The sequence below is a fragment of the Lemur catta genome, chromosome 9 (assembly GCF_020740605.2).
Source record: "Lemur catta isolate mLemCat1 chromosome 9, mLemCat1.pri, whole genome shotgun sequence".
In the NCBI taxonomy this organism is placed as follows: domain Eukaryota; kingdom Metazoa; phylum Chordata; class Mammalia; order Primates; family Lemuridae; genus Lemur; species Lemur catta.
Genome location: NC_059136.1, coordinates 96,986,910 through 97,131,088, shown reverse-complemented (window position 1 = coordinate 97,131,088; position 144,179 = coordinate 96,986,910). Strand labels below are relative to the sequence as shown.

The window sequence follows — 144,179 nt, the reverse complement described above, 5'->3', positions numbered from 1 at the left end:
TCATAGCCAAGAGGAGCCTAAGAAGACACATTAGGCTGGGCACGATGGCTCACACCTGTAATCCCAGAACTTTGGGAGGCCAAGGCGGGAGGTGGGAAGCCCAGAATTCAAGACCAGCTTGGGAAACATAGCAAGACCCTATCTCTACAAAAAACAGAAAAATTAGCTGGGTGTGGTGGTGTGAGCCTGTAGTCCCAGCTACTTGGGAGGCTGAGGCACCTGAGTCCAGAAGTTCGAGGCTACAGTGCGCTATGATCTCATCTGTGAATAGCCACTGGACTCTAGCCTGGGCAACACAGTGAGTCTCTGTCTCCTAAAAAATTAAAATTTAAAAATTCTGCAAATCAGAGGGCAGTTCCACACAGTGAAAAATTTTTCTGCCCCAAACACCAATAGGCACTTCACCGACAAACCCTTGAGGTGGAATTAAGTATTATTTCCATTTTCCAAGTATAGTAAACTATCCAATCATGGGACTAAATTGTACTATTTTTCCAACATTTTGGTTTGGCACCCTTTGTACATATTGGGATTACTTTTTCTTATATTATTGTCATTTTCTTCAATAAAGTCCTGTGAAATAGCTAGAACAGTCACTTCATATGACAAATCAGTAACTTGATACGTACAGAGGTTTGTGGCCCCATCACATGAGTCAGAAGCCATTCCTATCACAGTTCTCGGCTTGTTTTTTTATGTGTGACTGCAAGTGAATCTAAGTGTCTTAGTTTGGAGAAATATCTGAAATGAGCTGAGTCTCCCACACTGATGACTCCTTGTAATCAACAGGCAGGTGCAAGAGAAGTTTGGCACTAATGACTTACATAAATTACACTATTCTTCCTCTTGCTCACTAAAAAGAATGTGCAGTTTTATTGTCACAAGACAGATTTTCATTGATTTGAAGTTAATTATATCTTAAAGGAAAATGTAGTTAAGTTGTTTGACTTAATTCTTAATTGATTAATTCTAACATCCTACAGCCTATCCTTTGTCGGCTGCAATCTTCTGCAAAGATGAGGTGATAACTGAGATACATACTTTGAATTTTTTTTAATTTGCATGGTAAATTTTATTTAGGAAAACTTCAGAACTTACTTTCCAAAGTAATAGCATCAACAATAAAAGTGAAAACAGAGTTGACTTCACAACGAATAAATTATATTTTTATGACTATTTCAGGAAAGAGATTCCTGGTTACCTTAATGTTGTGGTTCACTCAAGGTTCACCATCCACCACATTTTCTTTCACATCTTGGTTTAGAAGTGCCATCTAAGCCATGGAAATATATCCGGCAGGTAACAATGGCAGAACATATTGGCCAAGGCACTCCCCGTTGGCCATAGAAGCACATGAAAGGCCAAATTAGATATAAAACTCATGTGATAAGCATGGGATTTAGAAGAAAAATGCTAAATAGTTTTAAGGACTATTTCCCTGAAGCTTTTCCCTGCACTTTGTGTATTTTTCTCTCCAGATAACTAGCCAATGAATAAAACAAGAGAATCTACCTAGTAAGAGACAAATGTTGTCAAGTGATTTCACCTTAATTTTTTAAAAATCTCTCACCAGGAGCATCATGGCTTCATGAAAGATATTATAAATTAGAGTATTATTGAATATTAGGGTTTCTTTATATCAGTCTTTGATGCATTTGTATGACCTGTGGCTAAATCGTTATATGTTGGTTCTTACCATCTTCAGTCCAGAATATAAACTTTGTTCAAATGTTCTTTTCAGAGTTTGAGATAGGAGTTTCTACTCTTCTCAAACTCTAGTGATCCTAAGAACCGCACAGGGATTGTGTGAAAACAGTTTCTCAAGTCCCATCTTTGAAAATTCTGATTTGTACATCTGGGTGTGGGGTCCAGGGATCTGTGGTAGCTGCCTTCCCCCAACCCCCAAAAATTCTGTGCAGATAAGCTGTGATCCACTTTTTAAACATGTTTAATTTTTTAACACTTCATATTGAAATCATTTTAGACTTACAAAAACGTTGCAAAAATAGTACAAAGAGTTCCTTTATACCATTTACCCAACTACCCTAAGTTTTAACATCTTACATAATCACAGTACAGTCACCAAACTCAGAAAATTAAAATCAGTACAATATTATTAACTACATTCCACACTGGAGTTCCACTTCATCGATTTTCTACTTTTCCCAGTCCAAGATGCAATCCAGAATCCTGCGTTGCATTTAGGAGTTGTGTCTCCTTGGTCTCCTCCAATCCATAACAGTTCCTTAGTCTTTTGTCTTTCATGACCTTGACACTTTTCAAAAGCACTGATTGTTCATTTTGTAGAATGTCTCTCAGCTTGGATTTTCTGATGTCTCTTTGTGATCAAAGTTCGTTCATGCATTTGGCCAAGAACATCACAGAAGTGATGATGTGTCTGTCTCAGGGCATCTTCTCAGAAGGCACATGATATCACTCTGTCTCCTTACTGCTAATATTAGATATACACTTGGCTAAAGTGTATCTACCAGATATCTCCACAGTGAATTTACTAGCTTTGTAACTAATAGATACCCTGAGGGGTGATACTTCTCCACCAAATATCTTGTTTCTCATCATACCTTTTTTTTTAATTTCAAAATATTAAGGATGTACAAATGTTTTTGATTTAATGGATCACTTTTGTAATGCTTGAGTCAAAGCTATAAGTGTGCCATCATCCAAATAGTGTTCATTTTACCCACTGATCAGGTTTTCACCCATCCCTTTCATCTTCCTTCCCCCTGCTTGATTTCCAATAACTTTTACTTCCCTCTGTGCACATGTGTGCTCATGGATTAGTTCCAATTTCATAGCAAGTACATGTGGTGTGTGGTTTTCCATTCTTTAGATACTTTACATAGGATGATGGTCTTCAGTTCCATCCAAATTGCTGCAAAAGACATTAAGTCATACTTTTTTATGGCTGAGTAGTATTCCATGGTATACATATACCACATTTTTTTTAAATTTCAGAATATTACGGGGGTACAAATGTTTTGGTTACATGAATTGCTTTTGTACAGTTTGAATCAAAATTATAAGTGTGTCCATCACCCAGATAGTGTGGATTCTATGTGTTCGGGGTGAATTTACCAATCCCCTCCTTTCTTCTCCCCTCTCCCACCTGCTTGATTTCCATTGAGTTTTACTACCATATGTGCACATGACTGTTGATCAATTAATTACAATTTAACAGTGACTACATGTGGTGTTTGTTTTTCTATTCTTGCAATACTTCACTTAGGAGAATGGTCTCCAGTTCCATCCAGATTTTTACAAAAGATATTAGTTCACCATTTTTTTTATGGCTGAGTAGAACTCCATGGTATACATATACCACATTTTATTAATTCACTCATGTATTGATGAGCACTTGGGTTGATTCCACATCTTTGCACTTGTGACTTGTGCTACAATAAACATTCGAGTGCAAGTCTCATTTTTATAAGATGTCTTTTTTTCCTTTGGGTAAATACCCAATAATGGAAAGTGCTGGATAAAATGGTAGGTCTACTTTTAGTTCTTTGAGGTTTCCCCATACTACCTTCCATAGGGGTTGTACTAGTTTGCAGTCCTACCAACAGCACTTTTTTTTTTTTTTTTTTTTTTTTTAGACAGAGTCTCACTCTGCTGCCCCGCCCAGATTAGAGTGCTGTGGCATCAGCCTAGTTCACAGCAACCTCAAACTCCTGGGCTCAAGCAATCCTTCTGCCTCAGCCTCTCTAGTAGCTGGGACTACAGGCATGTGCCACCATGCCCGGCTAATTTTTTCTATATATTTTTAGTTGTCTAGCTAATTTCTTTCTATTTTTAGTAAAGACAGGGTCTCACTCTTGCTCAGGCTGGTCTCGAACTCCTGACCTTGAGCGTTCCTCCCACCTTAGGCTCCCAGAGTGCTAGGAATACAGGCATGAGCCACCGCACCCGGCCAATGCCAACAGCATATTTTTAAGTGTTCTTTTCTCTCAGCATCCACACCAGCATCTGTTATTTGGGGATTTTTTGATAAAGGCCATTCTCACTGGAGTTAAGTGCTATCTCACTGTGGTTTTGATTTGCGTTTCCCTGATGATTAGAGACGTTGAGAATGTTTTCATATGTATTGGCCATCAGTCTATCTTCTTTGCAAAGTTTCTGTTCATGTCTTTTGCCCAGTTTTTAATGGGGCTGATTTTTTTTTTTTTTTTTTTTTTTTTTTTTTTTTTTTTTTTTGCGATTTGCTTGAGTTCTTTGTAGAATCCTGTTATTAGGCCTGTACCAGATATATAGCATGCAAATATTTTCTCCTATTCTGTAGGTTGTCTATTCACTCTATTGATTGTTTCCTTGGCTGTGCATAAGCTTTTTAATTTAATCAGGTCTCATTTATTTATTTTTGTTGTTGCTGTGAATGCCTTTGGGTCTTATTCATAAATTCTTTACATAGGCCAATATCTATAAGAGTTTTTCCAACATTTTCTTCTAGAATTCTTATAGTTTCATGCCTTAAGCTTAAGTCTGTTATCCACCATGAGTGGATTTTTGTGTGTGGTGAGAGGTGTGGATCCTGTTTTAGTCTTCTACATGTGGCTATCCACTTTTTCCAGCACCCTTTATTGAATAGGGATTGTTTTCCCTAGTGTATGTTTTTTTTCTGCTTTGTATAAGATCAAAAGGCAATAGGAGGATGGTTTTATATCTAGGTTCACTTTTCTGATTCATTGGCCTATGTCTCTGTTCTTGTGGCAGTACCATGCTGTTTTGATTACTATAGCCTTGTATTATAGTATAGCTTGAAGTCTGGTAGAGTGATGCCTCCTGATTTTTTCTTTTTGTTTAAGGTTTCTTTGGCTATTCAGGGTCTTTTTTGGTTCCATACGAAGTGTAGAATTATATTTTAGGTCTACAAAATATGATGTTGATATTTTAATGGGGATTGCATTTAATCTGTAAATCATTTTGGGTAGTATAGACATTTTACCAATGTTGATTCTGCCAATCTATGAGCATGATATACTTTTCCATTTGTTCACATCCTCTGCAATTTTCTTCCTCAGTATTTCACAGTTCTCCCTGTAGAGGTCTTTCAACTCCTTGGTTAAATATATTCCCAGCTATTTTATCTTCTTTGTTACTATTGTGAAAGGTATTGAGACTTTGATTTGATTATCAACTTGACTGTTGTTGGCATGCAGGAATGCTACTGATTTGTGTACATTGATTTTGTAACCTGAATCTTTGCTGAATTTATTTATCAATTCCAGGAGTCTCCTGGCAAAATCTTTGATGTTTTCTATATATAAGATCATAGCATCAACAAAGAGCAATAGTGTGACCTCTTCTTTCCCCATTTGGATGCCCTTGATTTCCTTCTCTTGCCTGATTGATCTGGTTAGGACTTCCATCACTATGTTGAATAGAAGTGGTGATAGAGGGCAACCGTGTCTGGTTCCAGTTCTAAGTGGGAATGCTTTCAATTTTTCCCCATTCAGTATGATGTTGGCTGTGGGTTTGTCGTATATGGATTTTATCATTTTCAGGTAAGTTCCATCTATGCCTGTTTTGTTAAGCATTCTTATAAAAGGGTTCTGAATTTTGTCAAATGCTTTTTTGGTGTTTATTGAGAAGATCATATGGTCTTTGTTTTTGTTTCTATTTATGTGGCAAATCACATTTATAGATTTGCATATGTTGAACCATACTTGCATCTCTGGAAGGAAGCCCATGGGGTTGTGGTGGATTATTTTTTGATGTGCAGCTGAATTGGGTTTGCTAGGATTTAATTAAGAATTTTTGCATCTATATTCATAACAGATATTGGTCTGTAGTTTTCTCTTTTTTGTGTGTCCTTTTCTGGCTTTGGTATCAAGGTGATATTGACCTCATAGAATGAGTTGGGGAGGATTCCTTCCTTCTCAACGTTATGAAATAATTTTTGCACTATAGATACCAGTTCTTCTTTGTAGGTCTGGTAAAATTTGGCTGTGAAACCATCTGGTCTGGGAATTTTTTTTGGAGGAGGAAGATTTTTTATTGCTGCTTCAATTTCATTACTTGATATTGTTCTGTTCAGGAATTCTATTTCTTCCTGATTGAGCCTAGGAAGTTTCCAAGAATTTGTCCATTTTCTCAATGTTTTCAAGTTTATGTGCACAGAAATTTTTATAGCAGTCAGAGATGCTATTTTATATTTCCATGGTATCAGTTGTAATATCTCCTTTTTCATTTTTGATTGAGCTTATTAGGATGATTTCTTTTCTGTTTCTGGTTAACATAGTGAGACGCTTGTCAATTTTGTTTACCTTTTCAAAGAACCAGCTTTTTATTTCATTAATCTTCTGTATAATTCTTTTGTTATTGATTTAATTTAGTTCTTCTCTTACCTTAGTTATTTCTTTTCTTTTTTTTGGGGTTTAGTATTGGTTTGCTCTTCGTTTTCCAAGTCTTTAAGGTGATTCATTAGATTGTGGATTTGTGATCTTTCTGTTTTCTTTACGTAGGCATATAAAGCTACAAATTTTTTTCTTAGAAATGCTGTTGCTGAATCCCACAGATTTTGATAACTTGTGTCCCCTTTGTCTTTTAATTTAAAGAATCTTTTTATTTCTATCTTAATTCCTCTTTAACCCAATAATCATTCAGCAGTAGGTTGTTTAATTTCTATGACTTTGTGTAGAGTTGAGTGTTTTTGTTGGAATTGATTTCTAATTTTATTCCACTGTGGTCTGAGAAGATACATGGTATAATTTCTATTTTTTTTTTAATGTGTTGAGACATGTTTTGGGGCCTAGGATGTGATCAATCTTAGAGAATGTTCCATGTGCTGATGAGAAGAATGTATATTCAGTGGTTTTGGGGTAGAATGTTCTGAAAATGTCTGTCAGGCCCATTTGTTCTAGAGTCCCATCTAAATCCATTGTTTCTTTGTTTTATTTTCTGTTTGGAGGATGTCTCCTCTTCTTTCAGTGGGATGTTGAAGTCCCGGTTATTATGATACTGCTGTTTATCATTTTGTTTAGATCAAGTAGGCTTTGCCTTATGAATCTGGGCACACAAGTGTTAGGTATATAAATATTTAGAATTGTTAGGTCTTCTTGTTCAATTGTTCCCTTAACCATTATATAATGATCATCTTTGTCTTTCTTTGCTTTTGTTGATTTGAAGTCTATTTTATGTGACATGAGAATGGCTACCCCAGCTTTCTTTTGGTTTCCATTTGCATGGAATATTGTTTTCCATTCCTTCACCTTGAGTCTGAATCAGTCTTTGTGGGTTATATATGTTTCCTGGAGACAGCCAATATTTGCCTTGTATTTTTTTTTTTTTATTCCATTCAGCCAGCCTATGTCTCTTGAATGGGGAGTTCAAGCCATTTACATTTATTGAAAAAACTAATAAGTGGGGTGGATTTCTGTTCATCCTATTGAGTAGAATATTATTGCTCTGTTTTACCTCTTGAGCCATTATGGTATCTGGGCTCTGAACTTTAGCTTTTAGGTGATTCTACACTGGTGGACGTCTATTGTGCTGATCCATGTATAATGCAGTTCTGAATACTTCATGCAGGGCAGGTTTGGTCTTGACAAATTCCCTCAGTGTTTGCTTGTCTGAGAAAGTCTTTACTTCTCCCTCATGTAAGAAATCAAACTTCTAGGCTGGCCCTTGTTCTATTTGAGAAAACTGAGAATGAGGCCCCAATCTCTTCTGGCTTGTAAGGTCTTAATTGAGAGGTCTGCCATTAGTCTGATAGGTTTTCCTTTGTAAGTTACCTGATGCTTTTGCCTTATGGCTCTTGGGAGTACCTCTTTTGTGCTTATTTTGGCCAGTCTGATGACTATGTGTCATGGTAATTGCCTGTTCATAATGAATCTCCTAGGACTCCTTTGAACTTCTTATACCTGGATATCTAGATTCTAGCAAGGCCAAGGAAATTTTCCTCAATTATTCCCTCAAATAGGTTTTCCCACCCTTGTGTATTTTCTTCTTCACCCTTAGGGAGGCCTATGATTCTTATGTTAGGCCTGTTTACATAATCCCATATTTCTTGTAAACTTTATTCATTTTTCTTATTTCTCAGTTCTTTCTTTTTGACTGACTTGTTTAACTGCAAGGTGTTTCTTCAAGCTCTGAGATTCTTTCTTCTGTCCGATCTAGCCTATTCTTAAGGGTTTCCACTGTGTTTGGTATTTCCTTGAACAAATTTTTCATTTCCAGAAGTTATGTTTGTTTTGTTTTAATAATTTGATTTCTTTAGTGAATTCTTCATTCATTTCCTCTATTGTTTTTGTGGTTTCTTTGTGTTGGTTTTCTATTTTCCCTTGTATTTCATTGAGCTCCCTTACAGTCCATATTTGAAATTCGTCTGTCATTTCAATCTTTTCATTTTCATTGGTATCCATTGTTAAGGAGTTATTGGGGGTTTTTTTGGGGGGAGGGTGTCCTTTTGCTCTGAGTTTTCATATTTCCAAAGTTCTTTCACCAATTCCTTCTCATCTGACCTCTCAATCAAGACCCGGGGACACTAGGCCTGGCTTATGGGCCTGTCTCTGGATCCCCAAAGATCAATTCCTGAGCATGCCAGGGAGAGGAGTACTGGTCCTGAGTTGCCCATGGGGTGTTCTAGTGGTTTCAGAACCTCTTGGGTTACCTCTGACCTTCGGTATTCACCTCTTCCCAACAGTGTGTAGTGGGTTAGGTTCCCCAGCTTAATGTCCAAGATGATGGGAGGTACCTATGAGTACAAATCATCCACTCCCTGTTTGCTTGAGTTGGAAGGTGCTATGCTTAGCTATGGTGCTGTTCACCCTGTCATGATTGAAGTTTGCATGGAAGAGCCAGCTGCTGAGATGGTCTTTTGTGCCTGTAGTAAGCTCTGGTTCTCCAGGTGGGGCACATGAATGCCCCAGTTTTATTTATTTATTTATTTATTTAATCTTTTTTTTTTTCAGCTTATTATGGGGGTACAAAAGTTTAGGTTATGTATATTGCCCTTGCCCTCCCCCATCCCCCTGAGTCAGAGCTTCAAGCATGTCCATTCCCCAGACAGTGCGCATCACACTCATTATGTAGGTATACACCCATCCCCTTCCCCCACCCCCACATCTGTCTGACCCCAAATTGGTGTTATTCCCAAATGTGCACTTGGGTGATGATCAGGGAAACCAATTTTCTGGGAAGTACATGTGGTGCTTATTTTTCCATTCTTGGGATACTTCACTTAGTAGAATGGGTTCCAGCTCTCTCCAGGAGAACAAAAGAGATTCTACATCACCGTTATTTCTTATAGCTGAGTAATACTCCATGGTATACATATACCACAGTTTACTAAGCCACTCATGTATTGATGGGCATTTGGGTTGTTTCCACATCTTTGCAATTGTGAATTGTGCTGCTATAAACATTCGGGTGCAGATGTCTTTTTTACAGAATGCCTTTTGTTCTTTGGGGTAGATGTCCAATAATGGGATTGCTGGATCGAATGGTAGGTCTACTTGAATCTATTTAAGGTATCTCCAAATTGCTTTCCACAGGGGTTGCACTTGTTTGCAGTCCCACCAGCCTTGTATGAGTGTTTCTGTCTCTCCGCATCCACGCCAACATGTACTGTTTTGGGACTTTTTGATAAAGGCCTGAATGCCCGAGTTTTAGGAGGGACCCTGTAGCTCCCAGGGGATTGCTTGAGCTCTATTCCCCTTAAGTTGGGGGAGGAGCAAGACAATTTGTGGCTGGATTGCAAGAGCCTGAGAGGCTTTGCAAAGTCTTGGTAGGGCTCAGAGGTTGCTTATCCAGCCACTAGGGGGAACCACTGGTATGAAGCTCGAGGCAATCTCTCCAAGCAGGTAAGGCTGTTCCCAAGTAAGGGGCCTAATCCTTGAGTGTTAAGGCCCAAGACCAGGCTCTTTCTGCCCTTGTCCACTAGTGTAGTTTCTCTGTGGGGTGGGGCAAGTGTCCTCCCTATGGGCTCCCAAGAACTCCACAGCACTCTCCCATCAGATCAGTCTGCCCAAGACTGGTTCTCCAACTACCCCTCAGTCCATGTTTCCAACCCACTAGCCTGCATCTCCGTGGGATGCTGGCAGGTAGGGGGATCCCCAATTGTGTATGCCTCTTCCACTACAAGTCCCCAAGAGGAGAGAGGAAGGCCTCTCTGTCCACAAGGGCCTTTGCCAAGGGCACACTCCCCCTGGGGGGAAGCAGCCATTTGTGGATTTCTTAGCTCAAGCTATACTCCCTATTGTAATGAATGGGGGAAGAGGCTGCTACTCCCATTCAACTGGGGCACCCAAAGCATTTGGCTGTCATGGGAACCAGGGGCTAGGCTAATTCACTCTGAGTACCGCACCCCTAACCAATATGGCAGTTCTTCAGCAGGGGTGGGGGATGGGCACACTCGTAGATCCCTGTTCTTCAATGCCCCTCCACACTCTCTTGTTGGATATGTCCCTAAGGGCTTCCTCGCCACCCAAGTCCAGAACTGAGATCTCTCCCCTGTGTCTCCCTGCACTGCTCTCATATCTGGGAGGCTCTGGGTCCGGCTGGCCTGTCCTAGCCACCAGTGTGCAAACCCATGAAACGGAATTGTGGCAGGCTCAGCCAGGAACATGCACCCTCCATAGAGAAGCAGCCATTCATGTGCTTCTTGGTTCAGAATATTCTCACAGTTGCAATGGGGGCTAGGAGCTGTGGCTACCAGCTGTCCTGAGGTAAAATTACTCTCTCTTATGCTGTGATTGGAGGAGGCACAGAGGAGGAAGTGTCTAGGTGTAGGAAAGTTGGCAATCCAGTCTCTTGTGGTACTCTCTCAAAAGGGTGTCTGTTTTGAACACCCAAACTTCTGGGGTCTGCTCCTTCACCTACTATTCCTATTTAGCCACTGTGTCTGGGTTCGTGGAGTGTGGAAGCACCTCCAATATATTTTATGTCCCACTGTTCACTGAAGGTACCTAGGTTGGGAAGGGGAATCCCCCCCCCTTACCCTGTCACTGGGCTCTGAGCTTCTTTGGGTTTGGTCCATGCCACAGTCTTCTCCTCTACATTCTTTCTCAGCTTCACAGTTTTCCTCGGTTGGGTCCCCAGATGTCTCTGTTGTCTCTCCCTGTGATCCACACCTGATCGGCAACTGCTCTCTACTCTCCTCAGTCCGATATTCTACCCTCCAGCGAGGACAATCCAACAAGTGATGTCTCTAATCTACCATATTGGCTCACCTCCCATATACCACATTTTGTTAATCCACTCATGAATCAATAGGCACTTGGGTTGATTCCACATCTTTGCAATTGTGAATTGTACTGCAATAAACATTCAAGTACAGGAATCTTTTTTGACAAAATGACTTCTTTTCTTTTGGGTACCTAGTATTGGGATTGCTGGTTCGAATGGTAGCTCTCCTTCTAGTTCTTTGAGTAATCTACTTACTGTTTTCCATAGAGGTCATACTAATTTGCAGTCCCACCAACAGCGTATAAGCATTCCTTTCTCTCTGCATTGATGCATCTACTCTTTTTGAAATTTTTAATAAAAGCCATTATTACAGGGGTAAGGTGATATCTCATCTTGGTTTTAATCTGCATTTCCCTAATGATTAGTGATGTTGAGCACTTTTTCATATGTTTATTGGCCTTTAATCTGTCTTCTTTTGAAAAACTTCTGTTCTCATCTTTTGCCTACTTTTTCATGGGTTTATTGTTTTCTTGCTGATTTGTTTGGGTTCTGTGTAGATTCTGGATATTAGCTCTTTATTGGATGTATAGTTCCCTGGGAAAATTGGATATCTATATGTAGAAGAATGAAACAGTATCCATATCTCTTACCACTCACAAAAATTAATTCAAGATGGATAAAAGGCTTAAATGTAAGGCATGAAACCATAAGAATTCTAGGAGAAAATGTAGAAAAACCTCTTCTAGGTATCAGCCTAGGCAAAGAATTTATGACTAATACCCCAAAGGTAGTTATAGCAGCAACAAAAATAAATGGGACTTGATTAAATTAAAAAGCTCCTTTACAGCTAAGGAAATAATCAACAGAGCAAATAGACAACCTATAGAATGAGAGAAAATCATCATTATACTTTAATCCACTAATTTTAGCATTCATTGATGACTGATGGTTGTAACAATTACTGTGTTTTTGCTAAATAGTGATTTTCCATCATTATCAATACTTTCACACTTATTAATTGGAAGTCTACTGCAAGGTAAAACCACTCCCTCTCACTCATTTATTTATTTACTTATCTATATTTATTCAATTCCTTGTTTATATTTGAGTAACTCTGTGTATTCAACCAACACTTTTTGAACTTCTGTGATAAGTTTGGCTTTGCTCTACCTCTGGGAAAGGTAAGTGAGTAACAATTGTTCTTGCTCTTGAGAACATTCTAGTTTATTGATTAGTTCCAAGTGAGTTTGATTAATGTAATTTATTTTCCCCAAGCATCCTTTATGAGACTGAGTTGATAATTGAACTTCTAAAATAGTATTGACCTCTCAATTTTTAGTGAGCATAAAATCACTTAAGAAACTTGTAAAACATGCAGACACTCCAAAGACTGAGCCAGAAAGACACCAGGTCATCTACATTTGTTGCTAGGGGTACTTAATGATTAAGATGCAGGTGGTAAGGACCACACTTGTGAAACTGCTGTAGACAGAGAGCTATGGCAGAGACTTAAACTCTTTGCAAGGTCCCTTAAATCAGCAAGTTAGTCTCTTCCACTTGGGTGTGTTTTTAATTATAAGATGCGTTTTCAGTTCTTTAGAAGAATGCCTCTTCTTTTCTAAAGCATAGGAACAATTTTTTTTATTTCAGGCCATTACCCTTTCCCAGGATCCAGCTTCTCCAACCAATGGAGAAAAACACATGTGGAGGATGAAAAAGCACTGGTTTTCCAGTCATTCAAGGTTGTATGGTCATAGTACTTGTTAGCAGTATTAAAAAGGGGTCGTTTTGACTAAAAAACATCCTGTTCTTTTGATGAGGGCTCTGGGTGACCTGAGGCTTGTTGTGTAGACCACCACAGGAAAACCAGGAAAACATACACTATGTTTAAGTATACTCGGTAGCAGTTTTGTGTAGGTTTGTACAGTTTTCACTTCCTTCCTAAGGAGGACCTGAAGCACAGTAGACTCAGGAGAGTCTGTTTGATGTTTTGATAGTCAAAGGCCGGGATTTAGAAGCAACTTCTCCACTTCCCAGTGTGTGAATTGGGGCAAATCACGGAAGAGCTCTTGAGTCTTCACTTGCTCTTCAGCAGAACAGGGTCATCCTCATCCATGGAGTGAATGAAGTTCCAATGAGCTCATCACGCAGGGAAGCATTTTTTTGTTTCAACCTCAGCAACTCACACACATACCCTTTATCATGGGCCATAAACAAATTTGGTTGGTTTTCATTTTCAGAAATAAAGAGAATTAATCCTCATTGTTTAGGATTCTCTAAGGAAAGTACTACATTCTACTCAGATTATAAAAACGTTTAAATATGATTAAAATAATGGGGGAGATGACTTTTTCCGCCTCAACGGACTATCAATTTACATGCTATTTCTTGTTTCGTTTGATCTATTTGGCAGCAAAAAGAATGTTCATTTATAATAAATTTTGAGAAATATAATTTGAGCTACGTAGGTAGAGATATTATTTATTGCTTTAAATAAACCATTCATGTGATGATTCATTTCTTATGAATGGACCCTGTGCACAAGTTAAATCAATGAATTTTTCTTGACTGAGGTCAATGGTGAAGCTGAGACAACTGTCAGAGGGAAAGACTGCAGCCCTCCCGTGCTGCCCAGCGTGCTAAGCCCGCTATAAAGTCGTTTAAATTGCTCTCTTCTACCTCCTTAAACACTCTTAAATATACATATATTAAAAAAACCTCAAACCTTTCAAGGGAAAAAGTTACCTTATGTGTCAGCTAATCTCCGTGTAAACCCCCAGAGGGAGATTAATACGATTTCTTAAGCCCAACTGTCCAAAGGGGATTTTTGACAGTTTTATGAGGGAATTAGTTATTTTCTTTTTTATGTTCCTTTTCCTCTCAGCGGCTGAGCACCGTCCTCTGGACTCAGCCCAGCGAGAGCCCACGCCATGCTTCCTGCGGTCGCCACCCGCGTCCCGGCCTCCCGAGGTCACAGTGAACCCCCAGGGCACCGCATGGACACCCAAGGGCGAAGACTTTCTTCTGCGTTCCCTCTCTTTGGGGGGATTAAAAACATGTACATAGTGATTAAAAGGATATCTTATCATGCAATAACTGAGGAAAAAAAGAGAATATTTTATATGCCTTTAGCCAAATTAGTGCTAAATACACTCCTCCTCCTCATCACGCTGGACAGGCGCTCCCCACGACCTCCCGGGACCCAGCCACAACGCCTCTGCTCTGATCTGCTTAGACATTCATTTTACCATCAAGGTTTATACTATCCTCAACTCTGCCCTCTCCCCCGTTTCTCCAGATTGATGGAGCAGTGATTTTTATTTTTCATTCAGTTCAACTCTGTGCCCATCTATCAATTGACTTCCTTTACATAAAGCAAGGGGACTGCTTCCCCTCTGGTTCTCGGAGCGGTCCTCCAGCCTCCCCTGGGAACACATCAGAGCCAAGTGTCGTGGGCCTGCCCAGACGGGGTGGGGCCAGCAGTCTGTGCCCAACAAGCCCACCAGGGCTGTCCTGCTCGCTTGTTCAAGAGCCACTGGATTAGAGCATTAGCCAGGATCCCAGCAGAAACACATGGGTCATTGGGCCCCCAGCAAATCTGGACAATTTGAAGAGTTTAGTTAATAAACAATTTACAAAAATATGAACAGAGCAAAGAGAAACCGTAAGTGGAGGTAGTGGGGGAGGTAGCAGCACCACCGCTAGGCCTAGGAGCCACGTAGGGCCCCTGGGGACAGGAAAGTCTGTGCTGAGAGTGCTGCAGGGCACAGACCTGCCACCTGTCAGATGGCACCGCAGGAGTGAACATGACTCCAGCTGCCTCCAACTCCCAGCCAGGGTTCCCCCTGACTCAATCCCACCAGAGGCCCGAGGGCCTGGAGACTGGCATGGTGGCAGGGTGGTAGGGCGGCAGCGGGTAGAGAGGGCTGGCGGGCGCACGGGGGCAGGGCCGAGAGAAGCCGTGCGGCGCAGGGACCCAGTAAGGCCTAGTCCCCACCAGTGGCGAAGGGCAGCCCCACGGGTGACAGAAACACATGCTGGTGGTGCTGTAATGAGGGGGGTCAACCATCCCAGTTTTCCTGGGAAGGAGGGTTTCCCAGGACAGGGACTTTCAGTACCAGAAGCCAAGAGAGTACAGAAAACAACATGTCAGTGGGGATGTGGAAATGCGGAGAATAAAATCTTTGCGCATTGCTATCAGGCACGTGCAATGGTGCAGCCGCTGTGGAAAAGTCTGGCAGCTCCTCGAAACGTTAAACAGCATCACCATACGATCCAGCAGCTTCACTTCTGAGTACACATGCCCAAAAGAACTGAAGGCAGGGACTCAAACAGACACTTGCACACCTCTCATAGCAGCTTCACCCACGGGAGCCAAAAGGTGGACGCAACTCGAGCGTTCTTCAGCAGCTTGGGAGGGTAGACACACAACGGCATTGTTTCCACGTGACACTGTTTGAGGGGTTTTAAATTCTTTTTATGGGGAGGGATGGGGTTTGGTTGTTTTTTGTTTTGTTTTGTTTTGTTTTATTTTAAAGAGACTTGAAGCTATTTATCTTTGTATTCTGATGTCCAACCCCAAAATCAAAATCAAAGCATATATACAGATGTATCAAAGCATGTATCAAAGCATCACAAGCACCTCAAAAGGTAAAAATACTATATATCAATAAAAAAACTTTTTTTTTTTTTTTTTTTGGCCGGGTTTGGTGGCTCACGCCTGTAATCCTAGCACTCTGGGAGGCCGAGGCGGGTGGATCGCTCGAGGTCAGGAGTTTGAGACCAGCCTCAGCAAGAGCGAGACCCCGTCTCTACTAAAAAAAATAGAAAGAAATTATCTGGACAACTAAAAATATATATAGAAAAAATTAGCCGGGCATGGTGGCGCATGCCTGTAGTCCCAGCTACTCGGGAGGCTGAGGCAGGAGGATCGCTTAAGCTCAAGAGTTTGAGGTTGCTGTGAGCTAGGCTGACGCCACGGCTCTCACTCTAGCCCGGGCAACACAGCGAGACTCTGTCTCAAAAAACAAAACAAAACATTTTTTAAATCAAAGGACCACCAGAAACTGAAATTATTGATTCCAGAGCTTATCCTCTAATGCATGTATTTTATATATGTGTGTGTGTATGCACGTGTGTGTGTGTGTGTGTGTGTGTGTGTGTGTTTTCTCTCACTTATACTTTGAGTCATAGAACTTTGTTTTGCTAATTTGTACTTTGAAGGATTTTTTCCCTAAAGGAATGTAAGCATGATATCTATTTAACCAGGTATAGCAAAACTGCAATTCCACACCACTGCTATTGTTATGAAAATTCACAATGATAGAAATAAAAATATTTTAAAAATATATTTCCTACTTACATCAAGGATTGGACTGTACTATTAATACATGATGGAGTTAAGACAGATCGAGAGACAGTATAGGTCCATTTTCAAGAGAAGATATCAGGGCACAGCGAACCTCGGGCTCAAAGGAGCCACAGGTAAGCGTGAGAAGCTGCTGCCACAGCCCCCAGGCCCCCAGCCCACAGGCCCAAGCCCAGGAACGGCTGGAAATGCAAGTGGGCAACCAGCTTTGTGGGCTAGGCCTGTGCCCTGGACTTCGGATTCCCAGCTTGGCCAGCAAGTAGGCCCCAGCCGGTCAGAAACAGGAAGGCTGCAGACCATGCACCGTCCCCAGAGTCAGATGCTGATGTCAGCGAGGGAGGAGACCAAGGCCCTTCAGCTAGGAAAGTGTGACCATTTCCTAGGGAAGCTTAAAATAGGAGGCAATCGGAGAGAACTAACAGGAAGGCTCTGAGATTTCAGAAGAAAAATTCTTATCAGAAGAGAGTAATAATGAAAAAAAATTATAAACACTTGTTCCAGCAAGGGCTTTGAATAGGTCCATTGAATGCCCCCAGCCCATTTGCAGAAAAATATTGGCTTTTCTTTTATTATTTTATTTCTTAAAAAAAAAAAAAATCAAGCCACGTACACGTACCTTCAGCTACTTGGGGGCTGAGATGGGAGGATTATATGAACCCAGGAGTTGCAGGCCAGCCTGGTCAACATAGTGAGACCCTCATCTCTTAAAAGAAAAAATCAATTGTGCTTTTTATGAGTGTTACTTTCCCTTTGCTCTTACATCTCCAATAAAAATCTTTATGACATTATTCAATGGATTGACTACTTTGTTTGTATTTTGTTTATTTGCTTTTTAGTGGAAATCTGTTATAAATGTGAAGCAGTAAGATAAGAGAACACTGTGAAAACTTTCGTTTTAAGTAAACACTGGCAAGTAGAATTAGTAATCAAAATATGCATGAACTTCTTTGAAAATCATTGCTTTTTTTCCTACCTAGATTTAAACATCATTAAAAAACAAAAAACCGATGGCCAGGCCCAGTGGCGTGAGCCTGTAACCCCAGCAACTCAGGAGGCTGCGGTGGGAAGATCTCTTGAGCCCAGGAGTTCAAGGCTGCAGAGAGCAACTAATGGACGTGGTGAGTGTTGTAGGGGAAAGGGCATGCCTCAAATCATGGCTTGGGTGTGGCAAAGTCATAACATATAACCAAGATGTTTGTACCCCCATAATATCCTGAAATTTTAAAAAAAGGCTGCAGTGAGCTATGATTGCACCAGCTGCATTCTGGTCTGGGCAGCAGAGCGAGACTCCACCCCCCAAAAAAGAGAACATTTTCATGAGAATTCGAGATGGTGAATTAAAAAAGAAAAAAAAATCATTGTCTGCTAAACAAATACATATACATACATCTATTATTTACAGTTCATAACTCTAAATATCCATTGATTAGGAAGGTACAATATAAATGGTATTTCAGAATTGCACTAAAATTATGTCATGTATCCATACTCTTTGAGAGTTTTTTCAATTCTTTTTATAAAATAAATGGGGTTTGATTGAACCCCTGGCCTCAGGGAATCCTCCCACCTTGGCTTTTCAAAGCGCTGGAATTACAGGCATGAGTCACCATGCCCAGCCATTGCAGATACTTGAATCAATTTATTCTTCTAATCTGCTAAAATCTTTAGAGCTAGTGCTCAATATACATAAATTTATTTATCTTAAATGAAATTTTTTGCCAAGGGCCAAAAATAATTTATAATAATTTGAATTAGAAATTAAAATGGCAAGATTGTTCTACCTTATTGGAATAGATTTCTCCTCAAACTGACAATGTTTTAAGCAAAATTAAAAAGTACAAATTAATGTGGAACATGAAAAAAAAGCGAAATGTTGAAGTCTCCGTGTACAATTTTGAATTTGTCTATTTCTTTTCTTACGTCTATCTTTTTTGGTTCACATATTTTGGAGCTCTGTTTTTATGTGTATGCATACTTAAGAATGTTATGTATTTCTAGTAAATTGACTCTTTATTATATTATGCTATGTTCTTTTTTATCTTTGGTAATTATCCTTCTTCTATTTTTTTTTTTTTTTTGAGACAGAGTCTGACTTTGTTGCCCAGGCTGGAGTGAGTGCCTTGGCATCAGCCTAGCTCACAGCAACCTCAAACTCCTGGGCTTAAGCGATCCTACTGCCTCAGCCTCCCGAGTAGCTGGGACTACAGGCATGTGCCACCATGCCCGGCTAATTTTTGCTATATGTATATTTTTAGTTGTCCAGATAATTTCTTTCTATTTTTTTAGTAGAGACGGGGTCTCACTCAGGCTGGTCTCGAACTCCTGACCTTGAGCGATCCACCGGCCTCGGCCTCCCAGAGTGCTAGGATTACAGGCATGAGCCACCGCGCCCGGCCTATCCTTCTTCTAAAGTCAGTTTTGTCTGATATTAAGATAATCACTCAATTTTCTCCTCTCACTGTGTATTTTCAAATAACCAGTCTTCAAGCTTCACTGATTCTTTCCTCTGCTTGGTTCATTCTGCTGCTTAGAGCCTCTAGGTGTGGTCCCCAACCTTTTGGCACCAGGGACCATTTTCATGGAAGAAAATTTTTCCACGGACTGGGGGCAGGGGGATGGTTTCAGGATGATTCAAACACATTACATTTATTGTGCACTTTATTTCTATTATTGTTACATTGTAATACATGATGAAATAATCACACAACTCACCATAGGTTGGGGACCCCTGCTCTAAAGTGTTTCTCAGTTTAGCCAATATACTTCTCAGTTCCAAGATTTCTGTTTGATTTATTTTAATTATTTCAATCTCTTTGTTAAATTTCTCTGATAAATTTCTGAATTGTTTTTCTGTATTATCTTGGAGATCACTGAGTTTCCTTAAAAGTGCTATTTCGAAGTCTTGGTCAGAGAGCTCACAAATCGCCATCTTGTTAGGATCACTGACTGGATTTTTGCTTTGCCCTTTTGGGGACATCGTGGTTCTTTGTTTGCTGCTGTTTCTTGTGGTGTGTCTATGTCTTTGCACTGAAGGATTATTTATGGGGTCCCTCTCTTGGGACTCGTTACCCTCACCCGGGAGCGCTCCAATAAAGCCTCTTTACTTATCCCTTTCAACTCTGCTTGTCTTTCTTTCTCTGGCACCGGCCACTCTAAAAAACCTTACATTTTTCTGTTGTGTTTTAGAGATGGGTTCTCACTGTGTCGCCCAGGCTAGAGTGCAGAGCCATTCCCAGGCATGAGCACAGCACACTGCAGCCTCAAACTCCTGCGCTCCAGACGATCCTCCCACTTCACCTCCGGGACTACAGGCTGCACTCCACGCTGCCACTTTGTTTGTTTAATTCCTCTGATTTTTGTCTCTCTCTTTCTCCTTTCTGGCCTTCTTTTGAGCAATTATAATTTTAGCATTCCTTTTCATTTTATCATTGTTTTATTATATAAATTTATTAATTTTATTAGTGACTTTTTGACTAATTTGACTTTGTGATATTTTTTCAGAGGTTGTTTTAGGGATTACAATACACATTACCTGATCTATAGCAGTCTGCTTATAGTTAGTATGTTACCATTTTAAGTTAAAAGTTGAACCCTTACACCAATACGTGTTTATTCTTCCTCCTTTATGTTATAGTTATCATAGATATTACATCTATATACCTGAAATACTCAAAATCGACAGAACTTTTTGATTTCAATAGTCATGCATCTTTAAAAGAACTTAGAAGAAAAACAAACCGTCTGATCTATTTTCCCAGACATTTACCACTTCTGTCATTCCTCTCTCATTTCTGAAGTTACAGGTTTTCCTCTGGCATTTTTTTCTGTAAACTCAAATAATTTCCTTTAGCAAATTTTACAGTGGGTCTGGTGGTGACAAATTTTTAAAGTTTTCCATGATCTGAGAATATCTTTATTTTGTCTTCCTTCCTGAAGGATATTTTTTCTGGATATAGCATCCAGAGTTGATAGTATTTTTCTTTTTGCATTTTAAAAAATATGTGTTACTTCCTTCTGGCCTCCATAGTTTCTGAAGAGAAATTTACGGTCATTTGAATTGTATCATGAGTCATTTTTCTCTAGCTGCAAACAAGACTTTATCTTTGGTTTTTAGCTGTTTGATTATGTGTCTGTGTATGGTTTTATTTGAGGTTATCTTGTTTGGAGTTTGCTGAAATTCTTGGAACTGTAAATGTATGTCTTTTACCAAATTTGGGAAGTTTTCAATCATTGTTTTTTCAAATATTTTTCTGTATCATCCTCTTTTTCCTATTCTTCCGGGATGCCAGTGATATGAATGTTAGGCCTTTTGGTATCATTCTTACAAGGCCCTGAGTATCTGTTTATTTTTTTCCCAATATTTTTTCCCTATGTTCCTCAGATTAGATAATTTCTATGGATCAGTCTTCAAGTTTGTGAATTCTTTTATTAGTCATCTCCATTCTTCTATTGAAACAATTTAGGTAAAACCTAATTTCACATATTATAATTTTATTTTTATTTTATTTTATTATTTTTTTTTGAGACAGAGTCTCATTCTGTTGCCCAGGCTAGAGTGAGTGCCGTGGCATCAGCCTAGCTCACAGCAACCTCAAACTCCTGGGCTTAAGCGATCCTACTGCCTCAGTCTCCCGAGTAGCTGGGACTACAGGCATGCGCCACCATGCCCGGCTAATTTTTTCTATATATATTTAATTGTCCATATAATTTCTTTCTATTTTTTTTTAGTAGAGACGCGGTCTCGCTCTTGCTCAGGCTGGTCTTGAACTCCTGAGCTCAAACGATCCACCCGCCTCGGCCTCCCAAGGGCTAGGATTACAGGTGTGAGCCACCGCGCCTGGCCCACATATTATAATTTTAATTTCTAAAATTTTTGTTTTTACAAAATAGTGTCTATTTTTCTGCTGAGAACTTCTATTGTTCCATTCATTTCAAAATTGTGTAACCCTTGTATCATGAAGAATGTTTATAAAAATTGCTTTAATATCTTTGACAATTTCACCATCTGAATCATCTCAGAGTTGACATCTGCTGATTGTTTTTTCCTTTAATAATTGGTCACATTTTCATGGTTATTTGTATGTCAAGTCATCTTGGATTATATCCAAAGTGGACATTTTGAATATTATGTGTGAAACTGAGTCTCAGAAAAATATTTATATATATATTCACGTGTATACACACACACATATATTTTGTTTATTTGTTTGTTTTAGCCCGCAATAAACTCCATAAAGACTCCAAGTTCTGAGGCGTTTTCTGTGGGCAGTGTTTCCAATGACCTACTCCCTTTTCAAAGCTTTTGCTTTGAAATAATAGCATAATATCAAACCCAGAAAATTGACATTGGTACAAGGCATGTGCATAATTCTGTGGCATTTTTCACACACAGTCTTCTGTTTGTTTCCGCCTCTCAAGCATGAGTCTGGGAGACGGGTGGTGTTTATATCATGGTTTGGTTCTCATAGCCTTTGCTCACCTTCTTTGGGTGTGATTTGAGTAGGAATGCTTTGGGTACGAGCCCAGGACGTGTGTAGGTTCAGATACAGAATTGAGGGTCCCCTTCTCTCATGTCTTTGGGTTTTCCTCCGTGCAGGCTGGTCCCTTTCCCCAGTTGCTCTGGGAAAGAAAAAGAAGCTTCTTAGAGTATGAGGCTCCATGCTGCCGCAAGTTTTCATGCAGCTGACAAGCAGCAGTCATTGTGAAGCAGCAGGAGAGAGCAGGGCAGATCAACAAGGATGAAGTAACGGGGCTTCGTCCACACTCCCCACACTCAGCTCACAGCGGCCTTTGTTTCCCCCTAGTCTTCTAGCCAGAAAGAGTGTTTCCTCCCAGTTATTGTTCTCTCTCCCCGCTATAGCTCTGTGACTCTGGCCACCCTTGGGTAAAAGAAAAAGACAAAAATCACTACTTTCAGGATGTTTCTTTATCTTTAGTTTTGAGGAGTGTGATTATGATGTGCCTTGGCATGGATTTCTTTGGGTTTATTTTGTTAAAAATGTTCTCAGCTTCTTGCCTCTGTAGGTTTATGTCTTTTCCAAATTTGAGATATTTTCAGTCGTTATTTCTTCCAACACTTTTTCAGCCCCATAATCTTTCTTTCCTCTTTGATGACATGGCTGTTGTGTCTCGTTATAATCTCACGTGTCCCTAGGCTGCTCATTGTTTTCAGTCTATTTTCTCTTTGTTGTTCAGATTGAATATTTTCCACTGTTGTATTTTCAAGGTCACTGATTTGCTCCTATTTTATCTCCATTGTGCTGTTGACCTCACCTAGTAAGCTTTTTACTTTGGTTATTATATTCTTTATTCTAACATGTCCAATTAGGTCTTCTTTGTATTTTCTGTTTCCTTGCTGAGACTCCATTTTCACATTCATGTCAAACATGTTGGTAATTGCTTGTTGAAGCATTTTATGATGAATATTTTTATCTTTGTCCGATAATTCCAACATCTGCATCATCCTGGTGTTGGTGTCTGTTGGTTGTCTTTTCCCATTCAATCTGAGATTTTTCTTATTCTTTTTAGAATAGTGATTTTCAAATGTCTCCTGGACATTTAAGGTATCATATTACGATGCTCTCGATCTTACTTAAATCTTCTATGTTAGCAGGGCTCTTCTGACACACTAGTGAAGGAAGGTGGGCACCACCTTGTCACCGCCGGCGGGGGGGGGGACCCAAATTTTCCCCTTAGTCTCTGCTGCAACCTTAAGGGGGTACAGCACACTTCACTACTCCCAAGTGGGGTGAAAGTTCAGGCTCCTCAGTCAATCTTCTTTGACACTACCTTAGCACGGGGAAAAAACTGCTAAGAGTAAAAATATATGCTAATCGCTTCACTTCTTCTAATGGGCGTGCAGTTTTTTCCATTACATTTGGCTTTAGCGGGGTGGTTATTATCTAAAGTCCTCTGTCTTGCTAGGCTTCCCTTTTCCCGATCCTCTCAGTAAATAAGCAAGATTTTTATGGTAGAGTTTTTTTGTTTTTTTTTTTTAATTTCCTGTACCCTCTTGGCATTTCTGCCTTGCCAGCTCCTCCAGCACCCAGTCTGAGATGTACGAGGCAAAAAGAAAACCCAGGGAACTCGCCCCTTGTGTGCTGCAGCCGCAAGCTGGCCTGCCTTGCCTCTCCCTTTCAGAGACTTCTGATGCTTGTTTTATATAAAATTCAGAGCTGTAGCTGTACTTTATGGTAGGAAAGAATTGTGTCTACTCCATCTTGTTCCAGACTCAGAAGTCTCTGTGGTGCAAGTTCAATTATCCTCCTGTTTCAACTGTTTTTTCAGAGGGTCACTCGTCACGAGGGCTTATAATGCTGTCACCAAAGGTCCCACTTCGGGATTAAAGGTTTTACAATTCAGTATCAAACAAGGCAAAGTAAAACTAAACTCTTTTGCGTCCTACACCCGAAGCCAAAGGAAAGGAATAAAAATTATTTTAAAAAAGAAAACAAACAAACAAAAGACACTTTTGCTCCAAATTTCTGAAAGTTGCTCCAGATTTGATTCTCCTGTCACCAACAGTGCACAGTTGTTCATTCGTTGCTCATCACCTTCTGACGCAATTCATATAAGGTTCCTTCAGAGCTCAGCTGTCCTATGACCGCACATTTTATCCAGGCTTTTCTTAAATTTAGAAAAGTGCTCAAATAACTAGTTTTAAAATCACCTGCTTCCAAACCATTCACATAACTAATTTTTGAGTTGTACTTTATGGTCACCTAATAGGCATTTTTCCAGTTTTTCTTCAGTCTAGGAATTACATTTCACAGAAGTTAAATTATCTATCCAAATTAATGGTGGAACTGGTAGGCTTAGGATCGTTTATTGCCCATATTTGAAGGTTTCCTCTGTGGAAAATGGAGCAGAATTGTTCTGTGTGCCTTCAAAAAAACCAATGAGTTAGAGTTAAGGGAGAACATTTTAAGAATCAGAGAACATTTTGAGAATCAGAGATTGTACAAAGATGAAATGAATTTCCCTGGGCAGTAGTAACTTTTTCCATCTCTGGCGCAAACATCGGTTAGCGATTCCTAGGGAATTCAGACCTACAGCAGACAAGATTTAATATAATTTATGTTATTGATAATGATGGCCTCTATGGTCTCTGATATTTTATGAATTTATACAACTCTATTGATGTTGAATTTTAGAATACAGGGGCTAAGGTGGACATCTGAATTCATGCTTTGTATCTAAACAACTGAAAAGATCATATGCCATTCAAAGAAATCAGCTATTAAATTTTTATTTCCCTGGTAAATTGTCTACTAATTAAAAGAATAGATTTTAAGTCATTAATTACAGAAAGAATCCATTAAGTATTTATTGTATGCATAAAACCTGAATAATTGAAAAAATTACATGTTCACATTAGATTTTTCATCCGTTATTCCTCGGTTCAAAGAGAGATTTGAGGTAGATGTATGATAAAGAGGTTTGCCTGCTGCACTCTGCGTGTCAATATTGGCCAATTTCAAGGAACCAAGGTTAATTTCATACACTCTTCTGATGCCCTAATTATTAAAGCAATTGTCTCTTTTATAACCAGTATTCCTAGATGTCGAATTGAAGAGAGAAAATAGAGTCTCATAAACTTGATTACCAATAATTAAAACACCACACTTACTTTAGCAAGATAATTATTGTTGTCTTCAATGGGACCATACTCTGACAATTGTGAGATTTTGCCTAGGCTCACCTTCTGCCGCTAGGAAACATGTCCAGGCATATTTGAGAGGAGCAGATGGGCAGTCATAATACATGTTTCCTAAGTGTATCACCCGAAATCGAAATGCTCTTTTACTTATTTATCTCCTTGTTATGCTATTAGAGGAGTTCAGATGACTTAGGTATTGGGATCTATAGAGATCCCCTTTATCTGAGGCATCTCTCATTGACAAGATATTGTTTCAGACATTAAAATCTCAACTGTTTTTTTCTGACACTGCCAGCAACTGGCACTGAGGCTTTAGTTATACCTCTCTGGCGACATAGTTTGGAATGTCTCTTTAAGGTCTTTTTGTAAGTTGGTCCTCCAGACTTTTATGAGAAATTAGAATGGAAAGAAAAACATCTTAGTAGGACTAAATATTGTCTCATTGTATGAAAATATCTTTCAATTGTGATTTATCCCCGTAAACAAGATATTTTGTCTTCATTACCAGTAAAATAATTTTAAGTATCATTTCTAAATTAAAAGAAAATTGTAATAGAACCATTAGACTATGCCTGTGAATACTAGCTTGAGAATCATTGGCTGATAACTTATGTTTTAGGACATCTTTAGGTTCATAAATTATACAATTTAAATGAAGCATAATAATTTTAATAAATAAATGGCTGCTGTGTAGATCATTTTAAATTCAAACTGTTGTCAATGTTAAATTTGATGAACAAAACTGAGAGTATCCAAGAAGCCTATTTTCTATGGGTTTAAAGTTACAACTTCTAATAGATCATGTTCTTAAAATAATCAATACTCACCAGTAAAATATTATTAACCTATGATTCTGAAGTTGTCACTAATGCTATGTATGAATACAGAGTAATTTTGCCAAAACATATTATAATTTAATCCTTCTATTGTTAGTACATGTGAACTTGGGGGCAATGCAGTAATTATAAAAAAGATAAAGACAAGCTCCACTTGTGCCCTGGGCTTATGTGACAGAGGAGCATGCAGAGCTCTGCAGAGATGGTAGCTCATTGTCTAACACGTAGACGATGCTAGCATCATTCAAAATACATTATATATGCTAACAACTTTGATTTTTGCAACTGCCCTTCCAGTTGCTAATATCAATACTATCTCCATTTTCATTGTATAGATGAAGAACTGAATCAGAGAGTGGGTCACTAGTTCAAGGTCAGAGCTGATCCATGGCAGAGTCAGAATTTGAACCGGGCAGTCTGCTCTGGACTTCACGTTCTTAACTCTCATCTGATAACTCATTAGTTTCCTCACTCTGCATTTGTTTGTTCACTGAACATAATCATCTAAACCAAATCAAAATTTCACCAGTTTTGCATGTCAGGTGGCTTTTTTTTTCTGACCTGTTTTAGGATGGTACTTGAGAGGTTTTTATTAATTTGGCTTTCCTTGTCTACAGACAGAACATTTGCATCTCTGCAAAATTAGCAATTAGGTCCTTGGCTTGGCTGCAAGCATTTTCACATAACTGCTAAGATAATAAACAACTCCTACTTTTCAATCAACAGAGTTATCTGTTAGAATGCAGTAGCCACGAAAGGGCCACAATTTTAAATGACCAGTGATCATCTAGGAAGCAGTCCTTGCCTGCCACAGCACTCTCAGTGGTCATTGTGCCTGGTCCCCTGTGCCACCCAGGATACTGGTCTACCCTCTACTCTAAGTCATCGGACTCCCCAGGCTGGTGAGCAATCACAGTCACACCACATGACAAAGCATTTGGTGAGGGGCTTCCATTAGATTTGTTCCTGCTCTGAGATGCTTACGAGGCATTTTTTTTTTCTTTTTTTTTTTGAGACCAGTCTCCTGTCACATGAGCTGGAGTGAAGGGCTAGAGTGCAGCGGTATCATGATAGCTCACTGCAGCCTCGAACTCCTAGGCTCAAACAATTCTCCAGCCTCAGCCTACCAAAGCTCTAGGATTATAGGTGGGAATCACCGAGCCCAGCCTGAGGCAATATTTATTTATGGAATGATTTATTAATTTAAGACAATTTTTTAAATGTCGTGTCTTAATATATGTTAATTTTATAATTGTTCATATATGATGTAGGACATGGAGGAACGGCTTTCCTGACATCCAATCTGAGGACTAACCTGGACTTCCTAAGACTCCTTTCTGGGTCACTACCTAGAATCAGCAGGGAGAAATCCTCAGGGAGGGACAGAAGGCCATGTTGCTTTCTAGACCCTCTCTCCTGGGAGGTGGCAGTGAGTTACAAGGTGAACTCAAAGAGCCACGCTGAGAAGGAGGGCTCGAGGATGAAATTTCTAGAGATAGGAAACAAATGAGGCAGCTGGGGACAGTCTCACTGAAGATGTTGCTCAATCACTGCCTGGTGCTGGGAACGGAAATCACTGGAGTTGGGGGAAAATGCCAGTTAACTGGGGATACTTTAAGTTTTAAAGAACTTGGTGCTTGCTAAAAGGCATTTCCCCAAAACTCTTCAATGCCTATGACCTAACAATTTGTACCCATCCAAATTTGATGAGATTGTCAAAACATTGTTGAATTTGTTGTGATGCCTGATTATATTTCTTCAATCCAAATTTAGATTCAGAGCTCTGAGATTTCCCACCAGCAATGGCACATGCCATAACTGCAGTGTTTATCTACCAGGTAGCTCAAAAACACTGTAAGTGCAAAGCAGAGATGCATAGATTAGAAGGGGAAAAAAGAAATAAAATAATGACTGGTGAAGAGCAAATTTGAATCTGTATGTAGTATTAATATATACCAATTATCAAAGGTTTTAAAGTCACAAACAGAAAGAAGACTAAACATTTTGATACAACAATTTTGAAGCTACTTCAAAGTTGAATTTCCCCCAGAAGAGAAATTAAAACCTACCAAGAAGTAGATGGGATTAAATTATTAAGGTAAACTTTAAACAGTCTGTGATTTAGACCACTGAGTAGTAAAAATTTCAGTTTCAAATTTCTCTTTTAATACATTCTCTTCTAAAGTTAACAATAAAACAGGATCCAGTTTGTTTAGAGAATTTCTTGGCATCTTTTGAAAAAATGTGACCCATTCATCTATTGATCTTGTAACTGAAAGCTCAGCACTTGTCCCAAGGCCTCATCAGAAAGACAAGTGGTTTGAAGAGAAAGAAAGAGAAGTTTGTTAATTTACCAGCAAATGAGGAGGTTAGCAGACTCCTGTCTTAAAAGTTATCAACATCCTGCCTCGGAGTAGGAACACAGAGCTTTTAAAGGGGAGGTTTTCAGCTTCAGGCTATTGCTGTTCAACCCATCTTTGGCTAAGACAATCTCAATCTCGTGACCTCTGCCCGGACAATTCCCTGAGCCATCTTCCCTGGTACAAAGAACAAAGGACACTCCTCTGCCTTCCTGACCACTGGCCTGGGGCAGGGATGCAGGTTTTAATTCCCAAAATGAGTGAGGGAGGTTTTAGAGAGACAGAAAACATTTTTATCCTTTTTCAGGCCATTCCCTGTTACAATTTTAGTGATTTTAATTTTGTCAGCCTAAAAGGAAGTTTAGGCAAAATTAACATAAGTAGAGAGTTTATTTGGGCCAAACTTGAGAATTGCAACCTGGAGCATACATTCAAGTTGTCCCAAATATAGATTCCAATTAGTGGCAGTTACAAGTAGATTTTGAAAGTCAAAAAAGGAGGACAGGAAATAGGCTGCTCCAAAGTTGTTTGTCAGCAATACTCATTGGTTTAAAGAAATATTGGTTAGTGATGGGCTGTCCATTGTTAGGCTATATGGTGTGGGTCATAGTGTCTGGTGCAGCAATATTAGGTTAATTTGTAGCTACTTGTGGCAAAAGCAGGCAGTTTCAAAAAATGAATACAGGTCAGGTGTAGTTGCTCATGCCGATAATCGTAGCACTCTGGGAGGCCAAGGAGGGAGGATTGCTTGAGGCCAGGAGTTTGAGACCAGTCTGAACAAGAGTGAGACCCCATCGCTACAAAAAATAGAAAAATTAGCTGGGTGTGGTGGCAATGCCTATAGTCCCAGCTACTCAGGAGGCTGAGGCAGGAGGATTGCTTGAGCCTAGGAGTGTGAGGTTGCAGTGAGCTATGATAATGTCACTGCACTCTAAAAAAAAAAAAAAAAAAAAAAGAAATGAATACAGATACCAAAACAATTATGAAAAAAAATGGATAAATACATAGCTCAAGGGGGAAGTAGGAATGATTGCCATTTCATTTTAATGTCTCTCTTGGCCAGATAATTGAAAAGGACTTACATTCCTCAGATAAAAGTTCTTTTCTTTTTCCAATTTGTATTTATTTTTAGTTGTGTAAAATAAATGAGTCTTTGTTATATTTGTAGAAATAATATTTCTTTGTGCACTGTTGACTATTTCTTTCTTTCTTTTTTTTTTTTTTGAGACAGAGTGTCGCTTTGTTGCCCAGGCTAGAGTGAGTGCCGTGGCGTCAGCCTAGCTCACAGCAACCTCAAACTCCTGGGCTTAAGCGATCCTACTGCCTCAGCCTCCCGAGTAGCTGGGACTACAGGCATGCACCACCATGCCCGGCTAATTTTTTTTTTCTATATATATTTTAGTTGTCCATATAATTTCTTTCTATTTTTAGTAGAGACAGGGTCTCACTCTTGCTCAGGCTGGTCTTGAACTCCTGACCTTGAGCGATCCACCTGCCTCGGCCTCCCAGAGTGCTAGGATTACAGGCGTGAGTCACCACGCCCGGCCAACTATTTCATTTTGGTTATTACACTAAAGAGAATTTTCCATATGTGTATGGACAAATCCGCTGTTTTTAATATTAATAGTACTTAATCCTATGACTGTTGTTGTTTTTTAATATTGTCCACAATTCCTATCCTCAGTTCATCTGGATGTTATTTCAGGGTATGGATGGGGCAATGAGCTAAGATGGGTTTTTTTTTTTCTTTTCTTTTTTTTTTAGAAGCAATGCAGTTGTCTCCATTGCCTAAATTTATAAGGTGGGTTTGATTTGGCTAAATTGGATGCTTTCCTCTGGTGCTTTATGAAAGGGACTCAGTGGACCAGGGTAGCAGTCTTAAGTGATGGTTTTACCCTCAGGGCAGGGATGGCTGTGGACACTCCTGTTGTCTGAGGAGGGAGGGAAAGTCGGGGGCTGGCTGCACTAAGTGGGCTTCATGGGAGCTACCAGGCAGATGGGAGGAGGGGCTGGTTTTAAAAATCCAAAATAAATCACCCTATGATTATCCTTTTGTAAAGTTTTTTGGATTGGCAGGCACCAGAGAAAGAAAGACAAGCAGAGTTGAAAGGCATAAGTAAAGAGGCTTTATTAGAGCACTCCCAGGTGAGTATAACGGGTCCCGAGAGTGGGGCCCGGGTGAGATTTTCGGGTCCTGGGAGAGAGAGAGAGGCCCGAAAAGTCGCCCCGCCCAGAAGTCTGAGTGGGTTTATGTATGCTTTTTGGGATGGGGGATGGGGGTTTCTTTGGATGGAAGATTTTGGAGCGAAGAGTGAGGAATTTCTTTGTTGCAGTTTTAGGGCAGGTATTGAGGAATAGGAGGGGCTTCTTCTTTTTTTCATTAAGGAAGGGAGGGGTGCCTGCTACCAGCCTTACACCTTTTACCATAAACAAATATGAAACGTCCTTTCTCTTTTTCATGCAAATACCTTCTTAGGCTACAAGCTACATTATTATTTAATCTGAATTTCAAAAAAAGGAAGATCATTTATTCTGAACGCTAAATCTTTTCTAGGGGTGTCGTTAAAGATTGCAGCAAGGCACTCTTTTAAAGCGTCAGATCTTCCCCATTTTCTTTCTTAGAATTCCCCTTTTTGCCATATTTACCCTGTGAGCACACACAAAGGAGTCTGTTGTCTGAAATTACATCAGAATAGATGTAGGTTAGACACGAAACACTTCTCTAAAATAAAATAAACTTGTTTTGGGCCCCTTTGCCAGCCACACTGTTCCTGCCTTTCTGGAACTTGCAGCCTGAAGTGACAGCCGTGGCGACAGACGGCCACATCAAGGCACACACGGGCGAAGGCAGACAGACCCTAAGTGGGAAGGTCCAAGGCAGCTCCGCGTTTATTAACTGCCCCGGAGAAGTGATCCAATTTGATGCTTCAAATGTTTGGAGGCTACAGGGGAGGCAGTAGCCACTCTGGAATGAGAAGCATCAGATTTAACGGGGGTGGAGGACTGGGACCACTTCCTCTCAAGTGTCTGTCCCTCTGCTGTTAGAGGACCCCAGGTTCGAGCGGCGGTGTTGACAGCCCCGCGCGGACACGCCGCGCCAAGAGCGAGCAACGCGCAGAGTTGAGGAATTGAACTTGAACGGCGGCCGCGAGGCGGTGGGCGGGAACCTCGAATAGGCCTCCCCGGGGAGTTTGGGACCGGGTTTTTAAGGGAATTTCGGTGGAGTTGGGGGTTGCGATTGTTTGAGAGGTGAGGGGTCAGGCAGGGACAGGGGGGTGCAGAAACCCCATTCCCGGGCTCGGTCGGGTCCGCAGAGGGATCTTCGGAAGGGCGGGCGTCAGGAGACCCGTGGGGACACGGGATCTGGGCAGTATCAAGACTGGGAAACGAGTTTCCTCAGTGGTGAAGACGTGGCTATAGACGTGAGGACCTTGCGACAGCAGCTACTGGCCCTCAGCAGTGAGCAGCTGTCGGAAGTGGGTAGGGCGGGCTGGTTAAGGCTTAGCTGTGCTGCGCCTCAAAGCCTATGCTTTTGTTGAAAACCTAGCAAGTCATTTTTTACTAATTTTATGAAGATGGTTTCTCTGCCCTCGTGGTAGACACAGAGCAGTAGACAATGAGTGGGGATGCATGAAACAGGTTGTAAGTCTTGGTTAAAGCAAGAATAACACTGTCCGTGGTTGAAAATGGGAGCTACAAGTGGGCGTCAGTTTGAGACCAGGCGTTTCCATTTGGCTGTAATAGCTGAACCTGCTGAGTAAAAACAGAATTCATGGTCCTGACCCAAGGCCAGTCTGGTAACCTCTCTAAGCTTCACTGTCCTTGTATGAGAAAACGAGAGAGAGAGAGAGAGAGAGAGAGAGAGAGAGAGAGAGAGAGAGAGAGAGAGAGAGAGAGAGAGAGAGAGAGAGAGAGAGAGAGGAGGGGAGGGGAGGGGAGGGGAGGGGAGGGGAGGGGAGGGGAGGGGAGGGAGAGCGGAGAGGGGAGAGGGGAGAGAGGAGAGAGAAGAGAGAGAGATATTTTATTTCCAGGTTGAAAAAGATGGTGAACTTGGCTCATAAGTCAATACTTGAAATTCAAGGAAAGAAACAGTGGTCAAAATAATTTGGAACTAAAACTCTGAACAACACAAATATGAACAGTGTCAAGAGAAACAAAAGGGACTCTTGAGCTTGCTAAGACTTCTCTTGGGGGAAGCATGGATAGAAATCAATAAAGCCATAGACACTTATGAGAAAATGAGGTATATGTATAGGTCTCAATACATTAGAGATAGACACCAGAAAGATTTTTTAAGTGTATAACTTCTACATAAATAGAAATAATAATGAAGCAGGGTAAAATTCTGCCAATATCAGGCAGAAGAATTAAATTCTAAAATAACAATATTTAAAGTAAATGTTTTTTAAAAAGTTATCAATATATTTTCTACAAGAGACACTTAAAACAAAATGCAAGAAAAGATAAAAATGAAGAAATGAAAAAAGCTGTGCCAGGCAAATATAAATTGAAAGAAAGCAAGAGCAGCAATTAAATGTAAGACAAAATATTTTTAAAGCTACAAGCATCACACAAAACAAAGTGGAATATTCTATAGAGGTTAAAGGGAAAATATATCAAAAAGATGTAATAATTGTAAGGCTGGTGACAGGCACCCCTCTCCTCCCTAATGGAAAAAGAAGAAGCCCAGGAGACCTGCCGAGAACAATGCCTGCAAGGCCCAGCTAAGTCAAAGGATGACTACATCTGGATGGTTACGCTGGTAAGAGTCACGGTTCCTGGAGTTCACACATACCACCAGCCACTCCTATTTCTCAATACCCACCCTAAAACTGCAATGGAAAATTCCTTGCTCTCCCCACCATAAATCTTCCTGCCAAAGAAACCCCCACCCCCAGCCCTAAAAACATGTATAAGGCCACTCAAAACTTCTGGGCGATGTGACTTCTCAGGTCCCCCCCCCCCCTCCAGGGACCCGAGAACCTCGCCCAGGCCCCCCCCCTCTCTTGGGACTTGTTATCCTCACTCGGGAGTGCTCCAATAAAGCCTCTTTACTTATCCCTTTCAACTCTGCTTGTCTTTCTTTCTCTGGCGCCAGCCAATCCATAAAGCCTTACAATAATTATGAACATAGATCCACCAAACAATATAGTCTAAAAATACATGGAGGCCACTCATGGTGGCTCACGCCTGTAAGCCCAGCATTCCGGGAGGCCGAGGTGGGTGGATCATTTGAGCTCAGGAGTTCGAGACCAGTCTGAGCAAGAGCGAGACCCCGTCTCTACTAAAAATAGAAAGAAATTATATGGACAACTAAAAATATATACAGAAAAAATTATCTGGGCATGGTGGCACATGCCTGTAGTCCCAGCTACTTGGGAGGCTGAAGCAGGAGGTTTGCTTGAGCCCAGGAGTTTGAGGTTGCTGTGAGCTAGGCTGATGCCACAGCACTCTAGCCAGGCAACACAGTGAGACTCTGTCTCAAAATAAATGAATAAATAAATATAAAAATAAATATAAAAATACACAGAGCAGCATTTGATAGAATTATAAGAATATATAAATCAACCATTGTAGTTATATTAAAAAATTAATGAGGTAAAACACACACACAAAGTCTATGTATAATACACCCAGGTAACCTTACTCTGATGAAAATATAGACTATATATAGCATCAAAGAAACTCCTGTCATGCTCCTTTCTACAAAATTGACTTCTATCATCATGGTTCTTTTGTTTATTTTTGAGCTTCACATAAATGGAACTATTCTATATGTAATCTTTTATATTTCTCATCTTTAACACATTATTATGTCTGTGATATTACCTTCATGTTGTTGTGTGTAGCAATAGTTTATTTATTTACTTATTTATTTAGAGATGGGGTCTCACTATGTTGCCCAGGCTGGCCTTGAACTCCTAGGCTCAAAAGATCCTCTACCTCAGTCTCCTAAGTAGCTGGGACTGTAGGTACATGCCACTGTACCCATCAATTAGCTCATTCTTTTAAACTGCTACATAATATTCCACTGTGTGAATATACTGCAATTTACTTAACCCATTCTTTTATTGAAAAGCATTTGGGTTGCTTGCAGTTTTTATCTACAAACATTATTTCACATGTTTACATTTTTCGGTGAACATATGTACTCATGACTCTTGGGTAAATACCTAACAGTGAGACTGCCATGTCAGAGTGTAGGGTTATGTTTAATTTCAAAATATATCGTCACATGTTTCAAATTATTTCCCATCTGTAGCGTATGAGAATTCCAATTTCCCCACTCTTTGCCAATGCTTGTTATTGTTAGTCCTTTGAATTTGAAGCATTTTATTGGCTGTGCAATGGTGCCACTGTTTGGTTTAGATTTGCATTTATTTAATGACTAATGATGCTAAACACTTTATATATATACAAAAATATTTATCATACATATATATTTTTTTGAGATGGGATCCTGCTATATTACCCAGGCTAGTCTCAAATTCCTGAACTCAAGCTATCCTACCACCTCAGCCTCCCAGATAGCTGGGATTACAGGCACGTGCCACCATGACTAGCTGGGCACTTTTTAAAAAACAGTCATTAAAAATTGGTCATTTGGCTATCCTCTTTTATGAAGAACCCATTCAACATCCAGTTTTGCCCATTTAAATAATTGGCTTGCCTTTTTCTTACTGATTTGTAAGAGTTCTTTATATATTCTGGACACTGATCTTTTGTTGAATCTATGTATTGCAAATATATTCTCTGAGCCTGGGACTTGCCTTTTCACTCTTAGTGGGGTCTTTTGATGAACATCAGTTCTTAGTTTTCATCCAATGTATCAGTCTTTTCTATTATGTTTTTATTGTCCTGTTTAAGAATTTTTGTCTTCTCTAGGGAAAAGGAGATATTTTTTATGTTTTCTTCCAAAAGTCTTATTGTTTTACTTTTCACATTTAGTTTTGTGATCCATTCAAATACATTTTTACATGTTTCAAATAACATTTGTGGATAGAATGCAGTCAAAGCCAAGTTTCATTTATTTTCCATTCAGTACCTTTTATTAAGACCTTCCTAACCCTACTGAATTGCACTGGGGTTTTCTTAGTAAATCAGGTGACTGTATATATGTGGGTCTATTTCTGTACTCTGGTTTCCACTTTACTTTGTGATCACAAACCAGGACTGTATTTGAAATGCTGGAGATAGTAATTTCCCAAAGTGCTATTTTTAGATTGTGACATGAACGGTTTTGTCTTGATGGAGTTCTTTTGATTTTTTTCCCTGACATACTTTCCATTCCTTTATAAGGACAAAGACAGCAGTGAGAGGCAGCACATGAACTGGCAGTGGCAACCCCAGACATTTTTTCCATAAATTCTATTATATCTGCTTTTTCAGTTTAATAATGTAAACAGTTTAATAATGTAAAATTTGGGATGTTCCTTAATCTAATACCCAGAAAGGGAAGTGAAATTACACAAGTACTAAGAAAGATTTATTTTGCATTATTCACAATTCATTTTCTGTATTCCTGACAGTATATATGAACACCTACTAGAAATATTCTATAAATGTTTTCAGAAAGAAATAACAGATAGTGCTACAATCTGGGATTTTAATTTTTCCTTTTCCTATTTTCTTATTTGTAAAGAAAAATATTACATCACTTTATCTTTAATGTTAATTGTTAATTTAGGTATTATAGTTATTCATGCAATCTCTTTATTTGCAATGTACAATACTTTAAATTATCTTTTAATTAGGAACGTACATTTTTAGCTCTTGCTTGTGAATGAAAACATTAGCTAGAAGAATATTTATATACACTACGGCTGTGATATTTTAATGGACTGGTTCTGTATATTCATAAACTGACAACTAAAAAAGATATCCTGATTTAAGTATTTGTGGTTTTTTTTTTTGAGACAGAGTCTCAGTCTGTTGCCCAGGCTAGAGTGCCATGGTGTCAGCCTAGCTCACAGCAACCTCAAACTCCTGGGCTCAAGTGATACTCCTGGCTCAGCCTCCCGAGTAGCTGGGACTACAGGCATGCGCCACCATGCCCGGCTAATTTTTCTGTATATATTTTTAGCTGTCTATATAATTTCTTTCTATTTTTAGTAGAGACAGGGTCTTGCTTTTGTTCAGGCTGGTCTCGAACTCCTGAGCCCAAACGATCCACCCACCTTGGCTTCCCAGAATGCTAGTATTACAGGCGTGAGCCACCGCGCCCGGCCTTGATTTAAGTTATTAATCAGTTTCCTTGTGTCCATGGAAAAAAACTAAACTCTGTAAAATAATTTAAAGAGATTTATTCTGAGCCAAATGTGATCATGACCCAGAGCCACGCCCAAGAGGACTTGAGCTAGTGGACTCACTGTGGCTGGGTTACAGCTTGGTTTTATACATTTCAGAGAGACAGGGGTTACAGGTAAAGTCATAAATCAGTACGTGGGAGGCATACATTGGTTTGGCCCGAAAAGGTGGGCCATGGGGGGTGGAGCGTGGCAGCTTACAGGTTATAGGTGGGTTTAAAGATTCCTTGGCTTGTAATTGGCTAAAGACATGAAGCTTTGTCTAAAGGCTTGGAATGTTTTAACATGGTTGCTGTTTATCAGAGATAAGCCACAAGACATAGATTTGTTGTGTAAATTGAGGACCTGCAGGTTTGTCTTGCATACCCTTAGGCCTGTTAATGGGTTACAAAGAATGTCCCCAAGAAGGGAGGGGGCATGATAAAATATGTCTGACCTCCCTCCTCCTGGCAGGCAATTTAGTTTTAGGGCATTCCTTTTGGCCACAAGGGGGTCTATTTAGTCAACCGGTGGGGAGGTGAGCCTTAAAATTTTATTTTAGTTCACACTGGGTACATCTCATAACTAGTGTATCTGATCCAGTTCTCTGCAAGTACTTGGTCACTGAACACTTATGAAACCACCCTTTATAAAGTGAATAAAAGGCCATAAGCTGGGAACTGTGGTAGAGGCCTGAACTCTGCAAAGGTATAGTCATAGTTAAAATATATGTATCTCCAGCTGTTGTTTCCTAGCTTGCTTTCCTATTATTTTTTGCTATTCAGGAGTCACACAGCTGATGGTCATAAAGGTTCTTAGCTTTCTTCATTGTTCCCATACATAACATCACCCTCGTGAAGCCTAAGGCTAGTTTTTGAGATATCTTACGGGCCCTGCATTCCGGTGGATCAGCTGACCCACCCAAACCAGTGGCCCCTGCTAGGGAACTAACTCAACTGGTCTTGTGACACCCATCCCGGAACTGACTCAGCAAAAGAAAACAATTTCTGCACCCCTATGGTTCCACCCTGAACCCAGCCAATCAGGAGAGCCAATTCCCTAGTCCTTTGCCTGCCAAACTATCTTTAAAAATCCTTTCTCCCAAATTCTCAGGGAGATGCATTTGAGAAATTCCTCCTGTCTCCTGTGATACTAAACATCTGCTGTCTCAGTGTATTGGCTTCTTGAGCAGGGGGCAGTAAACTTTGTTGGGCTATAACATTTGATGCCGTGTGAAAATTTCTAAAGTCTATCTCAGAATGCACCTGGTTCCCACAGAGACAAATACAACAAAACAATATGTACAGCTTTAATTGTGAAATTATGGATTTCTCTTTTCTCCTCTCCCTAGATTCACTCTTGCTTCCTCGTGATGTAGATGAGCCCTTCTACGGTCCCATCTAACAAACACTGACAAATGGCAGCTGACATTATAAAATGACAGCTATTTGAATCATTTAGCTGAGGAAGATCCTGTTAATAGAATAAACAAGGAGTTGTTCAACAGAAGACAATTTGGGCTAATTATCATTGTGGAAAATCTAGTTTGTTTGCATCCATAATACATGACCAGGAAAGAACCACATTTTTTCCTGAGCTACTCCTTTGAAGACTGTAGTTTGTGAAGATAACCAGAGCTAAAGGATAAAATGTGGAAGAAGTGATATAGCTGATCATTTTCCTGGTTCAATTATTTTTGACGCAGGGGTAGGGGTCAAGAAAAACTTCCCCTTTTCCCTCTGAAGGTTTGCTGAAAAATCAACTCACACAAGGCAGATTAATTGGAGAAAAAGCACGCAAAATTTATTAATGTGCACAGAGGGGAGAACCAGAGTGATTACCGCATCCTCGGATGAGGTTCCAAGCTTATATGCCACCTTGAGGTTAGAGAAAGCATGGGGACTCGGATCTTGGCAAAACAGATTATGGGAGGGGGAGAAGAGGCCTGGCTAGCAAAGGTGGTCTTTGTTATGTAGATGAAACCTCACAGGTAGCGGCCCTCAGAGAAAATAGATAGTATATGTTTTTTTCAGACCTTTAAATGTGTCAGACTGTCAGTTAATCTTTCCTAGATCCAGAGAAGGAAAGGCCTGTGGCTGCATGAATGATTTTTTACAGATGTAAATTTTTGCCACAAAAGACAGCTTTGCAGGGCTATTTCTGTTTGTGGGCTGACAATCACCTCAGAATAAGTCAAAAAATACATTCTGGGGTAAAATATTTTGATTTCCTTCACATGTAAACTGACTTCAGAAACATTTAGGAGGCACTTTTTTAACAGCCCAAAGAGGGCTCATTTTATTTCAAGATGGTTAATGAACTTCTCTCATTCGGAAATGAAAAAATAAATTTGCACCTACATTTTATTTTTTTGAGACAGAGTCTCACTCTGTTGCCTGGGCTAGAGTTCCGTGGTGTCAGCCTAGCTCACAGCAACCTCAAACTCCTGGGCTCAAGCGATCCTCCTGCCTCAGCCTCCCGAGTAGCTGGGACTACAGGGATGCGCCACCATGCCCAGCTAATTTTTTCTATATATTTTTAGTTGGCCCGCTAATTTCTTTCTATTTTTTAGTAGAGATGGGGTCTCGCTCTTGCTCAGCCTGGTCTCAACTCCTGACCTCAAGTGATCCACCAGCCTCGGCCTCCCAGAGTGCTGGGATTACAGGCGTGAGCCACTGCGCCCGGCCTGCACCTACATTTTAATCCTCTTACTGTTGTGAACTAAAATACAATCTTAAGGCTCACACCCTCTGGCTGACTGAATGGACGCCATCCTGGCCAAGGGGATACCCTAAAACTAAATTGCCCACCATGAGGAGGGAGGTCAGAGATGCCTCATCATGCCCCTCCCTTCTTGGAGACATACTTTGTAACCCATTAAAAGGCCTAAAGCTATGCAAGACAGACCTGCAGGTCCCCAGTTTACACAACAAACCTATGTCCCAAGTGGCTTGTCTCTGACTAACAGACCTCCTTATCTTAAAACATTCCAAGTCTTTAGACAAAGCTTAATGTCTTTAACCAATTACAAGTCAAAGAATCTTTAAAACCACCTATAACCTGTAAGCGCCACCCCCAAACCAGTGAATGCCTTCCATGTATTGATTTACGACTTTACCTGTAATCTCTGTCTCCCTGGGTTACATCAAGTGTTACAGCGAGTGGTCCCGAGGACAAACTGAGTGGCACACGGAGAGTCGGAGAATCAAGGTTTATTTGCTGGCGGGCTCAGAGGGGTCTCACCACCAAATTCTGAGCTCCGTCTACCCAATTTTTCCCACTTTTATTAAGTTGGGGTGATCCAAGTGGTGGGGTCTCAGGTACCTAATGCCCACCAAGTAATAGGTTAGTTGATGTGTCAGGTAATAGGTTAGTATTATGGTTTTTTCTTTTCTTTTCTTTTCTTTTTTATTATTGTGGAAAGGGGATTTTTCTTTTTTCCAAAAATTGCACCAAAGTAAAGCAAAGCTCTAGTTGATGCAGGCGTGTTGTCTAGTCGTTAGCAGTACTGCCCTCACTAATCTTTCATTGGACAGTAGCGCTACCCCAAGAAAAGGATGGTTGGGTTAGTATTATGTTGATTCACCAGGTAATAGGGTAGTTGCTGCACCAGGTAATAGGTTTAGTATTATGCTGATGTGCCAGGTAATAGATTAGTTGATGTGCCAGGTGTTAGGTTAGTATTATGCTGATGTGGGTCTCCCTGAGGGGTGGGGGTCTCAGGTGGCTGTTGGGCTAAGTAATAGATGGGGGTTTTCCTTATCACCTGAAATGTATAAAACCAAACTGTAACACAGCCACAGTGAGTCCACTTGCTCAAGGATTCTTGGGCGTGGCTCTAGGTCGTGGTTCTCAAATTTGGCTCAGAATAAATCTCTTTAAATTACTTTACACAGTTTGGTTTCTTTTTTGTTGACAGTTCTCTAAAAATTTTTAATTCCTATGGGGGGAAAAAAGCTCCATATTTCATATGTGTCATATTTTCCTTGAAAGTTATAGTTAGTTTTAGAGAAAAGCAAAATTGAATTTTGAAAATAAAAAGGTTATCTCTAATGAATCATTTAAATTAAAACAACAAAGTATTTAAAAGTATCATATATTTGCTAAAATTATTTTGAAACACAAAATATGACTGTTAATAATCTTTTAAGTGCTGCTTGTAAGGTTTTAAGACCGGAGTCCACGGGAGGGGCGGTGCAGCCGAAAGTCAAAGCACCCTCCCGGGTCTCGGCACCAAATGGAAGGTTTTTTGGAGTGGCGGGCGCCAGAGAAAGAAAGACGAGCAGAGTTGAAAGGGGTAAGTAAAGAGGCTTTATTAGGGCACTCTCTGGTGAAGGTAACGAGTCCCAAGAGAGGGACCCAGGTGAGCTTCAGGGGTCCCACGAATGGACCAGAGAAGTCACCCCGCCCAGAAGTCTGAGTGGGCTTATATATGTTTTTAGGGCTGGGGGATGGGAGTTTCTCCGGCAGGAAGATTTTGGCGCAAAGAGTGAGGAATTTCTCTGTTGCAGTTTTAGGGTGGGTATTGAGGAATAGGAGGGGCTTCATCTTTTTTCATTAGGGAAGGGAGGGGTGCCTGCCACCAGCCTTACACTGTTATACTACCCTTAATTTTGGAATGGAAAGTAAAATATTTGTAAATGAGTGTTCATTTTTGAAAGATGAATACAATCTTTTTCTCAAGGAAAAATAGAGGGAAGAGAGCAGAGACGCTTTTTAGTGTCTCTTTGTATCTTTAAATACATGAGTGTCATCTGCCCATATGTCTGAGTACGCTGTGATTCAATTTTTATGGGCTATGGGGATGGCTTGAGATAGGGTGCCTTTTTTAAAGAAGAAACTGAGTAACAACCGTATTGACACAGAAGCCTAGGAAGACCACTCTGCAACTTCTAGTAAGTGTTTTGAAAGCCTATGGAAGCTTTCTATCTTTTCTAGGAAGTGTAACTATTTGTATAGCCCCTTTCAATACGCAAAACATTTTCACTTTCTCTCATTGTGATCTTCACAATCGACTAGGAGGGTACTTCTTACAGATAAGGAAATTGAAGCTAAAAAAAAGCTACAAAGGTTAACTAGTAATTTCCTTTGGAATCAGTATTTGAACAATTATAAACTAAAACTGTTTTGCCCCTTGTCAGAATGTTACACTGTATCGTACCAATGATTCTAGGCAGCAGGAACTGTATAAAACATTGGAATTTTCCAGAGAAAACAAGTTCTGAAGATGCTTAAAAACTTACTGAGAGGGAGCAGGAAGCCCTCTTACGGGCCTCCCAGCCCCGCCCCCTAAACATGGAAATAAAGGAAAATCTTGAGTCCCTTCAGGACAAGTTCTGGGCACCTAACTACCCTAGTGCCTCCCAGCAAGCCAGAGTCACCAGGTGTTTTGGTTCCCTATGGAAACTAAAACATGGCATCTTAGCATACCTTCTTGAGTTGTTTTTCAGAAGCTCCCACTGGATGGAAAATGCAGATTAACGGGAACTGAGGAATTGAACTCTTGACAGCGGTTCTTCCTTCTAAATTTCACTGGGAGGGGCCTGAAGAGAGTTCTACCCATCTTAACATTCCTTTAGGCTAATTCAAGAATCTCAGAATCCACCTATGACCTGTAGGCCCCTCTGCTTCGGGATACTCTGCCTTTTTAGGCCAGGCCAATATATAACCTCTAAAAAGGCCAGTGAATAGCTCAGGACCCCTCCTCCACTCCTCATGCAAAAGGAGTCAAGCCTGGAGGCTCAGTGATGCAGCAGCCACTTCCAAATGCATGGCTACTGCTAACATTATGCATCATCTGGTCCCCAAGGAAGGGTAAAAGTCCTCGGGCATCTACAAGGACTGCCCCCCTTAGATCATTCATAAGGAAATTTTTCGTTGGCCTCCCCAAAGCAAGAACATGCAAGTTGTAACTTTGGATCTGCAGGCAAAGTCTACCTTCCAAAACTAAAGTCTGTTCGATTCCACACTGATAATGTTGATTACAAGTTTATCTTCTCAGGTGCAGAACTGAGACAAGATCAATCATTCCTCTACCCACCCAGAGATATCTGCAAAATTGATTCTTCTGTCATTCTCTTTTTCTCTTCAAACATTCACCTTATTTACAATGTAAATTTCCTGGCTTTCACAGGAATGTAACCATTTGCCTCATTAACCATTTGCTTGTGTTTTTCCCTGGCACATCCTCACACTTTGGCTTACTAAACTTTCCTCCATTGATTGAGATATTTGCCTCAGTTACTTATTTTGGGTTGCTACCTCCATGTATTGATTTTCAATTTTGCCTGCCTGAAATGTATCCCTGCCTTTAAAAACCTGGCTTGTAAGCCACTGGGGAGTTTGGGTTTTAAGCATTAGCTGACCGTTCTTACATGGTGCCAGACAATAAAAATGCCTCTTTCTCCTTCTGCAACTCTTGGCCTCAGTGTCTGGCTTTGCTGCCACTGGACCAGCGGATCCCAATTTGGTTCCACTGTATCAAATAAATAATGAAGGCTATTTTCAACCCGAGTATTTCTGAGGTTTGACTATGAACAGCGATGATGTGGGGCTACTGATAAACTTGGGTGAGGTGCAGTATTGAAATCCTAACATGAACAGAAAGTAGACTGCAAGCAGTGGACACAGGCAGCTCCAATGTCACATTCAGGTGCAGTCACAGATGTATTTTCCAAGTATTGGGCTTCAGCATTGTTTTGGCCTCCTGGTTAAGCGTAATTGGCTCACGGTGTTTGATCAGATTCAGAACTTTTCCTTGAAGCAAAAGGTGTATTTCTTTCAAGTACAAAGGCTAGATTTACACAGGATGACAAAGGTCAGCCTTGCAAACTCTTAGCTTCTTGAATGTTAGCTCTAAAAATGTGGACTACTTCCTGTAGCAGGACACTTCATACTATTAGAAGAGGCCCACTGCAGAAAAGTCGACACATGACTTGTCTGATAAACCATTTATCCTTTCAGGGTATGGTTGGTTGTCTCTTGTTAATGTGTGGAACTTGCTCCAGGAAGGATTCATGGCAACCGCCAGTAACATCCAACTTTGTTACTATAATAATCTTGAAAAATGATCTCCTGAAAAACTTTGAAAAGAGCCTGGAAGAAAACATCATGCAAAGTAACTTCAATGAATTGATATTCTACAGTTATAGTCAACTTCCATTTTGCAATTGTGAGCATTTTGTTTTGGCCCTTCTAACCAAAATAAAACTTTTGGATTTCATTGTTATTCGAGAGCACAGATCATTTTGATGACAGGCATTATTTAATGGAAACTTTCTGAACCTCATTCTAATCATAAACTTCTAGTGACATGCTCTGTAACTAAAAGAATTAGAAATAATATTGTAGTCAGGCATCAGGCAGATATTTCAGTATATCAAAAGTGTTGGAATTTAAGATTTATGTAAATAATTTGGGCTATTTCCAATTCCAGGCTGTTTTATTCAATAAACACTACAGAGAATACACAAGGAATCGAGCACCCCCTATTGCCTGAGTAAAATTAGAAAAGTTAAAAAGAAATTCAATTCATTATCTGGAGAAATAGTCCAGGAGGATGTGTGGCTAGAACTTTAAAACAATGAGCTGCCCAACCAAGACAACGTGTACTTGCCTGGAGTCTCAGGGAGACACGACTAGAATGTAATTATAATCTCAAAAAAGCTAACACCTGAACAATTGAAAAACAGAGTATGAACTGAACAGCGATGGGAAGGGAGCTAGAAGAGGGAGCCGGGGGAAGGATGTGCCATGTGTGGGCAGCACGGAGAAGGCATGTCCCCACAGTAGGCGACCACAGCTGGACCACTACGGCCAACTGACTATTGACTCTTGCCAATTTCCAGCTCTTCAGGCAACTTTCTGATATATTCTGCTTTCTAACAAAAACAAAGAATTCATTTATTAGCACAGTTCTCTTGGCAACTATCTTAGCACAAATGAGTCTCCCTTTGGTTCATACCAGTGTCATACCCTTTCTGATATAGTCTGCACTTATGCAAAAACGTGGAAAAATTTGTACTATTGATAATTTTTTTTTTGAGGGTCTCATTCTGTCACCCATGTTGGAATGCAGTGGCACAATCATAGCTCATTTTCACTTCTAATTTCTAGGCTCAAGTGATCCTCCCGCCTCAGCCTCCCAAGTAGCTAGGACTATAGGCGCATGCCATCACACCCAGTTTTTTTTTTTTTTTTTTTAAAAGACAGGGCCTTCCTATGTTGCCCACGCTGGTCTCAAACTCCTGGCCTCAAGCAACACCCCCCCCCACTCCCCACCTTGGCCTCTTAAAGTGCTGGGATTGCTGGAGTGAGCCACCATGCTTGGCCCATCATTTTTTTTTTTTGTTATTTTAGAAAAAAGTTTGAAGACATTCAGAAGACACAACAGCACTGCTATTCTTACAAAAGTTAAGAGATTAGTATTTCAAGTAATGACGACATATATATATACACACACACACACAGATGTACACATACACCCCCAGCCCCGACACACACACATTGGATAACCTGTTTTAAAGGTAATATGTTGACATCTCCAGAAGTCATACTTCTCAAACAGGTTGAGATGTAAAGATGAGCTTGTTATATATGACTAAGACCAAAATTATTGAGAGAATGCAGGCATAGTCTATGTTTGTGAGATAGGCTTTACACATTTGGAGAAGTTTAAAAACTCATTCTTTAAGAAACTAGGCAATTCATGTTAGAAGCCTGGGCTGGTTAAGGAGACATCCATCAGTAGAACAGAATTCCAAAGAGATTACAAGTGACATCTACATTATTCACTGAGTTAATATTTCTACTATGACAACTGGAAGAATTGATTGGTGGCATTTTGAAGGTAGTCTAAGAAAGGGATATTACAACAACCATTTGGAATTAGATTGTCAGAAGCATCTTTGCTATTAGGTTCGACAAAACTGGAGAGATCATTTTGAAGCCAAACATAACATTTGTAAAAATAGCTCTTGAGAGACACTGAGTGTTGCAAATTCCTAAATTGTCAACATTAAACTTTAGCGATAGTTTAGTACAGTTGGAGGGATTCTTGTCTCTGGAAGGCCTAGCACCCTGCTCGAAAGGAAACGAGTGACTGACTCCTGTTGAAAACGGTTCAAGGGCAGAGAACTTTCAGAGGGCACAGACACTGGGTGGAAGCAGCCCTAGGTGCATTCTTATATGACACTTGTGCAGGATTATTACTTTGATTAGAGTATATGGAGAACTCATCTTGCATTTTGTTATCTTGCGGCTTGCTACTTGTTCCTACTAACATTAGAACCGGTATTGCTATTGAGCTTTACTTATTTTAAGGTAGGAATGAAACAGGTGGAACTCATCTAATGGTCTCCAAGACTGAGACACCTAAGAAGTATGTAAACCAAATAGCTTACAGCTGACTGTTCAGTCTCACTGCCATTATGTTAAGAATTGTTTGAAAGAATTTCCATCTTTCCCATAAGAATTGTAAATTATACAAAGTATTCTTAAAAATTGACCAAAGACAGCTTGTTTACGTCCTAAAAGTATGACTAACATAAGAGCTATTATCAATTAGTGGACATTAAGTTTTAACTGCTTCTCAGTTTTCACTAGTAAGTAAAATAGGTAAATTTATGAAAACTAAATTTTAAAGTAAACATTACCAAGTTTGGTTGCCTTTAGGCCCCATTAAACTACATGTTTAAAAAATAATCTCCAAGTATATCTAAATCTTGGAAGGCATAGCTATTTTAGACTTAACTTTAAAAAGAAATGTGGTGGTTTTAAAAAGATTACATTCTTTTTTTTTTTTTTTTTCCAGCTATTCCCACACTTTGAACCTGGGTTGGCTCTGTGACTGACTCTAACCGAGATTGTGGTAGAGGTGACATGGCTTTCAAGCCTCTCACTTTAGCCATCACTCCTTTTGGAATGCTGCTGCCACTGTTTAAGAAACCCAGGGCACTTTGACAGAGACTACAAAGGGAACCAAAGCATCCCACACTGAGCCCAGACACGTGAGAGAGGGCATTATAGATCATCCAGCCCTAATTGAGTGGATAGATGACTGTTGTGTCATGGGCAAATGGCTGTCATTTTAAGCCACTAAGTGTTGGACTGATCAGTTACACAATATACACCTGACACAGAAATTGGTACAAAAACTAAGAACACGTGACACTGGCTAACCAAGCCTGGAAGAATGGTGAACAAACTGTTAATAGAAGCTGGAAAAGTGAAGAAACTACTATTTGAAAGATGGAAAGATGGGGATTCACGTCTCGTCATAGCACAAGTTGGCAAACCTAATCAACTTGTGATTCTAAGGTGGTTTCCACTGGCCTATTTAAGCTGTGTATGAGGTATGGGAAGAGAGAGATGAAACAGAGAAGAAATTGTTCAGTCTGCAAGAATTTAGCAAAAATATAGAAGACTCAGGAGCTGCTGGGTTGGGACCAATCTCTCTTCAGCAAGCTGAAGATTCTCAAAGTAAGAAATCGTTTCAGGGTCATTATCAAATGAAGGCTGTGACTGTTATGCCCTTTGTTAAGACTTCAAGTGTAAGTCAGTGCCTAAATAGATCCTTTTAGCTCAACAATGTGGCTCCAAAGAATCTTCCGTGTCTTCACTCTAGCACTCCAGGGAGAGCGAAGTCTATGTGAACTATGATTTTGCTTTTAACGGGCATGTAGAGAACTTCAATTAGTTTTGTATGAAACCCAAAGTTTTTAAGGGAGTTGTGCTTTACTGAACAAATATGCACAGGAATGTTTCAAAATGAAAAAGACCTCTAGGGCCCATCTATTGCATGAGTCTATTCAGAGCACTTGAGGCAAATGCTAGTCTTAATTTCTAGCAAACGCATACCTTTTAGGCCCTTTTTCTTCTCTTGGGTTCATGCCTTAAAGTAATAACATTCACAAAAACTCCTCTACTGCTGGAGGAAATTAAGCCATACACTCAGATCTTTTCCCTTAATGGGAAGATCATCGTGCTAGAAGTCAGGAGTGATCAGTTTGACTCCCAGCTAAGATCCTAACTCTGAGACATTGGCCAAAATCACTAAACTCCCCCAGTCTTATCTTTAAAAGGATTAGGTCAGTAACGATGTCACAGAAAATGGGGATTAGGACTCTCAAAGAATTTGTCCCTCCACTTAAGTGCCCCATATAAAAATTCTGAACAAAATACTAGCAAATTGAATTCAGCAGCATATTAAAAGGATTATACACCAAGTGGGATCTATTCCCAGAATGTAAGAATGGTTCAACATATGAAAATCAATTCATATAATACATTAATAAAAATGAACAAAAAACCCCAGAAAATCATCTCAGTTGAGGAAGGAAAAGCATTTGACATAATTCAACACCTTTTCATAATAAAAAAAATTCAAGAAACTAGAAATAGAGGAAAACATCTTCAACATAAAGGCCATATGTGGGGCCTGGTGTGGTGGCTCACGCCTGTAATCCTAGCACTCTGGGAGGCCGAGGTGGGTGGATCGTTTGAGCTCAGGAGTTCAAGACCAGCCTGAGCAAGAGCAAGAGCGAGACCGCGTCTCTACTAAAAATAGAAAGAAATTATATGGACAACTAAAAATATATATAGAAAAAATTAGCCGGGCATGCTGGCGCATGCCTGTAGTCCCAGCTACTCGGGAGGCTGAGGCAGGAGGATTGCTTGAGCCCAGGAGTTTGAGGTTGCTGTGAGCTAGGCTGACACCACGGCACTCTAGCCTGGGCAACAGAGCGAGACTCTGTCTCAACAACAACAACAACAAAGTAAAGGCCATATGTGAAAAACCCACAACTAAAATCATAATCCATGGTGAAAGACTGAAAACTTTTTCTGTAAGATCAGGAACAAGCCAAGGATGTTCATTTTTACCACATTCCTTTAACATAGTATTGAAGTTCTAGCCAAAGCAATTAGGTAAGAAAAAGAAATAGAAGGCATCCAAACTAGAAAGCAAAAAGTACAACTACAATTATCTGTTTGCAGATGACCTTAAAATCACAAAGAACACACAAGTGTGTGTGCACTCGTGCACACACACACACACACAGTAGAGCTAATAAACTCAGCGAAGTTTTCAGAGTACAAGATCAATATACAAAATCAGTTGTGTTTCTAAACACCAGCAATGAATAATCCAGTAAGAAAATTAAGAAAACAATTCTACCTATTTATAATAGCATCCAAAGTAACAAAACACTAAGGAATAAATTTGACTAAGAAGATGAAAGACTTAAAAATTGAAAATTATGAAGTTTGCTGAAAAAATTGGACATGAATAAATGGAAAAATATCCTGTGTTTATGGATTGGTATGCTTAATGTTAAGAGGGCAACATTCTCCTAAAGTGATCTATAGATTCAACATAATTTCTACCAAAATCTCAATGGCTTTTTCCAAAATAGAAAAAAATGATCCTAAAATTCATGTTGAATGTGATGAAACCCCTACAGCCAAAACAATTTTGGAAAAAAACAATGTTGGACGACTCATACTTCCAGATTTCAAAACTCTGACTGCCTAAAAAAACACAAACAAAAAAGCACCAAAGCTACACTAATCAAAACACTGGTTGTACTGTCATTCATTTGTTATATAAGAATAGTCTCTTCAAATGGTGCTGGAATTACTGGATATTCACACGCAAAAGGATGAAGTTGGATCCCTATGTCACACCACATAAAAAAAAAAATCACTCAAAATGGATCAACAACCTGAATATGAGAGAATACTATAAAATTCAGAGAAGAAAACACATGGGTAAATCTTCATGACCTTGGATTTGGCAATGGACTCTTAAGACACAAAAGCAATGGACTCTTAAGACATAAACAACATGAGCAAAAAAGAAAAAAAACAGGTAACTTGGGCTTCGTTGAAATAAACTTCTGTGAATCAAAGCAGATTGTCAAGAAAATACAATATAAAAATGAGAGAAAATATTTTTGTAAATCATGTTGAGTTCAGAATAAAGAAAATATAAAGAACTCTTACCAAAAAAACTCTAAAAAATGGGCAAAGAGCTTGAGCAGATATTTCTCCAATGAAGACACTCAAATCACCCACAAGCACATGAAACACCCACTAGGATGGCTATAATTTAAAAAAAGGTTGGGAAGATAAGTGTTAGGAAGCACATGAGGAAACGTGAACCCTCATACATTGCTGGCGGGAGTGTAAAATGGTCCAGTCACTGTAGAAAACAGGAACCCAAACAGACATACGTACATACATGTTCACAGCAGCACCACTATCTATAGCTACAAGGTGAAAAAACCAAAATGCCCGCCAACGGGTGAATGAATAAACAAATTATGTCATATATAATACATAAAATGGAATATTATCTAGCCATAAGGATGATGTATTGACATTATTCACTTTCAAACGGTTAACTTTACGTGAATTTCACTTCAATATAAAAAATGAAACAAAAAAGTCTGTAAAATTTCCACTATTTCATAAAAGTTTGTAATTCTATATTAATTCTTACCTATTTTCTGGATGTAGGGTGGAAGTATAGAGCTTACAATCACCTATTTAATGCCCTACTCTTGAATATGAAGGGACAAGCAAGGATCATTAGACATTTGAGGATCACTTCCATCATGAAATAAAAAGATCACAGTTAATTAATGAGTTGGAAAACAATACAGGGGAGAGAAGAAATTGTTAGGGAAACACTAATTTGTATCTTTAGAAATTTGAAAAAATAGTGGATCCACAGGATTCATGAAAAGGTGATTAGCACTCTTGAAAGTTAAAACCACAATTGCCAACATAAAAATTAAATGGAATAGTTTAAAAGAAATATTGAGAAAATTCCTAGGAAAAAACCTAAAATATTAATTAGATGGAAAATAGGGGAAAATATAGTAAGAAATTAAAAAAAAATCCCCTTAGTGCTATAGGACATGCAAGTCTAGGTTAAAAGGGTTCACTGCTTAGTAGCAAGAATGGTTGGGGCTGGGAATTCCAAGACATTTTATCACACCATTTTATAATACCAGGGCTAAAGAACAGATCCTAAAAATTTCTAGGGGGTAAGGAGGTAGTATAGGATACAATATATAAATGAACACAGATGGAATGATCACATTTCTAAACAATAACCTGGACGATAGAAGACAATGAAAACAATGTCAGCAAAAACTATATCCAGTTAAACCATCCATCAAGTGTGAGCCTATTAATTTGCAGAGATTCAGAAAATTTCTCTAATTTTTTGCTAAGTTATCTGATCATAAACTTCAGCGAGAGAAGAGAGCCCACCAAACAGTGGCTTTTTAACAAAAATTTTAAGTCCTAAAATATGAAAAGTAGGCTCAGAGAGCAATCAGATGTTTGAAGCAGAACTAATGGCTTCAAAATGGAGGTCTCTGAGAAATGTGACTTAATAAAATATAAAGAAACACATGAAAATATTAAAGCTATAATTATGAGATAATAGCACAAGAAAAAAAAAAAAACCCATGATCTTCAAACAAAAATTCACGGGCCGTACAAGAAATGTAACCATAGTTCAGGACTTGGCTCAGGAGAAAATAATGAATTGTTACAATGCAAGTCCTAATGAGCACACTTGAAAGTAATACGTTACGCAGAAAAGAGGGAAGTAGGGAATAAGTTTAAAAGAAATAAATCTTCCTATCACATGAGAAAGTAAATAAAAATTGATTTATCAAGAATCATCAGTATAGTCATATAATTCAGCCATCTAAAATGGCTAATAAAGTAGTTGCCTCTAGGTGGCAAAATTAGGAAATAGGACAAGGATCTTGAAGTATATTATTATTTTGAAACAAAGTACATGTTTTGCACCTTCATAACTTTTAAATCAATGGCAGTCTATATAATTTTTTTTGCTTATTCTGTTCTTAGTATATCATTACCTTTTCCAAAACAAACATATATAACTCACATGTATTTAAAATTTATTTGTAGGCTGGACACAGTGGCTCGTGCCTGTAATTTCAGCACTTTGGGAGGCCAGTCAGGCCAGAAGTTCGAAACAAGCCCAAACAACATAGTAAAACCCTGCCTCTCCCAAAAAAGAAAAAATCCGCTGGGCATGGTGGCCTGTGTCTACAGCCCTTGCTTCTCAGGAGGCTTAAAAGTGGGAGGATCACTTGAGCCCCCCGGAGTCCGAGGCTGCACTGAGCTATGATCCTGCCACTGGACTCCATCTAGCCTGGGCAACAGAGCGAGACCCTATCTCTAAAAATAAAAGTTTACTTGCAGTAAAATGTGATTTAAATATTCATTCACGTAATAAAGAAAGCTGTATTTCTATTAGAGTCTGAATTGTGCCTTCTGTCCAATCCAGAACTGCAAGTCATTCTGATGCCAAAGCTCATGGTGTATTATCTTTGATTATCCAAAGCAAAGAACTCATTTGAATGAGTTTAGATTTCTAACTTTCATTTTTCTCCTTTTTAACTAAGAAAATTATTTGTTTTTTGTTTTATAAAGATACATGTGAATCAGTACTGACAGCAGTATAAAAATAGGACATAAATAAAGCTACAAGCAACAACATACAACAGCAACATTAATGAGATGATGGATATGATGTCAGGTGTCACAGCTCACTATAACTCCAGAGCACAATGACCATATATTAAATTTGAAGGGCACCAATGAAGTCAAAATGGGCTACCTGGCAAATTCAGTCAGACCCAACCAAGTCTGCTTAACAAAACCACTCTCTCTATATAAAGTAACTTATTGCTTTGGTATTCTTTGCATAAAGATGTCATGGAAGGACTGAATAGAAACGTGTGAAATCATTTGTTCATTTATTCATTAATGTTGTCAAATTCAGTTTTCTATACACTATGATGTTTATTCCATTTTTATACTATTAGATATACATATTTAAAAAAATATTTAACTTATTTTTATGAAGAAATTAAATATTTTCTGAAAAAGAATCACTTTATTATTGTTTGCTAGCAACAAACCTGAAACAAGTCTCATCCAACTTAACTAACCCATTTAAATACTTTTACTCAATGGCAACCTCTCTAAAGTTCTAGTTTACACAATTCTATTCTACATAACACTGTTTTACCCTGTTACATAGTATATAGTTAAAGAACATTTTTGTAATAAACATGTTTTTCTCTTTGATATGGTACAGAACAATTTTTTCACACTTCCCAGCAATCACTCAAATATATTAAAAATGTATCCTTCTTTAAAAGGCACACACATTTACAGGTTGGAATCTTTATTGTTTTAAAATTGTATAGGTCTTTTACAATACAATATTTTGTTACTTAAATGATCTCTAAATGGTTAATGTACAATGAATATCTTTTTTTCTGAAACTCAACCATGAATAACGATTTCATCAATATGATTATTCTAAAGAGTCATAAAGATGATGGGAAGATTTGAGTGCTGCATTTGAAACAGTCAATGGCACAGACTCTTCCCTTTAGAACCCAGATGACCAATCCACTGAAAGTGCTTTTGAAGACTGCTGATTATTTATGGCTGATCTTAAAATCAGCCAATCAAATTACAGTTCCTTTTTTTTTTTAAGATATCAAAGGGCATTTAAAAAAATAAATGAAACAATTTGCTCTAGTAATCTACTGAGGCAAACTCAAAATTATGATTATCTGCATGCAGTAACACTCCTCTTTAAATAGTTTTGAAGAATTTATACATTTTTATAAAGAATGTGTTAAAGAGTGCAAGTATTCTGATACTGGTTTCACAAAAGGACAAATGCTGGTAATAATAACTAACATTTAACATCTAAGTTCAAGCTAATGTATATTAAACAGGCAATTAATATGGCTAATCATAGGCCACAATGCACAAGGTATGCCCTTTGAGAAAATAACTAGTTTGGTCCACATTTCTAGAGTTGTCTGGGTAAAAAACAAAACAAAACAAAACCAAAACCATTTCAATTCAGCCAAGGGTTCTGATGAATTTATTATCCCTAAAATGTAGCCAGTTAAAAAATAAATGAAGTACACTAATGAAGTATATTGTCACACTGACTTTTGCATAAAAAGACGGCCTGCTGTTTTTGGAGTGATGAACGAGCAGTGTAAGATAAGTCAGAAAAATGTCATAAAACATTAACTTCTTGAGAAGTCATACTTTCTTATTCCATGACACGGCTTTCACTCTGTAAAACTTTGTCCCCAAAGGAACTTTAAATCTGTTTTGTGCCTAAGAGGGAAAGAAAAAAGGGAATCATTTGAATGATTAAACCAAATCACATAGATACCCTCCTATCATACTACTCATTGCTAGAATATTTGGGGTGGGGAGAGTTGGCGTGGCAAAGTCTTTTAAACCACACAGGATCCAATCCTCACCACCTGAGAACAAAGCAACTAATATTGATGGAAGACAAATTCAGTAGCCACTGCTAAAGAACATAACACAAAGCAAGCCATAAGTATCAAGAAAACTCAATACTATACAGTTCAAGTTCTATTAGTATTTTGTATCCTGAGGCCCCAAATTACAGTGAGTCAGGAAGAATGTTCAGTAGATTTCATTGATTCTATAGCAATGATATTGCTCATACTACAATCATGCCCATTTTTAAGCCAAACACGTCATGCTATCTTTCTTTAATCAGGGTAGTATACAAAAATAAGAAAACATCAACTCTACCTATAAATAGAATTCACTTTTTGTCATCAGTTATGCAGGGTTCATTTTATAAACTTAAGTTACCCTGGTAACTTCACAGATATAGAAAAGAAAACTGGGTAGTACTTTTTCTATATAGGTTGATGGATTCCTGGCAAACTTCCTCTACTATTTAAAGACAACATAAATACTTAGAAGGCCAAAGACAAAGATTTCTATATAAACAGTATGAAAATCTTCTTTATAATTCATACGCTTATATCACATGATGTAGTTTTTACCTTTTTGGCTTGACAATATTCCTTTTCCATCACTTTTCCAAGTACCCAGGGTCTTCTAGATGCACCTGAAGCTAATGAATCAAGTAGTTAATTTCTTTTTGAAAGGTTATAATTATTAATGAAAACATAACTGTCAGAATGAAAACATACTAATGAAGTTCTCATGAGTGAAAGAATATGTAAAACTTTTAAAAACTGCTGATATCACTGAATTTCAATTTATAAAATGACACTGAATTCATGTTACTTTCAACCAGTAATATGTGGGTAGCTTTTACTACTCATTAACTAAATATACATGGTATGTCAAATCACAGAGCTAACATAGTCCAGGAAATACTAATAATCTAAGTACAGATCATGAACAAATAAATCTAGGAATTCTAGGCTAACTCAACAGTGCCATCTACTGAAAGAACTAACAAAGATGACCAATTCTATCTTGGAAAGCAGACAAAATGTATTTATTTGTTAGGTTAAAAGCAAAGCAATGACTTTTGAGGGGCAGTGCTTTCAACATAAATCTTCAAGGGCAGGAACTGCACTTTCCCACATCTGTATGCCACAGTGCCTGGCATGGCAGTGTGTACACAGTTGGTAAATTAACTAAGAAGGGATAAGAATCAAAGAAAGTCTAGAAGGTCTAGAAGGGTAGTACTTGTGTGAAGGAAGATGTTAACATGGGAGAAGATATGTGGGACGAGAAGGCCAGTCTTCCTAAAGCCAAAGTGTGAGAGGCTAAAGGGGTAAATATTCATTCTCTTTTTAAATTCATCAGAAGAGAAGCTGCCATATTGAACTTGATTTCAAAAGTATTCAGCCAGGCCAGGCGCAGTGGCTCATGCCTGTAATCCCAGCACTTTGAGAGGCCAAGGTGGGAGGATCGCTTGAAGCTGAGAGTTCAAGACCAGGCTGTGCAACAAAGTGAGACTCTGTGTCTGAAACATTAAAAAAAAAAAAAACCTGGGCATGGTGGCACATATCTTCAGTCCCAGCCAATCAGGAGGCTGATGTGGGAGGATTGCTTAAGCAAATCATTGTAAGTCAGGGAGACCCTCTGTATTCTGCTTAGGCTAAAGCCTCTGAGATTCCCAACAGAAGACGTAACTGATTTTTATTCCATAAAAATAATTTGGGAAGATATACACGAAAGATATCCTGAACAAATCATCAGAAATGAACCTTAAGGATACTGTCATGTGACAGAAAGATAAAAGCTCCTAGACAACAGAATATGAAAAATATACTGAAGAGTAAAATAGCACTTCACAGCCAGTTCATAATGTCTAAAAAGAATTATCAAAAACAAAATGCTTGCACTATGCCAGGAGCAATGTGTCCCACTATCACAGGCACAAAAACACTCCAGTAATCCATAGCCTCCCTGGGTGACAACACAGGAAAAGCATGGTCGACCCCATCCTGTTATGTATTTTTCAAAGGGAAAAGAGGGGGGTTATTTATGGTTAAGTAAGATTGTTAAATAAATTCTTTTCTGCAGGATTTGGGAGAGCCTTTAAAATGGTAACAATAGGTTTGGCAAGGCAGCTCATGCCTTTAATCCCAACACTTTAGGAGGCCAAAGTGGAAGGATGACTTGAGACCAGGAGTTTGAGGTATTATGTATTTGTCTAGATATATGCACATATACAACTGATACAAATAGGGCAAAATGTTAATAACAAGTGAAGCTGGTTAAAGGTATATAGGTTTTCTCTGTACTATATTAATTTTTCTAACTTTTTTCAAAGTTTAAAAATCATTTTCAAATAAAAAGTTTAATCAAATGAAAAAGAAAAAAACCTGCAAAAAAAACCCAAAAGAAAATGTCAAGTTCATTATTTTCAAGGTAAAAAAAAAAAACCGAGTAAAAATAGTAAATTATACGGTTATCTTATTTTTCATGGTTACATGACTATCGTATTACAGATATTAAATAGCCCACCAGAAACAGCCATGATGAAGTTGCCTTGGGACACTGGCCTAGGTCAAGAATAGGTATTTCATTCTGCTCACAAGTCATTCCATTAGAAACATCAATCTAAATGGAAATATTTTTGTTTTTCCTTTTTAAATAATTCTTCTTAGGCTAAGTATACCACAATATCTATTTTGTTCTTTAACACAGGATGACAAATAGGATAGAAAAAATATTTTATAATTTAAGAAAACTAATTTTTTGGCCAAAAATTGGTAATGCCTTTATAAACAAATAAGTGTGTACTAAGTTTGAACAGGTTGCACACGAGAATTTTGACAGTATAATTCTGTAATTGCTAGGGTATGAGATGTCTGAATCATCACATATTCTGATCAATTGATTCACTGTATAAGCTACTCTAATTTTGAAGTGTCAATAGAACCCATGAAAATAATCTGGATAATGCAAATTTTATAAAAAAACAGATTAAGCAAGGCTCCCCCTTAGTGACTTAATTCTGATATAATTAGACAGCAGGGAAAAAACATCTTTAATATATTTCCTCTACTCCGGTTTTAATATTTTAGTTATAGAATGACACTTACCACCCTCACCTGGTTTGAGATCCAGGGCAGGCAAAGACTCTGAATGCAGAAAATATAAAGTAGGACTAACAGTAAATAAGACATAATTGTCGTGGCGTTCATCTAGGATGATGAGCACCAAATCTCCCACCTGAAAACTGAACAAAGAAATGTAATTTTACTGACCCAGGGAGCGTTACTATCACTCCCCCATTCTGAAAACTTAAATATATATTCTACAATGCTCAACTACATATTAAAATATTAACGCAATACTAAATTTCACATTTACATGGTACTCTTTTTGTACTCTGCCCAGCTCCTAATGGGACTGCTGGTCATACAAAAATGTGCAAAAGATAATACCACCAACTGTCAAAAACCTGAAGTTTCCTTAATAAAGCTTCCATTATCTAATGCTAAAAAAAAGAAATACAAAAAATTGCTTGGATGAGGGGCAGAAAAACCACTCATTATAGTTCATCCAGTCACAGAAAAATTTTTTCCTAATCTCTCATTTGCCACTACAAAACATAAATTCAGACAGTGTCAAAGAAAGAAGTAGATCCTGTTGCTCCAGCTTCCAAGTGTAGTGCTCTTCAATTTTAAAGAAAAAGCAATTGAACTAGGTCCATAAGCCAGGTACTTAATTAGGTCTAAACAAGTCAATGGATGTCACTGGCCTAGGGTATAGGCCAGAAAGAAGGGAACAGGGAAAGAAAGAAGTAGGTGCCACTGCCCACATGCCTAAGTGGTGTCTGTCTCTTTAAAGCCATCTTAGAACTATTGTTCAAACATCAATAGGCCTTGAAAATTAGTCTCAGATTTCTTAGCTGTCAAGATCATTTAATTTAGCAGGTCCTACACCTAATCATCAAAATCAGCTGGGGAGGCTTTTAAAGTACAACAGCCTTTTATGCATTAACTGATCATCCTACAAATGCTTACTGCCTACCTAACAACAATGTGGCAGGCACTGTTTTGGCTCCAAGACCAAAAGCTAATACTGTAAAAGGGAGAGATGGGGCCTCTCTGAGGCAGTTTTTTTTTTTTTTTTACACTCATTTCTCTTTAATCTTCTAAAGGCCATAAATGAACTTCCCACTGATGTGACATACAGCTGGTAAAGACAGATACCACTCAGCCCTTTCAAATCACTGAAGGAAGATCAAATTTTAATGAGATGTGAAAGGTCAGAACCACAGATATCTGATAACCAAAAATTTCGTCAACAAATTTAGAAATAATACTAAAGGTCTTTAATTTCCACAACTTTCCTGTCAGGTATAAAAAAACTGAACACTATTCATGACTTGCTAACAATGCTTTTATTACTCCAGATCTCCTTTCAAATAACCCAAACCAAAGAAAAATCCCTATGGGGTAATCTGGTCTAGGAAAATTGACTATTAAACTATTCAACTGGTAAGTTTCATAGTGTATTATTTATTTGTAACATCAATAAAATGAAATCTGAAAAATAAAAATGAGGAAATACTGCAACTTAAAAACAAATCAAGGCTCTCCAATATAAAATGAAAAAGGCGAAGGAGATAAATGGGATTTAAAAGAGGTGGCAAACTGAAAATCAACTAGAGTAAAAAAGGCTTCAAGGACATTTATATGAATTGTAAAGCTATAGTAGGAATGTTCTGAAATGCAATCCTAATATTTCCAAGATAACAATTTAGAAAAACTTTGTCTTCCAATAAAAACCTTTTACTACACTGAGTACAAAACACTCAGCTCAGTAAACCTAGCCCTGAAGGATTATTGCCACTGAAATACACTATTAACAATACAATTCAGCAAATTTTTTTCACAGAAAAAAAGAAAAATCCGAATTAAAATACTTACTCTCTAATGGCTATCTTTTCAGAATGCCTTGAAGATACTGAAGACATACTCTGAGACATCTTAAAAAAAAAAAAACAAAAGAACAGTTTATGAACCTTTTACAATGTGAGCACCACATACATCTACTTACTAGGTACTTAATTGTAAAAATTTCTTTCAGTGTTACACTCACTCAAGCCTGTGTCCCAGTTTTGAAAGGTCCAAACTAATGTAGTGTTTGTTCATTATTATAAATCCTTTACTTCAACAATTAACATCATTATATTTACCTACATTTTAACTTATGTTATTTTATCAAATTTGGTTGGATTGAAAACTGATTTTACAATTACATTTTATTGATATTACATATGTAATCTTAAAAATAAAATATAAGAGGGAAAAAGTTTTCAAGAAGAATTTGAAATCTGGAAATTTTAAAGAAGAGTTTGAAAATTCTAGCACGCTGTTTTCAAAATTTTTCCTTTTCGAACAACAAAACAAACCAAAAAGGACCCTTAAAAAAATCTTAGTCCAATATCTAAATAGAAAAACAAAAAATACTACTCTGGTTGAAATGGGGTTGCAAGACCACAACATTCTGAGGGTTGAGAAGAAAGTCCCTTCTCTTTCATCTTTAAGGTAACTCCTGAGATGCCTCAGTGTACAAAACCACTATTCTGAGCACTAAACAGAGAAAGAAGTGATAGCCACTCAAGTCCTCTCCTGATGATAAGCACAATGGAATGGTATTTGCTCACTGATTTGCTGTTGCCCTCGCTCAGCTTGGACTGCTCCACTTTTCAAACAGGCTTCAATCTTTGTTTCACAGCATCTCATAATACCTGGGGCCTGGGTTCCAAGGTTTGGGGCCCAAAGGATGGTAAGAATGCCTATCCTTCCCAAGCAAAGTGAGCTCAATGTGTGGATGCACAAACTAAGGACAAAGGTGGATTTCTTTCTGTTTCGTTTATTAAATCTAATTTTGCTGCTCTGAATTTCCTCCATTTCCATCTGAACACTACCTGGTACAATGGTGTTTAAGATGGGTGTTTAAAAAAAGAAAGAGAAGGAAAACAACAACAAATAATAACTAGAAAGGCCTAAAACTATCTAACAATTTATTAAAATCATCCAAATGAACTATATCTTGCGAGCGAAGAGAAGACTGACCATCCATTTTAAGACCATATTTAATTTATTTAGATTTATTAAAAGCTTAAGTTTTTCATATTTTTATTATAAATGAGGATTTAGACAGGAACAAAAATTATGTGAATATAGTTGTAACTCTATGTGAAAGTGTAATTTATATTTAGACACTCCTCTGGATCTAAGTGTGGTGTTCTCTGGGTATGAAATGCAAAATTCATTTTATTCATAAATGTTTGCCAAGCATCTATGGTATATGTTACTATTTTACATGTTAGGAACACAGCAGTCACCAAAAAGATTAAAATCTCTGCTGAACAGAGCTTATATTCTACTGGGGACAATACATAAAACACATGTTGAGTGATGTCTGGGATGGGCAATTCTGCTAAGTCTTTTTGAAAAATCAAAAATTGAAAGTTCAATCATTACCGAATATGAAATTTTTGCTGTTCAAGTTAAGGCATAAGAAAGAAAGCAGATGTTTCATTATAAGACATTTTATTTTTAAAACACTCAATTCTGAAAAGTTTCTCAATTTTTTTTTAAAAGTACCGAATATAAGCCTTAATCTGTGTGTCTCTCCTTATAAACTATAATTATTGGAATTTGAAAACTGACATAATTGCTTTATTAAAACATAGATGATTAGCTGTAAAATGAGCTGTTTAAATAATGTGTTAAATTCACAGGTTAGAGTAAAGCAAACATAATTTTGAAGACCACACAGAGTCTCTTGCCTTTTAGACACCTTCACTTAAAGAAAAGATAGAATTCATGACAGGATATAATGTACAAAACTATGCACACTTGTGATACATGTTAATCTTCAAAAGGCTTATGAGGCCTAGCTCTAATTATTAATGTACTGACTGAATTAAGAATCATAACTGAGATTACAAAGACATGTAACCATGGAATCCTAAGAAGTTAGTAGTTTTATTAATAAGCAGAAAGTACTCATTGATTTTGTTGATTTTTTAAAAAAGTATCTTAGTATGGTAGTTCATTTGGTCATATCTATAGTCTTTTTTTTTTTTTTCCTTTTTTTCTTTTTTTTTTGTGAAACACGTCCTGTTTTGTTGCCCCAGGCTGGAATGCAGTGGCATGATCACAGCTCACTGCTGCCGGGCACTCTGGGGCTCAAACGATCCTTCTACCTCTGCCTCCGAGTAGCTAGGACTACAGGCTCGCACCACTGCATCTGGCTAATTTTTTTTCATTTTTTTCTAGGGACCAGGTATTGCTATATTGGCCAGGCTAGTCTCAAACTCCCAGCCTCAAGCCATCCTTGGGGTCCCAAAGTGCTACAAGTGTGAGCCACCACACCTGGCCAGATTTACAGACTTAAGTCTCACCAAGATATATTTATTTTCATGCTAAGAAAAAAATCCTGAATCTACAGGCACAGGAGAGAACTCTGATCTCACTTCAGCACTCTGAGAATCAACAGTATACAATGATTAACACAAAACTATACATATAAAACTACTATAAATAAATTAATCAAAGCATGCATCCTTCTGATAGTCCATCTTCATCATGAAACATAAGGCAAATAATTTTAAAATAGTAAGATCAATTTATCAAGAAAAAAACCTTACCAGTCTTTGATTTAACCGTTTATTTTCTTCTTCTTTCAACTGCAATGTCTGCAAATGGGAAAAAAGAGACCCGCAATTTATCCTTATACCTACTCAAATAAATGTAAACATAATGATTGTTAGAAAGGTGTCATTATCAAAGTATTGTTCAGTTCTGGTAGCATGAAAAGTTAATGGGGATATTACTTTTTGTGAATCTATTCCAACTTTTTAAATTATTTACTGGTTTAAATGAGAACCAGACAATTTTATACACATTTGCCTAAGCCTAGGGATGTCAAACTTTAATATGCATTAGAAAACACCTGTGGATTTGTAAATATGCAGTAAATATTAGAGACCTATCCTCAAATACTTTGTTAGGTCTCACCTAAAAGAAATCTGATTTAGAACATATATCTCAGGTTACAGTGAGGTAGGCAATCATATAACCCTTTAATAACAAAAGAACATATGCTATATTTGAACTAAGCTGTATAATTCTGACACTGGATTTTTATCAATTGAGCTCTTAAGAGTTGAAGACATTTGTTGAAAATCTTAAAAGGCCTAAAAAAGAAAAACTCATCTGTGAAGGATGATTTGCCAAATGTGTATAAAACCTTCGAGTATAACTAGAGGAAAGACCATTATTGCCCATTTTTTCTTGTTCATTTCAATTAATCTTTATTAAAAACTTAACTCTTTTCTTCATTATTCTATTTCTGACTATTTGTAAAAAATGTTTAATGCTTTGTTTTTGAAATAAATATATAAACTTCATATTTGTTTTATTTTGCTAAATTCTGAACTGTTATTTAAAAAAACATTATTTTATAATTTTATATATATATTTTATTAAAACTGGCAACCTTTTCCTCTGATACAGACTTGATTCAATGGGAAGTTATGACAAAAGAGGCCTGAAATACCGCTGTTACTAGGATCACAAAAAGACAGGACTTCTCAAAACATTAACCATAAAAATAAGTTAACCATAAAGGAAGATTTAACTTGTAAACAAGTAGAGATAGTTTATTGTATGGTTTTCAGAATAAAGTTTACTTAACTGTATACCCAAAGTGAACATATTAAACATGGTACTTCAAGAAGACAATTTACTTACTCGTTCTAACAGCATTATCCTCTGTTTTTCTTCAGACAGCATATGGATATTTTCTCTAAAAGTGACAGAATGATTTATTTAATTTCAGCCTTTTGAAATTCTAAACTCAACATTCTTCAATAAGATTTTGGAAATTTAAATACTGATACAGATCACTTTAATAATTTAAGTGTTTGTAAGGAATTTTCAAAAGTAGTCTATTTAAGTAAGGACATAATTTCAATGTTGTATATTCTTTGTAGGAGACCTAGACCTATAAACCTTCTGAAATGGTAAGCCAAATTTTGTGTATGCACTTATCTAGGGATAATGTCTTTAGATTCCCTACTTTTCCCCAGGCATAAAGAACCACTTTTCTTCCTATGCATTAGTAAATCCACGTTACTGATAAAGTTGTAGTTCTTGAGTGGCTTCATAAAGATTTCCACAGATACTTACTAAGTGGCTACAATGTACTTATTAGTCACTGTGCCAGATGTGAATTTGCCGATCACACTAAAAATAATTAGAAAAGAAAAAAATGCTCTAAAATAAAAAAAAAAAAGTAAAGTAATATTGTTTTGGTTTTTAAATTTTTCTACAGGTATAATCCCCCAATTTTATACACACACAGACAAATTTTTTTTTTGGTAGAGACAGAGTTGCCCAGCCTGGTTCCCCAATTATATTTTAAGCAACCTGACCCAAGGCAGGAATTGTGTCTTCTTGTAATATTAATTCTTTATGAAGAGGCCTTTGCTCAATGTCAGATCATGAAGATTTACTCCTATTAAGAGTATTTTCAAGCTTTTACATTTAAGCCTATGATCTATTTTAGGTTAGCTTGTATGAATAGTAAGCAAAAGGTCCAACTTAATTCTTTTGTCTGTGCATATCCAGCTATCCTATCCCAGCACCATTTGTTAAAAAGGCTATTTCTCCCACTGAATTATCTCAGCATCCTTGACCATAATGCAAGGTTTCAATGACCATAAATATAAGGGCTTATTTCTGGACTTTTTTTTTTGAGACAGGGTCTTGCTATGTTGGCCAGGTTATAGTGCAGTGGCATCATCATAGCTCTCACTGCAACCTCAAACTCCTCAGCACAAGAGATCGATCCTTCTGCCTCCGCTTCCAAAGTAGCTGGGACTACTGATGCATGTTAGTGCACCCATCTGGACAAATTTTTATACACTGAGCTTGTATCCTGCAACCTTACTGAACTAGTTCATTAGTTACAATAGTTCTTTAGTAGAATCCTTAGGACTTTCTATATATAAGATCATGTCATACATGCAAAGAGTTTTGTTTCTTCCTTTCCAACCTAGATGCCTTTAATTTCTTTTTCTTCCCTAAATGCACTTGCTAGAACCTCCAAGTACAATGTTGAGTGCCAGTGGCAAAAGCTGGCCATCTCTGTCTTGATTTTACGGGAAAAGGATTCAGTCTTTCACCACTGAGCATGATGTTAGTTGTGGGTTTTCACAAATGGCTTTTATCAGGTCAAGGAAGTCTCCTTCAATCTCAATTTTTTGAGTGTTTTCTTCACGAAAGGCTGTTAGATTTTGTCAAATGCTTTTTGTTCATCTATTGAGATGATCATTTTTTTTGGTCCTTTTATTCTATTGATATGGTGCATTACATAAATTGATTTTCAGATGTTAAACCAAACTTGCATTCCTAAAATTAAGCCAAATGGAATTTCTTCTGTATGTTACTAGATTTAGTTTATTAGTATTTTGTTAAGATTTGTGTCCATAGTTAGAAAAGCTATCTATTTTTTTGTGATGTATTTGTCTGATTTGGCATTAGCGTATAATAGTGGCCTCATAAAATGAATTGGGAGGAGTTCTATTAATATTTTGGTATAGACTGTGAAGCACTGGCATTAATTATTTCTAAGTTTGAGGTTCTTTTATCTTTTATTTGTTAAAAATATTAACCACCAGTCTTTTGTTGTCTATGGTGTATTAAAGTTTTAAATATCAATGTAACAACATTTATTATTCTTTTCCAATTCCTTTCCTATCCTGATTTCAAAGTAATCTTGTATTTTCTCTAAAAAATTCTTTAAGTTAAAAAAAATTTAGTCTTTACTACATGTATCATTTGTTTTTGCGTATAATTATAAAATATGGGTTTACCTCCCACTAATAGATTACCAATTACTCTAATGTTCCATTCTTAAGGAGTCTATCCTTTACCAAAGTGATTTAAAATGCCATATGTAGATTTCCATACATGCATGGATTTGTTTCATGATTACCAATTCTATTAATCTATTTGACTGTGGCTATATTAACAATGTATTAAGTTAAATATTATATATGTAGTTTTAAACTGTACTTAACATCTAGCAGGACAAACCTCTACTCTCTGATTTTTATTTAAAAATAGAACCATCTACTTTTGTACATTTTTTTCTATATAAATTTTAGCATAAAACATCAATTTTTACCAAACATAGTCTGTTAGGATTTTAACTGGGTATAGATTAAGTAACTGAATAAATCACAGGAGAAAAACAATCTCTTTATAATACTGTACTTCTATCTATCTTTCCATGTATAACTTTCAGGTCTCTTCATATCCCTCATAAAATTTTACAGTTTTCTCAACGTCTGGCACATTTTTGTTAAATTTATTACTAACAAATTATTACTTTACATTTTTATTGGGATCTTTTATGCATATTCAAATCAGCTTTTGGTTGGTAAATATACAAACTACTCCTTTTTGGATATGTCTATGACCTATAATCCAATGTTCTCTACTAGTTCTAGTATTTCTTTAGGTCTTTGTGGTTTGAACAGGATACTATCCTGAAATGATGGCAGTTCAGACTATCTTTTCCAGTTTTTATTGTTTATTTATTATTGTCTTGCCAAATAGCTATGGTGGCAGCTTGAATTAATTCTTAGGTTCTTCCTAAATCTATGGAAAATACTTCTAAATGTTTCAACATTAAACATATTGTTTGTTAAGTCCCTCATACATACTACTCAAAGAGAAGCTCCCATTTATTCCTAGTTTGCTAAATTTTTTTTAAAATTATTATTCTCAATGAATGGGCCCTGAATTTTATCAATTGGCATTTCTGCCTCTATTGAGATGGTTATACAATCCTTCTCAAGGAACCAGTGAATACAGTTATATTGAGAGATATTCTATTGTTTAGTTATTACTTTGGCATTCATGAAATACTCCATTGGGTTATGATGACTACATCTTAAAACATCATGGCATCTGATGTGCTAAAACTATCTTTAGCATTCTTTGTATATATAATTCACAAATAACATTTTATATTCTCTGTAATTTTTAAAACTGTATCTCTGGTTATGTCCCTCTTTTAATTCCATATATTTATTTGTATCTTCTATTTATTTAAATATCTACTAAATAGCTTTACTTTTATTGTGGCTCATTTACTTTTACTTCATTTTTACATAAATGTACCTGAGGCTACATAGTTCTCTCAGTACTATGTAGATTATATCTGTTTTTGATACTTTTATTTAGTTCTGAATAACTCAACTCCCATTTTTATATCAAAACCTATTTATGGTATCATTCACATGTGGAATCTAAAAAAGCTGATCTCACAGAGGTGGAGAGTAGAATAGTGGTTACCAGAGACTGGAGTGGGTAGGAAGAAGTGGGGATGAGGAGAGACTGGTCAACAGGTACAAAGTTATAATTAGATAGGAAGAGTAAGTTCTGGTGTTCTATTGCACAGTAGGTTACTAACTATAGTTAATGATAATGTATTATATATCTCAACATAGCTAGAAGGGAGGATTTTAAATATTTTCACCACAAAGAAATTATACACGTTTTAGGCGATGGGTTTGCTAACTATCCTGATTTGATCACTAAAACAATGTGTACGTGTATCTCACACTACACTGTATCCCATAAACATGTTTAATTATGTGTCGATTAAAAAGAAAACTTTAAAAAGAAACCCTAAATATCTCTATATAGGTAGCAATACTTATATATTCATGTCTATATATAGTTATTGACATTTCCAGACAGATGGCCTCCTATTTTTGTTGTTAATATCATTATTTGGAATTTTGAGACTTCCTTGGTAATTTGGTATATAGCTGATTTTCTTAACAATTCTATTAGATTACAGTTACATTATTTTCTCCATTGCTTTATTTATTTTTACTTCATTGTTTCCTGTGAGACACAGGTATGCTACTCTGTGGGTCTCAAAAGCTTTCATTCTGGTTTTAATCCATTTTTGACGCATATATAGTTAATCAAAGTTACATTTTAAAGCACCTACCAGTTAACAACTCCTCATTTTCTGGTGAACTGGGCCCCTTCTAAATATGGAATTTCCTCTAACTTTATAAAGCTTTTTGCTTTGAATTGCTTGTATATTTTTCCCTGTTATTTGCCTTATATATTTTTGTCAATCACATTATAACAAACTTTCTATATCCTTTTGCTTTAGGTGCCGCCTTCCCTATATATAGAGTGCAGTTGGATGTATTTTTTTTTTTTTCTGAGAGATTTTGTTTTGACAAGTTGGTTTACCTTTCCACATATGTCTGGACTTATATCTGGCATTTATGTTTTCTAATAACCATGACATCCTGATACGTTTATACCTTGGGTTTTTGAATCACACTTTATTTGTTCTATTTTCTTTATTTTTAATATATATTCTGGAGGCTTATACCTTTCCAAACTTAAAATAATCAGTTTCTAGTATGTTCCTTTGAATTAGATAGAAACCTAAATACATTTTATTTTTCAAAAAAGCTCCCTTGCCTTTCCCCACCAAACACACTCCCTCCCAAATGAATACAGTCATTATTGTAGTAACCCCTTTTCCTCCTAGGTAATGGACACCCAAACTTAAACATTTCTTGTAAATAAGAATTGCTCAACACTACTGTGGTGATCCTTATCCTGACAGCCTAGGAAAATTTTGTTACACATAGTACGAAAACATCCCAAAATGATTCATTTGGTAATGTTAAAATTATTTCTCACTTTTACAACTCAAACAATTAAAAAAGCTCAACTTTCAGATACATGGGCTGTGGACAACCAGTAATGTTAAAAACATTTCTGCTCTTCAGAGCTTTATAACTTACAGAACAGAACTGCAGTAGTGGCTTAAAAGCCTCAAATAACACAGTTGAAGACAGACATACTTACTGTACTGACATCATGCTTGTCTCCATTGCTGAATCTACTCGTCCCTCCTCTGCTGTTTCCATGGTTGATCTGTCTGTTTCACCTGGGAGTTCAGGCGCACAAGCTCCATAAAGTTCTGGGGCTGCAGCTACATAAGGTGAAGGGACAAAACTGCTACTTCGCAACTTACTAACTTCTTCTTCAAGCTTTTTCTTTTCCTCAAGCAAACGAGCTCGATCTTCAGAAAGTGACTCTATCAAATCTGAAAGACCCCCAAATTTAAAAAAATATCATGTAATTAAAAAACATTGTGCATGAGTAAAAATAAAATTAAAAATTTTACAAAACGGTACTAACCTTTATCCCGTTCTTGTTGCTGCATTGTACTTTTCAACTTATCAGTGAGATCATTTATTATGTTTTCTTTCCTCATTTTCTCTCTTGTTAAAACAGTATTAAAATTGGTCTAGAACAGAATAATAATTATTTAAATTATGTGTATATACTTAGGAGGCAGAGCTAAGAAAATAAACTTTAAATATTCTTTTCTGTGGCACATTTGTATGTGGAGATAATATAGTGTGATTTCTTAACATCTTAAAATATGCTGTGTACTGTGGTAAAGGTTGTAGTTTTTAGGTTGCAATTTAATATTTCAGAAACAAATTCTGTTTTCTCATTATGTCCATATAGTTACTGTCAGAAATTCTGAAATTTCAAAGAAAGAATTAAAACAATCAACAACTTAAAGACTGCTGTTATACACTTGACTTTTTGAGTAATCATCCTGCCTCTGAAATCTTTTTGTCTTTAGCCAAATCTCAACTACCACAGCTGACATTTTAGATATCACTCTATTCTGTTTTTACTTCTTATCTGGGTATTTGCAAATGGCTACTGGAACTCTGATTTATATTGGCTAGACTTGTTATTCCCAACTTCTGTAAATGTTCTTACTATAAAGCTCATAAATCCAATTGCCTATATGGATCTCAGGGGACAATTTGGCAATTTTAACTAAACAGAGTTTCTTTTATAAACATTACTGAATTTGCTTAAAATCTCACTTACAAGATTTCATTAAGAAGAGCTTCTTGAAATGTGAGCAAGAGAGGAAAGATGAAATGACCTAAATTGACTCTTCCCATCTGCCCAGCATTTCTAATTTCAAAATTTTAAGAGTTCTATGGTCCTTGGATCAATGAATAATGCCAATAATGACGAAAATAGGGAGATTTCATGGGAAAAGAATATGGCAATTTTGGATTAAAATTCAATAAATCCATTAAATACTGAATTAAATAATTTCTAGGCAGAAAGCATACAGGAAGATTCATCATAAAGGACCATTTATAATATGGCTTTGTATTAAGCTGTTTCTATACATATTATTTATATATAGAAAATTAATAAATGTTTGTAGAAGCACATTAACCATTTTGTTTTCATGACCTTTGCTATTACCATAATTTAACATGAATTTTAAGGAACACTATCACAATTTATAATAGATATATTAGAAAGGGCTAGTTAAGGCCAGGCACGGGGTCATGCTTGCAATCCTAGCACTCTGGGACGCTGAGGTGGGAGGATTGCTTGACATCTGGAGTTGGAGACCAACCAGCCTGAGCAAGAGCAAGACCCTATCTCTACTAAAAATAGAAAGAAATTAGCCAGGCAACTAAAATAAGAAAAAATTAGCTGGGCATGATGGCCCATGCCTGTAGTCCCAGCTACTTGGGAGGCTGAGGCAGGAGGGTGGCTTAAGCCTATGAGTTTGAGGTTGCTGTGAGCTATTATGGTGCCACTGCACTCTAGCTGGGGTGACAAAGTAAGACTCTGTCTCAAAAAAAAAAAAACAAAAAAAACAAAAAAAACCCACCAAAACAACAGCAAAAAGAAAACAAAACAAACATAAAAAAGAAAGAGCTAATTAAGATAAGAATGAACTAGGCCCAACTCAGAAATCATCTGAATAAAGCTAGGTACAAATCACACAAAATAAGCACGACCTAACATACACAATATTGAAAAGTGGAAGGTACCTTAGATGTTATCTGTCTTAAGTCTCATTTTACAAATATTAAAAAAGTTACTAAAATGTGAAGAAGTAGATAGCTGTCAATTTTTAGTTTTGGTTTCAATCGGTTAATTATATCCCCTACTTCATTTTGGAAATCTGAAATTGTATATGTGCTTATAAAGCAGCACAAAGACAGACAAAGCAAGAGAAAAGATTATATATAGAATAAATCAAATAAAAGAATCTATAAATTCAGGTTCTTAAAAAGAGAGATGTCACTAGTGAACTCTTCATTGATAATTCTTATTTAAAACTCTTGGCTACTCTCTCTCCCTGAGCACTTACTTTCTTGGCTTTGATAAAGCCACACTTCTTTTTTCTGGCTGTTCTAATTCGCCTTTTCTAGGCTCCCTCTTCTTTCCTTAGGCCTTAAAATCTAAAGTTCATAAGAGTTGTGAACTATACTTATTTTCTTTCTGTTCCCTGATTTACATTTATTCAAATTCTAAAACGAAACTAATCAAAACACTTCAGGAACAAGATACCACATAATATTCAATGTGTACACTCTATATAACACGCAGCTTCAGAAATGTATCCATCCAAATGAAACAGGTATGGTCAATATCTCTGGGCTGAATTACATCAGCAGCCACTCAACTGCTTCTCTATCTGTCTGCCTGGCATTCCTCCAATCTTTCTCCTGTTCCAGTGGGCAATCTTCACTGAGGGTAAATCCAATTACGTCATTCTTTTATTTTTCTTCTTTAGCTGTTGTCCAGCACTTTAGGTGAAGTACAAGCTCCCTAATAAGGCATCCTAGTCCTTGGTGATCTGAGCCCTCCTTACAACCACTACCTCTTACCAATGACCAACAGGGAATTAGTAAATTAATGAAGTTCAATGGTATTCCATCCTAATCTATCAAAAGCCTAATATATGGGTAAAAATTATAGAAAGAAAGAGAAGTTTGTATTGATCAGCATGTAAATCAGGATAACACAATTTAGGAATTTTTAGGGCTTAGGAAGAAAAAATTTAAATTTTAAAATCATCTATGTGGTAGTAACAAACACCATCATTTTATAGAAAACTAATCTTAGTTCTAAAGAGGTTAAATGATCTACCCAAGATAACGAAGGTAGTGAAGAAACCAGAAAGAAAATTCACATTTCCCAATTTCTTATTTCCGACTATATCATTTTGAAGCACCAGATGCTGTCAAATAATATAATTACTGCTAAAATATTCTTTAAAGATACATGTCTTTACCATGAAGACATTTAATATCAATAGAGTCAATGCAAGGAAAAACATATCTAAGATATAAGAACCCCTCAGTTATACAAAGAAATATTTGTTCATTTACATCTACCTTCCTCAGATCTCAAATGAAATGGGGAAAGTACTTACTTGTTGTTCAGCAATCAAAGATGTTCGAACATTTTGCATTTCTTCATTCTTTCTTTTTTCTTGCTCTTCAAGTTGTTCTAGAAACTTAGCTTTTTCTTCCTGAAGCTTTTCTTGAAGTTCAGCAACTAAGCTTGAAGAATCTTCTCTGGAAGATTCAATGGCAGGACTTTAAAAATTAAATAAATGTAGTATTAAATATTTTTTAAAATTACTGACACAATCACAAATGTGCCAAATGTCATATTTAGGCTATTTGTCTTCCTTAAGCCTAATACCTGTGAAAGATATTGGTGTGAACCTTCTCTCTCTAGATCAAAAAAGGGAAAAAGTAAAAGGGAAAAGTTTAGGATTATGTGCTGACAAGGTTGAATGATTTTATCAGATAAATTCAAGATAATCTGCATCTATCAGCATATATAAAAATAAATCCTAAGAGGTTAGCTTCAAATTGCAGTTTTGCTATTCCTATAAATGCAACTTATATGATAATTAAGAAAAAAAGACATACCTGAAGATCATATATGTTGAAAGCTTTTAATTTCCACCAAATAGATTTGGTTCATTTTGCTAGCTAATGAATACATACCATAAAGCTAAAACTAAAAATGGTCACACAAAGCAAAATTACATATCCTTGAACTCATATTCACTTCCCTTGAAACTGGCTAACCTCTTGAGGGTTGCTGACAAAGCGCCAGAGACGAGGAGGACAAGGCAAGGAGAAAAGAGTCAACACAGGCTGTTGATTATTTTAACTTCTGGTACTCTGATTATTAACCTTGTCCACTTTCAACTTAATAATCCTTTGTATTAAAAAGTTTGCCCAAGAAGTAGATAACTAATCCCATGAAGTTTAAAAATAGACTAAGTCATAAGAAAGAAGCTGCTGTGTTATTAAAAATTCTCAAACTACTTTATTAGGCCAACTTACTGTTTTAATTGTGTACCTACTTGATTTTAAATATTTTAATGATCTTAGATTCAAGGTGCATTTTGCAATCAATGTGGGTATGCCGTATGTGATTTCCTCTTCTAATTATGTGATAGGAATATATTAATACTATAGCAATTAATCATGCAAACAATTGTTATTCTTTTATTCATACTTCCAAATTTACTAATAAAGTCCAATAGCTCAAATTTTGCTGCTCAGATATACTTCCCTTCAAAAGGATAGCTTTAAATGGCAAAACACAGAATATATGGTTTGTGACACAGTAATATTATGTCTCAGAGTCTAAGATTTCTTTCTCAGTTTCCAGAAAGGCTCTATTACATAATACAATTAATTAAAAGGGCGAAGGTAAAGGATTTGTTTTCAAAGTTTCTCCTTCGAGACTAGAGAAGAGGGGGGACATGCAAGTTAAAACTATAACATGGCTGGAAACCAACATGCCAAACAAATCCAAATCTTACTGAGACCTCACATAAGAAAGGGACTCAGACTACTGACAACACAGTGCTTAGGATAAAACTAGTACAGGCAGGGTTTACTAACAATCCTGTTTGGCCAATGCTGTCCTTCCTTGAAGAACTATCCATACAGTTACAAGGTAAACTGAAACTGAGTAAAAGACAAACCCAGGTTCCAAGCAGGAAATCAACGGAGAGCACAGCATAGAATGAGGTTGAAGAGTGGGAGAAAGGCAAATCACGAATGGTAAGGGTTCTGAATTTTATTTCAAGTACTATGTTATTGAAAGGTTTGGTCAGGAGATTGATACTGCGTGAATTTAGGTTTTTAGAAGACTGTTGTGAGAAGGGATACTGGTTAGAAATTGCAGCATGGTAAACAAGGCAGAAAGAGAGGTTTTGGTATGATAAAACATGCTAACAACATATTACAAAGAATGAAAAAGCATGGTTCAAATCGTATGTAAGTGGGAGGGAGGGTTACACGTAGGAGGGTAGTACTTATAATTTCTAGGTGTCTTGCATCTTTGGATTGCCTGATGTGCTCTATTTCATGGTCAATGCTGTGCTGAGATGATGCAGGTAGAAGAGATAGTTCCAGGCACATAACATATACAACACTATTGTTATTGTCTCTCTGTAACACCTGATCATCCTCCAACCCAGAATGAGCACATTGGATGATTAGCACAGGGTACGGTATATGCTGGCTAATAAAAAAGCAAAGGAAGATCAATAATTAGCTTCTCCCAGAGACAGAGGTTTCCTGTGGCTGTAATGTGGCCAAAAGTTCACACTATACCATATTGTTTGAAGCTCCCATTAGAAAATGTTCCAAGTGACTTTCAACTACATAATTGTTTTATTTTACATTCCCTAGGACCTGAAATTGCCCTGCTATCTGGGGAATTAACCCTAGCAATGAAACAGTAACAGCTAAAATAGGTTTTGTTTTTTTAACTAGCATCATGGCCTTGCTTTTTGCAGGGAGCAAGGACCAATGCTAAGGGGAGGGGGGACATGATGAAAAAGTTACATCACACTTTAGTTAGAAAAATACAGTAGTCCTGCACCCACTTATCTGCAGGAGTATATTCCAAGACCCCTGGTGGATACCTGAAACCACAGATAGTACTGAACCCAGTATTTTTTCCTATATATTCACTGTGGCTATAATTTTTGCAGTTTAAGGTATGACAATAAAACTAGCACAATTTTTTTTGTTCTTCACAATTTCAAGAATAGAAAATCCATTCTTACTGTTTATCTCACCAACCTCGGCATTCAATTTCATTTCTTATTAACTCAAGAACTTTCACCTTTTTTCACTTAAAGGAAGTACTTTACAGCTTCTCTTTGGCATATCTGAACTGCCAGCATCCCTACTCCTATCCTTTGGGGCCATTATTAAGTAAAAGAAGCGTTACCTGAACACAAGCACTGCTATACAGTGACAGCTGATCTAGATCTGATGAGCTGGATGGCTACTAAGTGACTCATGGGCAGGGAGCATCTATGGACATGGTGGACAAAGGAAGGATTCACATCCCAGACAGGACAGAGCAAGATTTTAGCATGCTACTCAAAACGGCGCCCAATTTAAAACTTATGTATTATTTCTGGGAATTTTCTACTTAATATTTTTGGACCACAGGTAAGCTAAACCATGGAAAGCTAAACCTGTATTTGAACTAATGAAACTACCACAGAAATCTAAGAAATTTATCAATAAGGGTTGCCCCCCCCACCCCCAAAAGAAACATAATCCTATCTTTGCATACCTGAATAGCCTTACGAGGCCTGGATGTTAAAACTCAAGGAAGTAGATACATTTCTTTTTTCATTTTTTTTTTTTGAGACAGTCTCGCTTTGTTGCCTGGGCTAGAGTGAGTGCCATGGTGTCAGCATAGCTCACAGCAACCTCAAACTCCTGGGCTCAAGTGATCTTCCTGCCTCAGCCTCCCCAGTAGCTGGGACTACAGGCGCAAGTCACCATGCCCAGCTAATGTTTTTTTCTATATATTTTTCATTGTCCAGCTAATTTCTTTCTATTTTTAGTAGAGACGGGGTCTCGCTCTTGCTCAGGCTGGTCTCGAACTCCTCACCTCGAGTGATCCACCCGCCTCGGCCTCCCAGAGTGCTAGGATTACAGGCGCGTGAGCCACTGCGCCCGGCCTACGTTTCCTATTAGTTGGGGAATTTAACACCATTTCTCCCACCATTAATAAATTAGTTCTAACAAAGGATTCTGTTATCATAGCCAAATATTCCTAGCAACTAGAAAATCTGCATTGAATAGAAAGGAAACTGACTTTATGCTTGAACTCTTTTAACACTGACTACATTAAGCTGGGGCTAGTAAAAAACTGTTGTTTACTTTTTAAAAACTCTTGAGATTAAAATTATAAAATTAATATTCCTGCCCATACTCACCCAGATCCATTACTACTTCTTGGAAGCAAGGAGGTGAATTGTGCAGTAGGTAGACTTCCGGACCCAAGCAAATCACACATACTTTGTGCACTCATTTCTTTGCACACGGGTACATGAAAAAGCCCTTTCCCCTAAATTTTCAAGAATATAAACTATTGATTTAGTATTTCCCAATTAAATAGAAAAAAGGTATTTTAATTTTGTATTTCTTTAATCCCAAGTACACTGAACATCAATTCACATACTGGCCATTTGTATTTCTTCTTTATTTATTGGTTCATATCCTCTCCCATTTTTCTAATGGATTGTGTCTTTTGTCTTTTTCTTATTGACTTATGAGAGCTCTTTGACATTACAGATATAGCTAATGTACTTATTTATATCTCGCCAATGTTTTCCCCTGGAAATTGGCCTCTCAGTGTTGCTTCTGGCATATGTACCACCAACCAAAGGGTGGGTGTCCTCTCATAAGCATCATTCCTTTTCAAAGGTTTCCTCTGTATGCCAGAAGCCAAGAACTACCTTATCCAGAATCCCTTTCCCAGTTGGTTCTGGGTTAGAGCTTGCCAGTGAAAATACCCACACATGAGATGGAATGCTTTAGAGAAATGTCTCCAGAGGTGATTGTAGCCAGACATATGAGCAATGTGAAATTCATGAAGTTTCCAAGGAAACTACCTGCTTTGGTGTCTCAGTAGATGATTGGTGAAAGTCTTCAAAGAATTATAACAGACCTACCAGCTTTGGTGCTTCATGACTTTCCACCCACAGACTGATTTCCTGGCCTTCACCAGTGACCCTTATTGTACTCAATTCCTCAGTTCCCTCAACATTCCTGTAAGCTCTAAAGCTAATACTGAAGCCTTTAATCCTGAAACACTGAAAATGGTTTTATTTTCTAAGCTCAATCCAGTTACAAAAAATGACTTTAGAAGAAAAAAAACCCTGGAAAACTGAGACTGATTCTCTAATCTGCTCAGATCTGAAAGCAGTAACCTCACTGCCAGTGGAAAATCAAACACGGATTGACCAGGGCATTACATGGCATAACTGATACCTGTAGTCATTTGAGATAGAGGGACTAAAGAAGGCAAGGCTTTGGGACATGTCCTTCCAAATCCCACCAAGTGTCTCTTGCCAGAAACAACAGACTCTTTTTCCTTGTCTGAGGAAATTAGTGTCACTTCACCTGAAGGAATCCCCTTCTAAACAAACTGATACTTTTCAACAAAGTATCTCACTATTTAATTACTTCCAGACTCACTGATACTTTCAAATCCCTAGATCTTAGGAGACATAAAAATCTAACAAAAGAGGAATTGCAAAGCAATTGCAAGATTTTAAATTTATTTTTGCAGAAACACAGTTAATATTTACAAGAAAGGATCCAATGAGAGTTAGAAGACAGAGGACAAATTTAATGCAGAATCAGGCCGAAATTATTTACATGGATGCAGTGACTCCAGATTCAATTTGGCTATTAGGACTTTGCTTAGTTGATTGCCTGAAACCTGAACCTAAAGGCCAACATTAAATGAAAATGAGATGGAAAAATGAGATACCCTAGACCAAAAGTAGGCAAATCCAGCCTAATTGCTTATGTAATTAAAGTCTCATTAGAACACAGCCAAACCCATTCATTTATATTGTCTCACTGCTCTCTTGCTACATTGGTACAGTTGAGTAGTCTGGCTAGCGCACATCTGGCCCACAAACCCTGAAATATTTATACTATCTGGCCCTTTACAGATAGTATGTCAGCCATTTTCTAGACCAGTGATTCTCAAAGTGTGATCCACAGAAGCCTGGGGGTAACCAAGACACATTCAGGGCATGAATGAAGTCAAAACTGTTTCATACTAAGATGTTATTTGTCTTTTCACTTTGTTGACATTTGCACTGATAAAACTGTTGGCACTTTAACACACATTCAAGACAAAACTTTACTTGTAGTCACTGTATTCTTCACTGCAAGGTATTCACATGGGGTGGGTGAAGGGAGCAATTCTAGAATATCCTTAACATAGTAAAAATTATTAACATTCTTAAATTCCAACCCTCGAGTATGCATCTTTTTAATATTCTATATGACCAATGGGAAGTACTCATAAAGCACTTCTGCCACCTAGCAAATATTTGTTTATGGAAAAGCACTTGTCTAATTGTTTTAGCAGTGTACTGAACTAGCTATTTTTAAAAATATGTCAGTGTTTTGGAAGATCTGCATAACTCAGTGAGCTATCTTCTCCAAATGGCCAATTTATGGTGCCACAAAATGCATGAATAAAAGATACGTTCAAAAGTGACAGGGAAGTCAATGGATAGTAACATAAAGACTATATAAGGAAATCCACTGATAAAGTTTCAAATTCCACAATGAAACTAAAGTTTAAGAAATTACCACTTGTTGAATTCTGATTTAGTAACAAAGAAGAATATCCACAATTATCTGAAAAGGCTATTTAAATATTTCTCTCTTTTTCCAGTTACATCAGTGTAAGACTGAATATTTTTTTCATATACTTTAATCAAAACATTGCAACAGAGTCAATGTGAGAGCAGGTATGAGAATCTGTTAAGCCAAACAAATCTGCAAATATATAAAACAGTTCCACTCTTCTCACTAGTTTTCATTTTAGAAAAGTTTTCACAAAAAAGTCTTATTTATGCTAACATGTAATGGGGTTATTTTAAAATGACCAAATATCTTAAATTTCTTGATTTTAATTTTTAGTATAGGGAATATTAAGATATAATTCACATCACCCAAAACAGTTCAAAGTCCTCAGTTTTTTGAGAGCATAAAAGTGTCCTGGGAGCAAACTTAGAGAACTACTACTCCTGGCTTTTACATACTGAAAGGATGGTAACACATACATACACATAGAATATGAGACTAAAACTGCATGTGACCTGCAAATCCTAACATTTTTACTATCTGGCCCTTCAGAGAACAAGTTTACTGATCTCCTTGTCTATAAGGCATCCAAAGGCAGTATATGTATACTGGAAGGATTTATTATGTGTACTCTGAGAAAGCCCAGACAATACTCCCCTTACCAAGGCTTTCTCCAGCTTCAAAGGCTCTGTAATGGTGCTCTGCAGGACAGGGACAGTATAGGGAGATGAAGCCAATGAAATTCAGTGAATTTAGTGGAAATGACAGCATTCTGGAGTGGTAGAGAACAATCAGTGGCACTTCACTACCAGAGACATGATGTGGCTCTATTACAGGTCACAGAGCCAAGTCGACTAATGAGGTTTGACCCACAAAAATCTTTGGCAGAGGTTGTCCTTAAGCCCTAATAGAATGGGCCAATAGGCTTATTAAAGCTGTAAAAACAAAAAACTTCACATCCAGTATCCAGAAATCTAACTTAAATCAACAGAATCATATCCCTCACCCAATTATGACACATAAGCCAGTAATCACCTCCACTGCCAAATGATCTGCAGCCATTTCCAAACTTTTGGGGGAATACTGAACACTGGTCTGCAAGGATCCTAATGGCTCCATGGTCCTCCAGGAAAACACTGGTACTCAGGTGAGAAAGTCTAGGCCCGGTGCGTCTCTCATTGTAGACAGACACAGGTTGAGTATCTCTTATTCAAAATGTTTGGGACCTGAAGTGTTTGGTATTTGGAGATGTTTGCATTATACTTACCAGATGAGTGTCCAAAATGTGAAAATCTGAAATCTGAAATGTTCCAATGACCATTTCCTTTGTGCATAATGCTGGTGCTCAAAAAGTTTTAAGTTTTGGAGCATTTTGGATCTGGGATGCTCAACCTGTATATCCTTAGATCCAGGATCTGTAGTGGAATAGACATAAAAGCAACTGGCAGAATCCCGTTGGTTCCCTTACTCATGCAATGAGTACTATTATGGTGGAAAAGGCCAAGTAAACTTCCTAAAACTATCTCTCACTTCACAGGACGTAAGGGAGATTTCCATCACATTCTTATTCAAAGTAAATGTATCCTGTCCAGAAGACAGATGGAGACTGAGCAATGGATTACGAAAAATTTAATCAAGTGGTGACTTCAATTCAACTGTTGTTTCAAATATGACCTCTTTGCTGGATCTAACTGACGAGGCCTGTGCCCTTTACTACCCGACAAGTCAACAGACTTGGTGATTTTTTCCCCCCTTCTATTCCTATTGGTATAGAACAGGGGTCGACAAACTTGTCGTAAAGGGACAGATAGTAAAAATTTAGCCAGATGATCCAGATGATCTCCATCCAAAAGCAGTCACAGACAATATGTAGATGAATGGACACGGCTGTATTCCAATAAGGTTGTATTTACAAAGACAAGCAGCAGATTCCCACAAAATCTCACAGTTTGTCAACCCTTGCTATACATCACAAGAAGCAGTTTGCTTTTACCTACACAGACAGCAGTATACTTTCACTGTCTTATAGGATTGTATCAACTCTTCAGTACTGTTAAAATCTAGTTGGCAGGAAAATATAAAAAATCGGCCCTCAAATATTGGAGGCTGGCCATGTAGAACAGTTCTCTTAGCAAAGTAGACATGGACAAAATACTTGACCCACATGAATGATTTCACTGTTTATATTTGATAATCTTGGAATAACATGACTGAGGTATTTTGACCTCCTAAAATAATTCTTCAGGGGAAAGGAAAAAACCAGTTGGCAGGAATGTTGGTCTTGGTATTCCTTAGGACATCACATTAACCCAACACAATTGATGGCAGCACACTGGTAAGACCTAGGTAAAGAAGAAGTAGCAACTACCTAAACTCCTTGGGCAAGATGCAGACATGCTAGGGAGTGGATAATACAGCCCATGAAAATGCAGGGGCCTGTCATTAGAGATGTCTCCTCTAGAATGAAGAGATAAGCAGCTGCTAGGTGAGCCTCTCTAAATTTTGGAGGCAACACGTAGCACATTTGGGTATGCTGCTCTGAGCCATTTATCAACAAACTTAAAAGGTTGCCTGTCTGTGCAGGGCCCAGAGAAGAGAGACTCTTTTGCTATGGGTTCAGATCAACATGCTTTAATACTTGGGCTGTATTTTCCAGCAGATGCTTAGGGTGTCAGTAGTAGAAATGAATGTTGTACGGAGCCCTTGGCAAGTTATAGGAGAATCACAATTACGACCCCTAGGATTTGAGTAGGTAACCATCTTCCTTTTGCAAAATAGCTTACAGCTTGCTACTGGGTCATTGTAGGGACTGAAAGACCTTGGCTGAGAACTCCTAAGTTAGAATGAGACTTGAGCTGCCCACCATAAAGCAAGTACTGTCTAACCATTACGCCATGAATTTAGGTTTACATAGCAGCATTCCTTCATCAGGTAGATGTGACATACACAGAATCCAGACCAAATAAGTCTTGAAGGCACAAGGAAGGTACAAAAGCTTCAGGTTCCTGTACATTGCCTCCTTTTTTTCCATCTATAACAATGGCATTCACTACTGAGGAGAAACAATTGGTAGGCCTGGTTTCCTGATGATTCTGCAAAATATGTTGATACAAAAGCACAGTTTAAGCATTAGAACCCCATGGATGGGCAGTCCTGAAGAACAGTAGTGAAGGAAATCTTCCCAGTGGCAATATGTCAAGCATTGCATTTGAAGTTACCTAGAAGGAAAAATGGCCAGGGGTACAGATTTACAATGATTCATGGAGACTGGCTAACAGGCTTAGTTGGAATGTGAAAGACCTGGAAGGAAATATATTAAAATTTGATGACAAGATATTTGTGGAAGAGGAATACGGCTCTCTTAAAATGGGCACAAAATGTGAGGAACCTGCTAATAATCACATGAGCAAGTTGCATAATTCAGTGGATATCAACGTCTTTCTCTAGTCACATCACTCCCTGGTCAACAGACTCATAAAAAGTGCCCATGGAAACAGGAAGTAAGGCTATGCATGGGCTCAGCAATATGGATTTCCACACATCAAGTAACTAAGAGACCATACTGCAGTGTTCTCTAGAGAATGAGAAAGCCACCAGGTTGGCGGCAGGCAGATTATACTGGACCACATTCAAGAACAGTCAGTTATTCTCTGTATATATTTACCTTCCATGCCCACAATATTTCTACCAAAACCACCATTCCCAAATGTGCAATATGCCTTACTCACTGCTATGGTATTCCACTAGAACTGCTTCTGAACAAGGGAAATAATTTATAATGAAAGACGTGCAGCCATGGCCTCAAGGCCATGGAAATCACTGGTCTTACCACATATGCCAAATCTAAAAGCAGCTGGCCTGGTACAACTGGGGATCAGTTTACTGAAGACTCAAGTTACAAGAGTAGATGGGTGGCATTTCACACAGCTAGGGTAATATTCAATGGCACATGCTCTGAATGAGAGACCACTATGTGATAATAATTCTCTCATAGTTAAAATGCATAGGCCGGAGAAACACGGATGAAAACTGGAATGACTACTGTATTATCCTGAAGAGCTATAAGCAAACTTTTGCTACCTATGGCTAGAATTTTGGGCCATGCTGATTCAGAGTTGATTTAATTCCCTAACAAAGAATTCCATTACCAGGAGATATGACCAAGATCCCACCAATTGGCCCCTTAAGGCTCCTCATGCAGCTGAACGAACAGGCAAAGGAGGAGGCTGCTGTATGGATTGATAGGACTGAACTTCATCAGCAACAGGCAACAGGTTGCTCCTATAAGGGCAGAGAGAAATATTACGGGAACACAAGTGGACTTTCTGGGGTGTCTCTTGGCAGTGCCATGCCCAGTGATGAAAAAAGTCAATGAAAAACAGTAACTGTATTTTAGGAAGTATCGTTAATGGCAGTGTCTTTATAAACAAACATCTGAATCATGCCTATCAGGTAAAGACTAAGATCAGCTGAGGCACTGGCTAAGGTAAAAAATGGAGTGGGTAACAGAAACAAGCTGTAAATACCTACTAAAGTCACGAGGCTGGTTACAGAAATAAAGACTCTAGGAATTAGGCCTGTGCATACTAATCATTTTTTATCATTATCTGCCCCCCTTCTCCAATCCCTCTGGTATATAAAATAAGGTTGTATTTCAGCATTTAACCTATAGAAAATCAAAGAGAGACTGTGACAGAGCAGAGGAGAATGAGTATCAAAACGTTCATTTTCGGAGGGCCAGAGTGACATAACTTTGAGTCTTAACTTTTGAAGATAGGGTGAGACTATCTGAGGTAGTATGAAGGATATAAGTTGCATCACGTCAGAGAGGAATATGATATGGTAAGTGTCTTTATTTGGAAGTCCAATATAAGCAAAAGAGATATATGTCTGACTGCTGAGTTAAAATGGGGCATACAGTGCTGGACTGTCTAACGTCTCATAGGCATTGTCCTCACCCCTCTTTTATGATCTCATATACCATGCAATACAGAAATTCTGCATTTCCCAGATCTCTTGTATAGCTTTAAGTCTGCCAATGAAAGAACACCTGCAAGGTTTGGAAAGGAAGAAAAGAAAGCCAGGCTTATTTTCCAGAGGTGGTTGTAGCCAGATGCACTTTAACAGCAACTTCCTGGCAAGTAAGTGAGAACTAGCCATTTTGTGTCACAGTCTGAGCCAGACCATTGGTGCTTTGAAGAGATTCTTGAATGTTGCAGCAGCTTCCCAGTGAGCCATGGAGAACCAACTGGTTTGGTGGGGGCATCAGCGTCTGTTTTCCTGAGATTTCACTTGGAGCTTGAAAAAGACTCTCACTGACTAAACTCTAGTTAGGCTCCTCTAGGCTTTGATCATGGCATCTGTTCTTGTTAGGGCTGCATTGCCCAGTCGTAGCAAGAATCTTGCTAAGTCACTTTAGAGAGAACCAATTCCTCAGCTCCACCCTTGGTATCTTAACATGCTGGTCTGCCTTAAGCAAGAATCCTATTAGGTCAATTTAGCCAGAATCCTCCTACCCCTCATGTTTCCTCTTAGTAATTTTCTATCCACGGACTCTTATCCCGGGCTCCTTGGCTATAAATCTCAACTTGTCCATGCTGTACTCTGAATTGAGCTCAGTTCTATATTGAGGTCTCTTGTCCCCTACTGCAATAGTTCCTGTATATAAATTGTTTTTACCAGTTTAACTACTGTCCAGCTCTGATTTTCCTCGACAAGCTTTCCTAGCCTTCAGCAGTTAACTCCACTGACCTTCGCTCCTCCAGATCTGTAAACATTCATGCAAGCCCTAATTCCTCTATTAAACCCTCTAATCCCCCCCAGAATACATAAAGAGCTTCTATTTTCAAACCAGAAGGGGAGGTTTAACTATACACCAATATATGAGTATTACACAGGAGACAAGAGATTGTTTAAAAGTGATTAATGCACAAAACAGAGGTTAAACTATAAAATACATATACCTATACTCACTTGGAGAATTAATAATAGAACTAACCTATTGATTATCTTCTAGAAACTGTTTATGGGATCACAAAACCCCTTCATAAATTTTTAAAAAGTAGAAATACTAAAAAACCATCAACTGTGATCAAAAGGCAGTAATAGCAAACACTAAAAATAATAAAATGCAAAAACATCAACCCACAACCACAGTATTAAACCTGAAACTTAAAAGTATTATCTTTCAAACATAGAAGAACAGAAATTGTAATATTAAGAAAATAACAATGAGGAACACTCGACATATCTATATATTCCCAGTCTATGACACAGCCTTTCCTAAACACTACTCAGAGAAAAATTTTATAGTTTCTAATACACACATCCTAAATTCATATGTACAGAAATAATTTCCTTTCTTCTTTTTTTGAGACAGAGTTTCCATCTGTTGCCCAGGCTAGAGTGTTGTGGTGTCAGCCTAGCTCATGGCAACCTCAAACTCCTGGGCTCAAGTGATCCTCCTGCCTCAGCCTCTCGAGTAGCCGGGACTACAGGCACATGTCCCCACACCCAGACAATTTTTTCTATTTTTACTGGAGACGGGGTCCCACTCTTGCTCAGGCTGGTCTCAGAAATAATTTTCAACTGAAGAATTTAGAAAAAATTGAAAATAATTCAAGAAAAAGAAATTTATGAACTAAAAAAGAAAAAAGAAGCTCTTTAAAACATTTCAAAATTTTGAAATCATTTCTCTGAAAATCCAAAATATTAATTCATTTTGTAAAAGCCTGTTATTTTTATGATGTTTGCAAGAAACACTATTTTAAAAGTAAAAGCTTTTACTTCCTGAAAATATCCCAGTTGCTAGATTTACCTGAGGTAAATGAGTAACACAAGGGACCCTGATTATATACACACACACATTTGAATCACCAATATTTTAATGTTATAATTACACACTAAACTTAATTCTTACCTTTTTGCTATTTGATTCTCAAGATGTTTAACCTTTTCTAACAACTCTTTCTCAACAACTTCTCTCTCCAACTTAAATTCTTTTAGGGCAGTCTGAATCGCTTCATCTTTTTCACAATTAAGCTTCTGAATTAACTGTTGTCTGTCTTGTTCCTGGCTCATGACCAATTTCTCTTTGTCTTTCTCAAGGTTCTGGATAATAGCTTCATATTTCTCTTCTTGTTGGGTGATTTTTTCATCTTTTTGTTTTTCAAGAGCACTCAATTCTGAGTCCAATTTACTCTGCATTTCAATTATTTGTTCTTTCAGGCTTTTTTCTATTTCAAATGCTTGGTGATGCAAAGATGTTACTTTATTTAATTCAGCTTTAAGTACATTAGATTCTTCTTCATGTCTACTAATTAACTCTGAAATGCACTGATCTTTTTCAATTGTCATTAAAGTTCTGAGCTCTGCTAAGCCCACCTGATAGTTTTCATTATTATCCTGAATCTTTTGGTTGAGTTTACTTATTTCTGTTCTCAACTTCTCAGTCTCTTGTTCAAGAAGAGATTTTAAGGTCTCCTTCTGCTGGGCTCTGCTTTCTTCCAGCAAAAGCTTTATTTCATCAGTTTCTGCTTCCTTCAATGCAAGTTCCACCTCTAGCTTGCATCTTAAGTCTGACAAATCAGAAACTTTAAGTTTTAATTCCTGTAGCTGTTCTTCTTTTTCTTGGATAACTGTGGCATGAGACTCTTGTATTTGATTAATTTTTTCTTGATTTTCCTTTTTTAATTCCTCCAAAGAAACTTTGTGATCTGTCTTAACTTTCTCAAACTCCTGTGTGTGCCTAATGTGCAGTGTGTCCTCTAATTCCTTTAGATGACTTTGCTCTAAGGACTGAAGTTCTACCCGCAATAACTGTAACTTCTCATCATTTTCAACATGGAGCTTTTTTAAGTCTTCTAACACTATCTCTCGTGACTGTTTCAGTTCTTTAATTTCACAATTCTGAGTATGCATTATATTTTCCATCTCTAACAACTTCTGATCCTTTTCATTCTGCAGGCAGATGACAGCTTCTTTTTCATGTTTAACCAAAGCAAATTCATTATCTTTATTTTGTAAAACTTCCTCAAGGCATACTAAATCTCCTTTCAATTTTTTAATTTTGTTCTCATTTTCTTCACTCTCCTTTGTTAGTGCATCTAGTTTACCTTCATATTCATTTTTTAAAGACTGTAGTTCTTTTTGATGCTTTTCTTTTAGTGTTATTTCCAGAGAACATTTTACTTTTTCAATAATGTTTCTTATTTCTACTGCTATACATTTTAAAGAATTGGAGAAATCACACTGTTCTTTTTGTACAAATGTTCTGAAGTGGCAAAGGTCTTCCTTGATGCTTTGTATACTGAAGTGAGAGTCTTGGGCCACAACTCTACATTTTTCCAATTGGATATTCAGAGAAGCATGATCTCCAAACTCCTCTTTACCACATATATTTGTATCCTGCATACGTCTACTGTCTATCGCATTGATAACTGACGAATAAAGTGATTCTACCATCATTTCTGGACTTTGTGGATCACTTATAGGATTAGGAGATGATAAATTTTCTTCTATTACAAACTCATTCACAGCAGACATAAAATCTGATTCAGGACTTTCTGCTAATGAATCCAAGTCTAAAGAAACTTGGTGAATAGTTTGTTCTATGTTTGGATGGGGAATAGTTTCAAAATCAAATGTATGTGCATCAATGCTATCTGGAGATAATTCTTCTAAGGGACATACTGCAGGACATAAGGGATCCTGAACGGTGAGTGGAGGAGGAGTTCTCGGTGAGGTAGTAGTTGTAATTCCCATTGCACTTTCTATCCTTGGTGAAGAGGCCGACTGGGGTGATGCCTGACTCACAGATGCCTGGAAAACAGAGAGAAAGGCTTAAGGAGTTGCAGTGGCACAAACATCTTATACTAATGAAGAGAAGCATTTCAAAGAACTGAATTTGCCTTTTGTTCACTCAGTAGATCTGTAATGGTCTGAGACATTTCATCCAAACTTTGTGCTGCTTTTACCAAATTATGTAGAGCAAGTACATGCTGGTGCAGAGGTTCAAAGTCACAAAGTAAGGGAACCCTGAAACAGAATGCAATCACGTTAGACTTCTGATTTCCTAATGAAAAGATACATAACTGCAACCAATTATTTTAACATGTCAAAAATAACGGAAGTATTATCATCCCTTTTAAATGAAAACCAGGAGTATTTTAAGAAATCTGAGTCATAATCAGCCAACTGATAAGTCAGAAATTTCCCAACAGCATGCAAAGTTGGAGTAACTAGTAGAAAAACATAAACTGAATACAAGGCACAAAACTTCTACTTTATCTTAATTGTTCTTTAGAGATGGAGTCTTGCTATGTTACCCAGGTTATCTTCATTTTCTGATCATTTCTGTATTCCCTAAAAATTTCCTAAAGCAGTCATAAGAGAGTCAGTGCATCATAAAACATTTCTCGGCTGGGCGCGGTGGCTCACGCCTGTAATCCTAGCCCTCAGGGAGGCCAAGGCGGGTGGATCGCTCGAGGTCAGGAGTTTGAGACCAGCCTGAGCGAGACCCCGTCTCTACTAAAAATAGAAATAAAAATTATCTGGACAACTAAAAATATATATAGAAAAAATTAGCCGGGCATGGTGGCGCATGCCTGTAGGCACAGCTACTCGGGAGGCTGAGGCAGTAGGATCACTTAAGCCCAGGAGTTTGAGGTTGCTGTGAGCTAGGCAGACGCCACGGCACTCACTCTAGCCCAGGCAACAAAGTGAGACTCTGTCTCAAAAACAAACAAACAAACAAACAAAAAACAAAACAAAACATTTCTCTTTACTGGCACCTCTGGTGATACTCTTCACAGCTCCAAAATAGCAAAAATATTTTATGGTTATAATGCAAGTTAAAAATACAATGATATTTACCTGAGGAATGGCTGAACTTCCGAAGGACAAAATGATTGCAGAAACTGTAAATCTTTTAATGAAATATCTGGAAGTTCACAGTCAAACTTTCGAGGCTTCTGAGTCTGTACAAAGAGGAAAAAAAAAAAATTTTTTTTTTTGCCAAAATATACAAAGGATAAATTTATATATGGTTTCTTACTATAATTAAATTCACTATAACAAACAAAAATGCTTTAAATGATCTAATCAAACTTAAGAAACAGAATAAAAAGTGAAAACTGAAAGATCATACAATGAAAACATGGTAGTTTACTTTTCTGAGCTTTCAGTAGACTAGGACATGAGCTGCTGGTGATCATGTGATGTGCTTTGTTCCTCCCCTTGTGTTTTTAGCATTTCATGGGAATTCTAATATTCCCATCAACATTAAATAAAACCACTTGTTTCACTAGCAAAAGTCTATTCCAGAATTTTTCCCTGACTTATAGCATGATCATATAGACATCTCAAGCCCTACATCTCTACAGTTACCTGTTAATATGCCCTGCTCATAACGTCCAAATTTGTTTTCCATGTAACACTTCCTTCCTTGCACCTCTCCCCCTTGATCCTTCCATTATATTTTTCAAAATACAATCTCTTAATAAATTTTATCTTCTTTAAAAAATATTAACTCTATCATTTCTTTCTTTATAAAAGTACCAAAAATTGTGCCTTTTAACTTCAATTGTTTTAATTCATTACTCAAGCAGATCTGGAGATGTCAAAATTCTCTTCATAAAAAAGTGTTCCAGGATAAATGAGTATGGGAATCCCTTTCTATTACATCACTCATTCTTAGACATTAAAAAATGTATATATTTAAAGCCCTAAGAAGTCCCTGAAGCACAGAAACATGTTTAACACCTAAACAGAATATCTGAGAAGGGAGAAAAAAAATCCCAGTAACTCCTAAACTGCTCTGATCATGGAAATGTTTCTTCTCATCTAATAAAATTAATGGTCCCAGGTAATACTGGTTTAGTCTTACCAGTGAAGACTTACTGAAATATTACCCTATCCTGATTTGTCAATGCAGAAAGGGGAGTTTGTGAAAGAAATAAAGAGGGGAGGGGAGAGGAAGGAAGGAAAGGGGGAGGAAGAGGGCAGGAGAGGGAATGGTAGGAAAAAAAAAGAGGGTGAAGGAAAAGGAAGAAATATACACACAAAGAACGAACAAGTGAATCTATTCCCACCAATCCTAACAATGTAGTATAAGGCATCCTCCTGTGTTATGAAGATTCTTGATCAAAAATTATGAATATATCTTTTATAGCTTTATACCATTGGATTTTTAAAGCCCAAACATTTTTATATTGATTTTTTTAAAAACCACAACAATTTCTGTAAGTTTCTGATAAATGTCTCTACTTCTGGAAAAAGGTTTTAAAACATATGGAATTTAGTCATGGTTAGAAAATAAATACATACACAAAAGGAAGGGGGCCAGGAGTCCAGTCCCCTAAACAGACGATTTCTTAAAAAAGACTTCCCTGTATAAAGAAATTAACAATATGGTTATTTTAGAACTTTACTTAAGGCAAAAAATTATCTCTGGTTTTTGAAAAAGTAAATTAAAATTTGACAAATTTAAAATTTAAGAATGGATTCGACTGTTTTTCTACATTTCAATGATAATTAATAGCATATACATGCATTACGCCACAGATAATTCAAGTCTACAAGATAAAAACATTGTTTTCTTTAAATAAGTAAATAAAATTATTAATGAAGAACACTTACTAAATAACTTCCCAAAGGATTCCCTTTTTGATTTTTCTGCTTCATATAATCGCTTTCCATCTTTGACTAAAGCACCAGCCCACTAGAAGAGAAAAGCTTATGGTAAACAACATACACCAGTTAGTTAAAGTTTATATACAATTAAAATAGAATTCAACTTGCATACCTCCCTGTAGTGTTTTATGAACATTTTTCTCCTTACAACCTCAACAACAGCTAAGCAGTACATCTGAGGAACTGTACTAAGAGCTTCAACAATTTTTACTCTTTCTAATAGCTCTATTACGAGGCGGAGCAAAGCTTGTAATTTCTCTCCATCTTGATCAGCATGAAGCATTACGAAGCAACACCACCTACAGAATGAAACCCATTATTTTCAACATTCACAAAAGTTTGCTAAAAATAATTTCTTACTAGTTAAGCTAAGGAAATCAAGACATATAAGGCTCTATAAAAATATTATAATTATAAAGTTAATGAATCAATTATTTCAATACAATGGCATGTGAAAATTACCCATCCCTTGGGAGAAATAAATAGATAAACAACTCTAAATATCCTAAAATAGACATAAAAGAATTACTTACTTCAGCCTGACATGTAGGTTATTTGCTAGTTCCTGTTTGGCAGTGGTACACTTCTGTTTAATATCTAACAGTTTTCTATGATTTTGCAACATAATCATCAACTGATTTGCATGACTCAGGCACAAATCAGGTAATACAGATGCATCCTTCAAGTTTTCAGCTCTCATCTGATTAGCTAAAAATCCCTTTGAGAAAAAAATATTTTAAAGAAGATTATTTTTGTTTCATGGATACATGAACATTCACTTAAGAGGAATATCTTTAAGTTAAACACAAACTATTCTGTTTTCAAATAAGATTTTAATATCCCCTATTTTTCTGGATGTAATAGATGCAATCATAGCAGAAGACCCAGAATTTTTAAGAAACCTATGCTCATGTAACTTTGTTTCACTTTTCAAGCTAGAAAAAAATGAAGGCTGGGGAGATAAAGTAACTTATTCAGGACACAATAGCTGAATTAGAACTAGAACCTATGTGTCTAGACGCCTACAAAACCACAGGTCAGTCTGAACATAAATAAAATACAGTCACTGAAAAACAATGACTGATTTAATCTAGCCAACCTGATACAATGCTATTATTATACATTTCTCCCCCAAAAATATAATAAATAGGCCTTCAAATTATTTATTGAAAAGTCATAGCCATTTCCAGTTATTTCTGAACTACATTTTGTTCCACTGATCTGTGCTCCTGTCTTTAAAACAATGACTAAATTGTGGGCTTTCACAGTGTACTTTATTATCTAGTAGAAAAAAAATTTTTCCAATTTTCTTAGCTACCCTTTCTCATTTTTGTAGGTAAATACTGTATCATTTTGTCAAGCAGGGATTGTGCTTAGGTTACACATTAATTTAGACGGATCTGCCACAGTGTTCTTTCATATCTCAAACATTTTTAGTTCTCTTTATATAATATCTAAAGATAATAAGGTTATCACTATGCATTTTATTGCCACAATGACGTTTTTATCCCTATTCTATATACAAGTTAATATGTAATAGACGGTTTGGGTTTTGCACATCCATCTGACTGCTGCATTGCTATTGTAAATGAATAATTATCTTTCTAGTAACTTAACCATATAACCAGCAAAGAAAAAGTATGTCTTCCTATTTTCTGGTAGTTTTCTTTCCTTTTTGTTTCGTGTTTTTCTAAATATCATAACGGCATTTAAATTTAAATGGTGTGTACTGAAGTCAAACTGGTTCAATTTCTGAAAACAAGACAATTTCAATAATAACTGTATGTCTTCTTTTCTTTTCTTTCTTCTTTTCAAACAGACAGGGTCTCACTCTCTTGTATGGGCTGGAGTGCAGTGGTATCATAGTAGCTCACGCAACCTCAAACTCCTGGGCTCAAGCAATCCTCCCAAGTATCTGGGAATACAGGTATGCACCACCATGCCTAGCTTATTTTTAAATTTTTTGTAAAGATGGAGTCTCACTATGTTGCCCAGGCTGGTCTTGAACTCCTGGCCCCCAGCGATCCTCCCACCTCAGCCTCCCAAAGTGCTAGGATTATAGGCATAAACCATTGTACCCAAACTTTTTTCCTTCAATATGTTTTATGGTCAACTGCAGCTATAATTTTTCTATAATCTCATCTATTAAAGAACAGTTTGCTGTCTTTATCTCCTTTGGTTAAAGTCTTAGTAAGTTTTTAATTACTTTTTAACTGAATCCATGAAAAATATAGAATACCAAATCTAAATTCCAGATCATAAATAAAGGATTTCCTGATACTAAAAGCATGTGTTTGTAAGTACTGTATTGCTGAAGGAAGGAAAAATATGATTCTGTTTTTCAATAAATTAAATTTCATACTTGTTAAACCATCCTCAACATAATATATACTAGACATTCTGATAAATCATCTCTACTAATTTAGTACTAATATTTCTACACGTAAATAAGGTTTACAATCCCTCTCCGGACGCATTCTGTCAGCTCTGGCTAGGAAGAAGACTTGCTGGCATTTCCTTATTTTGCTGATAAGATGCAAGGATAAGAATGGCTAGAGAATGAATATTCAGGTCTCCAGTGTTACACAACCTCACAAGTTTGGTAAGGATTTTCTGCCAAGGCCATATAGAAGGGTCTACAAGGATCCCCATAAATGTCACAGTTGAAAAAAATTACTCCTTTAAAGACATTTAGACTGGTCTTTATTTTATGAAATGTTGAGACAATAAATCCCTTTCCATGATTTATTTTCCCTTTTTAAAAATTGGGAGTGGTTAGAAGTTTTAATTACTATGTAGCTAGAATGTACTACTTCAAGTTGTAAATGTCTATGGCAAGATGTAAAATCTACTCCTAAAACTGGCTAATCTGAATTTATCTATTTTGACCAACTACATTCTGAAGAAAATACTGATAAACAAAATAAACGCAATAGGGAAATACCATTAGCAGCAACCGACATCTGTAAGTAATAAAATGTGAAATATTCCAGACCAGCAAGAGACTAAAGAGAAATTTAACATTTCTGAAACCCAAATTCTCATTGTATTAAGTATTAATGTGCTCCTCCTAAGTGTCACGAATGGCAGTAAGTCTTTGAGGATAGCGCAACAAAGGACAGACTAGAGTCCTGCCTTCTTGGAGCTTATATTCTAAGAGAAGAGATTGTATTAAAAGCATGCACTAGTTTAATTACAATTGTGATACAGGATAAGTACAGCACGCTAAGAGAAAATAAACCTGATGTGACAAAGACTTCCAGATCAGAAAACCGTAACTCTCTACATCCCTTGACAGCCAAACACATGACAATACAGGTATGAAAAGTTATCCCACAGACCATATACTATCTATCTTCAACAGCTTATCCCCCTTCTCTCATGAACTCACTGAAAATAATCTTATTAAACATAATCCTGTTGTATCAAGATTCACTCAAGTAAGCCTGCTGAACCCTGTCTACCTTGGGGCCTTCATTTGTGTCTCAAAATTTTGTTCCCAATATGTAACTAGGCAATCTAGATGACTTGCAAGTACACTCATTATGAGTACTTAGGAATACCAAGATGTATTCACTGAAGAATATAAATAGTTAAGTATTTAAATGTCTTTCAATGTTTAAAAGTACTACACTACTCAGGTATCAGAATCAAAGAAACAAAAGATATTGTTAAAAAATTAAGAATGTCTAATTATCATTACACGTTCTAAAGGGTAAATTCCAGAAACTACTATAGTTTAAAACAATAGCAAAATATTGAAAATAAATTAAGCAGAAAGAAGATGTTTAAACAGGTCCTCTATGATAAGACAACTAAAATTAATTTTGCAATTTCCATGAGAACAGAGAAAGGAATTCACTGAATTTTATTCCAGTTAGGATTCAGGAAGGTTAAATAGCCAAACTTAGACAGTAAACATGAAAAGTTTAAATACATATATTTAAGAAGGCATTCTTCCATTATTTTGAGGAAAATAAAGTAATACCAGTAACGCATTCATCATAGCAGCCATACTCCCAGAAAAATAAGACTTATTTTATATGACAAAAACTCCATTTGTTGCATCCAATGTGGCTTTCAGGATAACATACGCAATAAATTTCTTTTTATATTACCATCAAATATAAAACCATTTAATTTATCTGCCAGATTAACAATAGAAGATTTCAAGTGATACAAAGTGAAGATTTCAAATGATATAAAGTGTAGAAATATCAGTAGTATTTTACAAAGTCAACAGAGATTCTGGGGAGCAAAGAAAGGAAGAGAGAGAAAATAAGAGATACTCTTTTTTCTTAGAGAGTATCTAAGATAAGAGAATTGGAAGTTTTGCTTTATTCAATCTGAGAAATGGTTATAAAAAACTGACAGATTTTAAAGGAATGATGGTTTCATAAAATTAAATATGAAAAAATATAGGAATAAATTTGACTATATCAAAATTTAAAATTTCTATACTAAACTATGTAAAAATTAACAAAGAATAAGATACAATATCTGTATATCTTAAAATATACAAAAAATTACCCAGACTATATATGATAGATTCTCACAAAATCATTAAGATAAAGAACATCTGGCAAATGAAAATTCAGAGGAAATACACGGCAAACATTGATTAAAGGGAAATTACTCTTCTTATTATTCACTACAAATGTTGACTGATTTTGCTTTTATGAAAGACATTATAACATTATTAATTAATATTTAAAATGCACAGAGATCTAATGCACAGAGACTAATGCACATATTTAAAATGCACAGAGACTAATCTAGTGATTCCATTATCAGAGACTGTATCTAAACAAGTATTAGAACATGTATGTAAAGATAAATACATTGGGATATTCAAACAGTATTTGTAATAAGGAAAGCCGAAACCAAATAATGAGCATCAAAAGAAGGATAGTTAAATAAATTTTGTTTGATTCATTTTATGGAAGGTTAAAAAAGAATAACACTGGAGAAGATGCAAAAGATCAGGAATACAGTTCTGTCTCTAGTGATGGTAGCCTTTAATGTAATGGTGATGCTGACTAAGCTCCCTGTGGCTTTAGGTATGGGACATCTAGGACAGCAGAGGAGCCAGGCACAGTGAAGGTGCCAGGATCCACGAGAAGGAAACCAAGAGAGGGAAGTTAGGCAACCAGGAATGCTTTCCCTGGAGACTTCTGATTCCTAAAGAGGAGACCAAAGCTAAAAATAAGTACTAAGCAGTCCTGATTTTCTGTGGAGCTAGGAAATAAAAAATTGAACACCAGAGCCAGCCAAGGGAACAGACAGTGGGGCACACATACATTCAGATCCAGAAAAGCTACACAGTACAATTAAGGTTAAACCAAAAGTAGACTGGCCATAAGAACTGGAGGACACACTTCCAATCTTCTACATTTTTGAAACTGGATTAAAGTAATTTAAGATTGTAATAGCCCCTAGCACATGCCAAAAGGAAACAAATTCTTGGTAGATGTTATCCTAGGAATCATAATATTTCCTTGGTTTTTCTTAACAAAAAAATCAAGTACATGAAAAGGCAAGACCAAGGACTAAAAACTACACTAAACAACCCAAAATATAAACAGACCCACAGGTACAGATAATGATGTTAACAGATAAGGACTTCTAAATTAGTATGTGATCAAAGAGATGATAGATGGCTAAGACTGACTATTCTGGCTGAAAATTTAAAACTATATAAACAGAGAACCAAATTGAAATTGTAGAGCTGAAAAATAAACAAGAGAAATAAGAAATCAGTAAATGGCTAACTGTAGCTAGTCACTGCTAAAAAGAACTGATAGATAAGTCAAAAGTAAATATCTATAATTAAGCAGACAGATGAAAGGACAGAAAATATAGGAAACAGACATAAATGAAATAGATGCGGTGAAAGGTCTAACACACTTGTAACTGGGATCAATGAAGGAGAAGGGAAAGCAAATGAGGCAAAAGCAAGATTTGGAGAGAAATTGGGAACTTCCCCAAATGGTATAGTCATTAAGTCACAGATTCAAAAAGCACTACAAGCCCAACGCAGGGTAAATAAAAAGACTGCCACATCTTGTCACCCGAGTAAAACTGCTAAAAACCAAACTAAAGGCAAAGAAAACACTAAAAGTCAATAGCAAATACCCTAGAACTCTACATGTACCAAGCAAAAGTATCCTCCAGAAATCAAGGTGATTTAAAAGGATTTTCAAATGAGAAAATGGAATTTATCACTAAAAGGAAAATACTAGATGACATTCTAATTTATCAACTTTAACGACAGCGAGAATGCATAGTTCACTTTTTCAAAAAGCAAAAAAGTTAACATGCGGGATATAATTATTCATATGTTCTAACAAAAGAGCACATTTTAGAGGGAAAAGACTGGCAGAAGAAAGTTAAACTAGAAAAGTGTGCATGAAAATCTAATTATGAAATTCAACAGTTTGGCTCTGGGCTGTTTTGCCATAATACTTGCCATGGTGGAGACACTGGTTTGTGGGGAAATGTCCAGGGTTACCACTCTTTGCCATTCCACTGCCTTCATTTGGTTATAAACCTACTTTGACAGCAGAATTCTTGTAACACTGCATTAAATTAAACCTAAAATCTAATTATTAGTAAATTCTTCAAGATTTCATATTTCTGTCCTTTTAAAATCTTGTTTCTCATCCTTTTCCTTTTTTGACAGAGCAGGAGGTACTTGAATGTTTAATAGAATATTTTAAAATGTTGATTATTTTCCCCTGCTGCAAGCAGGGCTTTCATGGTTTATGTACAGTAGGTTGGGCTCACTCACTATACTGTATAAACCCAACCATTAAGAACATGCCTCTCTCATTACATGTAAATAATAATAATACATTAAGTATATTTGAAGATGAAATGAAAACATGGTGCATACGAAATTGATACTGCACATAAAACACTTGTACAAACCACAAATTCTTCTTCCTGAGAGAAGTCTGATATAGGTACGGACCTGAGCGAGCTCCTTCTGTTCATTCACCAGCCGGCCGCAGCTGGCGATCATCTGGTCTAGGGCGTACAGCCGATCTTCAAGCCCTTTAATGGCCTTCATATTTTGATTATCAAGTTTGGCAATAGTTTGACGGCATTCTGCTAGAAATGGTCGAATAATCTTTGGATCAAGCTAAATGATGAGGAAACACACATGAATAAATTTTTCAGCAATTAGTTTTAACATATATTTCACACTATATTGCTACAAATCTTCAGAAAAAATAAAAGTGACAGAGAAAGATACAGAAAAACAAAAGCATGGGAAATCTAAGATATACACTTTCATAAGGTCAAGAATAGGATAAATAACAATACTAAATACACTAGAATATATCATAAGGAATATAGTTCCATGAATCACACATTTCAATCAATACCACAATATAATCAAGTCCCAATATCGCTCAGAAAATGTTGTTTTCAAGGTCTTATAAAGTACAGAATACTGTCATTCTCCCATCAGTCCAACTTCTCTCTAAAGTATATTAACTTCTGGCAAACTTACCTCCCTCCTGGAGGCAGAAGATAAAACTCCTTTATTCTCAGTCTCTAACTCCTCAAGGAATGTGGTCAATTATGATTTCTTACTCTTCCACCTCTACTGTTCCCTAGCTTTAATTCTATAAATTTGCTGGAATTCACAGAACCTAAAAAAAGTTCAACACTATTCCCTTTCCTTCGAAAGAATATTTTACACCAGCTGCCTTCCTCCCATGGACTACTTGGCCAAAGATCACCAATGACCTTGCTTTACTTGAGGCTTGTATACATTTAGCACAGCAGACAATCTTTCCTGAACATTATAGACTTTGGGACATTACCTCTGCTGATTACTTCACGGCATCCTTCTCTGGCTCCTTTTCCTCCATCTAGTCTTTAAATATATTAATAAATGAACAAGTAGAAATTTGTCTTCAGCCCATTTTTACTCTTCTCTATGTGATTTCAACATTAACTATAACTTCTATGGAGGTAACTCCTAAACCTATTTCAATCCTTGATCTATCTCACAAATTTTCAAACCTTGTTTTTGACCACTTGATAATATCTACATGATGATATCAACCATGATATCTTCTATTACTGAAGATGGTTGCTTCTAATAAAACTCCCAAACGGCTTCCTTCTCCTTGCAAATAACATCCAATAAACCTGGTTAAGTCTTTCCAGGCCTCTCATCTTTTCAAGCTGAATTGCCTATTACTGCCTTCAAGAAAATCCATGTGTTTTCTATCTCTAATCTTTGTTCACATGCCTGTACTGCCTAGTCATTTACACTAATCTTTGCGCCTATTTAAAGGTCCTAGTCAAATACCATCTCCTTCAGGATGTCTTCCCTGACCTCTACAGTATAATGGTACAGGTCACTATGTATTTTATGCATAGTGTCTTGTACACAGAGAGCATACAAAAACAATTAAAACTAAACTATTGTTATAATCAAAAATACAGGGCAGTTAATAAGAGGATGCATTTCTAACACTACCAAAAAAGTTAACAGAGCCATTATTTATTTAAGTATAGGCAGCACTACTTTGCACAGTATCATCTTAAATGAAACTTGTTCATGTGTGAACATTTTTTCACTTTCTCAATTTTGTGGCAACTGAGTCCCAATGCGAACACATTTCCATTCCAGAGTACTATGCAAATGCAAGTCCGCTTCTAAATTATTAGGGTGATAAAGGGATGAAGAAGATGACTGACTATACTTGGTTCAAATTCTGAATGTGGGCAAAATTACAAATACACATAAACTTAACAGAGCAATAACAGAAGACAAAACAAAAACCAACTGCTGAATATAATGTTTTTATATTTCATAATCAATTGAAAGTATAACTGCACTGACAAACATGGAAGAGTATTTTATGATTCACTGAATACAGTTTACATCACATGACACCCTAAAATCTTACTATACTTATTAATATTTGATCACATTTGTTCACAGGTAATGAAAATTAAAATTTCCAAATAATGTCTTTGAAGAAATGTTTTTAGATGATATTACTACATATTTAAACCACAGAATCATATTAATGATTATTTATCCAATTATCAATAATTAACAGTGCTACACTTATTTTTACTCTTGGGCTCTTTCTTTGATATCTATAAAGACTAACTTAATTGTTGTCTTTGAGAAGAAACTGTAAAAACAGAAGTTTTTCATACTCTCCATTCTTAATCATCCTATCTTCAAACATATCCCCAGTGCACAAAGCAAGCAAGAGCATTCCTTAAGATCATAAACTGCCTGAAAGAAATACTAAGATTCAATAAATTATGCTGCCATTAATCTGGAAGCTTAGAAATGAGCCAAGTGCACACATTTCCAATTATTAATTGTCAGAGAGTTCTGGTTCCAAAATGGAGCTGTAGAGGCAAGCTGGCTTCTGTCCCCCAGGCTCCCAACCCCACCAAAAAACAAACAAAAAAATATACAGCACTGACATCTTCTCGAGCAACAACCCAGAACTCAAGTATGAGGATGGGACAGTTCCCAGAGCCTCAGAAGAGTGGAAAAGCTATGAGCAGACAGTAGGAGAACCAGACTTCCACATCTGTAATCCCCCCCGCCTCCCCATTTTGCCAGGCACCAGCCATGCTAGAAATCTCCCCTCAATTCATACATTCCCTACACTGGAAGGAGTGAAATTGAGGTGGTCAATCAGCTTCCCCATCTTCCTGGGCTCAATGGCAGGAGACTTATTCTTGCCTTAACCCACAGGTAGCATTGTGACCGCCTGAAGGGAGAAATATCCTGGAGGACAGGCAAAGACAAAGATGGGAGAGGAGGGACTGTCGTTTCCGAACTGGAGAAACTCTGCTCTGTACCTTGGCCAAAGGAGACGCCACATTAAGAGCAGCTGTAGTACATTCCCCAGGTCCCCTGGGCATGAACTGCTGGGTTATCCCACACTGTTGAGAGAATCCTTTTGGGACCTCTCCCACTGGGAACAGGCAGTTCTCTGACCATTTACTAGTGCCAAGGTGAACCTGGGCTTCAGGAGCAACCTAGAGCAGAAAAGGAGGCAGTGACCTAGCAGTGGAAATTCACTAAGTAAATATATTCAATGAAAACCCAAACAAGCTGGACAGAGAAGAGTGGAATAAATAATCCTTCAATGCAAAGACATAGACACACACCCACAAGAAACAGCAGCAAACAAGGAACCATGATGTCCCCAAAAGGGCAAAGCAAAAATCCAGTCACTGATCCTAACAAGATGGCGATTTGTGAGCTCTCTGACCAAGAATTCAAAATGGCACATTTAAGGAAACTCAGTGATCTCCAAGATAACAAATAAAAGCAATTCAGAAATTTATCAGAGAAATTTAATAAAGGGATTGAAATAATTAAAATAAATCAAACAGAAATCTTGAAACTGAGTAGTATATTGGCTAAACTGAGAAACACTTTAGAGGCTCTAAACAGCAGAATGAACCAAATAAACGAAAGAATCAGTGAAGCTTGAAGACCGGCTGTTTGAAAATACAGTCAGAAGAAAAAAAAAGAAAAAAAGAATGAGAAGGAACAAAGATCACCTATACACAGAAAATTACCTCATAAGATCAAACCTAAGAAATATTGGGTTCATGAGGGAGCTTCAAGAGTAAGGGGTAGAGAGCTTATTCAACAAGATAACAGAGAACTTTCAAAACATGAGAAAGATATAAATATCTCAGTACAGGAAAATCTTAGAACATCAAACAGATTTAGCCCAAATAAGACTATTCCAAACTCTCAAAGGCCAAGGAACAAAAAAGAAGATCCTAAAAGCAGCAGGAGATAAGAAGCAAATAAAATATAAACAAGTTCCAATTCATCTGCCAACAGACTTCTCAACAAAAATACTACAGGCCAGGAGGGTGTGAAACGACATTTTCAAATTGCTCAAAGTAAAATAAAAAAAAAAAAAAAAAAAATCCGTGATCCAAGAATATTGTATCCAGCAAAACTGTCATTCAAATATGAAGGAGAAATAAAGTCTTTCACAAACAAAAGCTGAGAGAATTCACCACCACCAGACCAGTCTTACAAGAAACGCTAAAGGGAGTTCTTCAGTCGGGGGGCGGGGGGAGCAGTAATGTGCACAGGAAAATTTCATAGGTATAAAAATCCAATGGTAAAATTAAGTACATGGACAAACCCATAATACTCTATTACTATATTTTTGATGTGTAATCCCCTCATAATTCTAGTACAAAGCTCAAAAGGCATATCCGTCAAAAACAATAATAGCTACTGCAACCTTTTAAGAGGTAATTCAAAAATATGTAAAGTGAGACAACTAAGAGTTAAAACATGGAGAGGATGGAGTCAAACGTGTAGATTTGTGTGTGTGTGTTTATTTGCCTTTGTTTCTACACTTTTGTGTTCTAAGTTGTGATCTCTTTAAAATAACTTGTTATATCTATAAAATGGTTTTTTAAGCCTCATGGTAACCACAGCAAAAAAATCTATTATAGATTCACTAAAAATAAAAAGCAACAAACTAAAACTTACCACCAGAGATATTCACTTACCTACAAAGAAAAGTAGTAAGAAGGAAGAGATGAGTCTTAAAACAACCAGAAAATAAGCAACAAAATGGCAGTAGTAAGTCCATTCTTACCAATAACAACACTGAATATAAACGGCCTCGATTCTCCAATTAAAAGGCAGAGTGGCTGAATGGATAAAGAAACAAGACCCAACTATATGGTGCATTCAAGAAAGCCGTTTTACCTATAGAAATACCCACAGATTGAAAATGAAACTGTGGAAAAAGATAATTCCATGCAACTGGAAACCAAGAACGAACAGGCATATTTATTCTCACATCAGATAAGATAAACTACAAATCAAAGACTATATTAAGACAAGGAAGGTCACTACATAACAACAGAGGTCAATTCAGCAAGAGGATGTAACAATTATAAATATCAATGTACCTAACACTGAGCTCCCAAATATATAAAGCAAATGTTAATAGATCTAAAGGAGAGATAGACTGCAATACAATCATAGTAGGAGAATTTAACACTCCACGTTCAGTGAGGGACAGATCATCCAGACAGAAAACCAACAAAGAAACAGCAGAGTTAAACTACACATTAGATATAATGCCCCTAATTGACATTTACAGAACATTTCACACCCAATTGCTGCAGAATACATTCTTTTTGTCAGAAACACAAATCAGTTTGCCTTTTACAGTATAATCTGAAACAGAACATCCAGGAGTCATTCTAGCAAGAACATACTAAAATCTAAGAAAATATGTGAGTCTACAAAAATGCAGCAATGATCATGAAATTTTTATGATAGATTAAAATTGGGGGAAGAACTAAATAATTAACAAAACTAGCATCTGTTAATCCACAAAAATATAAAACTGGGGATTCAAAATTGTTAAGTGACTTATAATGGATGACATGTAACAAATGAATGGCAATGTCAGGATTTGAGCCCCTATGATTCCAAATCCTGAATTCCAAAATAACTATATCCTGGCTAATTTCCTAAGAAAGATATTTTAATTTGGCAGTTGAAAACACATGTCACAAATACTGTTGCAATTGGCATTAGACTGCAAAAATTATGCCTTAAACAGAATTAGCTTTTCTAGGGGAAAACCAAACCCTGGCACATTTTTCTTCTTTATTATTTATTGATACTTCATTGGCAAACAGCATTGCCGCTACCAGATATCAAGTAGGTTAGTTGTTCTGGACAACTATTTAATAAATGTGAGGAAAAGGAAGCATTTCTGATAAGAGAGAACTCCCACACTCAGGTCAATCAATCGTTAGAAATGGAATTGGTGGTATTAAAAATAAATACATAGAAATACTGAGAGGAGAAAAATATTAATCCCCTCAAAATTCACGGCAAAGTGTCACCTATTATGCAATACAACCTATTTACAGAACCATCACATATTTTGTAAAATAAAAGCAATATACAAACAAAATTTTTCCAAAATGGGCTTTTACTGCTTTAGAGCAAATAATATATTTTTTTAAGTCTATAAAAAAATAATGTTTTTGTAGACTTAAAAAACTAATGAGTATTGCATTATAGACACCATTTTAAATCATTTTGTAACAAATGAGTATAACTAAACGCAAGTTTATATTTGCTTTCAGAATATAATGGCCATGTAAAATATCACAAAGACTTCAAGATGTTGTTGCTATGTCCTATCAAAGTAACCATTAACCTCTGAAAAGTAAAAAAATGTACTCCCTTAGTAATAACAATATAACTAACTTCTGTTTTATATAGGTACAAATATTTGTGAATTTTCATTATTAAGACACTAGAGAAGCATTGCTTCTTTCCTCTTGTTATAAAAAGTGAGCAAAACCTATGACTACTAGATTTCACATTAAAAATGCAAATACAATGCCAATTTCAGGTTCTCTTTACAGTCTACAACCCTGTTCTGACTTCTGGCACGGCTCAATTAATTATAAAAAATGAGACTTCAATTATTCTGATCGCAATATCATGTGGGTGATAATCTACAATAATAAATAGAATTTTTAGGCTACTATAATGTCAGTAGTTTAAACAGGAACACCGGCTTTCATTCATTTTTGTCAGTAATCTTTGTGCAATATATTACATACTTCCCTGCCCCGACCAACTGCTCTTCATCGAATAAAATGCCTACCCTATAGAATCTCATCAAGCAATTGGATACTGAGAGAATTTAAAAATGTAAGGTTTTTTCCCCCTAAGTTTTCCATTTTACTACATCGTGTAACTTAAACAAGAAAAGTATTGCACTGCTTTCCAGGCATTACAGACAATGTGCTTTCTGTAAACAGTAAATCAAAGAGTAATGCTTTTCCAACTAAGTGCTCCTTGAGAAAAGTTTAACTACTTTTAACCATTATCTTTTGACAAAGCAGCTTTCAAAACATTATTTCATATTTTTGTATCATTGAAACACATGCCCTATCAACTTCTTTCCTGGCTTGAAAGATTTTGTATCACTTTATGTAATAGATATGGAAAGGTATTTATTCCTCAGGTTTAAAAGTTTTTCAAGTATGTGTGAAGATCTTAATCCAAAATACAAGCTCACTATAATTATTAAACAGATCTACAAACACCATGTCTAAGTTTTGAATTTTGAAGATTTATGGCAGGTGCAGTATTTGAAATTTCTTCATTAAAAACTATAAAAGAGTTTCCCTCTACAGAGATGGTGATTGGAAAGAGCCCTAATAAGGTGACTTTTGGGCGATGGAAATATTCAGTATCTAACCACTCAAGACCTGGGTCGTTAACTGCATGTAAATTGTTTCTCACTCCACTTTAAATTTTACTTTCATGATCTCAAATAATCTTCACAAATTTATAGTCAATTCACAAATAAGGTTATGAAATAATTTGATTCAAACTAGGTTTGAAAGTTTCACTCGTGTTCATTTATTTCTACTCAAACGTAATACCCATTCTCATTATATATTTAGTATAAGTAATATAAAGAAGTCAAATAAGATATGAAATATCAAATTAACATTACTTACCCTGCTCATAGAATCAAAGCACTTCCTGACCAAAGATTCCACATCATTAGGTCTATCCTGAACATTTATCCAGTCTAACAAAGAAACATTAAAAAAAGGCAGATCACCATCTTTAGCATCTATCGACGTTTCATCCTGCTGAACAGTACTTTGACAAGATTCCCTAATATCTTTGCCACTTTCGGCATCTGTGGTATCTGGGGCTACATGTTCCATTGACTTGTGAAATGAGGTTAACAAGGATTTGTTAGTTGTTCTAGGCATATCAGGAGAGAGCACCAGTTCAGTGGATCTTTTCATCTCAGCTTTTTCTGAGTCTTCATGTTCAGGTAAAGAATCCAGTCTTCCCAAACATTCCCTGTAACTATGTCTGGTTAGGCACTCCAACAGTGGAATCTTGGCCATTACTGAAACCGCAGTTCCTAAACTTAAAATACAAAAGATCTATCAGTAATGAGATTGCTCAAGTTAGGGATTAGCATGTTTGAATGAAATCACATTTTATTATCTCTCACACATACACACACATCTTATCACCTCTTTATTATATTATACATACATAAACTAGTCTATGAACTAGCTGTTCACTAAAAGCAGTCTAGATTAGTGGAGAGAGAAGAGTACCATTAACACATTAAATTATCACTCTAAAGTAAATCTAGCGAGACTATACTAAACAACAAGTAAACACTCAGCTTTTATAAAATCTTAAAGTATAATGAATTCAAATTTACAAAAAAGATCTACTGTAGCAGTACCTTAAAGTACAACCTTTTGTCTTTAAGTTAATCAAATATATGTGAGACACTGAAAGAATAGTATAAAATAATATAGATAAGGATAACTTGTATTTATCAAGCCTTAAATATCATTGAAAAGAATGGAAAAATGAAATCTTGATGATTTTAATTTCTACAAAACCATATGTAAACTGATGCAGGCTCCTACATTAAACTGACATAACTAATAGAACTTTCAAAAAAATAGTTACTTGAAAAGGTTATCACATAAACTTTAAAAAGATCCTTCTACTCTTAATTAATCCTTCTCTTTCCTCCAAAGATTTCTTCCATTTTCAACTTAAGGCCAAAATGTATCTAATATTCATACCACAAAATAGAGAAACCTGAATTAAAGGGGCTACCAAAATTTAAAAAAAAAAAAAAAGAAAGAAAAAGAAACAAAAGAAAGAAAAACAGAAAAATAAAGAATCTGGCCGGGCGCAGTGGCTCACGCCTGTAATCCTAGCCCTCTGGGAGGCCGAGGCGGGTGGATCGCTCGAGGTCAGGAGCTCGAGACCAGCCCGAGCGAGATCCCATCTCTACTAAAAATAGAAAGAAATTATCTGGACAACTAAAAATATATAGAGAAAAAATTAGCCGGGCATGGTGGCGCATGCCTGTAGTCCCAGCTACTCAGGAGGCTGAGGCAGTAGGATCACTTAAGCCCAGGAGTTTGAGGTTGCTGTGAGCTAGGCAGACGCCACGGCACTCACTCTAGCCCAGGCAACAAAGTGAGACTCTGTCTCAAAAAAAAAAAAAAAGGAATCTGCTACTTGTTTCTAATTCAAGATAATAATTGTTAAAAAACCACAGAACCCAAAACAAAAAAACTGAATACAAAATATTGAAAGCATGTGCATGCACACAGAATAAAGGTTATATTCCTATTGAATTATCAGTATATTTTTACATTATTTACAGCCCTCTTAAAAAACAACCAGTATGTATTAGATGTGCTTCCATACAAAGACCTAGAAAGCCATCACAAATGAGACTTAAAACACAGTGGCTTTTTTCCACCTCATTAAACCTGTATCAGGGTGGCAACATCTAAAAACGACCTTAAAATTTTTCTCAATTGTCCAATGTTTGAAAACTTTTCCATTTCCATTGGTTATATTATTTAACATCTTGCCATTTCTGTTTTGTACAAAAGACAGGTAAAGATGCTTGGTTTTGTAAATGACTTCAAAAATATTTTGAGCCTTTTTCATAAATAAAACCCAAGAAAAAGAGGCTCCTAAAAATAGCTGTTAAATAAAACTGACTGTCCTTTTAAGATTATTCAATCTATAAAAACTACAGTCTATAAAGCACTATCATAAAATGCTCAAAAATAAACACATATGTCCTATGAAAAACAAACTTACAGTGAAAAACTACAATAAATTTAAAAGGAATTTTAAACAAACATCTTATTATTCATTTTAATGGCAAACATACTGAGTAAGTTTTAACTTGATGTCTTCTATGGATTGCAGATAATTTGAATAAATACTTTCAAACTTGAAAAGTAGCTTCTGGGATGAATTTGAACAGTCCTCCAGATTGGCCATGATTGCAGCCCAGCCTTGGTGCTGAAGATGTTCATCATGGACAAGACCTTCACAAAAAGAACAAAGTTTCTTGGCAACTTCATACATTTCCTATATTAAAAAAGAAAAGAAAAGAAAATAAAAGAAGGCAATGGTTTGTGTGCACGTTTGCTGGGCACAAATATGTATGCATGAAGGTGTTCTAAGCACATTTTTAAAAACTATTTCTAAAGGACTCTTTCCGTTTATTTCATTGTTTGTGCCTTTAAGAAAGAATCTAAAAATAACACAGGATAAGAATTCTGAGGTGTTTCTGAGCAGGTATCCTAAGAGATGATTAACAGAAGAATTCTATAAGAAGTTACCTCTGGAAAACAAAGGATTGGGGGTTCCAATGATTTGACTAATGACTAACATGTGCCATCTCAAATGTCATTGTCCTCTAGTTTTCTCAGGCTGACATACTTATTAAAAACAAATTTTGCGAAGACAAAAACTAAAGATTAAGATACATTATCCACTTCTACATTAAAATAACTATAAAATATTTTTTAACTTAAGGAGATTCTAGAAAATATTTTATGCAAATGGTAAAAATACCTTCATAATGGTTGTTTGACATTCAGTTTCAAAGAAACTATCAAAGTAGTTTCATAGTTTGAAAGTATGCAAATATTTATCAAGTACAAACTACTAGAAAGCAATGTAGCAGATATATGAGAAACAGAAGTCTTCTGTTGCAAAAGATTTTAGACAGGTAGGAAATAAAAGAGAACATTCTCTCTTTGTTACCAGCTATAAGATAGACATAAAAGTCACAAGAAAGACAGGACAGGAGAAGTCAAAGCTTTTTCAAAAGGTGAGAGCATTTAACTTAAGTATTAGGGAGTAAAGAGAATACAAATAAACCTAGGGAAAGAAGCATTTCAAAAGGCTGGAACATAATGAAGTGGCAATGGGAAAAAAATGTAAACTATCATGGGTTAGGAACAAGTAGTCCAGCGGAGAAAGTGAGAGAAAGAGACAGGGCCAGATGATGAAAAGATCCAGAAAATACTAAGGTACGGAAGGAGCTGGACTTTACTTATAAAACGAAGCCTCCTGAAAAATTCTTTAACATGGAAGAACATAATCAAGCATATGCTTTAAGAAGACTGATAATATGGAAAAAGTTTACAAGGTGGAATGGGGAGTAGATACCTGAAAGAATGGAGGTAAAGTGATTATTTTCAAGTTGTCATAGGCTAGTTGTAAAAAGACTACTTATAAATGCAGCAACAGTTATCTAGTCATCAAAGTAAACAAGAAATAAGACACTTCCTATGGGCTAGAGATGTCAATAGGATGCTTGTGTGTTATGTCTTTAAAAAGTAAACCACCACACTGACTCTAAAATAGAGTGAATAAAATCCTGGAATTATGACGCACGAAAAAGTAAAAACGTTTTCATATTTTAAAAATATGGAAGGTGGGTGACACCCCTGAAAAGACCAGTAAAAAGAAAAATTGTTGGGTACATTAAAGCAAGAGTTTCTTGCAGTATGTGCAGAAAATGTAGGGAGAAGATTCATAAACAAAAAAGACAGAGAACATAAAAAAAAAAAATTCTAAATAAATATTTAAATTTCTAGGATTGTAAAAAACTGTAACAAATATAAAATAATAATTAAAAATATACTGGAGATGAATGTAAATAACAGAAAACGAGGCAAAATATCCATAATGCATGGAGATACCTATAATTTATGAAAACACAACCCAATCGGAAACTGGACAAAGAATCTGAGGAGGAAAATGCCATAGATACATAGAAAATAAATGAAAAATGCTCAACTTCGGTCAGATACCATCACCGTCATCTATCACGGCAAAATTTAAGATAGAAAAATGTCATCTTTAGGGTGGGGAAACGGACACTTTCAAATTGGCTATCAGGCAGTTTGAGAACAATCATCAAAATAAAATATTTAATTTGACATAGAAATTCTGCTCTTAGAAATCGATCCTACAGAAACACTGGCACAGATACACACAAATATAAATACTCAAGTATGTTGACTGTGCCACTGTTTAAGAGCAAAAAGAAGATAAATCTAATATTTTAAAAATGAAGTACACCTTGCAATAATGAAAAAGGAGTAATAATAGTACGCTTCCATTTATTTGGGGGGGCAGAGTAGAATTAGAAAATGTGGAACAACAGAGGTACGAGATAGAAACATCCCATATGCCTGTATATAAAAGTCTGGAAAAATGCAAAACAAATGTTTGATCATCATTGGGATAGAGCGCAGAATGAATGAAAAAGGAAGTTCACCTTTCCTCTATATATATTGCTAAAGTTTTAAAAGCATGCAAAAATCATTATTACCACGCTGTTTTAGAAAATAATACTGTTAATGAAGAAATTGAACCCAAAAGAATCTCTTTGCAGATAAAATATGAATGTTGGCTTTGTGGCAGCATGATGATGTAAATGAAAAGAATATCAGCCTTGGAGAAAAGAGGCCCCTCTTCACTCTCACTGGCTATTTGGCCTTAAAGAAATTACTTAACCTCACCTGTTCTTATTTCCACATGTGTTTAAGAAAGGGACAGCACTGACAGTTTAAGATGATGATATAAATATGTCTCCGCCTGCTTTTCTTTCCTGAAACCAACCATATACAAAAGGAAAACAAGAAACAAAGACAGCATCTTGATAAATTAGGAAACTACTACCACCCCCACACGTACAATACATGTAGCAAACCTGTGAAGAATATGAAAACTGGATCAAGCTGGGTCAGATAAAGAGGGTACCCACTATCCCAGATTTTTAGCAAAACTAGGGAGAACTGAAGCCACCTTGTGGAATCCTGGATGGAATACACAAACCGCTCTGGGCCATATATGAAATTCAAGCATAAGAGAATAAATTATAAAACCTATTTATATGATATACTTGCTAACTGAGCAAAGAACCCAGAGGAAAAACTGTGAGTAAAAGTAGCCCTCAAGCTGCTAAATGTTGTCTAAAGTGAAGGAAAGAATAAGTCATTTCTGCTTCTCTCACATGTACATATTGATTCTTATCAGGGATCCTGTATGACCCCGGGACACTTCCTGCTAGCCAGAAGGCTTTGTCTTACATCTTTTCCTACCCTGTCTTCTAGGAAGAATTCAACTCATTCACAGATAAGCAAAAATTTACAACTATGAAATCTATACTAAATTACTGTATATGAAAAAAAGGAATAAGAAAAAGAGAAACCAAAGGCAGAAAAACTCCTCCCCAGATAAAATGGGTATTATCACCACATTCTTTCCCAAGAACTTAACCTAATTTTGTTTCTTAAAAAAGAGCTCAATGCAGAGATTCAGCTCAGGAAATAAGTAAAAGAGGAACAAACAAATCACTTCACACAAGGCTACACTGGAAGAAGACACTGCTGAAAACACAGGGAAGTGTAAGTCAACCTTTAACAAGCAATACAAATGAAATAAACAGAATTACCAGGTGGTATCACTAAAGAACAAAATACACAGAAAAAAAATACTCAAAGATTCTGACAATTTGAATCTGAAAATTAAAAGGAGATAATATCCCTAAAATATCAAATACAGATCATTCAACATCAGGTCATAGCCCAGTAAAATAACTGAATTTCAAAGAGTGCCATGGACCACACACACACACACACACACACCCACAAAACCTCTTAAATCACTAGAGGCTCATCAAAAGGGAGAAATCAATCTGGCTACAGATTAGCACCTATTAATTTTACATGATAGAAAAGTCTTAAAGATGACACAATATAGAGAGAAATTATCTTTCAAAAACACGAGCCTACAAATATATTCAAACTTATAGTAAGTAATACAGTTCTTATGACCCCTTCCTCAAGTAACTACTAAAGAACATCTTCACTGAGTTAAGAAATAAATGTAGATAACATATAGTAAAAACAAGTTGGAAGCACTGAGTCCATTTCAAGACAAAATCTGAAAGACCTATGGGCATTAAGTTAAAGACAGAAAAGATTTTCAGAAGTAAAAAGTGAGACAGATTAAACAGTCTAAGTATACTGATTTCTTTATACTACAGCTGTCAAAATATCTTTGAAGACAATATAATCCACACACAATAACATAAACACAATTAAAGGTATAAATGGTGACCTCTACAAGGTCTAAAAATGAGATAACTGAATCAAATTGGGCAACGGGTGGGGAGGAAAGTAGTAGGATACTAATTCTGCAATTGCTCAGAGTTAGCAAAAGATACTTTGCTAAGAGTTTAAATGTATCAAATGGAGATATTGTTATAAAAGGTAACAGAAGAAGAACTCAAAACAGACAATAAACCTTCTAAAATATCCAATGGAACACACATACACATAAAGAAAGTAAATAGACAACAAGAAAAATTTCAAAAAGCAGCATTCAAAACATCATATATTCAGATGCCAGAAGTAAATATATTTAAAAAAATGTAAATCTGGTAAACATTCTTTATTCAAAGAACTCAGAATATAATTGATAAAGCCAATTTAAATGTTATATATCAATCTCTATATCACAAAAACAAATAAGCATGTGTGAAAACAAATGTTCATATAATTCTCACAGTAACTAACCAAATATTAGATAATAAAAAGGCCACTCCAAAAATCACAATATTGACTTGCCTGAATAAAAACAAATTTAGAAATTAATAAGAAAAAACTGTGATAAAAATAAAACATACACTCTAAAATTTAAAAATTTTCTTTATACAACAGTCAAATCAATTAAGAAACCAAAAACATCAACTACAGAACACCTACTTTCACAAAATGAAAACATAAATTATCCAAACCTGGGATACAGCTAAAATAATGCTCAGTGCAAACTTTATGGACTTAATTAAATATAGAAAATTAACAATAAATCCAAAACTGATAAAAGCAATAAAATGAATAAATTATTTTGTAACCTACTGTTTCTCAACAGAAAACCCATTTCCATTTCCACTGGAGCAATTGGTATTCTTTATTGTTCAGTATTACACTTAGCATCCCCAACTCAGCTGCCCATTAATGTTAGTTGTACTCCCCAGTTATTTTAATAATCTTAACTGCCCACATACACTTGCAAATATTCCTAGGGTGGAGGCACCACCCTGGGTAGAGCAAATCTAATCAAGTATCAAAAAGATGCAAATGCACAAGACTTTTCTGTGGCCCAGGATGGAGTACTGTAGTGCAACCATAGCTTCCTGAAACTTCAAACTCCCAGGCTCAAGTGATCCTCCTACCTCAGCCTCAGTAGCGGGGACTACTGGTACGCATTCAAATAATTTTTTTTATTTTTCGTAGAGACAGGGCCTTGTTATGTTACTCTTGAACTCCTGGCCTTAAGTGATCCTCCATCCGCGACCTGGGCCTCCCAAAGTGCTAAGATTACAAACTGGAGCCACTGTGCCCAGCCCCAGAAATTAGTATTAGAAAATAATCACAGAGGTTGAGATACTCAACTCACTTCTATAAATACAATAAAACTTAGACCAGTTGAACAATTTCCTCTGTAAATTATCATAACTGTTCCTGAATGTTGAAAAATTAATCCTATAGAAAAAATTAGCAGAGCTGTGAAAGATTTTTCTCTCTGTAAAAAGTGCCCAAGGCCCAAAAGAAACAAGAACCAGTTTCCAAATAGTTTTTTAAAATATGAAAATAGTAACACACCAAAGGAAACTAAAGAACAATTTAACACAAAAATAAGGACGTAAAAATCTTAATATACTTGGAAGTAGAATTGAGTGGCACATTAAAGCCATAAATAAGATTCCAAAAAGATTAGTAACTGGAAAGAAAGGATAATTTAATGTTTTGTAAAATATACCATCATGCCAAAAATGTCAGATATCACTAATTTCAAAAATATAAAAAAACAGGAATTTCTGTATTTTCTGTAACAAAGATAGGGATAGATACATGCCAAGATTCAGACACTATTAGTCAAATGAAAAGGCAAGCCACAGAACAGCATATTTCCAACATATGTAACCAACAAAAGCATGTCTGAACATAAAACATGAACATTTTTAGTTTTATAAAAGAAAAAGAGAAGAATGAGAAAGTGGTTGTTTACCAAATAACTGCATAGAAGTCCATACTTTTACATATACACAAATGTTAAGATCACATTTAAAAACAGAAATTCTGATAAGTAATTTAGTTTTCCCTATATAAATCTATACAATTATTCAAATCAACATTTCCATAAATTAAACCTGATGCTAAAATTTATATGAAAAAATAAGTATAGAAAAACTAAAATATGCTAAACACTGAGAAAAGGGGAAGAGAAACATTTTAAATCATATATCATGCAAAAAATAACAAGTTTGCTACTGAAATGGAGAAATAAATCTAATAAAACAACTACATACACATTGAAATTTACTATAAACTAAAGACAGTATTTTGAATGGGGATAGCTGAATGGCAAGTTGGAAAGAGATTCAACAAGAATATCACTCTCACATGCTATAGAAAAATCTGAAAGGAACAAATTATGAAACTAAGAAATATATATGTGTGTGTGTGAATATATATATATGTGTGTGTGTATATATATAGGACTTAGAAAAAAGTATGATCTTAAAGCAAGTAACTCTTTTGTAAGCTAGACACAAAATGTAGAAATAAAAAAGTCTGATAAGTTTCAAAATGTACAATTAAAAGATTCCCATATGAGAAAACAGCCCAAAGGCAAAATACAAATGAAAAAGTGGGAAAAGATATTTGCACAAAATATCATAGATAACAGGGCAATTTTTTCCCTCACATATAAGGTTTCTACATAGCAATCAGGGGAAAACACAAAACTTTATAAAAGAGAAGAGACAAAGAGAACAAAGAGCAGACAGACATAACAACATTAGGAAATACAATTGGTATTTTTAAATCTATAAAAAAATTACTCAATTCAAGCAAAACAAAATTACAACAAAACACTATCATCTACAGTTTAGTAATGCACTGTGTTGTGACAATGAGGAGGAAGAGAAACACCTACTCACTGCTGTTGGAAGTATATACTGCTGGAGCATTTGTAGAGGGCAACCAAGCAATAACTATTGAAATTAAAATTAATTTATCATTGGGCATAGTGATTCCTCTTCTAGGAATTTATCCTATCTATGCTTAAATGAAGAATACTAAAAGGTTATTTCAGCACTGTAAAATAAAATGGAAACCTCAATGTCTATCAATAAATTATTTACATGCACACAAATGGGATTTATGTAGTCATTATAAAAAATAAAATATCTGTTCTGCTGGACAGAGAAGATATATATATATATATCTTTTTAATGTATGGATGTGCAAAATTCAAGATATAGCATTAAGTTTTAAAAGGCAGGGTGATGTATTTTCTATTTTTATACCAGTATATATTAATTAAAAAATCGACTACAGGTGACCTACAGATCTACATGTGAAAGGTTAAAAAACAAAGGAGGCTTTGGAAGATAATACACTAGATGATATACTCCAGGGCATCTGTATTGATTTTCCTCTTCGGCAGTTTGGGAGAAGCAGAAGTGTATAAAAACAGACCCAAGAGCAAGACTACTGATAGAATGGACATTAAACTAGAAATCACAAGACACTACTAGTCAAGTGAAAAGGCAAACCAAAGCATGGTATAAAATATTCTCAACATATATAACCAACAAGAAGCATATATGAGGATTATGTAAAAGAGGCTGTATAACAATTAGAAAAGGACTGTCAATACAATAGAAAACAGTCAAGAAATGGGGAGGAGTGAATTCACAAAAAGGATATCCAAATGGTTCATGAATGTATGGAAACACACTCACCCTCATTAACTACCTACGAAAGCAAATTAAACCACAATGACCCATCACCAAATCCCCACCTGAATAATTAAAACTAAAAGCACCATGCAAACCCAGTATCGGTGAGTTTCTTGAACAAGTGAAACATTCAGACACTTGCTAGGGGTGTAAATGAATACTGTAGTCCCCCTGCTCCCAATCCGTGGTTTTGGTTTTCATGGTTTCAGTTACCCATGTTTTGCCACATTCCAAAAATATTAAGTGGAAAATTCCAGAAGTAAACGATTCATAAGTTTTATGTTGTGAGCCATTCAGAGTATCGTGATGAAATCTTGCACCATCCCAACTGGGACAAGAATCATCCCTTTGTCCAGTGTAACCACGTTATGTAAGTTACTAACCCACCCATGAATCACTTAGCTATCTAGACTATGGCAGTTATCACAGTGCTTGTGTCCAAGTAACCCTTATTTACTAAGTAATGGCCTCAACGTGCAAGAGCAGTGATGCTGGCAATTTGAACATGCCAAAGAGAAGCCATAAGGTGCTTCTAAGTGAAAAGATGAAAGTTCTTGACTTAGTAAGAAAACTACTGCGTGCTGAGGTTGCTAGGATCTATGCTAAGAACAAATCTTCTTTCCGTGAAATTGAAAAGGAAAAAGATATCCGTGCTAGTTTTGCTGTCACATCTCAAACAGCAAAAGTTATGGCTACTGTGAGTGACAAGTGCTTAGTTAAGATGGAAAAGGCATTAAATTTGTGGGTGAAAGACATGAACAGAAACATGTTCCAATGGACTGCAATCAGGTTCAGCACTATCCATGGTTTCAGGCATCCACTGGTGGTCTAGGAATGAATCCACACAGATAAGGTGGGACTACTGTACAATCACTTTCAAAAACATTAGCAGTATGTAATGTTGAACAGAGGCATAGCCTAGTTATGAACTCCAGAGAAATGCAAATAAAAGTGCAACAAAATACAAAGATATTCACAGCAGCCTTAGTCAGAGTAGTTCAAAACTGGAAACAACCTTAATATCCACCAACAGTTGAACAGATAAACTGTGGGATATTTGTACAATGGAATATTATGTAGCAATGAATTCAAACTATCAATACATGCAATGTTCTGAATGATTCTCAAGAACATAATGTTTAGTACAAGAGGCCAGACACAAAAGAACACAAACTGTATAATTTCATTTACTTAAAGTTCAAAAAGAGGCAAAAAAAAAAAAAAATCTATGATTTAGAAGTCAAGACATTGGTTAGCTTTAATGAGGAGGGAGTATCGGTACTGATAGGGAGAAAACATGAAGTGGGAGTTCTGGGGTGATACTACGTTTTTATCTTGTGTTCCCTTTGTGAAAATTCACTAAGAACTAAGGTACAATATGGTCTGTGCATTTTCCAAAATGTATATGCCTTAATACACAAAAATCTGTTCTTCATTGTACCAATGATGTAACTGAGTCCAAGGTCACACCAGGAGTAAATGGAGGGACCAGATATAATCTCAGGTAATTTGACTTCAGAAACCACACTCTTGCCCATTAAGTTACAGCATCTCTATTTCCTTACATAATGAATTAATCTGACCTATGTCACTGTTTTGGTTATAGCAGCTACAGAATGTGTTTAAAATGTGATGTTTTTCCCTCCACCTTCCATTCTTCTTTCTCATAACTTTCTTGGCTATTCTTGGACACTGACCCTTCCATATGACCTTAAGACCATTTTAGATGTAAAATAAAACAAAAACAAAAAGAAACCCAAAGCTCCTTCCACCCCTGCAAAAATAAAATCATGGCATCATACTGGCAACTAACTAATTCATTAAGTTCACGATCATATTTGTAAGATATGTCTTCTCATTTGTTGTGTGGTCATGTTTCATGTCCTCAAGGTTCTTTCATTTTGTAGCATGTTATGAGAATTTCCTTCCTTTTTATTTAAAGTTGAAAAATACTCCATTATATGTACATACCATATTTTTTATTACTCATTTATCCACCGATAGACATTTAGGTTGATTCCACCTTTTGGCTGTTGTTAATAATGCTACTAGGGACAGTAAAACCATGGTTTTATTAAATTATACTGAAAATTCTAATAATTGTTATCCTGTTATTTATCTGGTGGTGGTAGGCAAATATATAATTTCACTTATCTTTTTCATAAACTAAACCTTTTATCATTACATTTCACTTTGTTCTGTTTAATGCTTTTAAGTCCACTTTGTTAAATATTAATATTGCCATTTTTATCTTTGTTTACATTAACCAATTAGCTCTGTATATACCTATCTTTTCATACTTTAGCAACCTGTTTTAATTGTATTGCCTGTAAATGATGCAACTGTGGGCTATTTTGTTTTTTAGCTGTATCATACAATTTATCTTTTAGTAAGACAATTGGCTAAGAAAACTCTAAGAGTTTTACTAACCAAAGTAAATGTTTAGTAATGTTGTCTGTTTATTTTTACAAAGGTAAGTACTGTTATTTCATTTGTTCCAAGACTACATTTTTTCATGTCTGGAAGCAAAATGTGGCTTACTACTGACAGCTTAATGAATGTCTATGATATTATAGTATGGTAAACAGCAAGTTAACAGGAAAAAACTAAGTAAGTCGGAAACAATCCGTGGGGACAGCACGTAGCAGTGTAAGAGGTATATACTGGATAGAAATTTGACTGTCCCAGGAACTAACCATAAATATGGGAAAAAGAATTACATTTTTAGAGCTATTTAAGCTCTCTTTGTCTATGTCTACTGTAACACAGGTACTTTATTAATTAAAGAATATTCAAAAGTAATTGTCTACATACTGTCATCTAGGAAAGAAGTTGACCCAATCCTGTCTCAGATAGCTTTTCTACTCTAAAATACTGCAATTGTGAATGTAGAATAATTAACAATGTATGAGCCTGAAATTTAAAAACTAGATATATTAACCACAAAATACATTTTTAGAATGGTTTGTCATTTTTCATGGTTTTTTGCAAGCTTCCTATGCAATTTAGACTACTCTATTTAGGTCTGAATGCTTTTAGGAAAATCAGTTATTTAAACAATTGTTTATATCTTACCACTGCAAGTTGTGTCCTGGAAGCAACAGTGTGAAAAACTGCAGGCATCATAAGAGATTCTTCAACTTTTATTTCCATGTCATTTTCTGTCGAAAAGGTAGTTTTAGGAATAGCAGGTGGACGATCACATAAGATCATTTCTTTGTTAAAAAGAAAAATTGGATTTGTGTCCTATATATAAAAAAAAGCAGATATAACTGAAATAAAATGTTACTGAACATGCACATTGCCCTCAATATATGAAGCGAATAAACCTTACTTTTGAACACTGAGTTCCCAGCTCCCTATCTGATATGAAGGTGGAGCATCCCTGTACGAAAGGACTCTTGGATACCTACCGTCCCAGCACTGTAGGTACACACTCTTCTATCTGCAGCCATGCATTCTCCTCCATTGACCACCAGCACCTGGTGCTGAATAGCAATCTTATATTTGCTTTGAATGGCATGCTTAAGGTCTGCCACACTTAAAAAAAAATAAAAAGAAATCAGTTATTTGCATTTGTCTCATACTTTTATTTTCAAATGAGTACTACATAAAAATACCTGGATAGGCTAATGAATTTCACTCTAAAACTTACCCCCCAAACAGCAATAAAAAATTTAAGCTTCCTATTTCTTTCTTTTTTTTTTTTTTTTTTTGTCACCCTGGCTAGAGTGCTGTGGCGTCAGCCTAGCTCACAGCAACCTCAAACTCCTGGGCTCAAGCAATCCTTCTGCCTCAGCCTCCTGAGCAGCTGGGACTACAGGCATGTGCCACCATGCCCAGCTAATTTTTTTTTTTTCTATATATATTTTTAGATGTCCATATAACTTCTTTCTATTTTTAGTAGAGACAGGGTCTCACTCTTGCTCAGGCTGGTCTCGAACTCCTGACCTCGAGCGATCCACCCGCCTCGGCCTCCCAGAGTGCTAGGATTACAGGCGTGAGCCACCGCGCCTGGCCTAAGTGGATTTCATAAACAAGTGCCCGATCTTCAGTAAATAAATCACCCATTGTGTCATATCTAAAAGTGAGCCTTTGAAATAGAGGCACTAAGAAATTTATTTTTGTGTTCTCCTTAAAACATATCAATGGAATATGCTCAAATCAGTATAAGGTCTGCTAAAGTCCTCAGAATACAGATTTGTGTTCAAATCTCCACATCACTTTACAGAAAAGAAACTACATTAGTGTAAACCATGTGAAAATTCCTTCTTTTTCCTATCTTTCAAACATTTATTTCTACAGGGGTAAAGCTGTGTTTAATGAAAATGAATCCTCTAAAAAAATAAAATAATCGCATAATTCCATTTTTAAACAAAGATTATTTATTTCACAAATTATTTATAATAATTTCAGTGTCAGATTTACTCTGAGCTCTCCTTACCTTTCATAAATATCATGGAGGACATTCATTAGGTAAATATTGGAAACCTCTGAAAACCTCGAGAATTATTAGACATCTGAGCCCCACTAATTTGGCTAAAAATATTAAACTTATTTTATTCTCATTAACACACAAAACACACCTATTGACCCTATTCATGCAAAGGAATAAAAACAAATGACCAAAAACCATGGAAGTGATATATATTGGTTCCTAAAGCTAGCAATAATTCTGTTAACAATAGTCTGTGAAACTTATCATATTAATAGCAATTGGCTGTAGGTACTTATAACAATATAGCTTCAGTTCGAAATCAGATTGTTTGTGGGTCTTGTTAAATTTTGAATATCACATTCATGCAACAGAGCAAACCACAACTTAAAGAATTTAACTAGCATTTCAGAGAAAGATGACAATTACAAATGTAATGTGTTGGGTAAAAGATTTAAGAATCACCATGTGCTACACTTTTCTAACAGTGAAAGTTTCATCAAAATCAAATATTTCTTTAATTTTCTGCATGCAGAGAAAATGCAAAATTGAAGAAGATAAATGAAATACAACTCACGTTTGCACTGTAAGTTCGGTGTCAAATGTTAGAGTTGTTCCAGTGTTAACCAGAAATACATACAACTTCATGATGATTTCTCTGGATTCTGTGAGCTCACACCTCACCCTCTTGATATGGTTACTAGAAGAAACAAGAAATCAATTTCACAGATACAACTACAAGTGCAAATATCTTCATGCAGATGCAGCATAATTTTACTACATAAATAATAAAAAATCAAAATAGGTTTTGATGTCTAAGATGGCTAACTGGGCAGTTTAGTAAACCAGATGCTTAAAAAAAAACACAGCAGTGAAAAGCGTTAACAGTTCTACCATGGGAAAAAAGTTTGTTTTCAGGAAAAAAGAGGCCAGCAGTTAGGGTAAAAGTTGCTATGTGCATACTTCACACTGTTTTTTTACATTAAGATTAAAGCATTTGGTCAAACATCTTCTTATCACCAAAAGTTCTTCCCCAACTTCTTCCTCAAAACAATAAAAACTAGACTAGTATTAAGGTTAAACTTACTAGAAGAGGCATTACTGCTTGCAAATTAGGGGAAATGAGTCCCAATTCCTTCCACCAGCTGCCTCTTCATCAGTGTTCCACCTCCACAGTGGGCTAGAATCACTCCATAAGACACTCTGGCCCTAACAGTTATAACACCCTTGAGCAACAGTAGAAAGTATACGGGTCTGGAAATCAGAATATTTAAAACAACTCTGTCATTAATGAGTCCAAGCTAAAACCTAACCTATAAAATAAAGCTTCTACATCAATAAAATGAGGAACAGATTTCATGATCTAGCATTTTATTTTTAACAAATGGAGGCAAAAATCTAGGATTAATGAAAGTGGTGAAAGATAACTATAAATAAACTCCCAGAAAGTAGTAGGTATCTTTATTTATGCTGGTTTCTCCATAAGCCTTAAAGGTATCTTCTCTGAATTAACAGAGAGGAAAGAAAAAGCAAGTAAGGTTTTAAAATTAAAGTTTCCAAAATCATTATTTTAAATGCATTAAATCAAAAACTTACAAAGGTAGCAACTGTGACTTACCGTCAGGCACTGTGAATAGAACCACCACTTTTCTTAAGAAGCAGATTAAAACTGGCTTATGTTTCCTTTGCTTGAAATTGGCAACTGAATGGCATTACTGGTTAAACTCAGAGAACTGAAAAAGAAAATTTTCTAGATTATTAGAGAGAAAAACAATTCAATATGTAACAATAACATATAGTTACTGTTCTCTTCTTTCTTTTAAAATTATCATCTGTTAAGAGTGGTCTCTACTTAGGCCCTTTTCCTACCTACATATTCACTGAAATCCCAACCAGTGATTTCAACCCACATCACTCCACTGAAAGACCATCAAACAAGTGTCACCAACGAACTCCCCTCAAACTGCTGATTCTCAAGCCTTTTCTCAGTCCTTAAACTGTAATAGTAAAGAAGTTCCCAGGCAATGGAGTCACACAGCCTGGCTTTGGTCTTCTCCCCATTATTTGCAACCCCGTGATCTTGGAAACCATTTGAGTTTCCTTTCTTGTACACAGGAATAAAAATGGCACCTGTACCAGACAGCCTCTAAAACAGCACCAATTATCTATTTCACCTCTACCTCTCACTAGAGAGTATCCACACTCTAGTGAAATCCCCTACTGCCCACATATAGGCAGGGCCTGTGATATCTTTCTAACCAATAAAATAATCCAAAAGTGATGGGTTATTGTGTCCCTGACTGTTAGGATTATAACTTGCATCATTCCAGCTGACTCTCTCCTTTGCCAGCTTTGACCAAGTAAGCTGCTATAGGGAGGGGCCCACCTGGTAAGAAAATGAAAGTGGTCTCTGGCCAACAGAGGGCCTCAGTCTGACAACCCTCAAAGAACTGAATCTTGACCACAACCAATGAACTCAGAAAGTGATCAGTTGAGCCTCAGACAAGACTCCAGTGCTGGCCAATACCTTGATTTCAGTCTTATGAGAGATTCAGAAGGAGAAGACCTAGCCAAGCCATCCCTACAATCTATGAAATAATACATTTATGTTGCTTCAAACAGCCAAGTTCATGGTAATTTCTTACTCAGCAATAGATAATTAATACAGCACAACCACATCAAGGGATATTAGGAGGATGTGAATTAAAAACATATGGTACTTGGCAGGTCATAAGCCAACTCTCCGATGTTTGAGTGGGAGCTCAGGCCTCCTTACTCACCTTCGTACAGTAGAGCTCACCTACTCCCACGGCTGCAACTACTATCACTGTTGACTGCTGACTCCTAAATCTTGCCCAAATTGCTCCTGAGCTATCCATCCAAACCCTCTCAAACTCAACAAATACAAACTGATTTTCTACATTCATTTCTTCAATATTGTTTCTAAAACTGGATTATCTTCTCTGCTCCCTAAATCTTCTTGCTTTTAGTTTTTTATTTCTCTCTGTTGAGGAAATTTATTATACATTAACTCAATTTCTCACTTACTATCTTAAATCTTTTGTCCTAATAGACATATAAACATTAGTGAATCTGTCCTGTCAATTCTAACACTTGTACATTTATTGATACTATATCCCTATTTCTGTTGTTACTGTCTTAAATCAGACCCTCACTGTGCCTCCTCTAGATTTTTACAAAAGCTTCTCAACCTGTACCATATCTCCTCAATCCCATGTCCACCATCCTCCATACCGCCTTCAAAGAGATCATTCTAAATTCTAGGCTGATCTAGTTTATCTTCTCCTTAAATCTCATGATGATTATGATTTTTACAGCAGCAGCTACCATTTTATACTTACTTTATCTCAGGAAACTACTCTGAATGCTTTATTAAATGAAATGTTTTCATGTGACCCTCACAAGAATCCTTTGAAGTAGACACTACTGTCATCCTCATTTTGTAGATAAGGAAACTAAGAATTAAAGGAGTGAAGTCACATCATAGGTTAGTGATTGAATGGCAGTCTAACTCTGCCGTTTTCATTATTTTAATCATTACAGTAACCCCAAGAGAGTAAACAGAATATGGCCTCTTCCTCTCTGCCACAACCTCTCACCCTCATCCTTCCACCAATCCCTCCACCAACTTTTTTTACTACCAAATACCATATTGCTTAAACTCCCTGAACAAAATAAACTGTTAAAGTTTCTCTCTGAGCTTTCATAGGGCAGATCTCCCAGCTTAGAATTCTCCTTCCCCAACTTGCTATGATCACCCCTTCTACTTGCACGATCCTCACACACAGTGTCTTTCACAGGATCAATCACTTCATTCCCTGTGCTATACACTCTATATGTGCTTCTATGCTTGCATACATTGTTATGTTTCTTTTTATATTTTTCACCTCTACTAAGAAGCCTCTTCAAAATAAGGGCTATGCATTCCTGGAAACTAGCTCTAAATTAATTTCTAAATAAAATAAATGAATAGTTCAACACTGGCAAGTATTATTCTACATCCTTGTGAAGACCCTTAGAAAGTCACATGCTTAACATCTCCCCCAGGATTTCCTCAACTTTTTCTCTAAGAAAAATCCCTAGATTTTCCAACATCATTATTTTCATGTCAACAGTAAGATTCCAGTTCATCCATCACCAATGCGCCTTCCCACCATTACCATTTATGAGTGATGCAGATACTCTAAAAACTGCAGCCCCCTTAGTTCAGCCCAATTAAACAGATACTAAAGTTCTGCCTAACAAGTAGAGATTAAAATATATTTCCTGTTATTAATGTACTACAGATTAGCACCAAATCTTTTAATTAATATGGGAACATGACTAGGAATCCAATAAAGTGACAAGTAGCTGACACAGAACCTCCAATTAACACAGCTAGGATCCTGAATAACAACGAGCAAGATGCTCTTCCAACTCCTGTTGGGCATTACATGCAGGGCAGAGGAAAATGCATTAAATTGCTAAAATTTTGAGGATTTCATACCATAGAATTCCTAAGGCTATCCTGATTCATATAATTACTTTTCCTTCATGTAATACAAGTTTTTCTATATTACAAATGCTTCATAATCACCAATACCAATGGTTAACAAGCATTTCAACTTGTGAATTCACCATAATTTATTTACTTACTACCTCCTAGGTTTTTTTAATCCAACAGATAAGCCTTTTTTTCCTTCTGTGTAGGATTATTTCCATAAGGTAGATTCCTAGAAGTAAAATTGCTGGGTCAAAACATTCAAACATTTTAAAGCTATTAAAGTATGCTACAAAACTGCTTCTTTTATCAAGTTATACTCCTCAGGCTATGTAACCAGTCAACAAGGACAGTAATATATTCTTGCTAGTATTACATGTTCAAATGTTTGCCAATAATATTTTACATATACATGTCATCTTTAATTATTAGTGAGTTTGAATGTCATTTATTCACAGATTGCCTAATATGTACCAGATACTATGCTAGACACAGAATGTACCAGGGAACAAGATTAACATAGTTCCTAGACTACTATGAACCTCAGTTACGAAAAAAAGATAGCTCCATCTTATAGCATTAGCTTAAAAGATTAAGCAAGACAATGTGTGTGTGTACATATATGTATATCTACACTCACATATAAAACATGCAATACAATGCCTAAGATAAACACTCAGTAAATGTACTCAAACAAATTTTGTACACATACATGCAAGGCATTGGAGATTAAAAAAATGATGGAAAAAAGCACAATACTTTGCCTGTAGCCAGGCAAAGTAAGCATAATTGTCATAAAGGTGATACTTTCTAATATGCAGACAGTGACAGGGAGATATAGAGAGCTCTTAACACATCTACAAGAAGATAGGCCAGAAGGTGCAGACCTAGAAAAGGTATACAGATCTATGAGATGTTAATGAGAGGAAGCTAGAGATAAGCAGGGAATCAAATGACTGTATTCAACAAAGATACACTGAATGTTAAAAGGAATAATTTTGTTTTCTGAAAGATTGGGCAGCTAAAGTATAGTAACTAGAATGGAAGGAATATTCATTAATTAATTCATTCATTCAAATCCAACAAATACTTATTCATTTTCTGTGCCCGGACTGAGTATTCTGCTAAAAAATTAGACATTTTCTTTGCATTCATGGAATTTAGTCTTGAAGGAGAGACAGACATAAAACAAGAACAAAGTAAACATAAGTTGTAGTAAATGAACACAAAATAAAGAATAGGTAGGAAGAAGGACCTACTTCAGATTTAGGTAATTAAGGGAGGCCTCTACGTAGGTTACATTTAAATGGGTTCTCTGGGATGAGAAAAGGCCAGTACTGACAAGGCAGGGGTACAGCAGTACAAGACAACACATCATTTTTATGATTTAAACATAAAATCTTAATAATCACTGTATTAAATTTTTGCTTTTCTCTTTTTCCTTGTGAATATCATTTATCTTTTTGTTTTGATATAATTTCACACTTAGACAAAAGTTGTAAGAATATTACAAAGAACCCCTTGTCCCATTTACTTAGATTCACCAACAGTAAACACTGCGTGTGCTCCATTTGCTCTAACCTTGGTGCCAGTGCACTCTGGTGCAAGCGCACGCACTGTCTTTCTCTATGTCTGCACAGACACAGAGACATTTTTCCCAAAATACTTGAGATTAATTTGCAGAATGTCCCTTTATTCATAATACTTCAAAATGCATACTCCCTAACAGCAAGGATTTTCTCCTATGTAACCAAGGAACATTTATCAGATCATGAAATTTAACACTGATGCACTATTATTATCTAGTCCACAGTCCATATTCAAATTACTGTCCTCCCCCCCAGATCCAGGATCCATTTCAGGGTCACATGTTGTATTTAGAACAATAACATCTAATCTCTTCAATCTGGGGGCAGTTCAGCCTTTCTTTTTCTTTTCATGAACTATGGCCAATATTGCTCTCAATCTATCAGAGGCTTTAGAAATCATTAAACAGTAAAGATGACCTTGTTCCCTGTCACTTACAGTAAACTGAGACAAATCAGACAAGCTGAAGAGCAGCTACATGCCTTTAAACAAACACCAGTCTCTTCATCTGACATTCACACTAAGAAACACTTCAACCTAAGAAACCACAATCATTAACAGTGCTAACCAAGAAAACCTGACCGATCTAAACGTCTTAGAGAATTAGTTTATCTACACATTTCACAAACAATTTAAATGATTTTTCGGATAGTTTTCATTACAGTGGCTCTAGAACCTACATTAAAATCTGATTCCACTATATAGGTACACATGATATTACTATTTGCCATTTAGTACATTTCAAACAGCTTCTAGGGATGTTAAAGACAATATCATTTTCCCCGGTTTTCATCCATTGTTTATACAGTTATAAGACTCGGAGTGTTAATCAGAAGCCTCCTCTGGATCTGCATCTTCACTCTCTACATCCTCATTAACTGCCAGCTACCACCAAAGATCCACCTAAGAATAACAGAGAAAAATCTAACTAGTACGACCAGGCATCATTTTCCCATGGGTCTACTGTGCTGGTAGTTTGTGAGCGAATGCCAGGTTCCTGGCTTTCATGGCCACAAATGCTCTTATTTTTTCCACATGTCCTACATCGCACATAAAATAATCATTGGTAACACTTATTAGAGTGATTCATTATATGCCAGTCGTTATACTAAGTAATTTTATAGGCATCACCTCATTTATCATAACATGTAGGACATTCATGTTATTACTGTTTCCATTTGCAAACGAGGAAAAAGATTTAGAAGTTACTCAACTTGGCTAAAGGGAGAATCTTAGTAAACAAAAGATACAGGTCAGTTTGCTACATTCATTCAATAAAAATATCACCTAATAACAATCTATTATCAGGCATTTTCTTAGCATGGAGAATACAATAGAAAATAATTGCCTGATCTTGTGGAGCTTAAAATCCTAGTGGGCAACCGTTAAGTTTTATATTTATATACAAGCTCCATGACATCTACCTTCAGGAGGAAAAAAACCTACGAAAATGCATTTATTTTTTAAGTAAAAACAAAAATTAAGTTTCAAAATATATACTTCCACTTTACTGTGTTTTATTCTTTAGAGATAATACTGTTGGAATAGCAATGCCTACCATTGATTGGAACAAGTATACCAAGTACATGATATTCTCACAAATCCTACTGTGACAAAGGTTAGTATTACCAACATTATTCAAATGACAAAACTATGGCTCAAAGTTCATCTTTTACTAAAATATTAAGATCAATTACATGTAATCACATGTAGTAAGCAGATTCTATGACTTAGCATTTTACTGTTTCTTTAGAAATCCCAATTTTTTTTTCCCTAGTAATTTTCCCCTCTATGTGATCATTTTCAAATATTCACTTTTCTAAAAATAATACCAAAAAAACCCTTTCCTTATTAGGTTAGAAAATGGGATGGCAAAACACTAGAAATGTGACAAGGTAAAGTTTTCGACTAAAGGAAAGTCACCATCCAAGAAATGGCATGGATCCAGATCCAGGAAGAATAAGATTTTCTTGGGTCCATAAATGAAAAGGTGACTCCTGGCATGTAGCAGGGACTAGAAATTCTTCCTGGTTATCTTGGCAGTGTGAAATTCCAGGCTTTCAGGAAGAAGCAAAGTGTGATTCAGTATCTGTTCTCTGGGCAGAGAACAGATAATGGTGTTGGCCTTCACTCCAAGGCTGCCAGGCCCATCCCCCTCAGGTGGTCTCTACGGATCCAGAGTAAGTCTCCAACTGATGCCAACTGGGCGTAAAGCATGCCCACCACACCCTGGGTGGCCCACCCCAGAAATATGGGACAGCACGGGAGTTTTCTCTCCTGCTATATAAGCATCTACATAATAGCCTTGATTCTGCCTCCTGGACAGCAAAGACTATGACTTAACTATCTGGTCCTTTACTCCTTTAAAGCTTGAGCAATTGTAGCCACTTCAGTGACAGCTGCACATACCTCAGGTTACTACCAGGCATCTAGTAGCCAAGGACTGAAGCCCCCTGGTAAACCCAGGCCATTCACAACAGTACCACCAAATGGAAGTTACACCAACAATAGCAAAGAAGTCCCCTAGAAGAGAGCCCAATTTCCCAGTTTTCTTTCTAGCACAGAATAGACCTGGGACTGATTACAGAAATGACGATTCTCTGGCTTATGCGGGAGGGAAAGGGTAAAAAAATTAAAAAAAAAAAAAAAAAAAAAGGAGTTGTTTTCTATTACCTGCCTCCCATCACTTAATTTGCAAAGATGTAACTTTTCTTTCTCCTTAAAACTGGTGAGAAATGACAATATTATAACAAGTGACTAACAGTTATTATTGGCTGTTAAAAGAGTTCCTATGAATTAATAAGAAAATCACAAAGACCCACAATACACAAATAGGCAAAGAGCATGAGTAGATAATTCAAATGGTTAAAAGATGTAGAAATATTTGAAACTACTTCTGTAATCAAAGCAATACAAATCTAAAAAGAAGACATTATCTTTCACCTATCAAACAAGCAAGATTTTCAATCTGAGATTTCAAGATTTTCAACCCAAAAGAAATAAAATGTGTAAAGAAGTAAAAACTACTTTAGAAATTAGTATAAGCAAGAAACTTTTCCCTTTCCATAAATTATTAATATATACTTCATAGTGCCACTGAAAAATAGGCAGTGACAACCCAAGAGCCTTAAATACCCACGGCACTCCAGGTAGTGAAGAATTATCCTTACCCAAAGAAGGTCTGGCCTTTGCCCTCGGCTACTGAGAGGTGACCTCAAGGCCCTTGGAATGTTCTGACAGACAGATTGCCTGTTTGCCTGGGAGCTTTAGCCATGGACAATGATAAGGGCTTTAGGACACATGTATCAGTTCAGTTCCTATTTCCAGAGGAACTGGGGACTGAACATATTAGTCTGACCTCCAGAAAGGTCAGCCATAAAAACAATGTGTGATGAAGCCCCACCATAAATATGAAAAATGAAATGTTTACTTGAGTTGAATTTTCTTGGACCTGTCCTAGATGACACCCAAGGTGCCTAGGTATTCAAGTTTCTCTCATTACCTCATACATAAAGTAAATTGTATATATAAGGCTCTCAAGCCAGCTATTTAGGGAAACAGACAAACGTGGTAGTTCTTGAAGGGCTGTACAATCTTAACAATGTGTGAAAGGCCAGATCTGCAATATTAACAGGAAATGGGTAAAGAGCTGCATTACTCTTTTGCATAATGAGCATTCTGTCCCAGTCAAAACAAGAAGATATTATCTCATTTTTATTCACAGTCACTTTTCTATCACCTAAATCTCTTCATAAAGCTGCCTGATCAAGTTCTCTCCCCTTTACCTTAATAATTCCTATACCACCAAAATCTTTTTTTAAAAAAATTCTATTTCTATCTTGAGCTGTTATTCCAATTCTGGGTTACTGATTTTTAGGGGTAATAGTGTTAATAGTTTCACAGCAAGGTAAATGTGTTTGCTACAGGAAAAGATTTTATTTTTTTTCACATTTCACAGATTGGACACAGTAAGCGAATGGAAATATGAATTTTTGTGTAAGCAAAATAAAAGCTTATCAGATTTTAGTTTAAAAGTATGGTTTATAAAATTAACTGAATACTCTGGACAACAGACTGAATAAAATACATACATTCACGCTAATGTTATAAATTCTCTTATTAAAAGAAATACCATAAGGCTTATATAAAGATCAATTTTGTGTAGTCTAAGTTATAAAATTTTATTGAATTGCATCTTCCTCAGCTGATCCAGGAGCCAAATGGCTTTATTATCGAGGAAAAAATGTAGATTACAATTGAAAACTCTTCCTCATCAGTACACATCTGTAAATTTCCATTCCCCTTATCTTAAATGGGGATGTTAATAATACCCACCTCATATGACTGAAGTAGAAAACAAGAGCTTATTTAGCACAATGTCAACTTCACAGTAAAAAATCCAAAAATCTTACCTAGGGGCAAGAACTAACTCTGTGACCTAACACAAAGCACTCAAAAGCACCTGTTGATTGAACAGGGTTTCACAAGCAAATGCATAAATACTCTTAGGATGCTACTAGCAGTACTCTATGAAAATGAGAAAGCAGAGTTCAAATAGTAACAGAAAGATAACTGTTATCCAAGTAGCTAATTCTTGGCAGCCTCTTAATTAATCAACGTATTCCAAGGCTCTTATATTAAAAAAAACCAAACAAGTAATAATCTTGATTTAATGTCCTATGTTAGTAAGTACTCCCTGCTTCTACATTAACAACTACTAAGTCTCTGTACCCTCTCTTCCACTTTTATTTTCATTAAGCAATCCAATTCAGTGATTACTGCTGTCTCTGTACCCTCTCTTCCACTTTATTTTCATTAAGCAATCCAATTCAGTGCTTACTGCTGCATACCTAGGCTCTGACAATTACCTGAGCTCCTCCTTTGTGCAGGCTCCATCTAAAATTCATCTTGTAGGATAACAACAACTCAACAATCTTTGGTCCTCTTTTTCTTTTCCTTTTGAGATGAGGTCTCGCTGTCATCATTGTTCAGGCTCGAGTGCAGTAGCACAATCACAGTTCACTGCAGCCTCAAAGTCCTGGCCTCAAGCTATCCTCCCGCCTTAGCCTCACAAGTTGCTAGGACTACAGGTGTGCACCACCACACTCGGCTCTTTTTCCCCCTGAGTATCACAGAGATACAAATGTTTCTGAATTGTTTTTGTAATGCTCAAGTCAGGGTTAAAAGTGTGCCTGTCACCCAGATAATGTTCATTGTACCCGTCAGGTAGGTTTTCATCCACCCAGTCCTCCCCTCCTTGATTTTCCACTGAGTTTTACTTCCCTATATGCACATGTGTACTTATCAGTTAGTCCCAATATAATACTCAGTCTGTGTGGTGTTTGTTTTTCCATTCTTCAGATACTTCACTTAACACAATGGTCTCCGGTTCCATCCAAATTGTTACAAAAGGAATTAATTCATCTTTCTTCATGGCTGAGTAGTATTCCATGACACACATGTACCATATTTTGTTAATCCACTCCTAAATTGATGGGCACTTGAGTTTATTCCACATCTTTGCAATTGTGAATTGTGCTGCAATAAACATTCGAGTGCAGGTGTCTTTTTTGATAAAATAACTTCTTTTTCTTTGGGTAAATACCCAGAAGTGGGATTGCTGGATCAAATGGTAGGTCAACTTTTTAGTTCTTTGAAGAATCTCCACATTGTTTTCCATAGAGGTTGTACTAATTTGCAGTCCCACCAAGAGTGTATAAGCATTCCTTTCTCTCTGAATCCATGCTAGTAGCATCTATTGTTTTTGGACTTTTAAATAAAGCCATTCTGACTGGAGTAGGTGATATGTCATTGTGGTTTTAATTTGCATTTCCCTCATAATTAGTGACAATGAGCACACATTACTAAAAAACTTAAGAGGACAAACATAGTAAACCACTAATTTCTTTTAAGGAAATGATCATTTTAAAAACTAATCCTTTTATCAACTTAGAATGCCGGGCTTGCTCATTATGTATATTTTCCCTTAACTTATGTAAAATCCATTAATTCCACTAATGAGTCTTCATGATCTAGAACTAGTTATTGTATGTAACTGTAAGGTACAAGCATAGGAATCAACGGCTATTGAGGGAATAAGAAATTTTTTCCTTGCTTTATGTGTTTAAAAAAATTAACTTTATAAGTCTTATATAAATAAAAGCCTAGTACTATTATTTTTCACCAGATAGGATTTCTAAAATTTGACATGATGCTCATTTTATATAAAATCTTATCTTTTATAAACCAAACCATACTTAATATTACACAAGTTAACACAAAACAATTGTAAAAAGTAACAGGTTAGTAATTCAACAATTGACACAAGATTTTCTTAAAATCATTTGACCCTGTGCTTAAACAAGGTCTTTAGCTTCTGCCCACTGAGACAATAACTACTACATGCCTACAATATATATTGAGACATGAGAGGAAAGAACTGTCAAAACATGTCAAACAAACTCATAGTAGTTAAAATTGTGGGACTGTGGCGCATTAATAAACAGATAAGGTATGAAACAGAACAGATCCAAACATATCTTTATATATGGACACAAAGATATACCATAATGGTAGAATTTCAAATTGGGGGAAAGGATAAACTTTTCAAGCAATGGTATTAGTATTATGACTAATGGCTCTCCATAGCATAAACTGTCTGGAGGAATATATTAATATATTTACTAAGAAATGAGAACTAAAACATTAACAAGTTTTTTATGCTTCAGATTGCTACTAATGATTACAATGAGTACTAAGTGTTGACAAGATAACAGTGGGCCCACTGGAACACTTCTGACAAAAATATAAATTGGTACAATCCTTTAAGGATATTTAATCTGGCAATATGTGCCAAAACATGTGCAAACCAGCAAGTCTACTTCTGGGAATGTATTAGAAGTAAACAATGAGACAAGTATAAAAAGATATACACCCAGTGGTTTTCATTGCATCTTTACGTCTCACAAAGAAAAGTCAGAAGACTGACTATCAATAGTTTGGTTAAATAAATTATAATGCAACTATAAAATGTGACAGTATTTAGACATTTACAAATGTTTGTTCAGATCTATACATATTGATTAGTGAAATATTTATTCAGTAAGAAAAGCAAGTTACAGAATATATGTGATTCTGTTTGTGGATTTTATTTTTATAACTAACGCAGAGGGTTGTATGTGTATACACAAGCATTTTAAAAGTCTGGAACAATTTAACACCAATCTTTTCAACAATGGCTATCTTCTATGTCTTTCACTTTCTCTGATGTCCTTAAAAATCACATTTATAATCAGAGGGAAAAACACTTATATCAATTTTTAAAAAGAAAAAAGTTGACACTCTATATGCATTACAAAGAAATAATCTCAATTTGCTGCCCTAGAAGAACTGGTCTAACCAAGAGAGCAAGACAAGGATTCTCACCTGCTTTCTCCTCCTTTCAGCCCCCAATCTGAGTCCCAGTGGAGCTCTGCCCCACTCCCCACTCTATAAACAGTCTTCCCTAAATAGTCATTCATCGTAGATCTTCCAATTGTTATCTTTATGTAGACATAAGAGGGAGAAAAGAACATAAGATTTAGAATCAGAAGACCTATTTCTAATCCTGCCCCGTCTGACTATGCAACCTTGACCGACTGCATCTATCAGGATTTTTTCATTTGATTACAAAAAGTAAAGAAACTACCTATCTTCACAGAGTTATTGTGAGGGTCCAATGTATGATCTGTATGTATATGGAAGAGCTGTGCAAAGTATAAAGTAACCCAGATCTCTGTCCTTAGTTCTGGACTAGCACTATATTTTCAATTGGAAATCCTACCATCACTTCAATTTCAACATGTCTAAATTTCATTTCAGTACTTTTCCTTTAAAACTATTCCTTAACTTTTTTATTAATACTTTCAAAACTATCATTCTCCTACTACCCCAAACTTCAGTTATTTCTGTCCAAATCCTATCGATTTTTTCCTTTATAATAATCCAACTCCTCATTTTCCAATGACATAATCCTTAAAGCTTGCAAACTCTTCTATCTTTAAATCTTTATCCTGCTCCAGCCCTTCCTGAACACTCCCTACTAGTTACAACCACTGTAGCCAGCCAGGCTGCTTCCCTCCTAAAATATCTTCCCCAGCACCTTACTACTGCTTATAAGAGGACACAAACCAATGGTCCAACATGCTCTGTTGTTTCTTTACAGCAACTCACTCTCCTGTGACCTTTGGTTCAGTGCCCACATGGTTTCATTTAATTGCATTATCTCCCAAGCATGTGAATTTGCCAATTGTTACATGGGCTAGATTAACATAAAAATGGCAGACTTTAGAACAAGATTTACTTGTATTAATATCTGAATCCCATCTATCCCAGTGGGGCTCAGATAACCTCTATGCATCAGTTTACCATCTATAAACTGAAAAGATACCTTTTACAGAGTACATGAGAAGGACAGCAATAATGTACTTCAGACTTCTTTATGATGCTAGGAGTAAAGCTTTAAAAAGTGGTAATTAATACTTTAAATTCGAGCATCCAAGAACTTCATAATTAACCCCAGTTTATTTTTGTAGAAGTATCACCAACTACTCCCCTACATGAAGCCTATACCTTCACTTTACATATTACTGCCAGGTAAAATTCCAACCATCTCTTTCTTATCTGAATTTTACTCATCCTTAAAAGTCCAAGTATGGTCCTATTACCACTTCAGGGAAGTGGCCCCTTATCACGGTGGCCCACAGTATTCTTTTCTCTTCCCCCGAATTTACAGAACTCTTAATGAGTGATATAAGGTAGCAAGAATTATTTTACATGAGGGAGAAAAAAAAATCTCACATCATGAAAGAACATTTGCTCCTCCTAGATCCTTCTGGCTGACAGACAGGTATAAGTGAGGGGGAGAAGCAAGGCGTATTTTTAAAAATACTGACCCCACTGCATTTAATTCCAGATGTATAAGGATAACAGCTGAACCCATATTGGGAGGCCGACACGGGAGGATCACTTGATGTCAGGACCAGCCTTAGCAATAATGAGACCCTGTCTCTACTAAAAATAGAAAAAATTAGCCAGGCAACTAAAAAGAAAAAAATTAGCTGGGCGTGGTGGTGCGTACCTGTACCAGCTACTGAGGAGGCTGAGGCAGGAGGACTGCTTGAGCTTAGGAGTCTGAGGTTACTGTGAGCTAGGCTGATGACAAGACACTCTAGCCTGTGCAACAGAGTGAGATTCTATCACAAACAAACAAATAAACACACACAACTGAACCCATATATAAGGAAAAGAACCAGAAAGCATTGTGCATATTCATGAAAAACTGGCTATCCAACATATCAACTAGAGATTAGCTTACGATTTCCTCTGGAGATGTTACCACCATGATGAATAGTTCCGTCATTCCAGTCTTACTGTCAACTATTCTAATATATTCAAACCTTAGAATTAGCGTCATTATATGGGAAGGTGAAGGCAGGACATTCCAGATGACAATTTCTGACCTCCAAAACTGAAGACATTCATTCACTAATCACCCAATATATTATGGCCAGACATAACATAAGCCAGACACTGTGCTAAGGTACCTGGAATACAAGTTACTTTCAAGTAGAACACATGAGATTTGGATAGACCTAATAAAGTAGACTAAAAGTTTCATAAAGAAAAGGCAAATGGGAATCATTTTGCCTGATTTTGAATTTTTTAAATTGTAATTCTCAGCAATTCTACCTCATTGAGAGGTTACTGCCCACTTCATCAATGCAAAAATAATGTCCACTACAAATGGAGTGTCTAGGTTGCCCAGTGACTGAAAACTGGGCATCAGTCTCTCCAAATCAGATGTATTCTCATCTGATCCTACCCTTTCTCTGCCAAGAGGAAAACAAGGAAAGATGAGCAGTTCAGGCATCTGCCTCATGTTCCCTGAAAGAAAATCTTCTTCATAAAAGTCCAGGGTCTCCTGAAATGCCATGCCTACAACTAGACAAGCAATTTCATGTAAGACCACCACCAAAAGAATGGTGACAGCATTTAGGAAGCTAGTGCCCCAAAGACAGCAAATAAGGAGGTAAAAATAACAGAACAGGAATACTTTTTTAAAAATAGGAAACCTCTTAATTTTTTTAAAATTTCAAAACATTAAAGGGGTATAAATGTTTTAATTACATGGATAGCTTTTATGACGCTTAAATCAGGGCTATTAGTGTGCCCATCACACAAATACTGTTCATTGTATCTGATAGGTAGATTTTTAACCCTCCCCCTCCTCCCTTCTTGATTTCCAATGGCTTTTACTTCTCTCAGGAATACTTTCAAAGAAAAAATGAAAAATAGGTTGGAGTAGACTTTTTTTTCCCTAGGTCTACAAGAAGTATATGTATATATACAGGCAATCTGGTTTTATAAAAATGAGATACCACCATGCATACTACTATGTACTTCACTCGACTGCATATGATAACACAGAAATCTTTCCATATCAGCACTCACACATTTTGGTGTCCTGCCATTCATCAAAACTATATGAAAATATATGATTTTAGTAAAAATTTTTTAGTTGTGTGTTTTATTTATAATGGATACTAACAGAAAATAATAAAACCATAATTATCTGTATAGCAAATACTGAATTAGCATGGTTGAATAAAACCAAGACCATCTATAAACATACAGCAATACCAAAAAGTCTGCAAAAATCTGGCATTTGCAGTAAAACATTTACCAAAAGCCATGAAAGTATTAACAGTTTGATACTGAATTGATATTTCAACAGATATGTTGGACCGTTACTGATGAATTATTATCGTGGAATATAAATGGAAAAAATTATGTGGATAGTCCCACATAAGTAACAAAAAAATGGAAATGGATCACAATATTTTCATCTCTTAGCATAATTACAACCCAATAAAACAAGAGAATTCAAAATAGCAAAATCATGGGTGGAAAAACTGTGATTTTACAATTCTCAGACCACTAGCTAACCAGCTGTGAAAGCAGAAACAAACTAACCAAGTAAAGAAAGGGTGCTTGGACACAATTACTGTACTTACAAAAAGTAATTAATCAGAACCTAAATTTTACAGAGGGACAGAAAGAAATGTCATGCTCTCAGGGCCCTGAACGATGTACAGTTTACAGGAAAATAAAGTTTATCAGATCCACAATAACGCAAGAGTCAGAGAAATGTGGTAAATAATTGCTCTATCCTTTTATCTATGGGAGATAGATGGACTCTCTTTAGCCTTCCACAATCTGCTTGTCTAGCCTTATATCTATTCTGCCACTTCAAAGCAGTCCACATTTGTCATTTACCTTCTTTAAAATTCCCATTCACCATTTCCAATAAATAAATAAACAAACAAACAGTCTCTCTTGTTCACTGTTACACTGCTGAAGCTAATAGAGTGTTCCACAAGGGTTCAATTAACATTTCAGTAACAAGTGACTGAATCTGGCTCCAACAGCTTTCTAGCCTTGCTGAGTTTACTGGAACTCACCTCTGTCTATGTCTTTGTACATGTAGGGATAGAGTACATTACAGTTTCCTGTGACCTATAAAGCCTGAATGCCTGTAGAGCTCCGCAATTTCCTACTTCCTTCCCCCTCACTCCTACCAATCCAGCTCAGTAATCTCTTCATTTTTCATTGTATATACCATGCACCTCAGAGCCTTGGCATTTACTGTTTCTTCTGCCAAAAAGTGTCCTTCTGCACTATAGTCATACACTGACCTCCCTTACTTCTCTCGGGTATTCACTCAAAAGTCAATCATTGGGAGGGAGATACAAAATGGGGACCATCAGTGGTTACAAAAATACAATTAGATAGAATGAACAATATCTGATAGCACAACAAAGTGACTATAATCAACAATAAGTTAGGGTATATTTTAAAATAACTAAAAGAGTGAAATTGGTATGTTCCTAACAAATGATAAACACCTGAGGTGATGGAAACCTCAATTACCCTGATTTGATTAATTCATATTATATGCCTGTATCAAAACATCATATGAACCCTATAACAATATACAACTATTACATACCCATAATGATTAAAAAGAAAAAAAAGTCAATCAGCGGTGTTCCTTGGCCACCGTATCTAAAGTTTCAACCTACAACCATGACAGTCCATATTCTCCCTTATCTGCTTTATTTTTCTCCTTAGAAATTATCACTTTCTTGCTCCATTTTTTTTTTTTAATGGAGACAGATTTTTGTTTGCTTTGTTCACTGCTGAATCCCCAATACTTCTAGAGCAGTGCCTGGAAAACAGTAGGTACATAACAAATACCTGTCAAAATTCTGTGAGGTAGCTAGCACGTTTTTAAAGAGAGGTGAAGTGGTTATGTGTCTTCTCATGGTTTGTCCTCTCCCAAAAATATTCCCCTACACCCTATGAAAGCTCAAATCCCTTCAAACCAATTTCCAATAATATCCCATATTATAATTGTTTTTATGGAGAGCTCCAACATTCTTTCCTTTATAAGACAAGAACAATTTCTTAAGCAACCTTATATTCCTTGTAGTAACTGGTTCAGTAAATCCCACTGTGGTAAATATATATAAAAAAGGATAGCAAATGTGTATGGAAAGGGATTGATTGCTACATTTTCACTTGAGCTTCCTGGACCAGTATTACTACAAAAGAAAAGTGTAATTGGGTTTAGAAAATACCATTACCTGAATGAGAACATTTTCCTAGCCATTCCTTTTATTAAAAAAAAAAATTCATAAATCATACACATCTGCAAAGTAAAGCATATAGATGCTCAAATATTTGCTGAATGCATGAATAAAAATTTAAACATAATCTCAAAATCAGAGGCCACATAAAAGGCTTATATTATTGAAATCTAGGTTCAAAATTGTTCAAAAACAAAGGTCTTGTGTCCTCTACCCTTTTGGACTTTATGAATTTGAATTGTAAAAGTCAATCTGCCATCCATTCTGACCTTGTGTTTGTTGGCAAGGGCCAAAAAACTCTCTCAGGGACAAGAAAACTGCTTCTTTTGTCTTCTCTGTCATGTAATAACAAACATATAAAGAATTAGGCCTATAAATAATAATTTGATTAACATAAAGATTCAAAATAGATTAAATAAAATTACCTGTAAAACGTGGCCTGAGTCCATAACCAATTTCCATTAACAGAGATATATCAACATAAACATTATGTGCCTAAAGCATCCCTGACAAAAAACTCTATCTAGGTTTTGACAAAACCGTAAACACTAAAATAAAAACCTGACACGCATGTTACCGAGAAAATATTCAGGCTATATTTTGTTACAAGATTAAATACGAAAAACAAAAATATTTTCACACCCCTAGTAATGGTTTGCTTATAGATCCAATAATCAAAAAATAAAATCAGCCACTTCCCTCAGTAGTCCCTTTGTTTCCCACGGTAGTATCTGGTCAGAAGTGAAAGGATCCTCTTTTTACCGTCTATTGAACTATAATAATAACGTTTTTGGTTAAACACACATTTAAGTCTATTTAATTAGAAGTCTGCTTAATTGATAACTTTCCAAACCTTCAGATAAGTGGTAAAAGCTCCATCAACACACAAAAACTTCAACTACACAACAAAATGGTTAGCAAGTAGGCACATTTGTCATGTTTATTAGCAGACTTGAGAACATTCCCATCTAGCTGAATGTCTTCTAGTAACGTCACTCTTTATCAACAGGGAACACATTAGTCTTCTTTGGCACCTAGACATACACCACTTTATGGTACGACCATACTTTAAAGAGTCATGACGGAAAAGACTAGATTATGAAACCATAAACAGTAAACACAGCCCATCCACCTGGCAGCGGTATAAACTATAGAAATATTCCACTCAGAAGCTGCCATTTCTGCTGTTAATGTATTTTAGTTTCCACCAAGTAAGTTGTGAAATCCGCGTGCACACCCCATCCCAAATCAGTGGGGCGGGCGGAGGCTGAGTCATTCCTAGGAGTAACTTTACACCGATCCTAGCACTCTGGGGTCGGGACAAAGACATCATCTCTCCGTTCCTCCCACTCTGCGTTTCGTTCGGCCTCGGCCCAACTCCACTCTCCGGTTTCTCGAGTCCACAAGGGTTGAGCGCTGACAGCGGTGACCACGAGTAAGGATGCGTCCCGGTGGGTTCCCCCGTCTCTCACCCTGAGCCACTCCCGCAGCTGGGCCGGGACCTGCCCCGCGGAGCGCACAGGGAGGGACCCCTGGGTCGCGGCCGAGGAAGCCGCAGGCAGCCCCTCACCAAGGGAGCCCGACCCACCCCTCCCGCAGCCCGGTGGGGCATCAACTCGAACCGCTTTTGTCTCCACAGGGGCTGTAGTGCCGGGAAGGCAGCCACTGGGCAACACCTGCCGGGGCCGAACGAACCCGAGCCCGCAGGCGCACACACCTGCGCGCGGGCCGAGATGAGCCGGCCGAGACGCCGCGCCCCCGGCCCACGGTGCGGGGCCGGCCGCGCGACCGCTGCGCCCAGATGGGGGAAGGGGATGCGTGCGGCGGCAGCACTTACCCGGCAGCGTCTCCTCCTTCGCCGGCGGCAGCAGAAGAGCCCGCGACCCCCGGCACCATCTTCCGCCGCCGCCTAGTCCTCGGCGGCGGCTACCAACCGCCCATTCGGCACAGCCAACCGACACAACCGCCGGCGTCTCAGACGCCTGCTCGCCCGCCCGCCCGCCGCGGCCGCGAACTCCAGGCGGGAGGGAGAGGTCGGGGCGGAGACGGGCGCAGTCAGGCCCCTCGGCTCTGGGTCTGGGGCCGGTGGACAGGGGGCCGCGGCCGGTCAGAGCCGAGGGGCCCAGGCGACTTGGGGACCCCGAGGCAGCGCCGAGGGCTCGGCAGGGCCGCGGACACTGCCGCGGCTCGGTTTGTTATTGTCGACTCCGTCTCTTCCTCCGCGGAGCATGCCGGGAAGCGGCCGGCCGGGGGGAGGGGCACCCCAAGCGGCGCAGAGAGGCGTCCGCGCAGGTCCGGAAGTCGGTGGGCTGCTGGGAAGGGGGCGGTGCCGCCTCCGGAAGCTTTCGGGCGGTCGGGCGAGTTGGTTGTCCTGCCCTGACCCTGGGAGGTTTTGCTGGGCTGTCTGTTGTGGTGCTAGCCGCCGTCCCGGCGCGTTCCTTGCCAAGGTGAACCTGACCTTCCTTGCTACAACGAATAGGCCCGGGCGAAGGCTAAATTTCGGATCAGCTCCACATGAAAGAGAGCTCGTCCCCCTCGGCCTGTCGCGGAGGAGCGGGGGCCAACAGAGGGGGTCTGGTCTCCTCGTCGCCTGTCCCTGCGGCGGCCCACGGACCAGGCCAGGGTCTGTGACAGAATATCGTACCGGGAGGACTGTGCCCGGTCCAGGTAATCCTGCCACAACCGCCCCACATACCCCGACCGTCTCGACTGCAGGTAGCTGGCAAGTAACTCTCTGGTAATTGCAAGGGCGAGGCGGCACAATTTTTCTCAGACTAGGTAACATCCAAGAGAGAAGAGAGCTAGGACTAGGCAGATTGGAATGAAATGTAAATGCCACGACCACGTTTTCAGCTTTATAGATATTGAATTCTCTCGTGGGCCTAGTGGGTTAGCGGTTAACATGAGCACTCTAATGGATGGGAGACAATGTCAGGGGAATCTTGCATTTCTGAACGTGATCGGTCACAGGCAATAACTTGAAGTCAAAAGGCTTGAGTATTAAAATCTAATGAACAGATGATACATGTATCATAATTGCATACTACTTTTCAAATTCCTGTTATATGCAGAAATGTCTGAGTAAAAGCTTAGAAGTGCGACCTCTAAGTCATGAGGACTTGGGTTATGTCTGCAAAAATGAGCGGCACAAGAGGACACCAAACTGGTCGGGAGTTTACAGTTGTTCATTTGTTAGGTGAAGACTGATAAACACTGACTGGTAAACAAGAGCAATTTTCAGTTTCCAGCTATTCTTCCTTCCTTAATAAATAAAAACAAAAACAGGCCGGGCGCGGTGGCTCAAGCCTGTAATCCTAGCACTTGGGAGGCCGAGGCGGGCGGATTGTGTGAGCTCAGGAGTTGGAGACCAGCCTGAGCAAGAACGAGACCCCGTCTCTACTAAAAAATAGAAAGAAACTATATGGACAGCTAAAAATATATATATAGAAAAAAAAAAAAATTAGCCGGGCATGGTGGCACATGCCTGTAGTCCCAGCAACTCGGGAGGCTGAGGCAGTAGGATCGCTTAAGCCCAGGAGTTTGAGGTTGCTGTGAGCTAGGCTGACGCCACGGCACTCACTCTAGCCCGGGCAACAGAGTGACACTCTGTCTCAAAAAAAAAAAAAAAAACAAACAAAATCCTGCAGCATCACTTCTCAACCAAGCTTCCTTATAGGAAGTCCTCTATCCACAGCCTACTGTACTTTTCTCATTGAAAATGCAAACAGATTAACAGGGTCCTGCAAATTATTATTATTATTACGCACGATGCTGAGACTTTTTTGGAACTTTCTAAAGCATTTGCTATGTTAAAGTTTCTCGGTCTTTAAATCTCCCCCTTCCCTTTTGTGCGGTCTCCCTTCTGGCACTCCTAAATCTCTGTCCATTCTTTGGTCTTCTTCCAAAATTTCAAGTAATTATAGTACTGTGTGAATGATGCAAAGATAAGGTCCTGTAGGAGATTAGGAGAGAGTCTTAATCCTGGCCACATCATTATTTTTCTTTAATTTAATCACCCTTTTAGGTGTTTTGTAGATTTACAATGAGAGAAAAAGCATGTTATTGTCTTTAGCAGAAGTGTGAAGGGATTATACAGGATCTCTGGATAAACACCATTAAGTACTTCAAATCAATCCGAAAATTTTAAATCTTATTTTTCCTTCAGTTCTCAACTTCAATGTCACTTTCTCAGGAGTCCTTTCCTGACATGCCTGTAATTTACCAGGATTCTCACACTGTATCTTTCGGTATCTATTCTAACCTGCTGGCTATAAGCTCCCTTTTAAAAGATGAACTGTTTCCCCAGTACTTGGTGTACAGTGGTGTGTGTGCACTTATAATATACATTTGACAGTGCCCCACAACTTGTTCAGGCCCTCAATTTATCCCTGGACTAACCTAGTAGTCTCCATTATTTATTCCATCCAAGACCAGTCTAATCATGTCTCTTCCCTAACAGCCTTCATTGGTTTTGTTTTGTATACTAGATGCAATTTGAACTTCTTAACATGCATAAAAATCTCTTAATGATTAGGTACCAACCAATCTCTCCAGATCTCCATCACTCTTCCTCTTTATATATGTCCTATATGAGTTTCCTGATCCAGGACTGTTCTTCCCCATTTGTTCACCTTTCAAAGTCATTCTTTAAAATACACCTTGAGCATCAGTAGCTTCAACATCTAGATAGTCTGGTGACCACTCACCCTTCTACTAGTTTTGCTCTATATCACACAACTATAAATTTTTGTCTCCCCTCTAAGTCTATGAAACTCTTAAGGATTAGGAACTATATGCATTATTGATTTTTAAATTCTGAGAACTTTATGGAGGAGAGTTGAGTAAAATCAGTAATTAATCAGATATTTATTGAATATAATAAGTTCTGGAAATATTTATATTGAAGATCAACTAGATAAATCACTGTGGAAAATTCTTGCCCTCAAATATTTCAAAGATTAGTACAGGGGGCCATTCAAAATAATTGCAGTGGCACAATGATATGACATTAATCCTTTACCAAAATACATGCTGGATATTGCGAAGATTATGGTATACATCTTAATTTTATCAACTCTCCCTCACTTGGGATTTCATTTAGCACATGAATTAGATATTTCTCAAACAACTTAGTGTCATTACCATAATTTTCTTTCAGATGATGTTCAAACAGCCAGAAACCTTGATTCACATAATATGGCTTTAAGATCATAACTAATTTGGTGTATATAATGAGGTCATGCACTATTTAGAGGCTGCTGCACTATGATTATTAAGTTAGTGTTTTCAATACTGTTTACAGACCTTAAAGCTGCCATACTCAGTTGGTCTGTTGGTGCTCGCACATATTATTAATGATGATGATAGTTAACCTATGAATGACTATCTTCAAAGCTAGTGATGAGCTTGATGAGCTCGTGAGCAACACTGTTTCTTTTTTTTTTTTTTTTTTGAGACAGAGTCTCGCTCTGTTGCCCAGGCTAGAGTGAGTGCTGTGGCGTCAGCCTAGCTCACAGCAACCTCAAACTCCTGGGCTTAAGCAATCCTCCTGCCCTCAGCCTTCCGGATAGCTGGGACTACAGGTATGCGCCACCATGCCCGGCTAATTTTTTCTCTATATATTTTAGTTGGCCAGATAATTTCTTTCTATTTTTAGTAGAGACGGGGTCTCGCTCTTGCTCAGGCTGTTCTCGAACTCCTGACCTCGAGTGATCCACCTGCCTAGGCCTCCCAGAGTGCTAGGATTACTGGCGTGAGCCACCGCGCCGTGCCAGGCCTGCAACCCTGTTTCTAAGGCTACAACAATGCATTCAAGAAAATACTTCTAGCATGCTTAATTTTCCCAAAGTTTTAAACCAATAGATTGAGACAAAACATTTGTAGTCATTTTTCACATTGAAATAGATGACATCTCTTTGGCATCACATTTTATTAGGTTCTTGTCTTTCATTATTTTGAAGAACTACTTAGCAAAATGTCCAAAAGTAGAGTGACACTATTTCTGGAATGTCTTAAAGCAGAAATTAGTCATATATATATGTATGTATGTACACACAGATGAAGAATTGACTCAAACATAAAGTGGTAGATGGACTTCAGGTGGTGGCTTTCTAACTTCTTTGATTAAGAAATATAATTTAACATCGTGCCTGGAGTATATACATACAGGAAAAAAATACTTGCTGCCTGTGATGCACTCTGATATTTTCTATATTTTTCCCCATCCTAGCCTTCACCCACTGAATTGATTTTACCATCATTTAATGTTTGAAAGACATTAGATTCAATGACATAGGCCCCAAACATTGAGATTCTTTGCTCCTGGTTTTTCCACTGGTGCCTTCCTATTTTGATTACATAACTCAGTAGTGAACTTTGTGATTATGTTTATTTTTAAAAATAACTGAAGCTCATGAAATATTTGTGGGTGTCTCTTAGATGCTAGATGTAGGTTTTACATTTATCAACCTATTTAGTTGTCTCAACAGCCCTATCCAATTTCTATAAATTTTCTCCGATTTTACAGATGGGAAATGAGGCACGGAGAGGTTGTTATTAATTCAGTGTACTTGCTCTGGTTAGTGTTCTTCAACTAGTTAACTGTCAGGGCCAAGATTTGAACCCAGGTAATCCAGTTCTACAGGCTGTATCTTTAAACACTCCATTATCCTGCCCCTTTATTTGGTGTCAATTCTACTGGGGGGAAAAAAGTGAAAACTTAAATGTCTACCAGTAGACAAGAGTTTCTCAATCTCAGAGCTACTGTCATTTGGGGCCAGTTAATTCTTTGTTGCAAGGATTTTAGGATGTTTAACAATATCTCTGGCTGCTTCTATCCTAGATGCCAGGGCACCCCAATTATGACAACCAAAACTGTCTCTGGACATATTGTAATGTTCCCAGAGAGACAACATCAGCCCCTTGCCCAGAATCATAGGGCTAAAGTATGGTACACAGCTATA

The 144,179-nt window shown here is 37.0% G+C and overlaps 1 protein-coding gene and 1 pseudogene across 8 annotated transcripts; both read right to left on the bottom strand.

The window, feature by feature from the left end:
- Positions 1 to 40,089: 40,089 nt before the first annotated feature.
- Positions 40,090 to 40,215, bottom strand: LOC123645484 (annotated as a pseudogene).
- Positions 40,216 to 52,442: 12,227 nt separating this feature from the next.
- Positions 52,443 to 139,431, bottom strand: RB1CC1 (RB1 inducible coiled-coil 1). Of its 8 annotated transcripts, none has more exons than XM_045561753.1 (24): positions 139,055 to 139,431; positions 120,059 to 120,173; positions 119,018 to 119,140; positions 117,419 to 117,545; positions 117,081 to 117,251; positions 106,059 to 106,261; positions 103,834 to 104,260; positions 96,260 to 96,430; positions 89,820 to 90,004; positions 89,399 to 89,585; positions 89,233 to 89,314; positions 88,921 to 88,982; positions 87,469 to 87,572; positions 86,505 to 86,631; positions 84,515 to 86,415; positions 71,352 to 71,517; positions 68,273 to 68,381; positions 67,937 to 68,177; positions 62,771 to 62,825; positions 61,666 to 61,713; positions 58,931 to 58,989; positions 57,095 to 57,231; positions 54,569 to 54,639; positions 52,443 to 53,855 (listed from the first exon to the last, which is right to left on the bottom strand). In XM_045561753.1, exons 3-24 carry the CDS (start codon positions 119,086 to 119,088, stop codon positions 53,778 to 53,780), a joined length of 4,782 nt encoding a protein of 1,593 aa, XP_045417709.1. In that variant the 5' UTR covers positions 119,089 to 119,140; positions 120,059 to 120,173; positions 139,055 to 139,431; the 3' UTR covers positions 52,443 to 53,777. The 8 variants fall into 8 exon arrangements, 7 of the variants coding, with proteins under 7 accessions (XP_045417709.1, XP_045417710.1, XP_045417712.1 ...); XM_045561754.1 differs by having other exon boundaries at positions 57,104 to 57,231; positions 139,055 to 139,426; XM_045561756.1 differs by having other exon boundaries at positions 57,095 to 57,159; positions 139,055 to 139,426.
- Positions 139,432 to 144,179: the final 4,748 nt, after the last annotated feature.

Coding starts and splice junctions, on each gene's coding strand:
- RB1CC1 (XM_045561753.1), bottom strand. CDS start 119,088: ATGAAGTTGTATGTATTTCTGGTTAACACTGGAACAACTCTAACATTT. Junction 90,005..96,259: donor AACAGAAGGAGCTCGCTCAG/GTCCGTACCTAT, acceptor TTTTTCTCAAAG/GGATTTTTAGCTAATCAGAT. Junction 89,586..89,819: donor AACCTACATGTCAGGCTGAA/GTAAGTAATTCT, acceptor TTCATTCTGTAG/GTGGTGTTGCTTCGTAATGC.